Here is a 129,187-nt window from a genome sequence, read left to right on the forward strand (position 1 = left end):
ATTTCTCTGCTCTCCACTCTTGCTTTTCTCCTTCCTACCTTTTGCTTCTTCCCCCTTTTTACTTCTCTCTGCCTCCCTGCATAGATTCCCATCCCCCTGGCATTTTAGTTTAAACCCTCCCCAACAGCACTAGCAAACACTCCGCGCAGGACATCGGTTCCGGTACTGCCCAGGTGCAGACTGTCCGGTTTGTACTGGTCCCACCAACCCCAGAACTGATTCCAATGTCCCAAGAATTTGAATCCCTCCCCCTTGCACCATTCCTCAAGCCACTTATTCATCTAAGCTATCCAGCAATTCCTACTCTGACTAGCATGTGGCACTGGTAACAATACTGAGATTATTACCTTTGAGGTCCTATTTTTTATTTTAACTCCTAGCTCCCTAAATTCAGCTTGTAGGACCTCATCCTGTTTTTTACCTATATCATTGGTACCTATATGTACCACGACAGTTGGCTGTTCACCCTTCCCCTCCAGAATGCGCTGCAGCCGTTCAGAGACATCCTTGCCCCTTGCACCAGGGAGGCAACATACATGTGCAGGAAGTGTATCTAGCTGCAGCTCCTAACAGATCGCATTGCGGCACTGGAGCTGCAGATGAATTCACTGTGGAGCATCCACGATGCTGAGGATGGCGTGAATAGCACGCTTAGTGAGTTGGTCACACTGCAGGTAAAGGTTACACAGCCAGATAGGGAATGGGTGAACATCAGGCAGAGCAGAGGAAGGAAGGTAGTGCAGGGGTCCCCTGCGGTCATCTCCCTCCAAAACAGATACACCACCTTGGGTACTGTTGGGGGAGATGGCTCATCAGGGGAAGGCAGGAAGTGAGGATACAGTATTCTTAACATTGATTGTAGTATTAGTGATAAAAGAGGGAAACAAGAAAGTTTTTGGCTAGGAGAGATAGAATGTTTGAAGTACAGAAGTGAGAAAGGGATCAATCATCTTATCAATGACAATTTTTTGTGCGTCCAGGAGTTTGAAAGAAGCAAGAAAAAAAAAAGTCTCCCAGGTTTAGTTTCCTGGGAGAACAGAGAAGGGATTTACCCGAACAACAAAGTCATTTATGAGCTGTTCATTATAACTTGTGTTTCATTCAAGAAAACTGGTCGCAATGGGCTACTGAGTGCATCACCAAATGCCACAGCCATCGGGTGTGCCGAAAATCCATTGTTGGAGAGTGCTACCTTCAAGAGTATAGATATGTTTTTACATTATTTTAATGAAGAATGAAGACAGAACAACTGATGTAGCCTTTATGATTAAACCACATGAATAAATCAAAATTGGTTTGACGTGTATATATAAAAACATAGAAAATAGGTGCAGGAGTAGGCCATAAGGGGTAAGCCATTTAGGAGTGAGATGAGGAGAAACTTCTTCACTCAGAGAGTTGTTAACCTGTGGAATTCCCTACCGCAGAGAGTTGTTGATGCCAGTTTATTGGAAATATTCAAGAGGGAAGTTAGATATGGCCCTTATGGCTAAAGGGATCAAGGGGTATGGAGAGAAAGCAGGAAAGGAATACTGATCCATACAGGAGGGCGGGTATTACAACCTGTAGACCACGAGCTTCGTGGTAGGTTTGAGGGCCTGGTTCTCGAACACTTTTCCTCAGGCGGCTAAAGGCTGCACCAGAGGCGATGTTGAATCTCCGCATCAATGTCTGCCTTTGTTGACAAGAGGCTCCCAAGGTATGGGAAGTATCATGGTAGTCTCAACAATAATAGAGTTGTTGACTAACCATAGCAAGCAATCTCGATCAATTAGTCTACACCATAAGAACATAAGAAATAGGAACAGGAGTAGGCCATTTGGGCCCTCGAGCCTGCTCTGCCATTTAATAAGATCATGGCTGATCTGATCATAGACTCAGCTCCACTTCCCTGCTCGCTCCCCATAACCCTTTATTCCTTTATTGCTCAAATATCTATCTATCTCCGCCTTAAATATATTCAACGACCCAGCCTCCACAGCTCTCTGGGATAGAGAATTCCACAGATTTACAACCCTCTGAGAAGAAATTCCTCAACTCAGTTTTAAATAGGTGGCAGCTTATTCTGAGACTACACCCCCCTAGTTTTAGTTTCCCTTATCAGTGGAAATATCCTCTCTGCATCCACCTCGTCGAGCCCCCTCATTATCTTATATATTTTGATAAGATCATCTCTCATTCTTCTGAACTCCATTGAGTATAGGCCCAACCTATCTTCATAAGTCAATCCCCTCATCTCCGGAATCAACTTAGTGGACCTTCTCTGAACAGCCTCCAATGCAAGTATATCCTTCCTTAAATACGAAGACCAAAACTGTATGCAGTACTCTAGGTGTGGCCTCAGCAATACCCTGTACAGTTGTAGCAGGACTTTTCTGCTTTTATACTCCATCCCCCTTGCAATAAAGGCCAACATTCCATTTGCCTTCCTGATCACTTGCTGTACCTCCACACTAATCTTTTGTATTTCATGCACAAGAGCCCTCAGGTCCCTCTGTACTGCAGCACTTTGCAATTTTTCTCCATTTAAATTATAATTTGCTCTTCTATTTTTTCTGCCAAAGTGGAAAATCTCACATTTCCCACATTATACACCATCTGTCAAATTTTTGCCCACTCACTTAACCTGTCTATATCCCTTTGCAGATATTTTGTGTCCTCACAATTTGCTTTCCCACCCATCTTTGTATCATCAGCAAACATGGCTACATTACACTCAGTCCCTTCATCCAAGTCATTAATATAGATTGTAAATAGTTGAGGCCCCAGCATTGATCCCTGCGGCACCCCACTAGTTACTGTTTGCCAACTAGAAAATGACCCATTTTGCCTGACTCTCTGTTTTCTGTTAGTTAGCCATTCCTCTATCCATGCTAATATATTACCCCAAACCAGTAAACTTTTATCTTAATCCACCCTGCTCGTTACATCCTCAAAGAACTCCTGCAAGTTTGTCAAACATGATTTCCCTTTCATTAAACCATGCTGACTCTGCTCGATTGAATTATGCTTTTCCAAATGTCCCGCTATTACTTCCTTAATAATGGACTCCAGCATTTTCCCAACGACAGATGCTAGGCTAACTGGTCTATAGTTTCCTGCTTTCTATCTGCCTCCTTTTTTTAAATAGGGGCGTTACATTTGCGGTTTTTCCCAGAATTCAGGGAATTTTGGTAGATTACAACCAATGCATCCACTATCTCTGCAGCCGCTTCTTTTAAGACCCTAGGATGCAAGCCATCAGGTCCAGGAGACTTGTCTGACTTGGTCCCATTATTTTAGTGAGAGTGATTGTATTAAGTTCCTCCCTCCCTATACACCAGACATGAGGCGGTGAAAACCCCCAGTCGTGGAGAGCTTTGGGAACCAGAGGTCCAAAGCCACCTGTTCCTGAAAATTTTATTTTCAGAAAGATATCTATCAAATTCACATTTGAATGAATCAATAACTGCTTTCACTGGAGCCTATTCCATAGATTAACCTCTCACTCGCTGAAATATTGTTTCCACAGATTAATTTTGAATTTGCCCCCAAGTGCAGACTGTGTCCTCAGGTTCTACTGTTCTGAACAAGGTGAAACAACTTATCTTGGCATACATTATCTAGTCCCTATAGAATTCCCCAAACATGCAATCACCTCAACCTTCTCTTTTCTAGTGAGAACATGCCCAATTTACATAATCACACCTCATTATCCAATCTATTCATCCCTCAATCATTCTGGTTGCTCTCCTGTATTCTTTCAATAGCTTCAATTTACTGTCAGTGGGGACCATCAGATCTTTTTCTGTTTCTATACAGATTATTTCCTGGATTTTTTTTTGTCTCCATGTGAAGCATTTTCCATTTCCCTACATTAAATTCCGTCAGCCAGCCATCTGCCAAATTCCCAAGTATACTTAAATCTTCCTGTAGCTTATCCTGTTCAACTTCGGAGTCTACCATATTAGCTTCGTATCGTCTGCAAATTTAGCCACTGTGCTTGTGACTCCTAGTTCCAGATCCTTTATAAAGATATTAAACAAAGGAGGCCTCAGAACAGACCACTGTGGGAGGCAACAGCCAACATTCACCCAGGCTGATAACAATCCCTCCACCACTATCCTCTGGATTCTATCCATCAACTAATTACTTATCCATTGTAAAATATTTCCGTGGATTCCTACTTCTGCATTGTTGAAGGTGTTATCTTTAGGATGAGACGTTAAACCTGTCTGCCCTCTTGGATGAATGTAAAAGGTCTCAGGGCACAATTTCGAAGAGGAGTTCTCCCCAATCTCCTGGTTAATATTTATCCATCAACCAATATCACTGAAACAGATGATTTGGTTATCACCACATTGCTGTTTATGGGATTTTGCTATGTGCAAATTGATGCTGTGTTTCTACATTACAACAGTGACAACACTTTAAAAAAGTACTTAATTGGCTATAAAGTGCTTTGGGACATCCTGAGGTTATGAAACCTGCCTCATAAATAAAAGTATTTTTCTTAATTTTATTTTCAGTACCAGCCTTTCCAGAGGCCTTACTTAAATCCAAGTATACACTGCTGTATCTCAATCAAGCTCCTTTGTCACAACCTCAAAAGAAAACCAAAAGTTAACGCCTCTCTTTCATGACTTTCATAATTTTCTTTCTATCCAGATGTTCCATGATCTCTTTATAAAGGTTTCCATATATTCACCCACAATGAACATCAAACTTACTGTTGTTTCCTGATTCACTTTTGCTACCTTTTTTAAAATCAGGATTGATATCTGCTTTATCATTGAATCTGTATCCCCAGGTATCTGTCCAGTATTCAATGTTTTCTGGAAGATTTGTGCAAGAGTTTCTCCAATTTCCCCCCTTAGATTCTTAATAATCCCTGGATGCATCTTATCTGTTCCAAAAAAATATTTTCAATTTTGATGCCCTTTTAACATTACAGGCATGCCTTTTGGTATTGAATCCGTCTTAATTAGTGCCATTTTACTTAATGGTCTTAAATGCTTTTCTTCGTATTCTATATGTACTTGATAGTTTCGCTTGGTACCTTTGTTTTTGCATGGTTGCACATTGGCCCATTGCATTAACATTTTTTCAAAGTTAACCAATAACTCTTGCTGGAGATTGCATGTGTGAACATCAGGAACAGACTTGTAGTAATATCATCATAGGCAGTCCCTCGAAATTGAGGAAGACTTGTTTCCACTCTAAAAGTGAGTTCTTAGGTGAGTGAACAGTCTCTATCACAGGTTTGCCGCACGCTCCTTCCGCTGCCTGCGCTTGTTTTCTGTATGCTCTTGGTGTTGAGACTCGAGGTGCTCAGCGCCCTTCCAGATGCTCTTCCTCCACTTAGGGCGGTCTTTGGCCAGAGCTGTAGTGCAGTAATAACCATCATCATGATCAAGCCTCACCTCATCTAAGCTTCTAGATGAGTATTAGAGAGGCACAGTATCAGAGGGGCACAAATACACTTGAAACCATACCTCCTTCTTCTTAGGCAGTCCTTCGGAGTCGAGGATGACTTGCTTCCACACTAATATGAGTTCTCAGGTGACTGATGAGTCCAATGCGGGACCTACAGTCGCTGTCACAGGTGGGGTAGATGATGGTTGAAGGGACAAGTGGGTGGGGTGCTTGGGTTGTCGTGCACTCCTTCCGCTGTTCGCGCTTGGCTTCCGCTTGCTCCCGGCGGAGAGACTCGAGCTTCCTGCTCCATTTTCAGGTAGGACGTTCCAAATCTTAACAACTCTTGTGAGTGAAAAGATTTCTCCTCATCTCCCCTCTAGATCTTTTGCTAATGATTTTAAATCTCTAGTTATTGACCAACTCGCCAGAAGGAATCATTTTTCTCTCTCTACCTCTCATTTTGATAACCTCTCTTCGGTCACCTCTTAATCTTTTCTGTTCCCAGGAGAACAGTCCGAACTTTTCCAATCTCTCCTCATAACTGAACACCCTCATCCCTGGTAAAATCCTCTGTAACTTTCTAAGGCCTTTACATCTTTCCTGAAGTGTGGTGCTGAGAATTGTCCAATATTCCAGCTGATGCCTAACCAGTGACTTAAAGTTCTAGCATGATCTTTGCTTTTATATTCTATTCCTCGATTTATAAATCCAAGTAATCCATATTCTTTTTTAATCACCTTATCAAAGTGCTGTGCCATCTTTAAGGATGTGTGTATATGGACACCAAGGTCTCTTGTTCAAAATTGGGCCATTTATGGTATACTGTCTTTCCATACTAGTCCTCCCAAAGTGCATCACTTCACACTTCTCCGTATTAAACTCTATCTGCTATGTTTTTGCCCATTTCACCATCCTGTCTATATCATCCTGAAGCCGATAACTATCCTCATCACTATTTACTACTTTAGCAAGTAGTTTTGTATCATCTGCAAACTTTATAATGCTGCTCTCTACACCCGAGTCTAGCTTGTTTATAAAAATTTAAACGAGTCATGGACAACGTTCCCTCTAAGGTGCATGGCCGTGCAGCCTGGGACTGGCTTTTTCCATGTTAAATTTTGTGCAAGCGCGAAACTATGAATGGACCATGCACCTCCCCAAAAATGGAGAAACATTGGTCATGGACCCAAAACTGACCCTTGAGGAACATCACTGCAAACCACCCCCCAGTCTAAAAAATATCCACCACCACCACCCCTTGCTTCCTGTCACTGAGCCAATTTTGTATCCATACCACCACTTTCCCCTAAATTCCATGGGCTTCCATCTTCTGAATAAGCTCCAGTGTGGCACTTTGTCCAATGCCTTCTGAAAGTCCCAATATACAACATTTACTACACTACCTTGATCAAACTTCTCTGTTACCTCATCAAACAATTCAACTAAGTTAGCCAGACACGATTTTCTTTTAACAAATTCATGCTGGTTCTCCTTGATTAACCGATGCCTTTCCAAATGAAAGTTAAATTTGTTTCTGATAATTGTTTCCAATAACTTCCCCACCGATGTTAGGCTGATTGGCCTGTAGTTTCCTGGTTTATCCCTCCTGTTCCAGTGGTATAACATTAACAACCCGCCAGTCCTCCGGCACTACTCCTGTATCCAATGAGGAGTGAAAGGTTGTGACCATGCCTCCGCTATTTCTACCTTTGCTTCTTTCAGAGACCTAGGATGCATTCCATCTGGACCAGGTGGTTTACCAACTTTCAATAATGCTAATCCTTTTGGTATGTATTCTGTGTGTATTACTATCCTGTCCATAACTTCCTTCGCTTAGTGTTATCTGCTTTCTTTGTGAAGACAGATGTAAAGTACTCACTTCATACTTTAGCCATGTCCTCTGTCTCGACAGGAAGATAGCCCTTTGGGCCCTTAATAGGTCTAACTTTTTCCCAGTTAACCACTTACACTTTATATTTTCTCCCTAAATTCTTTCCTAAACATCTCCACCTCTCCTCCTTTAAGACGTTTTTAAACCATACCTCTTTGACCAAGTTTTTGATCACTTGTCTTAAAGATAACATAAAAGATAACATAATGGCAGTAGAAAAAAAGGATATAACTTAGATAAATACAGAATCCATTATGCATTGAGTTAAAAGATAAGGGATCCATCACCTTAATAGGGATACACTATAGACTACCAAATAGTGGAAGGGAATTGGAGGAAGAAATACCTAGGCAAATCTATGATGTGAGTCGCAGGTATAGAATAATCATGGGAGATTTCAACTAAACTGGCAGGAAGAAGTAGCAAAAGGAGAAAAGGGAATCAAGTTTGTATAGCGTATACAGGACTCCTTTCTCACTCAGTACTTAAGAAGTTCAACAAGCAAAGAATCATTGTTGGATTTTGTAATGGCTAATGAGAGAAAAGATGGGAGAAGTAAGAGTAGGAGAATATCTGAGTTATACTGATCACAACACACTAAGTTTCAAGATGAGTATTAAGAGTGACATAAGTAGGACTAAGGTATTCCACTAAAAGCCAAAACAAGCAAACTAATTATGGGGCACTGTGGGTGAATAAAGAACTAATGAGACAACTGAATCTAAAGAAAAGACATAGAAAAAGTACTTAAATACTAAAGCAGAGGAGGAATACGAAGAACTTGAGAGAAGTTTAAAAAAAATCAAGAAAGCAAAGAGAAATTACAAAATCAAATTATCAAGGAATATAAAAATAAATAATAATGTTCTATAGACACCTAGATAACAAAAGGAAAATTAACGTAGGGATAGGGTCACTAAAGGATGATCAAGATAAACTCACAGGTAATGACAGAGAAATGGCACCAGTATTGAATAACTACTGCGTCTCAGTTTTTACTAAACAAGCTAACAAAATAGACACTTCACTAGAGAATGAGCTTAAAAATATTAACACAGTTGGAGAAAATAATTGACAAACTAGAGGATAAAATCCAGATCAAGATGGTGTACACCCACACAGAGATAGCAGAGGCAGTAGTATATATATATTATATATTAAAAAGTTCCATAGTAGAGGAGATAGTGCCAGGACTGGCAGACAGCAAATGTTCCTATACAGTATGCAAAAAGGGAGATAGAACAAAAACCTGGAAACTACAGACCAGTCAGCTTAATGTCAGTAGTAGGAAAAATAATGGAATCTAAGAAAGACTTGCATTTATATAGCACCTTTCACAAACACCGGACATCTCAAAGCTCTTTACAGCCAATTAAGTACTTTTGGAGTGTAGTCACTGTTGTAATGTGGGAAACGCGGCAGCCAATTTGCACACAGCAGGCTCCCACAAACAGCAATGTGATACTGACCAAATAATCTGTTTCTGTTATATTGATTGATGGATAAATATTGGCCAGGACACCAGGGATAACTCCCCTATTCTTCTTCAAAATAGTGCCATGGGATCTTTTACGTACACCTGAGAGAGCAGAGGGGCTCTCAGTTTAATGTTTCATCTGAAAGATGGCAACTCCGACAGTGCAGCACTCCCTCAGCACTGCACTTCAGTGTCAGCCTAAATTTATGTGCTCAAGTTGCACTTGAACCCACAACCTTCTGACTCAGAGGCAAGTGTGCTACCAACTGAGCCACAGCTGACACTACAATCAAAACTAGAAGCGATGGAAGAGCATCTAGAAATAGAATATATAATTAAAAAATCAGCAAGGTTTCCGAAAAGGCTGTGTCATGCTTAAATAACCTGATAAAATTCTTTGAAGAGATAACAGAGAGTAGACAAGAGTAATGCACTAGATGTAATATACTTGGATTTTCAAAAGGCCTTCAATAACGTACCACACTGGAGACTCCTGACAAAAGTTAGGGCATGTGGAATTAGGGGACAAATAGCTGAATGGATATCAAATTAACAAAAAATTGGAAAGCAGAGTGCAAGAGTAAAGGGTAGTTATTTAGATTGGAGGAAGGGAGAAAGCAGTATTCCACAAGGATCTGTGCAGGGACCATTAATTTACATTAATGATTTGGATTTAGAAACAAGTAACTCAAATAATCAAAATTTGCAGACAATACCAAGCTGTTGTGTGCAATAACCATTAAACTGAGTACTGTTTAACTCCAAGAGGTATGACCTTGGCTCTGCTTTATCAAGGCCCAAAAAGTGATTAATATACAAAATGGCTGGCCTTTTATACTTGGGCTGCACACAATGGCCTCCAATAGTGGCGCCATCTTGTGGCTAGTGATCCCAAAAGTACATCTATGACAATACCTTCTGAGATATTAACACAGTCTTTTACAAATTGAGACGGTCGGGTGTTTTACGCTCCCGGGTTGACCGTCTCAGTTCAACTCCAGCCTTGGGTGAGTGTTCAGAGTCTGTTGTGACTAGTGGCTGGGTGGCTGACCTGGTGGGAGTGGCAATGGCCATGTCAGGGATTGAAATTCCATTTGCATTGAACATGTCAGTGATTGAAAGTCCCAAAACACTGATGACCACCGAGTTCTCTGATGACTGGTTGGTTGGTTGTCAATTGTCTCGTCCTCTGACTGTTCCGGTTCGTCTGTGTGCCGCAGCTTTGTCTGATCCATATGTTCCCTGCATGTTTGCCCATTTTTGAGCTTGGCAATAAATACTCTGTTGCCCTCCTTGGCTGTGACAGTACCAGCGATCCACTTGGGATCGTGACCATAATTCATTACATATACAGGATCATTTATAGAAATATCGCGTGACACAGTTGCGCGATCGTGATACCCTTGCTGACTTTGTCTTCTGTATTCAACATGATTATTCAAGTCAAGGTATACATGAGATTGCTTGGTCTTAAGACCTCTCCATCATTAGTTCAGCAGGCGAGGCCCCAGTAAGCGTGTGTGGTCTTGTCCTGTAACTAAGCAGTATACATGATGGCGGGTCTGCAGTGACCCTTGGGTTACTTGCTTCATACTCTGCTTTATGATTTGGACAGCACTTTCTGCTTGCCCATTGGATGCAGGTTTGAATGGTACTGACCTTACATGTTTGATACCACTGAGTTTCACGAACTCTTGGACCTCCTGACTGGTGAAGCATGACCCGTTGTCGCTAACAATGATGTCAGGCAGACCATATGTCACAAACATGATACTGAGATTCTCAATGGTAGCTGTAGATGTGCTGGATGACATGATTATACACTCTATCCACTTCGAATATGTATCCACCACAACTAAAAACATCTTCCCCAGGAAAGGACCTGCAAAGTCTATGTGGGTCCTGGACCATGGTTTCGATGGCCACGACCACAGACTCAGCGGCAATTCTGCTGGTGCTTTGCTGAGCTGCATGTTGCACTGATGTACATATGATTCCAGCTCAGAGTCAATTCCCGGCCACCATACATGAGAACTGCCGATGGCTTTCATCATTACAATGCCAGGATGTGTGTTATGTAGCTCACGTACAAATTTCTCTTTTACTTTCTTGGGCATAACAACACGATTGCCCCACAGTGTACAATCCGACTGAATAGACAGTTCTTCTTTGCAACGAATGCAAGGTTTGGTCTCCTTGCACATTTGCTTGGGTATGGTAGACCAATCACCTTTGAGGATACAACTCTTCATCACCGATAAAATCGGGTCCTGGCTGGTCCAGGTCTTAGCTTGTTGAGCCGTGACAGGCGTTCCTTCAATCTCAAAAGCATCCATAACTAACAATAGATCTGCCGGTTGTGGAGTTTCCACCTCCGGTGTGGGCAACAGCAGACGGCTGAAAGCATGGGCACAATTCTCGGTGCTAGGTCTATGGCGAATGACAATCATAAGCAGATGTCAGCGCCCACCTCTGGATGCGGGATGAAGCATTGGTATTGATACCTTGGTTTTCAGAGAACAGTGAAATGAGCGGCTTGTGATCTGTCTCCAGTTCAAACCGAAGACCAAACAGGTACCGATGCATCTTTTTAACCCCATACACACAGGCTAGTGCTTCTTTTTCTACCATAGTGTAGGCTCTTTCCGCTTTAGACAAACTTTTTGGGACTGGTTGAAGTTTACCCGACTCATTAGCTTGTTGGGAGTACGCAACCAATTCCACATGTCGAAGCATCACAGGCCAATACTAAACGTTTACATGGTTCATAATGTACAAGCAGCTTGTTAGAGCAAAGCAGATTGGTGGCTCTCTCAAAAGCTCTGTCTTGAGACGCACCCCACACCCAGTTGTCGCCTTTTTTTTCAGCAGCATGTGCAGTGGTTCTAATAAGGTGCTCAATTTAGGTAGGAAGTTACTGAAGTAGTTGAGTAGACCCAGGAACGAACGCAGCTCTGTCACATTCTGCAACTTGGGTGCGTCTCAAGACAGAGCTTTTGAGAAAGCCACTAATCTACTTTGCCCACCGTGAGGAACACCGCCCGGCGCCGATCTGCATGGCCAACCTCCTCCATTTTGTTGGCTACGAAGAACTGGCTCAAACGGCTCACAAAGTCTGCCCAATCTTCTCCTTCCACAAATCGCTCCAACAATCCAATTGTGCTAATTTTTGCATGCAAAGGTTCTTGTTGCCTCGTCGCCAAATGTTGTGTATGCAATAACTGTTAGACTGGGTACTGTTTAACTCCAAGAGGTATAACCTTGGTTCTGCTTTATTAAGGCCCAAAGTGACTAATATACAAAATGGCTGGTCTTTTATACATGGGCTGCACACACATGCGTGCAGCCCAATGGCCTCCAACAGTGACACCATCTAGTGGCTAATGATCCCAAAAGTACATACATAACAATAGCTAACACAGACGAAGAATGCAACACATGACAAGAAGACATTAGAAAACTTGCACACTGGACAGTAAGTGGCAAATGAGCTTTAACAGATAAATGTGAGCTGATGCACTTTGGTAGGAAAAATAGAAACATTACCTGCACCTTAGAAAATAACAGAATGGGGTAGAAGAGATCTAGGGATATAGGTGAACAAATCATTAATAGCAGCAAAGCAATTACAAATGCTAATAAATAACTGGGATTTATTTCTAGGTATAGAATTCAAAAGTAGCTAAATTATATTAAACTTGTATAGGACATTGGTCAGGTCGCACTTACGAGTACTGTGCACAGTTCTGGTCTCCATACTATAAAAAGGACATTGAAGCACGGGAGACGTGCAAAAAAAATTTACAAGGATAGTACCAGAATGGAGAGATTATAGCTATCAGGAAAGATTGAATAGGTGAGGGCTTTTTTTCTTCAGGAAAGAGAAGTTATGGTGGTGACCTGATGATAGTCCATATGCGAGAGAAACAGGTGCCTTTATACATATGGAGGTGAAAATGTGTGTTGGGTCGAGAATCAGCGTGACACTGGCAGCACGTGCCTCACCATGTGTGTAAAGTCCTGTCCCCTCAGTACAGATTCACACGAGGCATGTAGCGAAGTCAAGGTCACTCTGGACCTGCACCTTTATTTCACAGCTCTGGAATGCTGCACTTGCCTGAGACCTGTCCTTATATACCTGTCTCTTGCAAGTGCACCCCTGGTGGTAAGGTATGCTGGTGGTTACAGGTCATATCTTATTACAGTCATATATAGCATGTTAGGATACAGTTATATATAATAATGTAAGATACATGACATCACCCTCCCCCAAGGTCTTATTGTCTTTATAGGTTCAGTCTCAGGTGGTCTACGCTCTCGCGTGGAGCTTCTGAGTTGTAGTTCAGTTGTTTGCCTTGGTGTCTGTTTTTCTTTGGGTGTGGTTGCTGGTATCTCGCCTGGGCTGTCTGTTTCGATTGGTGTGATCTCGCCTGGGCTGTCTGTTGGGATTGCCCTTTCCTCAGGTTGTTCCCTCTGTCTGTCCACCAAGTGTGGTGCGAGTACCACATTGTAGTCTGCCTCTGGTCCACAGTGTTGTTGGTAAATCTGCTTTTGACTTGGTCTACATGCCTCCGGCAGGTTTTGCCATTGTCCATTTGTACTACCAGTAGCCTGTTCCCTTCCTTGTCCGTTACTGTCCCTGCAAGCCATTTGGGACCCCTGCCATAGTTTAGTACAAACACTTTGTCCCCTATCTCATTCCATCGCCCCCTCGAATTTCTATCATGGTACTCAGTCAGCTTACGGCACTTTGCCTCAACGATTTCGTGCATGTCTGGGAGGATTAATGAGAGCCTTGTTTTTAAAGTCCTTTTCATCAACAGTTACATGGGGGGGACCCCAGTCAGTGAGTGCGGACGAGATCTGTATGCCAGCAGCAATCGCGACAGGCGACCCTGCAGCTTGGGACCTTGGATTTTAAGCATGCCTTGTTTAATGATTTGCATTGCTCTCTCTGCCTGGCCGTTGGAGGCCGACTTGAACCGTGCAGTCTTGACGTGATTTATGCCGTGGTCAATTATAAAGTCTTGGAATTCTGCGCTGGTGAAGCACGGACCAGTCACTGACCAATATGTCAGGGATTCTGTGCGTTGCAAACATGGTTGCGAGACTCTCCACAGTAGTGAAGGTTGTGCTCGAGTTTAAAATGGTGCACTCGATCCACTTTGAAAATGCATCTACAACTACGAGGAACATTTTGCCCATGAATGGGCCCGCATAGTCTACGTGCACCCGCGACCACGGGCTCAGTGGAGCCTCCCTGGGGACATGGCTGAGTTGGGCACAAATGGTGCACCTTCGGACGCAGAGCTCCAAGTCCGCGTCAATACCAGGCCACCAGACATGGGATCTGGCTATGGCCTTCATGAGAACGATCCCCGGGTGCTCGCGGTGGAGTTCCCGGACAAATGCCTCTCTGCCTCGCAGAGGCATGACTACTCGGCTGCCCCACATCAGGCAGTCTGCTTGTAGTGATAGCTCATGCATGCGCCTGCGAAAGGGTTTTAATTCCTCGGGGCAGGCATCGCGAGCCTCTGCCCAATCACCGGTTAGAACACATCTTTTTACTAAGGATAACGTGGGGTCGCTAGCCGTCCAGGCTCTGATTTGGCGAGCCGTCATGGGCGAACCTGTGGACTCAAAGGCATTGATTGCCATGATTATCTCAGTCCTGTTCGTCAGACCCTTCCGTGGTCACCAGGGGTAGCCTGCTGAGCGCGTCGGCACAGTTGTCTGTGCCGAATGGTATAGTCGTAGGACGCCAGCATGAGTGCCCACCGCTGAATTCGCGCCGAGGCGTTGGCGTTTATTGCCTTGCTCTCGGATAGGAGGGACGTGAGGGGCTGGTGGTCGGTTTCTAACGTGAACTTGGCCCCGAAAAGGTATTGTTGCATCTTTTCGAAACCGTACACGCACGGGAGCGTCTCCTTCTCTACCATTCCATACCCGTGCTCCGCCCGCGAAAGTGACCTGGAGGCATAAGCTATGGGTTGTAATTTGCCCGCACTATTGACATGTTACAAAACGCAGCCGACCCCATGTGCTGACGCATCGCATGTGAGAACTAGCTTTTTACCTGGGTCAAAGAAAGTCAAAACACTGTCAGAACACAGAAGGTTGCGTGCCTTATTGAAGGCGCGTTCCTGGGCGTCCCCCCAAAACCAATCGCACCCCTTCCTGAGTAGCACCTGGAGAGGCTCCAGCAGCGTGCTGAAGTTCTGCATAAAGTTCCCAAAGTAATTAAGTAGCCCGAGAATGGCACGCAGTTCTGAGACATTCCGGGGCCTGGTTGCCAGGCGAATTGCTTCCGTTTTGGACTCTGTAGGGCGGATTCCATCAGCGGCAATCCTTCTGCCCAAAAATTCAACCTCGGGTGCAAGAAACAGGCACTTGGATTTCTTGACTTGTAGGCCTATCCGATCCAACCGCTTTAGTACTTCCTCCAAATTACGGAGATGGGAGTTATTGTCCCTGCCCGTGATAAGTATGTTGTCTTGAAATACAACCGTCCCCGGGATGGACTTGAGCAGACTCTCCATGTTGCGCTGGAATATGGCAGCTGCCGACCTGATGCCGAATGGGCATCTATTGTACATGAAAATGCCTCGATGTGTGTTAATGGTGGTGAGTAGCTTGGATTCCTCGGTCAATTCTTGCGTCATATACGCAGATGTGAGGTCTAATTTTGAGAAAAGTTTACCTCCAGCCAATGTGGCAAATAAGTCCTCCGCTCTGGGCAGTGGGTACTGGTCCTGTCGGGAGACTTTGTTTATGGTAGATTTGTAGTCCCCACAGATTCGTACGGATCCATCAGGCTTCATGACTGGGACGATGGGACTTGCCCAGTCACTAAATTCCACAGGTGATATAATGCCTTCCCGCAGAAGCCTGTCGAGTTCGTGTTCAATCTTTTCCCTCATCACATAGGGTACAGCTCTGGCCTTGTGATGGACCGGTCTAGCATCCTGTGTGATGTAGATTTTGACTTTGACCCCTTTGAAAGTGCCCACACCTGGCTGAAAGAAATGTTCAAATCGCTTTATAACTGTTGAGCAAGAGGTCCGTTCCTCTCATGACATGGCATGGACATCATCCCATTTCCAGTTTAGTTTTGCCAGCCAGCTTCTCCCCAGCAGTGCTGGAGGGTCTCCGGGGACAATCCACAGGTGAAGTCGGTTCACTGTCCCTCTCTGTCCCATGACAGAGCATGGCGCTGCCGAGGACTGGTACGATTTCTTTGGTATAGGTCCTTAGTTTGGTGTCGACCCTTGTGAGTTTTGGTCTGTCTCTTTTATGCGGCCACAGTTGTTTAAATTGTTGAGCGCCCATGAGAGATTGACTCGCTCCCGTATCCAGCTCTATGTTGACAGATATCCCGTTGAGTAGGACCCTCATCATTATAGGAGGCGTCCTGTTGTAGGAGCAGCGGCCATTGATCGTGTTGACCCGCTGTACACCGGTGTCCCGGGTACTGTCCCCACCATCTTCTGGTCCGCTTTCCGACCCATCTGATTTGTATACCAGCCGAGCTGCCGTTTTTTTGCACATGCGGGCCAAATGCCCTGTATATTCACAATTTCTGCAAACAGCCTGCTGAAATCGACATCCCCTTGACGAGTGCCCACCTCCACACCTCCAGCACAGACCTGTTCCATTGTTCAAAAAGAGTTCCCAAAGAATGAGCTGCGCCTGGCTGATCTCTCGAGCTTCTCTCAGTTTGTAGTTGATTGCTCGCATTGTGGGTTGATGAGGTGTAAACAGCCGTTCCTGTAGCCCTTGATGGCTTCTGCCTGCTGTCGAGAGCCTGTTCTCCCGGTTTTGTCTGTGTGGGGGTAACAGCTTGTTTAGTGCTGTGAACAACAACTTCTGATATTTCGTTAGTTGTCGTACCTGCATTGTAAATCAACCTCGTTTCTTCTTCCCCTACCAAGAATGTCTGTGCAACCAGTGCTGCTGCCTCTAAGGTCAGGTTCTTGGTCTCTATCAGCTTTTGGAATATGCCTGCGTGGCCTATTCCTTCAATGAAAAAGTCTCTCAGCATTTCTCTCCTCAGTTCATCGGAGAACTCACAAACTAGCCAACCTCCGAAGTTCCGCCACAAAGTCGGGTATACTCTGGCCCACACAGCATCTGTAGTTGTAGAACCTGTGTCTGGCCATGTGTAGGCTGCTCGCTGGCTTCAGGTGGTCTCTTACCAGTGTGCTCAATTCTTCAAACGACTTGCTTGCTGGTTTCTCGGGTGCCAACAGATCCTTCATTAAAGCGTATGTTTTCAAGCCACAGCTGATCAAGAGATGGGCTCTTCTCTTGTCTGCCTTATCGTCGCCTAACCAGTCTTTGGTTACAAAGCTTTGCTGGAGCCTTTCTATAAAGTCCTCCCAATTGTCTCCCGCATTGTACTTTTCATCTGATCCGTTGTTCGCCATTCTGTGGCCACTGTACAGTCCTGTCCCCTCAGTACAGATTCACACGAGGCATGTAGTGAAGTCAAGGTCACTCTGGACCTGCACCTTATTTCACAGGTCTGGAATGCTGCACTTGCCTGAGACCTGTCCTTACATACCTGTCTCTTGCAAGTGCACCCCTGGTGGTAAGGTATGCTGGTGGTTACAGGTCATATCTTATTACAGTCATGTATAGCATGTTAGTATACAGTTATATATAATAATGTAAGATACATGACAATGTGGATGGGCCAAGACTGGAAAATTGGGCGGGGACCCTCATAATTAAATAGGTAGCTGCCAGCATTCATCATCATAGGCAATCCCTCGAATCGAGGAGAACTTGATTCCACGTCAAAAAGTTCACAGGTGTTTCAATGATGGATCTAAAATTCCGGTCTGAACTAAATCTTGAAGGGTGGAAGATGCCTGTGCGTGGATTTTTTTTTTTTTTTTTTTTTTTTAAACGTGTGGTGACGGTTGCACACCAGCCACCACACGGGCTTGACAGAGCTAGGTCTTGGTCCAGTAGCAAGGATTACCCAAGACGACTGGAGACCTGCTCTGCTGCACGGACCTAGTACGCACACATTTCGCAGTGTGGGCTGGCCCTGGGCCCTCGCCTCTTCTGGGCCCTGATCACGTCCCTCTATAATCTCTCGCCGCTCCATGTAGTCCCACTGTTGAGTGGCAGCTCGTCTAATTGGGGCCTCCAATTTCCAGCTGTTAATTAAAGACAGCCTGCACCTCTTAAAGGGAGGTGCACTTTAGCTGCAGGCAACCTGAAGGCAGGAGCAAATACATGAACGGCCTCTCGCTTTTCAAAACTGCAGTGGAGATCCTGCTGGGGGGGGGGGGTCGGCAGGAGGATGGATGTTCTCTTCCCTCCAAGCAGTAGGAAGTTATCCCAACAAGCTGGTCACAAGTGGCATAGGATGCCAGCGCCAGGAGCATTGCTCCATGGGTGTGGTTCCAATGCAGGATGAAGTTTAATGATTTGACCAGATCCTAACTCGGATCTTGCATTACTCTGCATAACCCTTCACGACCAAGTCCCAGCACACCATCCTGCCCTTCCCTGATTACAAGCACTCTTGTCCATTCACCAGCACACTTCACTCCACCTCCTACTTTTCTCACTATTACTGCCTTCACCTCCTCACAACTCTGCCACCCTTCACACCTGCACCATTATTTACCTTGACACGCACATCCTCAAGCCATCTCACTAGGCAACCACTAACATACTCTCTTTGTTGCAGGCAAAGCAAGTGAACAATAGTAATGGATGTAAGGACAGGAGGTGGGAAAACAACTATTCAGGTCCTCTTCCCAATTGAGGAGCAATTAATGCAGATTGTGGGGATGGGTCACATCAAGTGCGTCATGAGTGACCAGGCTGGAGGATGCATCTAGAATGTTGTTGGCTATCTTTCACTCAGACTCTTCTCACTGAAATCTCACCCTTATATACTATGCATGATGAAGTACAGCTGCTTCCAGCAGACACTCATCTGACTCTGCTTATCCTTCACACTAAAACCTAATTCTTGACCCGCTCTTCCCTTTGTGGAGAACCTGGAGGATGAGGAGCTGACAGAAAGCATCAAGGAAGACGGCACTATATCACTTGCACTGAGAGATTTGTAGAGTACAAGTGCGCTGGAGCATGGGAAGCAAGCCGGAGCAAGCGTTCGCTCCTCGCCCTGCTGCAGACAGCGGGGGTGAAGATCTCAAGGGTACAACCTAAATTCAAGACTGATCCCTATACACCAGGATCTTTTGGTGCACTGGCCAGCCTGCTAGAGAGCCTGCACGCAATGGTTAAGTGCAAGGAGTCCAGCTCAAGCTTGTTCTTAATGAATGGTTCTTAATAAATACTTTGCGTCTGTTTTCACAAAAGAGAGGGGTGATGCACACATTGCAATCAGGGAGTGTGAAATATTAGATGAAATACACAGAGAGGAAGTATTAAGGGGTTTAGCAGCTTTGAAAGTGGATAAATCCCCAGGCCTGGATGAAATGTATCCTAGGCCATTAGGAACAGCAAAAAAGAGGAAATAGCAGAGGCTGTGACCATCATTTTCCAGTCCTCTTTGACGACAGGTGGTGCCAGAGGACTGGAGGACTGCTAACATTGTACCTTTGTTTAAAAAGGGAGAAAGGGATAAACCTAGTAATTACAGGCTAGTCAGCCTAACCTCAGTGGTGGGAAAATTATTGGGAAAATTTCTGAAAGACAGGATAAATTTTCATTTAGAAAGACACGGATTAATCAAGGACATGGAGACTCGGGAGGTGCGTGTAGGAGCGGTCAATAAAAGGCCCAACGTGTCGCTGAGGCTCGGGAGTTTGTGGAGACATGCTTGTGCAGTTGCAGCAGGGAGAGAAGACAAAATAGAAGAAATCGAAAGGTGACATCACAGCCAAGGGGGTAAGTGATTGGTGAGTAGTTTTTCGTTTTCTTTTCTATATCAGTAAGTAACCTTTAGCATTGTTGTTGCCAATTTAAGTTAATCTAAAGGTTAAGTCATGGCAGCAGAGCTCGGACACGTGTTATGCTCCTCCTGTACTATGTGGGATGCGGGAAGTGTATCTGCCTCCAGCTCCTGACAGACCGCATTCCGGAACTGGAGCTGCGGGTGGATTCACTCTGGAGCATGCACGATGCTGAGAATGACGAGAATAGCACGTGTAGCGAGTTGGTCTTACCGCAGGTAAAAGGTCCACAGCCAGATAGGGAATGGAAGACCAATATGTTGAGGAACCAACGAGGGGGGAGGCCATCTTAGACTGGGTGTTGTGTAATGAGAGAGGATTAATTAGCAATCTCATTGTGCGAGGCCCCTTGGGGAAGAGTGACCATAATATGGTGGAATTCTGCATTAGGATGGAGAATGAAACAGTTAATTCAGAGACCATGGTCCAGAACTTAAAAAGGCGGCTAACTTTGAAGGTATGAGGCGTGAATTGGCTAGGATAGATTGGCGAATGATACTTAGGGGGTTGACTGTGGATGGGCAATGGCAGACATTTAGAGACCGCATGGATGAATTACAACAATTGTACATTCCTGTCTGGCGTAAAAATAAAAAAGGGAACGTGGCTCAACCGTGGCTATCTAGGGAAATCAGGGATAGTATTAAAGCCAAGGAAGTGGCATACAAATTGGCCAGAAATAGCAGCGAACCTGGGGACTGGGAGAAATTTAGAACTCAGCAGAGGAGGACAAAGGGTTTGATTAGGGCAGGGAAAATGGAGTACGAGAAGAAGCTTGCAGGGAACATTAAGGTGGATTGCAAAAGTTTCTATAGGTATGTAAAGAGAAAAAGGTTAGTAAAGACAAACGTAGGTCCCCTGCAGTCAGAATCAGGGGAAGTCATAACGGGGAACAAAGAAATGGCAGACCAATTGAACAAGTACTTTGGTTCGGTATTCACTAAGGAGGATACAAACAACCTTCCGGATATAAAAGGGGTCAGAGGGTCTAGTAAGGAGGGGGAACTGAGGGAAATCTTTATTAGTCGGGAAATTGTGTTGGGGAAATTGATGGGATTGAAGGCCGATAAATCCCCAGGGCCTGATGGACTGCATCCCAGAGTACTTAAGGAGGTGGCCTTGGAAATAGCGGATGCATTGACAGTCATTTTCCAACATTCCATTGACTCTGGATCAGTTCCTATGGAGTGGAGGGTAGCCAATGTAACCCCACTTTTTAAAAAAGGAGGGAGAGAGAAAACAGGGAATTACAGACCGGTCAGCCTGACCTCAGTAGTGGGTAAAATGATGGAATCAATTATTAAGGATGTCATAGCAGTGCATCTGGAAAATGGTGACATGATAGGTCCAAGTCAGCATGGATTTGTGAAAGGGAAATCATGCTTGACAAATCTTCTGGAATTTTTTGAGGATGTTTCCAGTAAAGTGGACAAAGGAGAACCAGTTGATGTGGTATACTTGGACTTTCAGAAGGCTTTCGACAAGGTCCCACACAAGAGATTAATGTGCAAAGTTAAAGCACATGGGATTGGTGGTAGTGTGCTGACGTGGATTAAGAACTGGTTGTCAGACAGGAAGCAAAGAGTAGGAGTAAACGGGTACTTTTCAGAATGGCAGGCAGTGACTAGTGGGGTGCCGCAAGGTTCTGTGCTGGGGCCCCAGCTGTTTACATTGTACATTAATGATTTAGACGAGGGGATTAAATGCAGTATCTCCAAATTTGCGGATGACACTAAGTTGGGTGGCAGTGTGAGCTGCGAGGAGGATGCTATTAGGCTGCAGAGTGACTTGGATAGGTTAGGTGAGTGGGCAAATGCATGGCAGATGAAGTATAATGTGGATAAATGTGAGGTTATCCACTTTGGTGGTAAAAACAGAGAGACAGACTATTATCTGAATGGTGACAGATTAGGAAAAGGGAAGGTGCAACGAGACCTGGGTGTCATGGTACATCAGTCATTGAAGGTTAGCATGCAAGTACAGCAGGCGGTTAAGAAAGCAAATGGCATGTTGGCCTTCATAGCGAGGGGATTTGAATACAGGGGCAGGGAGGTGTTGCTACAGTTGTACAGGGCCTTGGTGAGGCCACACCTGGAGTATTGTGTACAGTTTTGGTCTCCTAACTTGAGGAAGGACATTCTTGCTATTGAGGGAGTGCAGCGAAGATTCACCAGACTGATTCCCGGGATGGCGGGACTGACCTATCAAGAAAGACTGGATCAACTGGGCTTGTATTCACTGGAGTTCAGAAGAATGAGAGGGGACCTCATAGAAACGTTTAAAATTCTGACGGGTTTAGACAGGTTAGATGTAGGAAGAATGTTCCCAATGTTGGGGAAGTCCAGAACCAGGGGTCACAGTCTGAGGATAAGGGGTAAGCCATTTAGGACCGAGATGAGGAGAAACTTCTTCACCCAGAGAGTGGTGAACCTGTGGAATTCTCTACCACAGAAAGTAGTTGAGGCCAATTCACTAAATATATTCAAAAGGGAGTTCGATGAAGTCCTTACTACTCGGGGGATCAAGGGTTATGGCGAGAAAGCAGGAAGGGGGTACTGAAGTTTCATGTTCAGCCATGAACTCATTGAATGGCGGTGCAGGCTAGAAGGGCTGAATGGCCTGCTCCTGCACCTATTTTCTATGTTTCTATGTTTCTAACAGGAAGAGCAGTGCAAGGAAGGTAGTGCAGGGGTCCCCTGCGGTCATCCCCCTGCAAAACAGAAACACCGCTTTGAGTACTGTTGAGGGGGATGACTCATCAGGGGAGGGCACTGTGGCTGGCTCTGCTGCACAGGAGGGCAGGAAAAAGAGTGGTAGAGCGATAGTGATAGTGGATGCAATTGTAAGGGGGATGGATCGGCGTTTCTGCGGCTGCAACCGAGACTCCAGGATGGTATGTTGCCTCCCTGGTGCAAGGGTCAAGGATGTCTCGGAGCAGGTACAGGACATTCTGAAAAGGGACGGTGAACAGCCAGTTGTCGTGGTACATATAGGTAAAAAAACGGGATGAGGTCCTACAAGTTGAATTTAAGGAGCTAGGAGTTAAATTAAAAAGTAGGACCTCAAAAAGGTAGTAATCTCAGGATTGCTATCGGTGCCACATGCTAGTCAGAGTAGGAATCGCAGGATAGCTCAGATGAATAACGTGGCTTGAGCAGTGGTGCAGAAGGGAGGGATTCAAATTCCTGAGACATTGAAACCGGTTCTGGGGAAGGTGGGACCAGCACAACCCGGACGGTCTGCACCTGGGCAGGACCGGAACCAATGTCCTAGGGGGAGTGTTTGCTAGTGCTGTTGGGGTGGAGTTAAACTAATGTGGCAGGGGGATGGGAACCTATGCAGGGAGACAGAGGGAAATAAAATGGAGTCAGAAGCAAAAGATAGAAAGGAGAATAGTAAAAGTGGAGGGCAGAGAAACCGAAGGCAAAAAACAAAAAGGGCCAAATTCTAAAAGGGGCAAAGTGTGTTAGAAAGACAAGCCTGAAGGCTCTGTGCCTCAATGCGAGGAGTATTCGGAATAAGGTGGACGAATTAACTGCGCAGATAGCAGTTAACGGGTATGATGTCATTGGCATCAGGGAGACATGGCTCCAGGGTGACCAAGGCTGGGAACTCAACATCCAAGGGTATTCAGCATTTAGGAAGGATAGACAGAAAGGAAAAGGAGGCGGGGTGGCGTTGCTGGTTAAAGAGGAAATTAATGCAATAGTAAGGAGGGATAATAGCCTGGATGATGTAGAATCGGTATGGGTGCAGCTGCGGAATTCCAAAAGGCAGAAAACGCTAGTGGGTGTTGTGTACAGACCAAACAGTAGTTGTGAGGTTGGGGACAACATAAAAGAAATAAGGGATGTGTGCAATAAAGGTACAGCAGTTATCATGGGCGACTTTAATCTACATATTCATTGGGCGAACCAAGTTGGCAGCAATGTGGTGGAGGAGGATTTCCTGGAGTGTATTAGGGATGGTTTTCTAGACCAATATGTCAAGAAACCAACTAGAGAGCTGGCCATCCTAGACTGGGTGATGTGTAATGAGAAAGGACTAATTAGCAATCTTGTTGTGCAAGGCCTCTTGGGGAAGAGTGACCATGATATGGTAGAATTCTTGATTAAGATGGAGAGTGACACAGTTAATTCAGAGACGAGGGTCCTGAACTTAAGGAAAGGTAACTTCGACGGTATGAAGCATGAATTGGCTAGAATAGACTGGCAAATGATACTTAAAGGGTTGACGGTGGATAAGCAATGGCAAACATTTAAAGATCACATGGATGAACTTCAGCAATTGTACATCCCTGTCTGGAGTAAAAATAAAACAGGGAAGGTGGCTCAACCATGGCTAACAAGGGAAATTAAGGATAGTGTTAAAGCCAAGGAAGAGGCATATAATTTGGCTAGAAAAAGCAACAAACCTGAGGACTGGGAGAAATTTAGAATTCAACAGAGGGCAGCTAAGGGTTTAATTAAGAGGGGGAAAATAGAGTACAAGGGGAAGCTTGCAGGGAACATAAAAACTGACTGCAAAAGTTTCTATAAATGTGTGAAGAGAAAAAGATTAGTGAAGACAAATGTAGGTCCCTTGCAGTCGGATTCAGGTGAATTTATAATGGGAAACAAAGAAATGGCAGACCAATTGAATAAATTCTTGGGTTCTGTCTTCACGAAGGAAGACACAAATAACCTTCCGAATGTACGAGGGGATAGTGGGTCCAGTGAGAAAGAGGAACTGAAGGATATCCTTATTAGGCAGGAAATTGTGTAAGGGAAATTGATGGGATTGAAGGCTGATAAATCCCCGGGGCCTGATAGTCTGCATCCCAGAGTACTTAAGGAAGTGGCCCTAGAAATAGCGGATGCATCGGTGATCATTTTCCAACAGTCTATCGACTCTGGATCAGTTCCTATGGACTGGAGGGTAGCTAATGTAACACCACTTTTTAAGAAAGGAGGGAAGAGAGAAAACGGGTAATTATAGACCGGTTAGCGTAACATCAGTTGTGGGGGAAATTTTTGGAATCAATCATTAAGGATGAAATAGCAGCACATTTGGAAAGCAGTGACAGGATCAGTCCAAGTCAGCATGGATTTATGAAAGGGAAATCATGCTCAACAAATCTTCTGGAATTTTTTGAGGATGTAACTAGCAGAGTGGACAAGGGAGAACCAATGGATGTGATGTATTTGGACTTTCAAAAGGCTTTTGACAAGGTCCAGCACAAGAGACTGGTGTGCAAAATCAAAGCACATGGTATTGGGGGTAATGTACTGACATGGATAGAGAACTGGTTGGCAGACAGGAAGCAGAGAGTCGGGATAAACAGATCCTTTTCAGAATGGCAGGCAGTGACTAGTGGAGTGCCGCAGGGCTCAGTGATGGGACCCCAGCTCTTTACAATAGACATTAACGATCTGGATGAAGGAATTGAGTGTAATATCTCCAAGTTTGCAGATGACACTAAACTGGGTGGCGGTGTGAGCTGTGAGGAGGACGCTAAGAGGCTGCAGGGTGACTTGGACAAGTTAGGTGAGTGGGCAAATGCATGGCAGATGCAGTATAATGTGGATAAATGTGAGGTTATCCATTTTGGGGGCAAAAACTTGAAGGCAGAATATTATCTGAATGGCGGCAGGTTAGGAAAAGGGGAGGTGCAAAGAGACCTGGGTGTCATGGTTCATCAGTCATTGAAGGTTGGCATGCAGGTACAGCAGGTGGTGAAGGTGGCAACCAACATATCGATTGGTCAAATCAAATCGCACGGGGTAGCCTTGAGGAGGAATTCATAGAATGCATACGGGATTGTTTCTTAGAACAGTATGTTACAGAACCTACAAGGGAGCAAGCTATCTTAGATCTGGTCCTGTGTAATGAGACAGGAATAACAAACGATCTCCTGGTAAAAGATCCTCTCGGAGGAAGTAATGTCTCAAACGAGCGTACTCTGCTTAAACAAAGGGGACTACAGTGGGGATGAGGGCAGAGTCGGCTAAAGTAGACTGGGAACACAGACTAAACGGTGGCACAAATGAGGAACAGTGGAGGACTTTTAAGGAGCTCTTTCATAGTGCTCAACAAAAATATATTCCAGTGAAACAAAAGGGCGAAAAGAGAAGGGATAACCAGCCGTGGATAACCAAGGAAATAAAGAAGAGTATCAAATTAAAAACCAATGCGTATAAGGTGGCCAAGGTTAGTGGGAAACTAGAAGATTGGGAACATTTTAAACGACAGCAAAGAATGACTAAGAAAGCAATAAAGAAAGGAAAGTTAAATTACGAAAGTAAACTTGCGCAAAACATAAAAACAGATAGTAAAAGCTTTTACCGACATATAAAACGGAAAAGGGTGACTAAAGTAAATGTTGGTCCCTTAGAAGATGAGAAGGGGGATTTAATAATGGGAAATGTGGAAATGGCTGAGACCCTAAACAATTATTTTGCTTCGGTCTTCACAGTGGAAGACACAAAAACCATGCCAAAAATTGCTGGTCACGGGAATGTGGGAAGGGAGGACCTTGAGACAAATCACTATCACTAGGGGGGTAGTGCAAAGGGATTCAAGGTAGACAAGTCCCCTGGTCCTGATGAAATGCATCCCAGGGTATTAAAAGAGATGGCGGAAGTTATAGCAGACGCATTCGTTATAATCTACCAAAATTCTCTGGACTCTGGAGAGGTACCAGCGGATTGGAAAGCAGCTAATGTAACGCCTCTGTTTAAAAAAGGGGGCAGTAAAAAGGCAGGTAACTATAGGCCGGTTAGTTTAACATCTGTAGTGGGGAAAATGCTTGAAGCTATCATTAAGGAAGAAATAGCGGGACATCTGGATAGGAATAGTGCAATCAAGCAGACGCAACATGGATTCATGAAGGGGAAATCATGTTTAACTAATTTACTGGAATTCTTTGAGGATATAACGAGCATGGTGGATAGAGGTGTACCGATGGATGTGGTGTATTTAGATTTCCAAAAGGCATTCGATAAGGTGCCACACAAAAGGTTACTGCAGAAGATAAAGGTGCGCGGAGTCAGTGGAAATGTATTAGCATGAATAGAGAATTGACTGGCTAACAGAAAGCAGAGAGTCGGGATAAATGGGTCCTTTTCAGGTTGGAAATCGGTAGTTTGTGGTGTGCCACAGGGATCGGTGCTGGGACTACAACTGTTTACAATATACAAAGATGACCTGGAAGAGGGGACAGAGTGTAGTGTAACAAAATTTGCAGATGACACACAGATTAATGGGAAAGCAGTTTGTGTAGAGGACAGAGAGGCTGCAAAGAGATTTAGATAAGTTAAGCGAATGGGCTAAGGTTTGGCAGATGGAATATAATGTCGGAAAATGTGAGGTCATCCACCTTGGGGAAAAAAAAACAGTAAAAGGGAATATTATTTGAATGGGGAGAAATTACAATATGCTGCGGTGCAGAGGGACCTGGGGTCCTTGTGCATGAATCCCAAAAAGTTAGTTTGCAGGTGCAGCAGGTAATCAGGAAGGCGAATGGAATGTTGGCCTTCATTGCGAGAGGGATGGAGTACAAAAGCAGGGAGGTCCTGCTGCAACTGTACAGGGTATTGCTGAGGCCACACCTGGAGTACTGCATGCAGTTTTGGTCACCTTTAAGGAAGGATATACTAAGCTTTGGAGGGGGTACAGAGACGATTCACTCGCTGATTACGGAGATGAGGGGGTTACCTTATGATGATAGATTGAGTAGACTGGGTCTTTACTCGTTGGAGTTCAGATGGATGAGGGGTGATCTTACAGAAACATTTAAAATAATGAAAGGGATAGACAAGATAGAGGCAGAGAGGTTATTTCCACTGGTCGGGGAGACTAGAACTAGGGGGCACAGCCTCAAAATACGGGGGAGCCAATTTAAAACAGAGTTGAGAAGGTATTTCTTCTCCCAGAGGGTTGTGAATCTGTGGAATTCTCTGCCCAACAAAGCAGTTGAGGCTAGTTCATTGAATGTATTCAAATCACAGATAGATAGATTTTTAACCAATGAGGGAATTAAGGGTTATGGGGAGCGGGCGGGCAAGTGGAGCTGAGTCCACGGCCTGATCAGCCATAGAAACAGAGAGTAGGTGCAGGAGTAGGCCATTCGGCCCTTCTAGCCTGCACCGCCATTCAATGAGTTCATGGCTGAACATGCAACTTCAGTACCCCCTTCCTGCTTTCTCGCCATACCCCTTGATCCCCCTAGTAGTAAGGACTACATCTAACTCCTTTTTGAATATATTTAGTGAATTGGCCTCAACAACTTTCTGTGGTAGAGAATTCCACAGGTTCACCACTCTCTGGGTGAAGAAGTTTCTCCTCATCTCGGTCCTAAATGGCTTACCCCTTATCTTTAGACTGTGACCCCTGGTTCTGGACTTCCCCAACATTGGGAACATTCTTCCTGCATCTAACCTGTCGAAACCCATCAGAATTTTAAACGTTTCTATGAGGTCCCCTCTCATTCTTCTGAACTCCAGTGAATACAAGCCCAGTTGATCCAGTCTTTCTTGATAGGTCAGTCCCGCCATCCCGGGAATCAGTCTGGTGAACCTTCGCTGCACTCCCTCAATAACAAGAATGTCCTTCCTCAGGTTAGGAGACCAAAACTGTACACAATACTCCAGGTATGGCCTCACCAAGGACCTGTACAACTGTAGCAACACCACCCTGCCCCTGTACTCAAATCCCCTTGCTATGAAGGCCAACATGCCATTTGCTTGCTTAACCACCTGCTGTACTTGCATGCCAACCTTCAATGACTGATGTACCATGACACCCAGGTCTCGTTGCACCTCCCCTTTTCCTAATGTCACCATTCAGATAATAGTCTGTCTCTCTGTTTTTACCACCAAAGTGGACAACCTCACATTTATCCACATTATACTTCATCTGCCATGCATTTGCCCACTCACCTAACCTATCCAAGTCGCTCTGCAGCCTCATAGCATCCTCCTCGCAGCTCACACTGCCACCCAACTTAGTGTCATCCGCAAATTTGGAGATACTACATTTAATCCCCTCATCTAAATCATTAATATACAGTGTAAACAGATGGGGCCCCAGCACATGATCTTGTTGAATGGCGGAGCAGGCTCGAGGGGCTAGATGGCCTACTCCTGTTCCTAATTCTTATGTTCAAATGGTATGTTGGCCTTCATAGCTAGGGGATTTGAATATCGGAGCAGGGAGGTCTTACGGCAGTTGTACATGGCCTTAGTGAGGCCTCACCTGGAATAGTGTGTTCAGTTTTGGTTTCCTAATCTGAGGAAGGACGTTCTTACTATTGAGGGAGTGCAGCGAAGGTTCACCAGACTGATTCCTGGGATGGCAGGACTGACATACGAGGAGAGACTGGATTAACTGGGCCTTTATACATTAGAGTTTAGAAGAATGAGAGGGGATCTCATAGAAACATATAAGATTCTGAAGGGACAGGACAGGTTAGGTGCAGGTAGAATGTTACCGATGTTGGGGAAGTCTAGAACCAAGGGACACAGTCTTAGGATAAGGGGTAGGCCATTTAGGACTGAGATAGGGAGAAACTTCTTCACTCAGACTTGTTAACCTGTGGAATTCCCTGCCGTAGAGAGTTGTTGATGCCAGTTCATTGGATATATTTAAGAGGGAGTTATATATAGCCCTTACGGCTCAGGGGATCAGGGCAATGGAAAGAAAGCAGGAAAGGGGTACTGAGGGAATGGTCAGCCACGATCTTATTGAATGGTGGTGCTGGCTCGAAGGGTAGAATGGTCTACTCCTGCACCTATTTTCTATGTTTCAATGCCACTTGCCTTCTTCACCGCCTGCTGTACCTGCATGCCAACTTTATGACTGATGTACCATGACACCCAGATCTCGTTGCATCTCCCCTTTTCCTAATCTGTCACCATTCAGGTAATATTCTGCCTTCCTGTTTTTGCCACCAAAGTGGATAACCTCACATTTATCAACATTATACTGCATCTGCCATGCATTTGCCCACTCACCTAACCTGTCCAAGTCACCTCTTCGCATCCTCCTCACAGCTCACACTGCCACCCAGGTTAGTGTCATCTGCAAACTTGGAGATATTATATTCAATTCCTTTGTCTAAATCATTAATGTATATTGTAAATAGCTGGGGTCCCAGAACTGAACCTTGCAGTACACGACTCGTCACTGCCTGCCATTCTGAAAAGGACCCGTTTATTCCTACTCTTTGCTTCCTGTCTGCCAACCAGTTCTCTAACGTCAATACATTACCCCCAGTACCACGTGCTTTAATTTTGCACACTAATCTCGTGCGGGACCTTGTCAAAAGCCTTTTTGAAAGTCCAAATACACCACATCCACTGGTTCTCCCTTGTCCACTCTACTAGTTACATCCTCAAAAAATTGTAGAAGTTTTGTCACGCATGATTTCCCGTTCAGAAATCCATCCTGACTTGGACCGATACGGTCACTGCTTTCCAAATGCGCTGCTCTTACACCTTTAATAATGGATTCCAACATTTTGCCCACTGCTGATGTCAGGCTAACCGGTCTATAATTCCGTTTTCTCTCTCCCGTCTTTTTTTTTTAAAAACTGGGGTTACAGTAGCTACCCTCCAATCCATAGAAACTGATCCAGAGTCGATTGAATGTTGGAAAATGACTACCAATGCATCCACTATTTCTAGGGCCACTTCCTTAAGTACTCTGGGATGCAGACTATCAGGCCCTGAGGATTTATCGGCCTTCACTTCCATCAATTTCCCTAACACAATATCCTGACCAATAAGGATTTCCTTCAGTTCTTCCTTCTTGCTAGACCCTTGGTCCCCTAGTATTTCCGGAAGGTTATTTGTGTCTTCCTTAGGTGAAGACAGAACCAAAGTATTTGTTCCCCATTATAAATTCACCTGATTCTGACTGCAAGGGACCTACATTTGTCTTCACTAATCTTTTTCTCTTAACATATCTATAGAAGCTTTTGCAGTCAGTTTTTATGTTCCATGCAAGCTTACTCATATACTCTATTTTCCCCTCCTAATTAAACCCTTTGTCCTCCTCTGCTGAATTCTACATTTCTCCCAGTACTCAGGATTGCTGCATTTTCTGGCCAATTTATATACCTTTTACTTGGATTTAACACTATCCCTAATTTCTCTTGTTCGAAACATAGAAAATCGGTGCAGGAGTAGGCCATTTAGCCCTTCGAGCCTGCACCACCATTCAATAAGATTATGGTTGATCATTCACCTCAGTACCCCTTTCCTGCTTTCTCTCCATACCCCTTGATCCCTTTATCCGTAAGGGCCATATCCAACTCCCTCTTGGATATATCCAATGAACTGGCATCAACAACACTCTGCGGTAGGGAATTCCAGAGGTTTACAACTCAGTGAAGAAGTTTCTCCTCATCACAGCCCTAAATGGCTTACCCCTTATCCTTAGACTATGTTCCCTGGTTCTGGACTGCCCCAACATCGGGAACATTCTTCCTGCATCTAACCTGTCCAGTCCCGTCAGAATTTTATATGTTTCTGTGTGATTCCCTCTCATCCTTCTAAACTTCAGTGAATGCAGGCCCAGTCGATCCAGTCCCTCCTCATATGTCAGTCCTGCCATCCCAGGAATCAGTCTGGTGAACCTTCACTGCACTCCCTCAATAGCAAGAACATCCTTCCTCAGATTAGGAGACCAAAACTGAACACAATATTCCAGGTGAGGCCTCACCAAGGCCTTGGACAACTGCAGTAAGACCTCCCTGCTCCTATACTCAAATCCCCTAGCTTTGAAGGCCAACATACCATTTGTCTTCTTCACCGCCTGCTGTACCTGCATGCCATTAGCCACGGTTGAGCCACCTTCCCAGTTTTATTTTTACGCCAGACAGGAATGTACAATTGTTGAACTTCATCCATGTGATTTTTAAATGTCTGCCATTGCCTATCCACCGTCAATCCTTTAAGTATCATTAGCCAGTTTATCCTAGCCAATTCACATCTCATCCCATCGAAGTTATCTTTATAAGTTCAGGACCCTCGTCTCGGAATTAACTGTGTCACTCTCCATCTTAATGAAAAATTCTACCAATCATAACCAGCTTAGCAACAAGGGTAGATGGGTAATTTAAGCAAACTTGACTGACTTTAATAAAGAACACACACATCTTATCAGAATAGACAATAGAGCATTCAAACTAAACACCATAGTGAGACCTTGGAAATGGAAGTTTGGAAACAACATGGCGATTGGTCCAGGAGCAAAAAACAGACAGATAAGGGAGACTGCGTAGATAGGGGAGACTGCGTAGAACTTAAATTAATGCTTTATGCTTTGTTTTTAAAAAAATAGTTTGCTACTGAGACCCACACACAATGAACTTGGGTACGGTCAGGTGACAAAGGAGATCTTATGGCAAGAAAGGTTTTAATGTAAGTCAGTAATTGGTTTAGTAAGAAAAGGTATAAAAATGAGATCCCAGGAAGAGTTCATTTAAAATACTGGAGTCTGACACCTAGAGGTGAGAATAGCAGGCTCAGGGGATTTTGCCAGAGGGTGTGGGACACCTTGAGGCGAGAATAGTGGATCCCCCAGAGGACTGTGGCAGAGGGTGCATATAACCTTTACCGTGACCTTTACCCAAGGCATAACTGGGTAGTGTGACTATGCTTTATGTTTTGTTACCGCTGCTTAAGACACCGCAAGGGATGTTGATCCTTGATTGTACTGAATAAAATCAATAAATAAAGTTTTAAACTTCTGCTACCAATTTAGGTCCACGTCGAATCTTTTGGAATCAAAGATCTCACAATGATCAGCAGTCACTCAAGTCCCAGGCTCCTGTGACAGGGGAAACACCTCATAGGAGAACTAGAATAGGTCAAGAAGCACAGAAGCCAGGCTCAAAGGAATGTTCTTCCTGAAGGTTCAAAAAATTGTGAAAAAACACTACCTGTGATGTGAAGTGAACAGTTTTAATTTGCTTGGCTTTGCTGTTGGTCTTCATAAGAACATAAGAAATAGGAGCAGGAGTAGACCATACGGCCCCTCGAGCCTGCTCCGCCATTCAATAAGATCATGGCTGATCCGATCATGGACTCAGCTCCACTATCCTGCCCGTTCCCCACAACCCCTTATCATTTAAGAAACTGTCTATTTTTGTCTTAAATTTATTTAATGTCCCAGCTTGCACAGCTCTCTGAGGCAGCAAATTCCACAGATTTACAACCCTCAGAGGAAATTTCTCCTCATCTCAGTTTTAAATGGGTGGCCCCTAATTCTTAGATCATGCCCTCTAGTTCTAGTCTCCCCCATCAGTGGAAACATCCTCTCTGCATCCACCTTGTCAAGCCCCCTCATAATCTTATACGTTTCGATAAGATCATCTCATTCTTCTGAATTCCAATGAGTAGAGACCCAACCTACTCAACCTTTCCTCATAAGTCAAACACCCCATCCCTGGAACCAACCTAGTGAACCTTCTCTGAACTGACTCCAAAGCAAGTATATCCTTTCGTAAATATGGAAACCAAAATTGCATGCAATATTCCAGGTGTGGCCTCACCAATAGCTGTAGCAAGACTTCCCTGCTTTTATACTCCATCCCCTTTGCAACAAAGGCCAAGACTCCATTGGCCTTCCTGATCACTTGCTGTACCTGCATACTATCCTTTTGTGTTTCATGCACAAGTAGCCCCAGGTCCCACTGTACTGCGGTACTTTGCAATCTTTCTCCATTTAAATAATAACTTGCTCTTGGATTTTTTCTGCCAAACTGCATGACCTCACTTTCCAACATTATACTCCATCTGCCAAATTTTTGCCCACTCATTTAGCCTGTCTATGTCCTTTTGCATATTTTTTGTGTCCTCCTCACACATTGCTTTTCCTCCCATCTTTGTATAGTCAGCAAACTTGGCTACGTTACACTCAGTCCCTCCTTCCAAGTCGTTAATATAGATTGTAAATATAGTTATAGATAGTTAGGATCCCAGCAGCATCCCACGAGTATACTGATTGCCAACCAGAGAATGAACCATTTATCCCGACTGTCTGTTTTCTGTTAGCCAATCCTCTATCCATGTTAATATATTACCCCCAGCCCCGTGAACTTTTATCTTGAGCAGTAACCTTTTATGTGGCACCTTATCAAATGCCTTCTGGAAGTCCAAATACACCACATCCACTGGTTCCCCTTTATCCACCCTGTTACATCCTCAAAGAATTCCAGCAACTTTGTCAAACCTGACTACCCCTTCATATTTTTAATATGAAGGAGGAAGACCAATGGGGTAACAGTGTTGGATGGCATCAGAAGGTAAGTGGAAGTGGAGCAAATGGTGTGATGGTTCGTGTGATGGGAGGAGGGTTTGCTTAGGAGAATCTCAACAATTTGTTGTCTTACAGCTCTAGCAGCTGGCAGGAAGACTCAGCTTTGGTCTGCCTCATGTTGCTCCTGCATTTCTTCCTCATGGTGGCTGCAAGTATTCGCACTTCTGAATGACATCATTGTGTAGCGTGCAGCAAACCACTACAAATCTGGAGACTCGATCAGGTCTATATTGCAGGACTCAACCGGATTGGTGCAGGCACTGGTTACTCAATGAGAGTTTGAGCTCTTGTTCATGTATGTTTTCATTGCATCAGCGCTCTGTGTTTGTGCCAGTGTTGCTGAGACGAGTCCTGTGCCAGGTGTAGAGATACCCCTTTGTCTTCAATGAACCAGCCAGCCTTACACCCACTGACTTGGGGCAAAGACACAGGAGGGATTGAGGACTGGCACAATATGAAGATATGATTGACTACTGCTAGGATACTGGCACAAACTTGAATTTTTTGGTGCCTGTGATCACACACCAGCAGAATATTCAAGGGTGGAAACCTTCCTGTTATAAAACAGGGTGATCAGGGCTGGGAACTCAACATCCAAGGGTATTCAACATTCAGGAAGGATAGAATAAAAGAAAAAGGAGGTGGGGTAGCATTGCTGGTTAAAGAGGAGATTAATGCAATAGTTAGGAAGGACATTAGCTTGGATGATATGGAATCTATATGGGTAGAGCTGCAGAACACCAAAGGGCAAAAAACATTAGTGGGAGTTGTGTACAGACCTCCAAACAGTAGTAGTGATGTTGGGGAGGGCATCAAACAGGAAATTAGGGGTGCATGCAATAAAGGTGCAGCAGTTATCATGGGTGACTAATTTGCATATTGATTGGGCTTAACCAAACTGGAAGCAATACAGTGGAGGAGGATTTCCTGGAGTGCATAAGGGATGGTTTTCTAGACCAATATGTCGAGGAACCAACTAGGGGAGAGGCTATCTTAAGACTGGGTGTTGTGTAATGAGAGGATTAATTAGCAATCTCGTTGTTCAAAGCCCCTTGGGGAAGAGTGACCATAATATGGTGGAATTCTACATTAGGATGGAGAATGAAAGAGTTAATTCAGAGACCATAGTTCAGAACTTAAAGAAGGGTAACTTTGAAGGTATGAGGCGTGAATTGGCTAGGATAGATTGGCAAATGATACTTAAGGGGTTGACAGTGGATGGGCAATGGCAGACATTCAGAGACCGCATGGATGAACTACAACAATTGTACATCCCTGTCTGGCATAAAAATAAAAAAGGGAAGGTGGCTCAACCGTGGCTATCAAGGGAAATCAGGGATGGTATTAAAGCCAAGGAAGTGGCTTACAAATTGGCCAGAAAGAGCAGCGAACCCGGGGACTGGGAGAAATTTAGAACTCAGCAGACAGAGGAGGACAAAGGGTTTGATTAGGGCAGGGAAAATAGAGTACGAGAGGAAGTTTGCAGGGAACATTAAGACGGACTGCAAAAGCTTCTATAGATATGTAAAGAGAAAAAGGTTAGTAAAGACAAAAGTCGGTCCACTGCAGTCAGAATCAGGGGAAGTCATAACAGGAAACAAAGAAATGGCAGACCAATTGAACAAGTACTTTGGTTCGGTATTCACTAAGGAGGACACAAACAACCTTCCGGATATAAAATGGGTCATAGGGTCTAGTAAGAAGGAGGAACTGAGGGAAATCCTTATTAGTCAGGAAATTGTGTTGGGGAAATTGATGGGATTGAAGGCCGATAAATCCCCAGGGCCTGATGGTCTGCATCCCAGAGTACTTAAGGAGGTGGCCTTGGAAATAGCGGATGCATTGACAGTCATTTTCCAACATTCCATAGACTCTGGATCAGTTCCTATGGAGTGGAGCATAGCCAATGTAACCCTACTTTTTAAAAAAGGAGGGAAAGAAAACAGGGAATTATAGATCAGTCAGCCTGACATCGGTCGTGGGTAAAATGATGGAATCACTTATTAAGGATGTCAGATGAAAGAGGTGACATGATAGGTCCAAGTCAGCATGGATTTGTGAAAGGGAAATCATGCTTGACAAATCTTCAGGAATTTTTTGAGGATGTTTCCAGTAGAGTAGACAAGGGAGAACCAGTTGATGTGGTGTATTTGGACTTTCAGAAGGCTTTTGACAAGGTCCCACACAAGAGATTAATGTGCAAAGTTAAAGCACATGGGATTGGGGGTAGTGTGCTGACATGGATTGAGAACTGGTTGGCAGACAGGAAGCAAAGAGTAGGAGTAAATGGGTACTTTTCAGAATGGCAGGCAGTGACTAGTGAGCTACCGCAAGGTTCTGTGCTGGGGCCCCAGCTGTTTACATTGTACATTAATGATTTGGACGAGGGGGATTAAATGCAGTATCTCCAAATTTGCGGATGACACTAAGTTGGGTGGCAGTGTGAGCTGAGAGGAGGATGCTCTGAGGCTGCAGAGTGACTTGGATAGGTTAGGTGAGTGGGCAAATGCATGGCAGATGAAGTATAATGTGGATAAATGTGAGGTTATCCACTTTGGTGGTAAAAAGAGAGAGAGACTATTATTTGAATGGTGACAGATTAGGAAAAGGGGAGGTGCAACAAAACCTGGGTGTCATGGTACATCAGTCATTGAAGGTCGGCATGCAGGTACAGCAGGCAGTTAAGAAAGCAAATGGCATGTTAGCCTTCATAGCGAGGGGATTCGAGTACAGGGGCAGGGAGGTGTTACTACAGTTGTACAGGGCCTTGGTGAGGCCATACCTGGAGTATTGTGTACAGTTTTGGTCTCCTAACTTGAGGAAGGACATTCTTGCTTTTGAGGGAGTGCAGCGAAGGTTCACCAGACTGATTCCTGGGATGGCAGGACTGACCTATCAAGAAAGACTGGATCAACTGGGCTTGTATTCACTGGAGTTCAGAACAATGAGAGGGGATCTCATAGAAACATTTAAAATTCTGACAGGTTTAGACAGGTTAGATGCAGGAAGAATGTTCCCAATGTTGGGGAAGTCCAGAACCAGGGGTCACAGTCTAAGGATAAGGGGTAAGCCATTTAGGACCGAGATGGAGAAACTTCTTCACCCAGAGTGGTGAACCTGTGGAATTCTCGACCACAGAAAGTTGTTGAGGCCAATTCACTAAATATATTCAAAAAGGAGTTAGATGTAGTCCTTACTACTAGGAGGATCAAGGGGTATGGCGAGAAAGCAGGACTGGAGTACTGAAGTTGCATGTTCAGCGATGAACTCATTGAATGGTGGTGCAGGCTCGAAGGGCCAAATGGCCTACTCCTGCACCTATTTTCTATGTTCATGATGAGAAGAATGCAGGGCAACATGCAGTCAATGAGACTTTGCACCTGGGAAATCCAGCAATGCAGGCAAATCTGGGAGCCAGCTCCTCCTAATCAGCATCCCACATTGGGAATGTGATGTATTACTCTCTCCTTGCTAAGAGGGAATGCATCACCTGCTTGATGGCCATATAGACAGCAAACTGACTGATGCTTGTGATGCCACCTGTTGCAGCCTTGAATGAACCTTGGCAGAGAGGGATTGGACATCCATGGTGAAAAGGAGACGGTTAGGGCCAGGAAACTGGAAACTGTTAAAATGACAGAGGGTGTCAGAAGCGTCGCGGGTGTAGGTGGGAAGAGAGTGGACAAGGGGAGGGAAAAAAAAGTCGAGATAGGAAGAAATAAGTTCTGTGAAGCAAGAACAGCTGAAACGATGGATTTACTGGAACATTTCTGTTTGTGAATCTTGGGAAGGGGGTAGAAATGGGCTTTGCAGGGTTGGGGAACTATGAGGTTGGCGGCTGTGGAGGGAAGATCCCCAGAGGAGATGAGGTCAGTGACTGTCTGGGAAATGATGGCTTGATGTTTAGTGGAGTCATGGTCCAGAGGGAGGTAGGAGGAGGTCTCAGAGAGTTGCCGATCAGTCTCTGCAAGGTAGAGGTCGGTTTGCCAAACAACAGCGCCATCCTTGTCTGCAGGTTTAATGACAAGATTGGGGTTGGATCTGAGCGAGCAGAGTGCTGCAAGTTCAGAGGGAGGTAGGTTGAAGTGAGTGATGGGAGCAGAGAAATTGAGATGGCCGATGTCTCATCGGCAATTTGCAATGAAGAGTCTTGAGAGGGTAAGAGGCCAGAGGGGTCCAGGTAGAGTGAGAATTCTGAAAGCGTGAGAAAGGGTCAGCTGTGCAGGGAAGGGTTGGGGGGGGGGGGGGGATAAGGAGAGAAGAGACGGGGAAAGACTCCTGGCCGAAGAAGTGGGCACAGAGGAGACGGTGGCAGAAAAAGAGCTTAGCATCGTGCCGAGCTCGAATTTCATTGAGGTGGGGGCGTAAGGGGATGAAGCTCAGATCTTTACTGAGGACGGATTGTTCGGGGTCAGAGGGGTTAGTGAAAACACAGCAGGGAGAGAGGGAGAGAGGTTGGAAGAAGGGATGGGATCAGAGGGATGTGTGGGGGAAGAAGGTCCCAGAGGGGTGTTGGGTGTCAAGTGTTGTTGAAGTTTACGGTCCTGGGCACCTGAAAGGAAGGAAAAATGTTTTTGGTTAAAGCGCCAGATGAGGCGAAGGATGAAATGGAACTGCAGACCAGGACAGCTTAGAGATAGAGTGAGTCGGTGCTGCTGAAGATAGAGGATCTGTCCAAAACTCTGTACAATTAAAGCACGACTTCTCTTTTGAATTTCAACTCCTTTAATCAAAAAGGCTAATGGAATGTTAGCTTTTTTCACAAGGAAAGAGTATAAAGGGGAAGTTTGGCTACAAATATACAAAACCCTGGTTGGACTGCATGTGGAGTATTGTGCACAGTTATGGGTACCGTACCTTAGAAAGGATATATTGGCCTTGGAAGGAGTACATCGCAGATTCACCAGAATGTTACAAGGGCCCCAAGGATTAGTTTGTGAGGAGAGATTACATAAACTAGGCTTGTATTCCCTGGAATATAGAAAAGTAAGGGGTGATTTGATTGAGATTTTTAGAATTTTGAAAGGAATTGATAAGGTATGGAGAGAGTCTAGGGCAAGGGGACACTGTCATGCAATGAGTGTAGAACTCTATCCCACAAAAAGCATGCTAGCTCAATTAATAATTTAAATTTTTTTTGCTAGACAATGGTAGAAAAGGATATGGAACCACAGCTAGGTGGATGGAATTAAGATACAGATCAGCTATGATCTGATTGAGCTTGTTCTGCCAATCAAGGAGCTGAATGGCCTACTCCTGTTCCTATGTTCACGAGAAAAAGACCAAGACGAACATTCCATTAGCCTTCTTAATAACAAAAAAAATTGTTCATGGGATGTGGGCGTTCCTGACAAGGCCAGCATTTTTTGCCCATCCACAATTGCCCTTAAGATGGAAGTGAGCCGCCTTCTTGAACCTCTTGCAGTCCGTGTGGTGAAGGTACTCCCACAATGCTGTTCAGGAGGGAGTTCCAGGATTTTGATTCAGCAACGATGAAGGAATGATGGTATACTTCCAAGTCAAGATGGTGTGCGACTTGGAGGGGATCCTGGAGGTGGTGATGTTCCCATGAACCTGCTGCCCTCGTTTTTCTCGGTGGTAAAGGTCATAAGTTTGGGAGATGTTGCCGAAGAAGCCTTTGGCTCGTTGCTGCAGTGCATCTCGTCGATGGTACACACTGCAGCCACAGTAGGCCAGTGATGGGAGGGAGTGAATGGTTAAAGTGGTGGATGGGGTGCCAATCAAGCAGGTTGCTCTATGATGGTGAGCTTTTTGTGTGTTGGAGCTGCACTCATCCAGGTAATGGAGTGTTTTCCATCACACTCCTGACTTGTGCCTTCTCGATGGTGGAAAGGCTTTGGGGAGTCAGGAGATGACACACACATTATATTAGTTAAATGGAGAGAGACTAATAGGGATCTGGGGGTCCTTGTACATAAAACACAAAAAGTTAGTATGCAGGTACAGCAAGTAATTAGGAAGGTGAATGGGGGATGGAGTATAAAAGTAGGGAAGTCTTGCTGCAACTGTACAGGGCATTGTCGAGACCACACCTGTTTTGGTTTCCTTATTTAAGATGGGATATACTTGCATTGGAGGCAGTTCAGAGAACGTTCACTAGGTTGATTCCCGAGATGAAGGGGTTGTTCTCTGAAGAAAGGTTGAGCATATACCACAAAAAGCAAAGGTCCCAGCACTGAGCCCTGCAGACCACACTGGATACAGCCTTCCAATCACAAAAACACCCATCAACCATTACCCTTTGCTTCCTGCCCGAGAGCCAATTTTGGATCCAACTTGTCACTTAGCCCTGGATCCCATGAATTTTTACTTGTGACCAGTCTGCCATGTGGGACCTTATCAAAAGCTTTGCTAAAATCCATATACAATGCACCCTCATCGACCCTCCTCCAAAAATTCAACCAAGTTAGTCAGACACGACCTTCCCTTAACAAATCCATGCTGACTGTCCGTGATTAATTCATGTCTTTCTAAATGAAGATTTATCCTGTCCCTCAGAATTTTTCCAATAATTTTCCCACCACCGAGGTTAGGCTGACTGGTCTGTAATTACTCGGTCTATCCCTTTTTAAACAAAGGTACACCATTAGCAGTCCTCCAGTCCTCTGCCACCACATCTGTAGCCAGAAAGGATTGGAAAATGCTGATCAGAGTCTCTATTTCCTCTTTTGCTTTTCTTAACAGCCTGGGATACATTTCATTCGGGCCTGGGGATTTATCCACTTTCAAAGCTGCTAAGTCTCTTAATATTTCCTCTCTGTTTATCTCATCTAATATTTCACACTCCTCCTCTTTCATTGCAAAGTCTGTATCGCCCCCCCTCTTGTGAAAACAGATGCAAAGTATTAATTAAGAATCATACCGATCTTCTGCCTCCACACAGATTTCCTTCATTGGTCTCGAATAGGCCCTATTCTTTCTCTAGTTATCCTCTTGCTCTTAATGTATTTATAAAACATCTTTGGGTTTCCCCTGATTTTACTTGCCAACATTCTTTCATGCTCTCTTTGCTTTCCTGATATCTTTTTTAATTCCATCCCTACACTTCTTATACTCCTAGAGTTTCTGCAGTGTTGGGTTCTCGGTATCGGTCATAAGCCCCCCTATATTCCTTGATCTTACCCTGTATGGCCGTTGACATTCAGGGGGCTCTAGATTTGTTAGCCCCACCCTTTTTTTTAAAAAAAGGGAAACTACATGCTCTGTACCCTCAGGATCTCCTCCTTGAATGCCTCTCACTGCTCTGACACTGACTTACCATCAAGTAGCCGTTTCCAGTGGCGGGTAAGTGGAGCTGAGTCCGCGGCCAGATCAGCCATGATCTTGTTGAATGGCGGAGCAGGCTCGAAGGCCTGCACCTGTTCCTAATTCTTATGTTCTTATGTTCAGTCCACTTTGGCCAAATCCCATCTCAGCAAAATTGGCTTTACCCCAATTGAGAACTTTGATTCCAGGTCTTCCTTTGTCCTTTTCCATAACTACCCTAAACCTTACTGAATTATGATCACTACCACCAAAATGCTCTCCCAGATACCCCTTCCACCTGCCCCTCTTCATTCCCCAAAAACAAGTCCAGAACTGCCTTCTCCCTTTTTGGACTTGTTACATACTGGCTCAGAAGTTCTCCTGAATGCATTTTAGGAATTCCGCACCCTCTACCATTCACACTACCTTTTTCCCAGTTATTAGGGTAGTTGAAATTCCCCACTACTCTGTAGTTTTGCACTTCGGAGCAATTTGCCCACATATGTTGTTCTATCTCCCTCTGACTGCTTGGGGGTCTATAGTATCGTTCCAGTAGTGTGATCGCCCCTTTTTTGTTTTATGGCCTCATTTGATGACCCCTCTAACATATCATCCCTTCTCACAGCTGCAAGTATTTCTTTAATCAGTACTGCAACCCTCACTCCTTTTTTATCCCCCTCTCTATCCCGTCTGAAAACCACGTAACCAGCAATGTTGAGCTGCCATACCTGCCCTTCTTTCAGCCACATTTCAGTATCATACTCCCAAGTATTAATCTGTGCTCTCAGCTCATGTGTCTTATTCCCTATACTCCTTACATTGAAGTATATACCATTTAGCAGTGCCAAACTCCAGTGTTGTCTATTTTCCAGCTCTTGTTTCCTGTGTCTTCCAAATTCACTTTCTACTTCTACGCTGCCCAATTCCAGCTTTGCTTCTCTCCCCACAGAATCTATTCTCCAGTTTTCAGACCCCTGCCAAGCTAAGTTTAAACCCTCCCCAACAGCACGAGCAAAACCTCTCGAGGATACTGGTCCCAGCTCTGTGAAGGTGCATCCCGTCCGGCTTGTACAGGTCCCACTTCCCCCAGAAATGGTCCCAATGACTCAGGAATCTAAAGCCCTCCCACCTGCACCATCTCTCCAGTCCCACATTCAATTTCTCTATCCTCCTATTTCTGTACTCACTAGCACATGGCACCGGCAGTAATCCAGAGATCACTACCTTGAGGTCCTGCTTTTTAATCTCTCAGTTCTCTAAACTCTGCCTGAAGGATCTCATCCCGCTTTTGACCCATGTCGTTGGTATCGATATGTACCACAACCTTTGGCTGTTCACCTCTCCCTCTAGAATGTCTTGCAGCCGCTCAGTGACATCCTTGACCCTGGCACCAGGGAGGCAACATACCATCCTGGAGTTAAGTCAGCAGCAGCAGAAATGCCTGTCTGCTCCCCTGATGATTGAATCCACTGCCACTATTGCTCGTCCATTCTTCTTCCCCTTATGAAGCCCAGGATCCCGTACGCTTTTTTAATTACTTGCTCAAACTACCCTGCCACCTTCAACGATTTGCGGACATATACCCCCAGGTCTCTCTCCACACATCCCCTTTAGTTTATATTGCTTCTCCTCATTCTTCCTACCAAAATGCATCATTTCACACTTTTCTGCATTAAATTTAATCTGTTACTTGTCCACCCAATCCACCACCCTATGTCTTGTTGAAATCTATCACGAGCCTCCTCACTGTCCATTATACTTTTATGTCATCAGAAAATTTGAAATTGTGCCCAAGTCAAAATCATTAATATACAACAAGAAATGCAGTGGTCGTTGCACCCACCCCCTGGGGTACAACACTGTATACCTTCCTCCAGTTCAATAAACAACCATTCACCACTACTCTGTTTCCTGTCACTTAACCAATTTTGTATCCATGCTGCCACTGTCCCTTGTATTCCATGGGCTTCAGCTTTGCTAGCAAGGTTTTATGTGGCACTTTATCAAATGTGTTTTGCAAGTCCACGTACACACATCAACCGCATTGTTCTCAGCAACCCTCTCTGTTACATCAAAAATCTTGATCAAGTTAGTTAAACACGATTTGCCTTGAACAAATCCATGCTAGCTTTCCTTAATTAATCCACACTTTTGTTACCTTTCCCTTTCTTCCGTTATCAAAAAAACTGGACGCCATTTGGATTGAAAAATTGCAACGGTACAATTCCTGAATCTAGAGTGCTTTGGACAATGATAATTAATGCATCAGCAACTTACTCACCTATTTCTGATGGTTTCCATCCCAGCGTACTATCAGGTCCTGGAGACTTTTCTCTTGTACTTCTGATATTTTGTTTCTTGCACTGTGAAAACAGATAGGAAAGACTCATTTAACAAGTCTTCCATTTCCTTCTTCCCCATTTTAGTCATTTTTTGACGTTAATGGGCCCAGTCCCATTTAAAACATACTGTCACTTAATGTTAATTAAAATGTTGCTGTTAAGTTTTGATATTCTGTACAAGTTTTTTTTTCATATTGCCTTCCTGTACAAACCAATTTTTTGTTTGCACTTGTTGCTTTATATAGCCTTTCTAGTCTGTAGGTTATTCACTTTACCTCACATTTGTGCTAACCTTTTTAAGGTTCATAGAATACTAGTTTAATGCATGAGAGGTGGCCATTTCAGCCCATCACATCTGCACCGGCGGACAAAAAGCTATCCAGCCTTATCCCACTTTCGAGCTCTTGGTCAATAGCCTGCAGGCCACGGCACTTCAAGTGCATATCCAAGTACTTTTTAAATGTGGTGATGGTTTCTGCCTCTACTATCCTTTCAGACAGCGAGTTCCAAACCCCCCCTCCCCATCACCCTCGGTGAAAATTTTTCCCCTCAAAACCTCCTACCAATTATGGTTGACCCCACTCGATCGAGGCCCCTCAATTTTATAAGGTCTCTCCTCAGCCTCCTGTTCCAAACAAACCCAGCCTATCCAATCTTTCCTCATAGCTCAAATTCTCCAGTCCAAGCAACATCCTCGTAAATCTTCTCTGTACCCTCAGTAGCGTAAACACATCTTTTTTGTAATGTGGTGACAAGAACTGCACGCAGTACTTTAGCTGTGGCCTAACTATTTTATACAGTTCAAGCATAATCTCCCTGCTCTGGTATTCTATGCCTCGGCTAATAAAGGGAAGTATTCCGTATGCCGCCTTAACCACCTTATCTACTTGCCCTGCTACCTTCAGAGATCGACGGACATGTACTCCACAGTCCCTTTGTTCCTCTACACTTGTGTCTTATTGGCCCTTGCCTTGTTGGCCCTCCCCAAATCCATTACCTCACTTATCCAGATTGAATTCCATTTGCCACTGTTCTGCCCACCTTACCAGTTCATTGATGTCTTCCTGCAGTCTACAGCTTTCTTCATCATCATCAACCACATGGCTTTAGTATACTTCTTAATCATTCCCCCTGCATTCAAGTCTAAATCATTTATACCACAAAAAGCAAGGGACCACAGAGCCTCGTGGAACCCCACTGGAAAGTCTTCCAGTTACAAAAACACCCAACCACCATTACCCTCTGCTTCCTGCCTTTGAGCCAATTTTTATCCAACTTTCCACTTTGCCCTGGATCCCTGGGCTTTTTACTTCCATGACCAATCTGCCATATGGGACCAGTTGGTTAACTACATAACTGGAGCTTTTGGCCTGCTAGTCTTATTCTATCAAATATTTTGAATACTCACTAATTTCTACCCATTAACAGTTCAAAATATTGTGATCAATACATCTCATCCCTTTGAAGATTGCTTTACCTAAATTTAAAACCTTGGAGACTTCCTGAAACCTAGTATCAAATTCAATCATATCATGGTTACAAATGTTACCTTTAAGCTGCAAGGCCTTGCAGCCCAGGACCGACTTTCCAAATCGAAGACTCTGCAAAGTTTTGAATGGGCTGCATAGCCCATTAAGATAAATTAGAGGAAACATCAATGAAAGACAGACTTGAAATTTATCTAACGCCTTTCACGACTACCAGATGTCTCAAAACATTTAACAGCCAATAAAGTACTTGGACTGAAGTCACTGCTGTAATGTAGGAAACAAGCAAGGTCCCACAAGCAGCAATGTGATAATGACCAGCTAATGTTTTTGATATGTTGGTTGAGGGATAAATATTGGCCAGGACATATGGTATAACTCCCCTGCTCTTTGAAATAGTGCCACGGAATCAATCTTTTACGTCCACTTGAGCAGGCGTGACCTCGGTTTAACGTCTCATTCAAAAAGAGTGCAGCACTGGAGTGAAACCACAACCTTCTGACACAGATGCAAGTATGCTACCCACTGAGCCAGAGCTGCTGATCAGTCACTACTTGGAAGATACTCCCTTACTGTCAAGATTGTTAACTAATCGTGGTTTGTTACTCATCCCTAAAATTTAGTGAAACCTGTACCCTAGTGAGTTTTAAAACATTGTTCTAGAATACTATCTGGAAATTAATTGCTTTTGATTGACTAGGAGTAGAGCAACAGAACCTGAACATTTCCCCATTATAACCAGATTGTTTTTAATACATGCATCCTTGATCTCTGTACTAATACATTAGTCAAGTGTGAGGTGGCCCATTTTGGTGAGAACAAGGTTACAATCCTTTAAAATTAAGTGTCTAAATGAGGTAGAAGTATCTGAGGGTAGATACAGAAATCAAAGTAACAATGCAGGTATTAAGGCCATAAAAAAAACAAAGTACAGAGGCTCACTTTTAGTGTGATAGAATTGAAAGGCAGAAGGTATGAAATTTGTATAGACCAGAGTACTGTGAACAGTTCTGGTCTCCAGATTATAAAAACCAAGGCAGTAGAGATGGTACAAATAAGATTGACTAGAATACCAGAACTGAGAAGCTATACCCATCAGGAAAGATTGAACTCTTCTGTAGAAAGAAAAATCTGAGGTATGACAGGACCTGCTAGAAGGCACAAATGCAGGATAATCACTAATAAATCCAACAGGGAATTCAGGAGATTTGGGGGGGGGGGGGGGGGCATGGATCTATTGAGCTGAATGACCTGGTTGTGTATTGTAAATACTTTCTAATACATTCTTCTCTTCCCTGCATCACTATGCTCAGGTCAGTCGACAGTTCACACCAATGTGTTGCATCCTCTGCTGTTTAGAAACATAGAAAATAGGTGCAAGTAGGCCATTCGGCCCTTTGAGCCTGCACGACCATTCAGTATCATGGCTGATCATTCACCACCTGCTTTCTCTCCATACCACTTGATCCCATTAGCCATAAGGGTCATATCTAACTCCCTCTTGAATCTACCCATATTCCCTTACCACCTTTACTGAAATTCATTTTCTGCTGCTGTAATTGTATCCTTATCAATATGGTCACTCCTTCCTTTCAAAATTATTTCTAATGATCCTAAAGCCTGCAAAATTTAGCTCCCAATCATCATGCCCAGCTTATAGCGAAGTCTCTAATGGACCCATTAAAATCTTAAGCTGAATTTGTGCTTCAAATTTGTTTTATGCCTCATTAAATGTATATGTGTACAGAACTCATTTATGCACCCGTCTCCACACTGCACATATGTAATGCTGTTTTACTCCCCCTTTCACTTTGATACTGCGGATTTTCCCTATATGAGTCAACAGCCATAGTTTGCATACTAAATCCCCATGGTATAGTTCGGATTTATATATAAAAAAGGACAATTCACCATGCATTTCCCCCAGAAATTAGGATACATCTTACCTCCTAATGTTTAATCTCAGAATCTTTCTTCATAATAGGTGGAACTTACATAAATTAGATTTTTGCCATTGGTGCAGACTTATCAAGTTGTACCTCAACCACATATTTGATTTTCCATCTGCTGAATTTACAAATCCCAGCTAGGTGCACTATAAATCGGTGAGGGTTCTCACCTAATTTAATCCAGCTACAGTTATTTTTAGTATGTTAGTGGACATCGGGTTGAACTTGGCGACAATAAACCACAGTAAAATAGTTTACCAACACTCACCATTCACAAAGGAGTAACGGCCACTTATGCGGTACTGTAGGCGGACAAATGACTACCACAGCAATGAGTTTTGGCGTAACATGGGACAAAAATGGCCAAGAGCACGTGGCTGGATTTTTTTAATACTTGTAAGCGGAAAAGCCATCACACACTTCACATGTTAGGCAAGAATATACCCAGTTTGAATTTTTTTAAAACTTGCATTTATATAGTGACTTTCACAACCACTGGACATCCCAAAGCAATTTACAGCCAATTAAGTTGTTTTTGAACAGTCACTGTTTTACTGTAGGATTAAATAAGCCTACCTACCCACTTACCTTGCTCCTTGCAGTCTGAGCATCACCTCCAAATCTACAGTATTTACAAAACAGAAATCAAAATGATGAGGCAAATTTGACATAAAAGGATCATCTTCAGGTTCATCTTCCTGGAGGGAATTTGAATGATTTAGAACAAAGACAAGTCACTAGAGTTCCTGAAGCTGCATTTTATTCAGATACATCCACTGGCAAAGATTTGTCTCCCAAGTGGCAACGCAATGTCCAAAGGACCATGCCAGCTGATGAAAGTACAACAAAATGACAATTGACTTTTTAATCAGTATACAGTTTTCAATAAATGAGTTTTAAAACAAAAGACCACGATCAGTTTCCTTTCAGAGTCTTGTAACAAGCTACATGAAAAAAGTTGCTGTGTAGGTGGTTCTGTCGCATTATTTTTCAGTGATAATATACTCATAGCACTCGGACACTGTTGGTAACATTCAGACTTAAGGTTTCCCTCCCAAAATAACGTTTCTACAGGTTCCATGTCACGTGTCCAAATGGACATTTAAATTCATTAAAAGCCACAAAGCATGAGGTTGATATATTTTTTTTAAACGTTCAATCCCCATAACGAGTTAATTGAGCCAAGTGGAAACAGCAAATTCAACAAAAAAAAAATCGGTCGGATGAAAGAAAATAATTCGAGCGATCCGTTTTCTCGGAGACCAGTCATATTAAAAATGGCAGTCCGGGTTTCCAAAGCTAAGATGATGTATAATGCCCGGCCAGAGAGTGGGAGCTAAGTGTTTTTCCGCGCTCTTTCATTCTTTGTGTCGCATGGAATTATGGAAAAATCTCACCAGAAAGTAAAATGATTTCGACAAATTCCAAATGAGCTCACGGAAGGAGACGCAGTCGCCACTATACAATGTCCAAATGACAAAAAGGCTCCGTGGGTCTTATTTTAAAAAAATATATAGAAAACGACATGGTATTTGAGGCTCAAAGTCGAAAGCCCGACTTAAGGTAGCACTCCCAGATTAAACAACAGGAAACAAGATCAAGACAATGGTGAAACTGGTTTTCTAGCATTTTAACATAACAGGCAAATCAAATTCAGATACAGACGCTTTCTGCGGTTCCAAGAGCCATTTTACTAACAAGGCGGGAGTTTGATCCTGAATCTGGCAGAAATGGTGCTTTGAATTCGATCAGTCATAGTCCCTGTAATTGCGGCCTCCGTAACCGCCGCCGCTGCCGTATCCGCCGCTCTGGCTCTTGTACCCACCCGAGTAGCTGTCGCGTTCTCCCGAGTCATACCGACCGCCGCCGTAGCCTCCGCCACCGCCGTAGCCTCCGCTCCTGTCGGTCTCCCAGTAATTGCTGCCTCTCCTGCGGCCGCCGTAGCCGCCGCCACTGCCGCCCCGGCTTCCACCGTAGCCGCGACCGCCGCCCGACTTTTTCTCCGCGTGGCCCACCCGGATTTGTCGGCCGTCGATGGATTTTCCGTTCATCGCCTGCAGCGCGTCCCTGGCATCGTCCGGGTTGTCGAAGGTGATGAAGCCGAAACCGCGGGACGTGTGAGTGTCCCTGTCCTTAATCACTCGCACCTCAGAGATCTGCCCGTATTTGGAGAACTGCTCTTCCAGGGTCTGCTCGTCTGTGTCGAAATTGAGGCCGCCGACAAACAACTTTCCTTCATCGGACATCTTGGCGAGGTTGCTGCGTACTTCACTCGGCAAAGGAAGAGCTCAAAATGGCGTTGGCTGCTCCAGCGCACGAGACAAAGAGGAAGGACAAGTCGGAAATGGCGTCATTTGAATCACTACGCGTAAAGATCGCCGGGTAAACGCCTACCCGCAACCTCGTGTTATTTCTCTGCTTCTCTTTCGCCCCCTGTCGTCCTGTTTAGAGGCAAGTTCTCTGGGAGAATAGCAGAATTGGAGAAATTCACAGCGAAAGAGGCTATTTCGGCCCATCGTGTCCCCGCCAAGACTAAGAGCTATCAAGTGTAATCCCATTTTCCAGCCCTTGGTCCGTAGCCATGTAGGTTACGGCACTTGAAGTGAACAAGTATCTTTTAAATGTGGTAAGGGAATCTGCCTCTACCACCCTTTCAGGCAATGAGTTCCAGACCCCCCACCACCCTCTGGGTGAAGAAATTTCCCCTCGTATCTTCTCTAAACCTCCCCCCCAATTACTTTAAATCTATGCCCCCTGGTTGTTGACTGCTCTGCCAAGGGAAACAGGTCCTTCCTATCCACTCTAGCCAGGCCCCTCATAATTTTATACACCTCAATCAGATCTCCTCTGTTCCAAAGAAAACAGATCCAGTATCCCCAATCTTCCCTCATTGCCAAAATTCTCCCGTCCAGGTAACATTCTTGTAAATCTGCTCTGCACCCTTTCCAATGCAATCACATCTTTCCTGTAATGTGACCAGAACTCCAGCTGTGGTCTAACCAGTGTTTTATACAGTTTAAGCATATAAAATGTTACTGCACAAGATAAAAATTCACGGGGTTGGGGGTAATATATTAGCATTGATAGAGGATTGGCTAACGAACAGAAGACAGAGAGTCGGGATAAATGGTTCATTCTCGGGTTGGAGTAACTAGTGGAGTGCCGCAGGGATCAGTGCTGGGACCCCAATTTTTACAATCTATATTAACAACTTGGAAGAAAGGACCGAGTGTAACATAGCCAAGTTTGCTGACAATGCAAAGATGGGAGGAAAAGCAATATGAGAGGAGGACACAAAAAATCTGCAAAAGGACAAAGACAGGCTGAGTGAGCAAAAATTTGACCAGTGGTCATCATAGGCAGCCCTCGGAATCGAGGTGGACTTGCTTCCATTCCCAAAGTGAGTTCTTTGATGGCTGAACAATCCGATACGAGAGCCACAGACCCTGTTAGAGATGGGACAGACATTCGTCGAGGGAAGGGGTCGGTGGGGCTGGTTTGCCGCGCACTCCTTCTGCTGCCTGCGCTTGGCCTCTTCATGCTCTTTGCATTGAGACTCGAAGAGCTCAACGCCCTCCCAGATGAACTTTCTCCACCATGGGCGGTCTGCGGCCAGGGTCTCCCAGGTGTCAGTGGTGATGTCGCACTTTACCAGCGAGGCTTTGAGGGTGTCCTTATAACGTTTCCGCTGTCCTCCTTTGGCTCGTTTACCATGAAGGAGCTCCGCATAAAGCATTTACTTAGGGAGTCTTGTATCTGGCATGCATACTATGTGGCCTGCCCAGCGAAGCTGATCGAGTGGTCAGTGCTTCAAGGCTGTACTTGAACCAGGCCCGGATGCATCGAAGGATGCTGAAAGGTGGAAATTGCGGAGATACTGGCCATAATCTTCCAATCCTTCTTGGATACGGGGCTGGTGCTAGAGTACTGGAGAATTGCAGTTGTTCAAAAAAGGGAGCAAGGATAAACCCAGCAATTACAGACCAGTCAGTTTAACCTCCATAGTGGGGAAGCTTTTAGAAACGATAATCAGGGACAAAATTAAGTCCTTTGGACACGTATGGATTAATTAAGGAAAGCCAGCACGGATTTGTTAAAGGCAAATCGTGTTTAAATAACTTGGTTTGAGTTTTTTGATGCGATAACAAGGTTGATGAGGGCAATGAGGTTGATGTGGTGTACATGGACTTCCAAAAGGCGTTTGATAAAGTGCCACATAATAGGTTTTCCAGCAAAGTTGAAGCCCATGAAATAAAAGGGACGGTGGCAGCATGGATGAAAAATTGGCTAAGTGAAGGGAAACAGGAGTGGTGAATGGTTGTTTTTTGGACTGAAGGAAGGTATACAGTGGTGTTCCCCTGGGATCGGTACTAGGGCCACTGTTTTTCTCATTATATATTAATGACTTAGACTTGGGTGTACAGGGCACAAATTCAAAATTTGTAGATGACACAAAACTTGGAAGTATAGTGAACAGTGAGGAGGCTAGTGATAGACTTCAAGAGGACATAGACAGGTTGGTGGAATGGGCAGACACGTGGCAGATGAAATTTAATGCAGAAAAGTGCAAAGTAATAGATTTTGGTAGGGAGAACGAGGAGAGGCAGTATAAACTAAAGGTATAATTCTAAAATGGGTGCATGAACAGAGAACCTGGGGGTATATGTGCACAAATTGTTCAAGGTGCTAGGGAAGGTTGAGAAAGCGATTAAAAAAGTATACGGGATCCTACGCTTCATAAATGGAGGCACAGAGTACAAAAGCAAGGTAGTTATGATGAAGCTTTATAATGTTTCGGCCTCAACTGGAGTATTGGAGCACCGCACTTTAGGAAGGATGTGAAGGCCTTAGAGAGGGTTCAGAAAAGATTTACAAGAATGGTTCCATGGATGGGGACTTCAGCTATGTGGATAGATTGGAGAAACATAGAAAATATGTGCAGGAGTAGGCCATTTGGCCCTTCGAGCCTGCACCGCCATTCAATGAGTTCATGGCTGAACATGCAACTTCAGTACCCCATTCCAGCTTTCTCGCCATACCCCTTGATCTCCCTAGTAGTAAGGACTTCATCTAACTCCTTTTTGAATATATTTAGTGAATTGGCCTCAACAACTTTCTGTGGTAGAGAATTCCACAGGTTCACCACTCTCTGGATGAAGAAGATTCTCCTCATCTCGGTCCTAAATGGCTTACCCCTTATCCTTAGACTGTGACCCCTGGTTCTGGACTTCCCCAACATTGGGAACATTCTTCCTGCATCTAACCTGTCTAAACCCGTCAGAATTTTTTTAACATTTCTATGAGATCCCCTCTCATTCTTCTGAACTCCAGTGAATACAAGCCCAGTTGATCCAGTCTTTCTTGATATGTCAGTCCCGCCATCCCGGGAATCAGTCTGATGAACCTTCACTGCACTCCCTCAATAGCAAGAATGTCATTCCTCAAGTTAGGAGACCAAAACTGTACACAATACTCCAGGTGTGGCCTCACCAAGGCCCTGTACAACTGTAGCAACACCTCCCTGCCCCTGCACTCAAATCCCCTCTCTATGAAGGCCAACATGCCATTTGCTTTCTTAACCGCCTGCTGTACCTGTATGCCAACCTTCAATGACTGATGTACCATGACACCCAGGTTTCGTTGCACCTCCCCTTTTCCTAATCTGTCACCATTCAGATAATAGTCTGTCTCTCTGTTTTTACTACCAAAGTGGATAACCTCACATTTATCCACATTATACTTCATCTGCCATGCATTTGCCCACTCACCGAACCTATCCAAGTCACTCTGCAGCCTCATCGCATCTTCCTCACAGCTCACACTGCCACCCAACTTATTGTCATCCGCAAATTTGGAGTTACTACATTTAATCCCCTCGTCTAAATCATTAATGTACAATGTAAACAACTGGGGCCCCAGCACAGAACCTTGCGGTACCCCACTAGTCACTGCCTGCCATTCTGAAAAGTACCCATTTACTCCTACTCTTTGCTTCCTGTCTGCCAACCGGTTCTCAATCCACGTCAGCACACTACCCCCAATCTCATGTGCTTTAACTTGGCACATTAATCTCTTGTGTGGGACCTTGTCGAAAGCCTTCTGAAAGTCCAAATACACCACATCAACTGGTTCCCCCTTGTCCACTCTACTGGAAAGATCCTCAAAAAATTCCAGAAGATTTGTCAAGCATGATTTCCCTTTCACAAATCCATGCTGATTTGAACCTATTATGTCACCTCTTTCCAAATGCGCTGCTATGACATCCTTAATAATTGATTCCATCATTTTACCCACTACCGATGTCAGGCTGACCGGTCTATAATTCCCTGTTTTCTCTCTCCCTCCTTTTTTAAAAAGTGGTGTTACATTGGCTACCCTCCATTCCATAGGAACTGATCCAGAGTCAATGGAATGTTGGAAAATGACTGTCAATGCATCCGCTATTTCAAAGGCCACCTCCTTAAGTACTCTGGGATGCAGACCATCAGGCCCTGGTGGTTTATCGGCCTTCAATCCCATCAATTTCCCCAACACAATTTCCCGACTAATAAGGATTTCCCTCAGTTCCTCCTTCTTACTAGACCGTCTGACCCCTTTTATATCCGGAAGGTTGTTTGTGTCCTCCTTAGTGAATACCGAACCAAAGTACTTGTTCAATTGGTCTGCCATTTCTTTGTTCCCCATTATGACTTCCCCTGAAGCTGGGGTTGTTCTCCTTGGAGCAGAGAAGGTTGAGAGGAGATTTGATAGAGGTGTTCAAAATCATGAAGGGTCTAGATAGAGTAGATAGAGAGAAACAATTCCCATTGGTAGAATGGTCGAGAACCAGAGGAAACAGATTTAAGGTATTATCAGAAGAACCAAAGGCGACATGAGGAAACACTTTTTTTACGCAGCGAGTGGTTAGAATCTGTAATTCACTGCTGAAAGGGTGGTGGAGGCAGATTCAATTGTGGCTTTCAAAATGAAATTGAATAACTACCTGAAGGGAAAAAAATTGCAGGGCTGCGGGGGAGTGGAACTAGCTGAGGTGCTCTTGCAGAGAGCTGGCACAGGCTCGACGGGCCGAATGGCCTCCTACTGTGCTGTAACCATTCTATGATTCTATGAATACTGGCGATGTTAGCCTGGTCGAGGACACTGATGTTGGTGCGCCTGTTCTCCCAGGGGATTTGCAGGATCTTGCGGAGACATCGTTGGTGATATATCTCCAGCGACTTGAGGTGCCTTCTATACATCATCCATGCCTCAGATCCATACAGGAGGGCGGGTATTACTACAGCCCTGTAGACCATGAGTTTGGTGGTAGATTTGAGGGCCTGGTCTTCAAACACTCTTTTCCTCAGACGGCCAAAGGCTGCGCTGGCGCACTGGAGGCGATGCTGAATCTCTGCATCAATGTCTGCCTTTGTCGATAAGAGGCTCCCGAGATATGGGAAATGGTCCACGTTGTCCAGGGCCGCGCTGTGGTTCTTGATGATTGGAGGGCAGTACTGTGCGGTGGTGACAGGCTGGTGGAGAACCTTTGTCTTACGGATGTTAAGCGTAAGGCCCATGCTTTCATATGCCTCAGTGAATACATTGACTATATCCTGGAGTTCAGCCTCTGATTGTGCACAGACGCAGGCGTTGTCCGCATACTGCAGCTCAACGACAGAGGTTGGGGTGATCTTGGATCTGGCCTGGAGGCGGTGTAGGTTAAACAGGTTCCCACTGGTTCTGTAATTTAGTTCCACTCCAGCGGGGAGCTTGTTGATTATGAGGTAGAGCATGGCGGCGAGGAAGATTGAGAAGCGGGTTGGAGCGATAAAGCAGCCCTGTTTGACCCCGGTCCGGATGTGAATTGGGTCTATAATGGATCCATTGGTAAGGATCATGGCCTGCATGTCATCGTGAAGCAAGTGAAGGATGTTGACAAACTTTTGGGGGCATCCGAAACGGAGGAGGACGCTCCATAGACCCTCACGGTTGACAGTGTCAAAGCCCTTTGTAAGATCGAAAAAGGCCATGTATAAGGGCTGGCGCTGCTCCCTGCATTTTTTCTGCAATTGTCACGTTGCAAAGATCATGTCTGTTGTGCCCCGTTGGGGACGAAATCCGCATTGTGATTCCGGGAGGAGCTCCTCGGCCACAGGGAGAAGACGATTGAGGAGAACTCGAGCGGCAACTTTCCCAGTGGCTGAAAGCAGGGAGATTCCCCTGTAGTTGCCGCAGCCGAACTTGTCCCCCTTTTTAAAAATGGTCGCAATCACTGCATCTCTCAGATCTCCCGGCATGCTCTCCTCCCTCCAGATGAGAGAGATGAGGTCATGTAGATGGAGTATAATGTTGGAAAGTGTGAGGTCATGCACTTTGGCAGAAAAAATCAAAGAGCAAGTTATTATTTAAATGGAGAAAAATTGCAAAGTGCTGTGACCTTCCCTTGACAAATCCTTGCTGACTGTCCTTGATTAATCCGTGTCTTTCCAAATGAAGATTTATCTTGTCCCTCAGGATTTTACAAATAATTTTCCCACCACCGATGTTAGGCTGACTGGCCTGTAATTACTCGGTCTATCCCTTTCTCCCGATTTAAACAAAGAAACAACTTTAGCAGTCCTCCAGTTCTCTGGCACTGCACCTGTAGCCAGAGAGGATTGGAAAATGATGGTCAGAACCTCTGCTATTTCCTCTTTTGCTTCTCTTAACTTGCTCCTCTCTACAGAAGAGTGGAATCAGCGATCAACTCAGCTTAAAAAAAAAACAAAAGGCTTAAGGGGGAAGTAATTCATTTGAGACCCCAGTACAGGGACTCAATCGCTGAGAAAAGTGAGAGGATTTGAACAGGTGTTTGATAAACATACGTGACCATTTTGTACAGTACCTGAACAGAATTGGTTGTGTGTATTTGCACTCCTTGGATAACAAGCCCTGGTGGGTCCCCTTGGAGGACAACAGTTTCTCTATATTGTGCAATTAGATCCTCCCTACCTATGTAATCAATTACTTTGCAAAGTATAATTTGAGCCATTCCAACTGCCTGCTCCAGACAAAACAAAGCTCACTTGGAACAGACAGGGCTCACTCTCATGGGTTAAGACCTTCTTTCACCCCCGAAACAAGTTCCTGACCCGCTCCAAGTTCTTGTCCTCCTTTCCCCTCCCCCAGGTTTCTGATGAACGCCCCACCCCCTAAAGTTTCCAACCTGCCCCCCACCCTCCCCCCTGCCCCACTGAATTCTTGACCGCCCCACTGAATTCCTGACCTCCCCTTGCCCAAGTTCCCCCCCGGCCACTCCCAGCTGGGTTTATGATCTTCTCTCCCCCCCTCCCAGAAGTTCCTGACCTCCCCCCGGAAAGGGGAGAGGGATAAAACAGGAAAGAACAGGGCAGTCAGCCTAACATCGGTGGTGGGGAAGTTATGTGAAACCATTCAAGGAGAGCCGGCATGGATTTTGTTATATATGTAAACCTGTATATATACCTTGTGAAGCCACCAGAGAGCTCATCCCCTGGAGTCCTGTACATAAGGAGGTCTCACAGGCTGGAAAGGCACTCTGGAGACCTGCAATGAAAGACTAAGGTCACACTTTACTTTAGCTCACAGTACCTAGTCAGACTCTTTATTCATACATAACAACTGGCGACGAGATACAGATGACGAACCCAATGATGCAGATAACAGTGGGCATCCTGGAGAAATTTTCGGAGGGAGATGATTGGGAAACCTTCGTGGAGCGACTCGACCAATACTTCGTGGCCAACGAGCTGGAAGGAGAAGCGAATGCTGCCAAACGAAGGGCGATCCTCCTCACCGTCTGTGAGGCACCAACATATGGCCTCATGAAGAATCTGCTTGCTCCAGCGAAACCATAGAGAAATCGTCCGACGATTTGTGCACACTGGTCCGGGAGCATCTGAACTCGAAGGAAAGTGTTCTGATGGCGAGGTACCGGTTCTACACCTACAAAAGGTCTGAAGGCCAGGAAGTGGCGAGTTATGTCGCCGAGCTGAGACGCCTTGCAGGACATTGCGAATTTGAAGGACATTTGGAGCACATGCTCAGGGACTTCTTCATATTTGGCATTGGCCATGAAGTGATACTTCGCAAACGTTTGACTGTAGAGACCCCAACTTTGAGTAAAGCCATAGCGATAGCCCAGGCGTTCATTGCCACCAGTGACAATACTAAAAATCGCTCAGCACTCGAGTGGTGCTACAAGTACTGTGAACAAAGTGATGTTGTTTTCAAATCGCCCCACATACCTGCAGTTGCACGTCCGCAGATGTCTCAGAGTCCACCATCAAGGGTGATGAATGCAAGGCCATTAATACCTTGTTGGCGCTGCGGGGGTGATCATCGTTTCCATTCATGCCACTTCAAAGGGTACGTTTGCAAGGGCTGTGGAACAATGGGACACCTCCAATGTATGTGCAGGCGAGCTGCAAACCCTGCTAATCCTGTAAACCACCATGTTGCAGAGGAGGACAGATCCACGGTGGATCACGACGAACCAGAGCCTCAGACCGAGGAGGCAGAGGTATATGAGGTGCACACATTTACCACAAAGTATCCCCTGATAATGCTGAAGATTGAATTAAATGGACTCATGGTGTCAATGGAGCTGGACACGGGCGCGAGCCAGTCCATTATGAGCAAAAAGATTTTCGATAAATTGTGATGCAGTAAGGCCTCAAGGCCAGTCCTGACTCCCATTCTCACTAGACTGAGAACTTGCACAAAGGAACTGATTCCCATAATCAGAAGCACTACTGTAAAGGTCTCCTACGATGGAGCGGTGCACAAGCTACCACTCTGGGTGGTACCGGGCGATGGCCCCACACTGCTCGGCAGGAGCTGGCTGGGAACGATACGTTGGAACTGGGATGACGTCCGAGCGCTCTCGTCTGTTGATGACACTTTATATGAACAGGTCTTAACCAAGCTCCCCTCGCTGTTCAAACCAGGCATCGGGAAGTTCCAAGGAGCAAAAGTGCAGATCCGCCTAATTCCGGGGGCGCGACCCATCCATCACAAGGTGAGAGCAGTACCGTACATGATGAGAGAGAGGGTGGAGATCGAGCTGGACCGGCTGCAACGAGAGGGCATCATTTCGCCGATCGAATTCAATGAATGGACCAGTTCGATTGTTCCAGTCCTCAAGGGAGACGGCACCGCCAGAATCTGTGGTGATTACAAAATAACTATCAATCGTTTCTCCCTGCAGGATCAATATCCACTACCAAAGGCAGGAGTAAAGACGTTCACGAAGCTGGACTTGACCTCAGCCGACATGACGCAGAATCTGGAGGATTCATCGAAGGGCCTCACCTGCATCAACACGCACAAAGGTCTCTTCGTTTACAACAGATGCTGTTGCCTGTTTGGGATTCGATCAGCCGCGGCGATATTCCAGAGAAACATGGAACGCTTACTGCAGTCGGTCTTCCAAGACGACATCTTGGTTACAGGTCGGGACACAGTTGAGCATCTGCAGAACCTGGAGGAGGTTCTTAGTTGACTCAACCGCGTGGGGATCAGGTTAAAACGCTCGAAGTGCATTTTCCTAGTGGAGTTCCTGAGGAGAAAAATCGCCGCGGACGGCATCAGGCCCACCGATTCGAAGACGGAAGCAATCGAGAACGCACCAAGGCCACAGAACGTGACAGAGCTGCGGTCGTTTCTAGGACTCCTGAACTACTTTGGTTACAGCACACTGTTAGAACCACTGCAGACCTTACTGCGTAAAGGAGACAAATGGGTATGGGGCAAAAGCCAAGAAAATGCCTTTGTAAAAGCTAGAAAATTGTTAGACTCAAACAAATTGCTTGTGTTGCATGATCCATGTAATAAGCATTTGGTACTAGCATGTGATGCGTCATCGTACAGGGTCGGGTGTGTATTGCAACAAGCAACAAGAAATTGCAACCGGTTGCTTATGCATCCAGAAGTCTGTCTAAGGCTGAGAGAGTCGACAGCATGATTGAAAAAGAAGCGTTAGCGTGTGTTTATGGGGTAAAGAAAATGCATCAATATCTGTTTGGGCTCAAATTAGAATTGGAAACTGACCATAAGCCACTGATATCCCTTTTTTCCGAAAGTAAGGGGATAAATACGAATGCATCGGACCGCATCCAGAGATGGGAGCGCTCACATTGTCCGCATACAACTACGCCATCCGCCACAGGCCAGGCACAGAAAACTGTGCCGATGCTGTCAGTAGGCTGCCATTGCCCACTATGGGGGTGGAAATGGCACAGCCCGCAGATTTAGTCATGGTAATGGAAGCATTTGAGAGTGAGCAATCACCCGTCACAGCCCGACAGATTAGAACCTGGACGAGCCAGGACCCCTTACTGTCCCTATTAAAAAATAGTGTGCTTCATGGGAGCTGGTCCAGTGTCCCAGTGGAACTGCAGGAAGAGATAAAGCCATACCAGCAGCGCAAAGATGAAATGTCTATACAGGCAGACTGCCTTCTGTGGGGCAATCGGGTAGTGGTCACCAAGAAGGGCAGGGACACTTTCATCAGTGATCTCCACAGTACTCACCCACGCATTGTAATGATGAAAGCGATAGCCAGATCCCATGTGTGGTGGCCCGGTATCGATGCGGACTGAGAGTCCTGCGTGCACAAAGGTAACACCTGCTCGCAGTTAAGCAATGCACGCAGGGAGGTGCCACTAAGTTTATGCTCCTGGCCCTCCAAACCGTGGTCCAGGGTCCATGTCGACTATACAGGCCCGTTTTTAGGTAAAATGTTCCTAGTGGTTGTAGATGCGTACTCCAAAATGGATTGAATGTGAGATAATGTCGGCAAGCACATCCGCTGCCACCACTGAAAGCCTGTGGGCCATGTTTGCCACGCATGGCCTGCCTGATGTTCTTGTTGTCATGTATTCAACGATCATTGTAACCCATGTATAAGCTGACCTAAGTTGGACACCTTGAGAACATTGACCACAAGGGGGGGGTGAACTTGTGGGAGACATTCCTAACCTGGATTTTCAGGTATAAAAGGGGAAGCTCCACCCACCTTCATCACTTGAGGTCTTGGTAATAAAGGTAACTGCTCACTTAGTGACCTTCTCTCAAGTATGGGCCTCGTATGCATCGATACTGTATAGTAAGGACATATCACTTGTGAGCGACAACGGGCCATGTTTCTCCTGTGCCGAGTTCAAAGAGTTCATGACCTGTAATGGGATCAAACATGTTACATCTGCCCCGTTCAAACCAGCATCCAATGATCAGGCAGAGAGAGCAGTGCAAACCATCAAGCAGAGCTTGAAGAGGGTAACTGAAGGCTCACTGCAGACTCGCCTATCCCGAGTCCTGCTTAGCTACCGCACGAGATCCCACTCGCTCACTGGGATTCCACCCGCTGAACTGCTCATGAAAAGGGCACTTAAGACAAGGCTCTCGTTAGTCCACCCTGATCTACACGAACAGGTAGAGAGCAGGCGGTTTCAACAAAGTACATATCATGATAACGCAAATGTGTCACACGAAATTGAAATCAATAATCCTGTATTTGTGTTGAACTATGGACAAGGTCCTAAGTGGCTTCCCAGCACTGTTGTGGCCAAAGAGGGGAGTAGGGTGTTTCAGGTCAAACTTTCAAATGGACTCATCCACCGGAAACACTTGGACCAAATCAAACCAAGATTCACAGACTATCCAGAGCAACCCACATTGGACCCTACCTTCTTTGACTCCCCCAACATACACAACAGCGGCAACCGACACCACAGTTGACCCCGAAGCAGAACCCATCACTCGCAGCAGAACTTACCACACCAGACAGCCCAGCAAGGCCAGCTGCACAGGCCTGTTAGAAGGCATTCGACAAAGTTACACCCTCAAAAAACTCTTAATAAATTTATCAAGCACAATTTCCCTTCATAAAACCGTGTTGACTCCCCAAACCTCTTCACTTTTCCTCCTTTAAGACATTGCTTAAAACCTACCTCTTTGACCAAGTATTTGGTCATCTGTGCTAAAGTCTCCTTCTTTGACTCTTGTCAATTTTTGACTGATTACAATCCTGTGAAATGCCTTGGGGCATTTTACTGTGTTAAACTACACAAATGAAACTTCTTGTTGTTGGGTGAGGGATAGAATAGTGCAAAAGTGTTAAGTAAGTATTTTACCGAAGAGGAGATAAGTGACACATTTGATCTGTACAGTGAATTAAAGGATGTTGCAGAGCTGAGGATGTTGCAGAGCTAAGTTCACATAAGAAATAGGAGCAGAAGTAGGCCATTCGGCCCCTCGAGCCTGCTCCGCCATTCAATAAGATCATGGCTGATCTTCTACCTCTTAACTTCACTTTCTGACACTATCCCCATATCCCTTGATTCCCTTAATATCGAAAAATCTGTTGATCTCTGTCATGAATATACTCACAACTGAGCTTCCACAGCCCTCTGGAAAAGAGAATTCCAAAGATTCGCCACCCTCTGAGTGAAGAAATTCTTCCATGAAGACATGCACAAAGTATTTGTTTAATTTCTCTGCCATTTCCTTATTTCTCATTATAATTTCTCCTGTCTCAGCCTCTAAGGGATCCACGTTTACTTTTGCTAATCTTTTCCTTTTTACATACCTACAGAAGCTTTTACAATCTGTTTTTATGTCTCTCGCTAGTTTACTCTCATTCTATTTCTTAATCAATTTCTTGGTCCTTTGCTGAATTCTAAAATCCTCTGCTCCTAAAAAGTTCTTATTGTTTCAAAGCATTGATCTTAAGACTGCATACACGCAGTCATACATCTAGAAACTTGCATGTAAACGTCCCGGGAATCGTGAGGGATGCTTATACAGGCCATTTGCGGAGGCTCTTCTTGCAGCTAGCCAAAGTTCCTACTGAGTGAAGCTTTGGATCTCTTTATACCATTTAAACAGAAGTTTTCATTGTCTAATTCTTGTTGAGTTTAACTTTGTTGGTTGTTTTATGATACTTAGGTCATGGATCATATTTCTGGATCTACAACCCCATCCTGGTCAATATACTGTTGTCATTTCAGCAAACTTTGCTTCCTAGGTTTGCTCTTTCCTAATTATAGCTTTTTGTCCTAGAGCATCAATGTGTTGAAAAGCTGACATCTGCCATAAATAGTAAAAGGGTAGTCAAAGGGTGGGGCTGATTAGGGATCAGAAAGGAGATCTTCTTGTGCAGACAGAGGGCATGGCTGAGTTAATAAATGAGTACTTTGCATCTGTCTTCATTAAAGAGGATGCTACCAATGTCACAGTAAAGGAGGAGGTAATAGAGAAATTGGATAGGATAAAAATAGATAAAGAGGATGACACTAAGATTAGTGGGAAAGCGGGTTGTGTAGAGGACACAGAGAGGCTGCAAAGAGATTTTGATAGGTTAAGCGAATGGGCTAAGGTTTGGCAGATGGAATACAATGTCGGAAAGTGTGAGATCATCCACCTTGGGAATAAAAACAGTAAAAGGGAATATTATTTGAATGGGGAGAAATTACAACATGCTGAGGTGCAGAGGGACCTGGTGGTCCTTGTGCATGAAACTCTTTTGAGTTTACCTGCGAAAACATAAAACATGTATCCGTGCCACCCGTCTGGATGACACACACAAGACATTTACAAGGCCCTTTTTTTTTTTTTTTGGTGTTTTTTTTTTTTTTGTGGTTTTTTTTTGGGCACTAAAATCAAATTTTTCCTTTTTTTTCCAGTGCCCCCTATAAAAGGAGAGGGGGACACTAAAAGCACCGGCAATTAAAACAAATTAAACTTAAAAAACGTAAAATCAAATTAAAATTTGGTTGCCGGGCGTGATGATGCACTCCAGTCCCTCCGGTGCCCACCTCTCGCGGAAGGCCGCGAGCGTACCGGTGGACACCGCGTGCTCCATCTCCAAGGACACCCTGGACCGGATGTAAGAGCGGAAGAGAGGCAGGCAGTCAGGTTGAACGACCCCCTCGACCGCCCGCTGCCTGGACCGGCTGATGGTCCTCGTGCATGAATCCCAAAAAGTTAGTTTGCAGGTGCAGCAGGTAATCAGGAAGGCGAATGGAATGTTGGCCTTCATTGCGAGAGGGATGGAGTACAAAAGCAGGGAGGTCCTGCTGCAACTGTATAGGGTATTGGTAAGGCCGCACCTGGAGTACTGCGTGCAGTTTTGGAGTACTGCGTGCAGTTTTGGTCACCTTACTTAAGGAAGGATATACTGGCTTTGGAGGGGGTACAGAGACGATTCACGAGGCTGATTCCGGAGATGAGGGGGTTACCTTATGATGATAGATTGAGTAGACTGGGTCTTTACTCGTTGGAGTTCAGAAGGATGAGGGGTGATCTTATAGAAACATTTAAAATCATGAAAGGGATAGACAAGATAGAGACAGAGAGGTTGTTTCCACTGGTAGGGGAGACTAGAACTAGGGGGCACAGCCTCAAAATACGGGGGAGCCAATTTAAAACCGAGTTGAGAAGGAATTTCTTCTCCCAGAGGATTGTGAATCTGGAATTCTCTGCCCAAGGAAGCAGTTGAGGCTAGCTCATTGAATGTACAGATAGATAGATTTTTAACCAATAAGGGAATTAAAGGTTACGGGGAGAGGGCGGGTAAGTGGAACTGAGTCCACGGCCAGATCAGTCATGATCTTATTGAATGGCGGAGCAGGCTCGAGGGGCTAGATGGCCTACTCCTATTCCTAATTCTTATGTTCTTAAAAGTTTGGGAGCGCTAAAAGTAGAAAAGTCACTTGACCTGGCTGAGCTACATCCTAGGTTGTCGAGGGAAGTAAAGGTGGAAATTGAGGTGCTCTGGCCACAATATTCCAATCCCCCTTAGATATAGGAGTGGTACCAGAGGACTGGAGGATTGCAAATGTTACACCCCTGCCCAAAAAAGGGGAGAGGGATAAACCCGACAACTGCAGGTCAGTCAGTCTAACATTGTGAGGAGAAAACGTTTAGAGACATTAATCAGGGACAAATTAATTGCTACTTGGAATCAATATGATTTCATAAATGAAAGTCAGCACGGATTTATTAAAGACAAATCAGGTTTGACTAACTTGATCAAGTTCTTTGAAGAAGTAACTAAGAGGGTTGAAGAGGTTCTGTGGTTGATGTGTATATGGATTTTCGAAAGGCGTTTGATAAAGTACCACATAATAAACTTGTTCGCAAAATTGAAGCCCAAGGGATTAAAGGGCCTGCTTGGGTATGAAGTTGGATAATAGACAAAAAGCAGAGACTAGTAGTGAACGATTGGTTTTCAGACTGGAGGGAAGCAGTGTCCCCCAAAGATTGATATTAGGACCACTGCTGTTGCTGATCTCAATTAATGACTTGGACTTGGAAATACAGGCTACAATTTTGCAATTTGCAGATGACATGAAACTTGGAAGTGTAATAAAAAGTGAGGAGAATAGTAACATTCAGGAGGACATCAACAGACTTTTGAAATGGGCAGACATATGGCCGATGAAATTTAATGCCGAGAAGTGTGACGTGATTCATTTTGGCAGGAAGAATGAGGAGAGGAAACATAAACTAAATGGTTCAATCTTAAAGGATGTGCAAAGAGACCAGGGGCTGTACATGCACAAATTTTGAAGTTCAAAAGGCCATTGCAAAGGCATTTGGAATCCTTGGCTTTATTAGTAGAAGTATGGAGTACAAAACCAAGGAAGTTATGCTAAACCTTTATAAAACACCTGTTAGGCCCTAGCTGGAGTGTTGTGGCCAATTTTGGGCACCACACTTTAGGAAAGATGTCTCGGCTTTGGAGAGGGTGCAGAGGAGATTTACTAGAATGGTACCAGGGATGCGGGACTTCAGTTATATCTGGAGAGACTAGCTAAGCCGGGATCGTTCCTCATAGAACAGAGAAGATTAAGGGGAGATTTGATAAAGGTGTTCAGTATTATGACAGGTTTTCATACAGTAAATGAGAAGAAACTCTTTCCAGTGGTAGAAGGGTTGGTAACCAGAGAACACAGATTTACAGTAATTGGCAAAAATAACAGGTAAAATTAGAGAAAAAAAATTAACGCAGTGGGTTATGATCTGGAATGCACTGCCTGAAAGGGTGGCAGCAGATTCAGTAGTACCTTTCAAAATAGAATTGGATGAATAATTGAAGGGGAACAATTTGTACAACTATGGGGAAAGAGCAGGAGAGTGCGACTAATTGGTAGCTCTTTCAAAGAGCAGGCACAGGCACAATGAGCTGAATGGCTTCCTGTTCTTATGATATGGTTCAGTGTGAAATTTTGTCGAATAATCACTTCTGTGAAGCGCCTTGGGATGTTTTACTTCCTTAAAGGCGCTCTATAAATGCAAGTTGCTGTTGATGATGCTTAAGTAGGGTGGGAGGAGGCTTGTGTAGAGCATAAACACGGGCATAGACTAGTTGGGGCGAAAGGTCTGTTTCTGTGCTGTAAATTAGATGTAATTCTGTTCGGAGTGGTTGGAGAGACTGTAATTCCCGTATTGGACTGTACAGTCACCTGAGAACTCACTTTTATAATAGGAGTAGACCATACGGCCCCTCGAGCCTGCTCCGCCACTTAATACGATCATGGCTGATTCAATCATGGACTCAGCTCCACTTCCTTGCCCGCTCCCCTTAACCCCTTATCGGTTAAGAAACTGTCTATTTCTGTCTTAAATTTATTCAATGTCCCAGCTTCCACTGCTGTCTGAGGCAGCGAATTCCACAGATTTACAACCCACTTAGAGAAGAAATTTCTCCTCATCTCAGATCTAAATGGGCGGCCCCTTATTTTAAGATCATGCCCTCTAGTTCTAGTCTCCCCCATCAGTGGAAACATCCTCTCTGCATCCACCTTGTCAAGCCCCCTCATAATCTTATATGTTTCGATAAGATCACCTCTCATCTTCTGAATTCCAATGAGTAGAGGGCCAACCTACTCAACCTTTCCTCATAAGTCAACCCCTTCATCCCCGGAATCAACCTAGTGAACCTTCTCTGAACTGCCTCCAAAGCAAGCATATCCTTTCATAAATATGGAAACCAAAACTGCACACAGTATTCCAGGTGTGGCCTCACCAATACCCTGTATAACTGTAGCAAGACTTCCCTGCTTTTATACTCCATCCCCTTTGCAATAAAGGCCAAGATACCATTGGCCTTCTTGATCACTTGCTGTACCTGCATACTATCCTTTTGTGTTTCATGCACAAGTACCCTCAGGTCCCGCTGTACTGTGGCACTTTGCAATTTTTCTCCATTTAAATAATAACTTGCTCTTTGATCTTTTCTGCCAAAGTGCATGACCTCACACTTTCCAACATTATACTCCATCTGCCAAATTTTTGCCCACTCACTTAGCCTGTCTATGTCCTTTTACAGATTTTTTGTGTCCTCCTCACACATTGCTTTTTCTCCCATCTTTGAATCGTCAGCAAACTTGGCTACGTTACACTCAATCCCTTCTTCCAAGTCATTAATATAGATTGTAAATAGTTGGGGTCCCAGCACTGATCCCTGCAGCACCCCACTAGTTACTGGTTGCCAACCAGAGAATGAACCATTTATCCCGACTCTCTGTTCTCTGTTAGTTAGCCAGAGTGGAAGCATAGAAACATAGAAAATAGGTGCAGGAGTAGGCCATTCGGCCCTTCGAGCCTGCACCGCCATTCAATGAGTTCATGGCTGAACATGCAACTTCAGTACCCCATTCCTGCTTTCTCGCCATACCCCTTGATCCCCCTAGTAGTAAGGACTACATCTAACTCCTTTTTGAATATATTTAGTGAATTGGCCTCAACAACTTCCTGTGGTAGAGAATTCCACAGGTTCACCACTCTCTGGGTGAAGAAGTTTCTCCTCATCTCGGTCCTAAATGGCTTACCCCTTATCCTTAGAGCGTGACCCCCGGTTCCGGCCCTCCCCAACATTGGGAACATTTTTCCTGCATCCAACCTGTCTAAACCCATCAGAATTTTAAACGTTTCTATGAGATCCTCTCCTATTCTTCCGAATTCCAGTGAATACAAGCCCAGTTGATCCAGTCTTTCTTGATATGTCAGTCCCGCCACCCCGGGAACCAGTCTGGCGAACCCTCGCTGCACTCCCTCAACAGCAAGAATGTCCTTCCTCAAGTTAGGAGACCAAAACTGCACACAATACTCCAGGTGTGGCCTCACCAAGGCCCTGTACAACTGTAGCAACACCTCCCTGCCCCTGTACTCAAATCCCCTCGCTATGAAGGCCAACATGCCATTCGCCCCCGCTAACCGCCTGCTGTACCTGCATGCCAACCTTCAATGACTGATGTACCATGACACCCAGGTCTCGCTGCACCTCCCCTTTTCCTAATCGGTCACCATTCAGATAATAGTCTGTCTCTCTTTTTTTACCACCAAAGTGGATAACCTCACATCTGCCATGCACTCGCCCACCCACCCAACCTATCGAAGTCACTCCGCAGCCTCATAGCATCCTCCTCGCAGCTCACACTGCCACCCAACTTACAACGCAAACAGCTGGGGCCCCAGCACAGAACCCTGCGGCACCCCACCAGTCACCGCCCGCCACTCCGAAAAGTACCCATTTACTCCCACTCCCTGCTTCCCGTCTGCCAGCCAGCTCTCAATCCACACCAGCACACCACCCCCAATCCCATGTGCCTTAACCCTGCACATCAATCTCCCGTGTGGGACCTTGTCAAAAGCCCTCTGAAAGTCCAAACACACCACATCAACCGGTTCTCCCCTGTCCACTTTACTGGAAACATCCTCAAAAAATTCCAGAAGCAAGTTCGAGGGACTGCCTATGATGATGATTGCATAAACATTCTGCATGCCTTCTGCACATGTGCACACCCGAACCCCTTCTGAGCATGCGTACTGTTACCGAGGCCACGAATGCGCAGTACACCACAATTGAGGCCCATAGCGGCCCATGCTTTCCTCGGAACCGTGGAAGAAGGCCTGTCACTGGATCAGTGCTGGCCAGGGTGGGGGGCGGGGGGAAGAAGAAATGATTTAAAGGGGAGAAAGAGAGAGGGGATTGGGGTGGGGGGAGAGAGAGATGGAATCGGAGGGGAAGAGAAAGAGAAATGGAATAGGAGGGGGGAGAGAGAGAGAGAGAGATGGAATCGAAGGGGAAGCGAGGGAGAGATGGAATCGGAGGGGGAGAGAGAGAGAGAGATGGAATCGGAGGGAGAAAGAGATGGAATCGGAACAAGAGAGAGATGGAATCAGAGGGGGGAGAAAGAGAGAGATGGAATAGGAGGGGGTGAGAAAGAAATGGAATAGGAGGGGGAGAGAGAGAGAGATGGAATCGATGGGCGAGAGACAGAGATGGAATCGGAGGGGAAGAGAGCGCGATGGAATCGAAGGGTGAGAGAGGGGGATGGGAGGGGAGGGGAGAGAGAGAGATATCATTAGAGGGTCAGAGAGGGGATCAGAGGGGTGGGGAGAGAGAGAGGGGAATTGGAGGAAGAGAGAGAGAGGGAGAGAGCATAAGAAATAGGAGCAGGAGTAGGCCACCTGGCCCCTCAAGCCGGCTCCGCCATTTAATAAGATCATGGCTGATCTGATCATGACAGCTCCACTTCCCTGCCCGCTCCCCATAAGCCTTTATTTCCTTATCACTCAAAAATCTGTTCTCTCCACCTTAAATATATTCAATGACCCAGCCTCCACAGTTCTTTGGGGTAGAGAATTCCATAGATTTACAAACCTCCGAGAGAAGAAATTTCTCCTCATCTCAGTTTTAAATGGGCGGCTCCTTATTCTGAGACTATGTCCCCTAGTTTTAGTTTCCCCTATGAGTGGAAATATTTTCTCTGCATCCACCTTGTCGAGCCCCCTTATATGTTATACAGGTTGAACCTCCCTTATCCGGAACTCTCTGGACCTGGCCTATTCTGGATAAGAGATTTTTCTGGACAAGGGGTGGTCACATTAAATTAGATGGTACAGGTACTGAACAAGGGGATATCGAGGTTGGCTGGCTTGGGGCTGGGAGTGCAGCAGAGAGATCATGGGCTGGGGGGGGGCAGTGGATCGCGGGGTCAGGCCGACGGAGTCGGCATTGAGGAAGGACTTCAATTTGTTCATGTCGGAGTTCTGTGCATGCACCACCTGGTGGCCGAGAATGGTTCTGGACGAGGGGTGGTTCTGGATAATGGAGTTCTGGGTAAATGGAATTTAATTTGGAGAAGTGTGAGGTAATGAACTTTGGGAGGGCTAATAAGGAAAGGTTATACACATTAAGCGGTAGGCCACTTAATAGTGTATTGAACACCGGGACGTTGGAGTGCTTGTCCACAGATCCTTGAAAGTAGCAGGCCAGGTGGATAAGGTGGTTAAGAAGGCATACAGAATGGCCAAGGCATAGAATACAAGAGCAGGGAGGTTATGCTTAAATTATATAATACTCTGGTTCGGCCACAGCTGGAGTACTGCAAGCAGTTCTAGTTGCCGTATTATAGGAAGGACGTGATTGCACTAGAGAGGGTGCAGAGGAGATTTATTAAGATGCTGCCTGGAATGGAGAATCTTAGTTATGAGGACAGATTGGATAGGCTGGGTTTGTTCTCATTGGAACAGAGGAGGTTGAGTGAGACCTCGTTGAGGTGTACAAAATTTTGAGGGGCCTGGATATAGTGGATAGCAAGTGCCTATTTCCATTGGTGGAGGGGTCTATTACGAGGGGGCATAGTATTAAGGTGGTTGGTGGAAGGTTCAGAGGGGATTTGAGGGGGGGGCTTCTTCACGCAGAGGGTTGTGGGGGTATGGAACTCACTGCCTAGAAGAGTGGTGGATGCAGAAACCCTCATCACATTTAAAAGGTGCTTGGATGGGCACTTAAAGTGCCGTAACCTGCAGGGTTACAGACCTAGAGCTGGTAATTGGGATTAGACTGGATAACTTCTTGTTGGCAGGCGCAGATGTGATGATAAGTACTGCAGGGAATCGAATATGGCTAGGGTGATCTCCTGGACTAGTTTTGATCGCCTGGATGGGTCGGAGAGGAATTTTCCCAGATTTTTTCCCTAATTGGCCTGGGTTTTTATCTGGTTTTTGCCTCTCCCAGGAGATCACACAGCTCCAGTTGGAGTGGAGTGTAGAATGTTTCAGTGTAAGGGGTGTCGCAGTTGTGTGGAGCGGACTGGTTGGGCCGGGTGCTCTTTACGTTTCTGCCATTGTTCATTGTTCACAGGTTTATATGTAACTTTCAGGGCTGCTGACCGAGGGCCGTGTGGCTCATTGTCGGCCGGCGCGGACACGATGGGCCGAAATGGTCTCCTTCAGCACTGTAAATTTCTATGTTTCTATCGGGAGGTTCAACACTATTACCTTATATTATATTATATGTTTTGATAAGATCACCTCTCATTCTTCTGAACACCTTGGTGGGGGAGACAGAGGGGATTGGAGGAGGAGAGGATCGGAAGGAGGATCGGAGGGGGTAGAGAGAGAGAGAGGGGATCCGAGGGTAGAGAGAGAGGGCATCGGAGGAGGGCGAGAGAGAGGATCAGAGAGAGGAGAGAGCGCGCGGATCTGAGGGGGATGAAGAGAGAGAAGGGGAGTGGACATCTGGAAACCCCGAGGAGGAACTCGGGAGCAGTGGGGATAGGGGAAGACGTGATCCTAATGCTAAGACCGATCACGTTCTACCAATCACACCCCCTTTGCACCCGTTCTCCCTCTCGTCCCCTTGGACCTGGTTGATTTCTTGGAACGCTCAGTGCATGTGACAAGTGACATCATTGGACTGGACGAAATTATAGAAAAATTATGACACAGGAGGCCATTCGGCCCATTGTATCCATGCCGGTCGAAAAAGAGATACCTAGCCTAATCCCACCTTCCTGCACTAGGTCCGTAGCCCTGTCATGGCTCTTTAAGTGCACATCCAAGTACCTTTTAAATGTGATGAGGGTTTCTGCCTTTACCACCCTTCAGGCAGTGAATTCCAGACCCCACCACCTTCTGGGTGAAGAAATGTTTCTTCATCTCCCCTCTAATTCTTGGACCAATTACTTTAAATCTATGCCCCTGGTTATTGACCCCTCTGCTAAGGGAAACAGGTCCTTCTTATCCACTCTATCCAGGCCCCTCATAATTTTATACACCTCAGCCTACTCTGTTCCAAAGAAAACAACCCCAGTCTGTCCAATCTTTCCTCATAGCTAAAGTTTTCCTGTCCTGGTACCATCCTTGTAAATCTCCTCTGCACCCTCTCTAGTGCAATCACATCCTTCCTGTAATGTGGTGACCAGAACTGCACGCAGTTCTCAAGCTGTGCTTAATTAGTATTATATACAGTTCTAGCATAACTTCCCTGCTCTTGTATTCTATGTCACGGCTAATAAAGGAAAGCATTCCGTATGCCTTCTTAACCATCTTATCTATCTGGCCTGCGACCTTTAAGGATCTGTGGGCATATACTCCAAGATCCCTCTGATCATCCACACCTCTCAGTATACTCCCATTTATTGTGTATTCCTTTGCCTTGTTGCCCCTCCCTAAATGCATGACCTCACACTTTTCCGGATTGAATTCCATTTGGCACTTTTTTGCCCAACTATCTTCCTGCATTCTAGAACTTTCTTTCTCACTGTCAACCACATGGCCAACCTTTGTATCATCTGCAAATTTCTTTATCATGCCCCCTAGATTTAAGTCTAAATCATTAATATATTACAAAAAGGGACTGAATACTGAACTCTGTGGAATCCCACTGGAAACAGCCTTCCAGTCACAAAAACTCCCCTCAACCATTACCCTTTGCAGCCTGCCACTGAGCCAATTTTGGATCCAATTTACCATTCTCCCTTGGATCCCATGGGTTTTTACTTTTTTGATCAGCCTACCATGTGGGACCTTGTCGAAAGCCTCGCTAAAATTCATGTAAACTACATCAAACGCTTTGCCCTCATTGACACTCCTTGTTAACTCCTCAAAGAACTCAATCAAGTTAGTCACGCATGACCTCTTAAAAAATCCATGCTGACTGTGATTGATTAATTTGTATCTTTCTAAATTAAGGTTGAAACTGTCCCTCAGAATTGATTCCAGTAATTTAACCACCACTGAGCTAGCTTGTAATTTCTCGGTTTATCCATTTCTCCCTTTTTAAACAGTGGTACACCGTTAGCAGTTCTCCAATCCTCTGGCACAACTCCTGTATCCAGGGAGGATTGAAAAATGATGGTCAGAACCTCCGCAATTTCCTCCCTTGCTTCATTTTGTCACCTTGGGTATATTTCATCCGGTCCTGGTGATTTATCTACTTTCAAGGATATTAAACCCCTTAAAACTTCCTCTCTTACAATGTTTATCCCCTCCAATATTTCACTATCTTCCTCCTGAACGTCAACGTAGGCATCGTCCCCCTCTTTTGTTCATTTAGTACCTTACCCACATCCTCCACCCATAGATCACCATTTTGGTCCCGAATAGGTCCTACTCTTTCCTTCGTTATCCTCTTGCTTTTTATGTAATTGTAAAACATCTTTGGGTTTTCTTTGATTCGACTTGCCAGTACTTTTTCATGCCCTCTTTTTGCTTTCCTAATTTCCTTCTTAATTTCACCCCTGCACTTTCTATACTCTTCTAGGCTTTCTGCAGTATTGAGCTCACGATATCTGATACAGGCTATGCTTTATCTTACTCTGTATGCACGTTGTCATCCAGGGGCTCTAAATTTGACAGGTTTACCCTTTTTCTTTGTGGTAACATGTTTACCCTGAACTCCATGTACCTCCTTCTTGAATGCCTCCCATTGCTCTGACACTGATTTATCTTCAAGTAACTGTTTCCAGTCCACTTTTGCTAAATCACTTCCCAGCCTAGTAAAATTGGCCTTTCCCTAATTTAGAACACAGTCCTGTTTTTTCTTTGTCCTTATCCATAATTAGGCTAAAACTAACTGAATTATGATCACTACCACAAAAATGTTCTCCCACTAATGTTCCTTCCACCTGCCCAGCTTCATTCCCTAAAACTAAATCCAGAACTGCCTCCCCTCTTGTTGGCTAAAAAAGTTTTCCAGAATGCAATTTAGGAATTCTGTGCCCTCTATACCTTTTACACTGATAGTATCCCAGTTAATATTAGGGTAATTTGAAATCCCCCACTATTACTGCTCTATTGTTTTTGCACTTTTCAGAAGTTTGCCTACAAATTTGCTCTTCTATCTCCCTCGGACTGTTTGAGAGTCTATAGTACACTCCCAGCAGTGTGATTGCCCCTTTTTTGTTCTTTAATTCAACCCTCCAGCTATAATATCATCATCCGGAAGTCATGACACTATCACTAATCACTTCATACCCAATAAACCTGTCAACAATCCGTGACCCACAAACAATGCTTCTGTTTGGAAATGCGCATGTGCACCTGTTTGGTACTGCGCATGTGCATCTCTTTGTAACTGCGCATGTGCACCTGTTTGGAACTGCGCATGTGCTCCTAGAAACATAGAAACATAGAAAATAGGTGCAGGAGTAGGCCATTCGGCTCTTCTAGCCTGCACCGCCATTCAATGAGTTCATGGCTGAACATGCAACTTCAGTACCCCATTCCTGCTTTCTCGTCATACTCCTTGATCCCCCTAGTAGTAAGGACTTCATCTAACTCCTTTTTGAATATATTTAGTGAATTGGCCTCAACAACTTTCTGTGGTAGAGAATTCCACAGGTTCACCACTCTCTGGGTGAAGAAGTTCCTCATCATCTCGGTCCTAAATGGCTTACCCCTTATCCTTAGACTGTGTCCCCTGGTTCTGGACTTCCCCAACATTGGGAACATTCTTCCTGCATCTAACCTGTCTAACCCCGTCAGAATTTTAAACGTTTCTATGAGGTCCCCTCTCATTCTTCTGAACTCCAGTGAATACAAGCCCAGTTGATCCAGTCTTTCTTGATAGGTCAGTCCCGCCATCCCGGGAATCAGTCTGGTGAACCTTCGCTGTACTCGCTCAATAGCAAGAATGTCCTTCCTCAGGTTAGGAGACCAAAACTGTACACAATACTCCAGGTGTGGCCTCACCAAGGCCCTGTACAACTGTAGCAACACCTCCCTGCCCCTGTACTCAAATCCCCTTGCTATGAAGGCCAACATGCCATTTGCTTTCTTAACCGCCTGCTGCACCTGCATGCCAACCTTCAATGACTGATGTACCATGACACCCAGGTCTCTTTGCACCTCCCCTTTTCCTAATCTGTCACCATTCAGATAATAGTCTGCCTCTCTGTTTTTACCACCAAAGTGGATAACCTCACATTTATCCACATTATACTTCATCTGCCATGCATTTGCCCACTCACCGAACCTACCCAAGTCACTCTGCAGCCTCATCGCATCTTCCTCGCAGCTCATACTGCCACCCAACTTAGTGTCATCCGCAAATTTGGAGATACCACATTTAATCCCCTCGTCTAAATCATTAATGTACAGTGTAAACAGCTGGGGCCCCAGCACAGAACCTTGCGGTACCCCACTAGTCACTGCCTGCCATTCTGAAAAGTCCTCATTTACTCCTACTCTTTGCTTCCTGTCTGACAACCAGTTCTCAATCCATGTCAGCACACTACCCACAATATCATGTGCTTTAACTTTGCACATTAATCTCTTGTGTGGGACCTTGTCGAAAGCCTTCTGAAAGTCCAAATATACCACATCAACTGGTTCTCCCTTGTCCACTCTACTGGAAACATCCTCAAAAAATTCCAGAAGATTTGTCAAGCATGATTTCCCTTTCACAAATCCATGTTGACTTGGACCTATCATGTCACCTCTTTCCAAATGCACTGCTATGACATCCTTAATAATTGATTCCATCATTTTACCCACTACCGATGTCAGGCTGACCGGTCTATAATTCCCTGTTATCTCTCTCCCTCCTTTTTTAAAAGGTGGGGTTACATTACTCCATAGGAACTGATCCAGAGTCAATGGAATGTTGGAAAATGACTGTTAATGCATCCACTATTTCCAAGGCCACCTCCTTAAGTACTCTGGGATGCAGTCCATCAGGCCCTGGGGATTTATCGGCCTTCAATCCCATCAATTTCCCCAACACAATTTCCCGACTAAAAAGGATTTCCCTCAGTTCCTCCTCCTTACTAGACCCTCCGACCCCTTTTATATCCGGAAGGTTGTTTGTGTCCTCCTTAGTGAATACCGAACCAAACTACTTGTTCAATTGGTCCGCCATTTCTTTGTTCCCCGTTATGACTTCCCCTGATTCTGACTGCAGGGGACCTACGTTTGTCTTTACTAACCTTTTTCTCTTTACATATCTATAGAAACTTTTGCAATCCGTCTTAATGTTCCCTGCAACTTCTTCTCGTGCTCCATTTTCCCTGCCCTAATCAAACCCTTTGTCCTCCTCTGCTGAGTTCTAAATTTTTGCCAGTTCCTGGGTTCGCTGCTATTTCTGGCCAATTTGTATGCCACTTCCTTGGCTTTAATACTATCCCTGATTTCCCTTGATAGCCACGGTTGAGCCACCTTTCCTTTTTTATTTTTACGCCAGACAGGAATGTACAATTGTTGTAGTTCATCATGCGGTCTCTAAATGTCTGCCATTGCCCATCCACAGTCAACCCCTTAAGTATCATTCGCCAATCTATCCTAGCCAATTCACGCCTCATACCTTCAAAGTTAGCCTTCTTTAAGTTCTGGACCATGGTCTCTGAATTAACTGTTTCATTCTCCATCCTAATGCAGAATTCCACCATATTATGGTCACTCTTCCCCAAGGGGCCTTGCACAATGAGATTGCTAATTAATCCTCTCTCATTACACAACACCCAGTCTAAGATGGCCTCCCCCCTAGTTGGTTCCTCGACATATTGGTCTAAAAAACCATCCCTTATGCACTCCAGGAAATCCTCCTCCACCGTATTGCTTCCAGTTTGGTTAGCCCAATCTATGTGCATATTAAAGTCACCCATTATAACTGCTGCACCTTTATTGCATGCACCCCTAATTTCCTGTTTGATGCCCTCCCCAACATCACTACTACTGTTTGGAGGTCTGTACACAACTCCCACTAACGTTTTTTGCCCTTTGGTGTTCCGCAGCTCTACCCATATAGATTCCACATCATCCAAGCTAATGTCCTTCCTAACTTTTGCCTTAATCTCCTCCTTAACCAGCAATGCTACCCCACCTCCTTTTCCTTTTATTTTATCCTTCCTGAATGTTGAATACCCCTGGATGTTGAGTTCCCAGCCCTGATCATCCTGGAGCCACGTCTCCGTAATCCCAATCACATCATATTTGTTAACATCTATTTGCACAGTTAATTCATCCACCTTATTGCGGATACTCCTTGCATTAAGACACAAAGCCTTCAGGCTTGTTTTTTTAACACCGATTGTCCTTTTAGAATTTTGCTGTACAATGGCCCTTTTTGTTCTTTGCCTTAGGTTTCTCTGCCCTCCACTTTTTCTCATCTCCTTTCTGTCTTTTGCTTTTGCCTCCTTTTTGTTTCCCTCTGTCTCCCTGCATTGGTTCCCATCCCCTTGCCATATTAGTTCAACTCCTCCCTAACAGCACGAGCAAACACTCCCCCTAGGACATTGGTTCCGGTCCTGCCCAGGTGCAGACCGTTCGGTTTGTACTGGTCCCACCTCCCCCAGAACCGGTTCCAATGCCCCAGGAATTTGAATCCCTCCCTGCTGCACCACTACTGAAGCCACGTATTCAACTGCGCTATCCTGCGATTCCTACTCTGACTAGCACGTGGCACTGGTAGCAATCCCGAGATTACTACTTTTGAGGTCCTACTTTTTAATTTAGCTCCTAGCTCCTTAAATTCGTTTCGTAGGACCTCATCCCTTTTTTTACCTATGTCGTTGGTACCAATGTGCACCACGACAACTGGCTGATTTCCCTCCCTTTTTAGAATGTCCTGCACCCGCTCTGAGACATCCTTGACCCTTGCACCAGGGAGGCAACATACCATCCTGGAGTCTCGGTTGCGGCCGCAGAAACGACTATCTATTCCCCTTACAATTGAATCCCCTATCACTATCGCTCTCCCACTCTTTTTCCTGCCCTCCTGTGCAACAGAGCCAGCCACGGTGCCATGAACTTGGCTGCTGCTGCCCTCCCCTGATGAGTCATCCCCCTCAACAGTACCCAAAGCAGTGTATCTGTTTTGCAGGGGGATGACCACAGAGGACCCCTGCACTACCTTCCTTGCACTGCTCTTCCTGTTGGTCTTCCATTCCCTATCTGGCTGTGGACCCTTTCCCTGCGGTACGACCAACTCGCAACACGTGCTACTCACGTCATTCTCAGCATCCAGAGTGAATCCACCCTCAGCTCCAACTCCGCAACGTGGTCCGTCAGGAGCTGGAGGAGGATACACTTCCCGCACATGAAGTCGTCAGGGACACTACTGTTTGGAACTGTGCATGTGCATCTGTTTGGAACTGCGCATTTGCACCTGTTTGGTACTGCGCATGTGAGCTCCATCCGGTCACGCATGCGCAGTACGATAAATGAGGCGGCTGAAGGATGAGGCCTGCCGAACCTGAAGCTGCAGCCATTGCTACCTACCTTGTCTGCTGCTCGATCCTGAGCATGCTACTAGGGCTTTTGAGGTATCTTTCAAAAATCAATAACTGTACAAAAGGAGCCTCCAGGACTTTTGCCTAGAATATCGCTGTTATTACCTACATCAATATTTTTGTGGCCTTCAGAGAGAGTGAGGAAATTGGAGGGGGGAATAACAGAGGATTGGAGTGAGAAAGGGGAGGGGAGAGAGTGAGAAGGGAGGGGAAGAGAGAGAGAGGAGGGGGAGAGAGAGAGAGAGAGAGGGGTGGTGAGAGAAGGGAGGGTGAGAGTGAAATGGGATAGAGAGAATGTGAGAGGAGAGGGGAGAGACAGAGGGAGGAAGGGGAGAAAAGGAGGGGGCGAGTGGGGAGGGGAGGAGTGGGTGAGGGGGAGCAAATGGGGGGGGAGAAAGGGGATGGGGAGAGAGTGAGTGAGAGAGGAAAGGGGAGAGAAGGGAGGGAAGGGGAGAGAGAGAGAGAGAGAGGAGGGATGGGGAGAGAGAGAGAGAGGAGGGGGGGAGAAAGGAGGATGGGAAGGGAGAGGGGAGAAAGGGTGAGGGATGGGGGAGAGAGAGAAGGGTGGGGAGAGAGAGTGAGTGTTCGAGAGAGGTAAGAGAAAGGAGTGGGAAGGGGAGAGAGGTGAGGGGGTGTGTGAGAGGAAAGGGGAAGGAGGCGAGAGAGAGAGGGGAGGGGAGAGAGAGTGTGTGAGAGAGCAAGGAGGGAGATAGAAAGGGCAGTGGAGAGGGGGCAGGGAAAAGAAGGGAGGGGAGAGAGAGAAGGGAGGGATGAGTGAGGGCAGAGAGAGGGGAGAGAGAGGAAAGTGTGTGAGAGAGAGGGGAGCAATCTAGAGAGAGGGGTGGGAGGGAAGGGAGGGGGAGGGGAGAGAGAGTAGGGGCAGGAAGAGAGGAGGGGCAGAAAGAGAGAGCGCGGACAGATGAGGGGAGTGAGAGAGAGAGAGAGAGGGGGGCGGGAGATAAGAGAAGGGAGGGAGAGAAGTTGGAGAGAGGGGAAGAAAGAGATGGGGTAGAGAGCGTGTGAGAGAGGAGGGGAAAGATACAGTGAAGGTAGACAGAGAGAGTGAGGTGAGAGAGGGGAGGGATAGAGAGAGGGGAGGGGGAGAGAGAGGAGTGGGAGTGGAGGGGGAGGGAGTGAGCAGGGAGAGGAGACAGAGCGGGGAGGGGAGAGAGAGCGGAGAGTGGGGGGGATGAGAGGGGAGGGTGAGAAAGAGGTGAGGGGGGAGAGAGAGATAGGGGAAGAGTGTGAGTGTGAGGAGGGGGTGAGAGAGGGGAGTGGGAGAGATTGACGGGGAGAGAGAGGAGGGAAGGGGAGCATGTGAGAGACTGAGGGGAGGGCGAGAGGGGAGAGAGAGGAGGGGGAGAGTAGAGCGAGAAAGGGGGAGGGGGAAGGGAGACAGAGTGCGGGCAGAAGAGTGAAGGGAGGGGAACGAGGGTGGAGGGAGAGGGGAGGGGGAGAGAAGAGAGGTGAAGGGGAGGGAGGGGAGAGAAAGGAGACAGAGAGAGTGTGAGTGAGAGGAGGAAAAAGATGGAGGGAGGTGGCGAGGAGGGGAGAGAGACGGATGGAGTGAGAGGGAGAGAGGAGGGAAAGGGAGAGTATGAGAGTGAGGGGAGGGCGAGAGAGGGATTTGGTGAGAGAGAGAGGGAGGAGGGGGAGATTAGAGGAAGAAAGGGGAGGGGGAGGTGAGAGAGAGTGAGGGGAGGGGGCGAGTGAGGGGAGTGGGAGTAGGGGGAAGGGAGGGGAGGCGAGAGAGTTGAGAGAGGGGAGGGGAAAAGAGAGAGGGGATGGGGAGAGAGAGAAAGAAGTGAGTGGCGAGAGAGTGTGTGAGGGTGAGAGGGGAGGGGGAGAGAAGAGGGATAAAGAGAAGAGATGGGGGAGACAGGACAGCGAGGACGCAGGAGAAAGGGAGGGGGAGGGAGAGATGAGGAGAGAGTGAGAGAGGGTGGGGGGAGGGGTGGATAGAGAGAGAGAGAGAGAGAGAGGGGGGCATGAGAGGGGGGAGCGAGATAGAGAGGAGGGAAAGAGAGAGGGGAGGGGGAGAGAGGAAGAGAATTTGTTAGGAAAAGGGAGAGGGGGAGGAGGGGAGAGAGCAAGTGGGAGGGGAAAGAACGACCTTGCCTTGTTAGCCCTCCCTAAATGCACTGCTTTGGATGCATTCCATCTGAACCAGGTGACCTACCAACTTTCAGTAATGCTGGTCTTTTTGGTATGTCTTCTCTATCTCTTACCAACCTGTCCATAACTTCCCTCTCCTCTTAATGTAAATTATACATCATCCGCATCCTTTTTGAAAACCGATGCAAAGTACACATTTAATGCTTTAGCTATGTCCTCTGCCTCCACATGAAAATTTCCCTTTGGGTCCTTAGAATCAGAATAGTACAGCTAAGGAGGCCATTCGGCCCATCGAGTCTGCACCAGCTCTTTCAAAGTGCAGTCAAGCTGGTCCCACTCCACTACTCTTTCCCCATATCCCTGCAACGTTTTCTCCTTCACGTTGTCCAATTCCCTTTTGAAGGCTACTATTGAATCTGCTTCCACCACCCTATCAGTGCATTCCAAATCCCAACCACTTGTTGCATAAAAAGGTTTTCCTCATGTCATCTCTGGTTCGTTTGCCAATCACCTTAATTCTGCGCCCTCTCGACCCCTCAGCTATTAGAAATATCTTTACTGTATCGAAACCCTTCATGATTTTGTACACCTCTATCAGATCTCCTCTTAAGCCTCTGCTCTGAGGAGAACAACCCCAGCTTCTCCAGTCTATCCATGTAATTGTAATCCCTCATCCTTGGAACCATTCTAGTACATGTCTGCTCTACCCTCTCCAAAGCCTTCATGTCCTTCCTAAAATGTGGTGCCCAGAATTGGACATAATACTTCAGCTTGGGCCGAACTAGTGTTTTATATAAGTGTAGCACAAGTTCCTCGCTTTTGTACTCTATTTATAAAGCCCAGGATCCAGTATGCTTTATTAACTGCTTTGTTAACCTATCCAGCCACCTTAAAAAAATTGTGCGCAAACACTCCCAGGTCTCTCTCTTCCTGCAGAAGAAATTGTATAATTTCTTCTTCGAATAGGCAGTCCCTCGGAGCTGAGGATGACTTGCTTCCACACTAAAAACAAGTTCTCAGGTGGCTGATAAATCCAGTGCAGAACATAAGAACATAAGAAACGTAAAAATATAAAAAATAGGAGCAGGAGTAGGCCATTTCGTCCCTGAGCCTGCTCCGCTATTTAATAAGATCCTAGCTGATCTGATCATGGTCTACACTTCCCTGCCCGCTCCCCATAACCCTTTATTCCCTTATCGCTCAAAAATTTGTCTGTCTCTGCCTTAAATATATTCAATGACCCAGCCTCCACAGCTCTCTGGTGCTGAGAATTCCACAGATTTACAACCCTCTAAGAGAAGAAATTCCTCCTCATCTCAGTTTTAAATGGGCAACCCCTTATTCTGAGACGATGTCCCCTAGTTTTAGTTTCTCCTTTTGAGTGGAAATATCCTCTCTGCATCCACCTTGTCGAGACCCCTCATTATCTTAAATGTTTCGATCTCACTCTTCTGAACTCCAATGACTATAGGCCGACTCAACCTATCTTCATAAGTCAACCCCCTCATCTCCGAAATCAACCCAGTAAACCTTCTCTGAACAGCCTCCAAATCAAGTATATCCTTCCTTAAATATGGAGACCAAACTGTATGCAGTACTTCAGGGTGTGGCCTCACCAATACCCTGTAGAGTTGTAGCAGGACTTCTCTGCTTTTATACTCTATCCCCCTTGCAATAAAGGCCAACATTCCATTTGCCTTTCTGATTACTTGCTGTGCCTGCATACTAACTTTTGTGATTCATGCACAAGGACCCCCAGGTCCCTCTGCACTGCAGCACTTTGCAATGTTCCTCCATTTAAATTATAATTTGCTTTTCTATTATTTTGGCCAAAGTGGATAAGCTCACATTTTCCCACATTATACTCCATCTGTCAAATTTTTGCCCACTCACTTAGCCTGTCTATATCCCTTTGCAGATTTCTTGTGTCCTCACAATTTTCTCTCCCACCCATCTTTGTATCATCAGCAAACTTGGCTACATTACACTCGGTCCCTTCATCCAAGTCATTAATATAGATTGTAAATAGTTGAGGCCCCATCACCGATCCCTGCGGCGTCCCACAAGTTACTGTTTGCCAACCGGAAAATAGATTAAAGTGTGGGATGGTTGATGATCAGTGGCAGACTTTTAACGAAATATTTCATAACTCTCAACAAAAATATATTCCAATGAGATGGAAAGACTGTAATAGAAGGGATAACCATCTGTGGCTAACTAAGAAAATAAGGAATGGTATCAAATTGAAAACAAGGGCATACAAAGTGGCCAAGACTATTGGGAGGCCAGAGGATTGGAAAAACTTTTAAAAGCCAGCAAAGAATGACTAAAAAAAAATAAAGAGAGGGAAGATAGATTATGAAAGCAAACCAGCACAAAATATGAAAACAGATAGTAAGAGTTTCTACAGGTATATAAAAAGGAAAAGAGTGGCTAAAGTAAATGTTGATCCCTTAGAGGATGAGACTGGGAAAATGACTCTGTTTTCTGTTAGTTAGCCAATCCTCTATTCATGCTAATGTATTACCTTCAACTCCGTGAACTTTTATCTTGTGCAGTAACCTTTTATCGAATGCCTTCTGGAAATCCAAATACACCACATCCACTGGTTCCCCCTTATCCACCCTGCTCGTTACATCCTCAAAGAGCTCCGGGAAATTTGTCAAACAAGATTTCCCCTTCATAAAACCACACTGACTCTGCTTGATTGAATCATGCTTTTCCAAATGTCCTGCTACTGCTTCCTTAATAATGGACTCCACCCTTTTTGCCAACGACAGATGTTAAATAGGGGCGTTACATTTGTGGTTTTCCAATCCGCTAGGACCTTCCCAGAATCCAGGGAATTTTGGTAGATTACAACCAATGCATCCACTATCTCTGCAGCCACTTCTTTTAAGACCCGAGGATGAATGGCATCCGGTCCAGGGGATTTGTCTGCCTTTAGTCCTATTATTTTACCGAGTACTACTTCTTTAGTGATAGTGATTATATTAAGTTCCTCCCTCCCTATAGCCCCTTGATTATCCACTATTGGGATGTTTTTAGTGTCTTCTACCGTAAAGGCCGATTCAAAATATTTGTTCAAAGTCTCTGCCATTTCCCTGTTCTCCATTATTAATTCCCCAGTCTTATCCTCCAGGGGACCAACATTTACCTTGGCCACTCTTTTCCTTTTTATATACCTGTAGAAACTCTTACTATCTGTTTTTATATTTTGTGCTGGTTTGCTTTCATAATCTATCTTCCCTCTCTTTATTATTTTTTTAGTTATTCTTTGCTGGCTTTTAAAAGTTTCCCAATCCTCTGGCCTCCCAATAGTCTTGGCCACTTTGTATGCCCTTGTTTTCAATTTGATACCATTCCTTATTTTCTTAGTTAGCCACAGATGGTTATCCCTTCTATTACAGTCTTTCCATCTCATTGGAATATATTTTTGTTGAGAGTTATGAAATATTTCGTTAAAAGTCTGCCACTGCTCATCAACCATCCCACACTTTAATCTATTTTCGCAGTCCACTTTAGCCAACTCTGCCTTCATACCTTTATAGTCTTCTTTGTTTAAGGTTGGGACATTGGTTTGAGATCCTACTTTCTTACCCTTGAATTGAATTTGAAATTCAACCAAGCTATGGTCACTCATTCCTAGAAGATCATTTACTAGGAGATCGTTTATTAATCCTGTCTTATTACACAGTACCAGATCTAAGATAGCCTTCTCCCTGGTTGGTTCCGCAATGTACTGTTCAAGGAAACTATCCCGGATACACTCTATGAACTCTTCCTCAAGGCTACCCTGGCCAATTTGCTTTGTCCAATCAATATGAAGATTAAAATTGGCCATGATTATTGCCGTTCCTTTTTTACAAGATTCCATTATTTCTTGATTTATACTCCATCCAACAGTGTAGCTACTGTTAGGGGGCCTATAGACTACGTCTACCAGTGACTTTTTCCCTTATTATTCCTTATCTTCATCCAAACTGATTCAACATCTTGATCTTCTGAGCCAATATTGTTTCTCACCAACGCACTGATCTCATTCTTTATCCCACCTCCTTTTCCTTTCTGTCTGTCCTTCTGAATTGTCAAATACCTCTGAATATTTAGTTCCCAGCTGTGGTCACCTTGCAACCACGTCTCAGTAATGGCTATCAGATCATACCTATTTGTATCTATTTGTGCCGTCAACTCATCTATTTTGTTATGAATGCAGTGTTCCTTCAGATAAATAACTTTTAAAGTTGTTTTTTTTAAAACCGTTTTTTTTTAAACCATTTTTTCCTGCTTTGACCTCACTTTCTGATACACTTTTATGTTCCTTGCACGTTCTGGTTTTAATTTCCCCCAGTGCTACCCTGCTCTATTGCCTTCTCCTTATTCTTTGAATTTTTAAATTTATGCTCACCTGAACTCTCTCCCCCACTAATTAGTTTAAAGCCCTCTCTACAGCCCTAGTCGATTCGCCAGGACCCTAGTCCCAGCATGTTCTAAGTGGAGCCCGCCCAACGGAACAGCTCCCTTTTACCCCAATACTGGTGCCAGTGTCCCATGAACCAAAACCCATTTCTCCCACACCAGTCTTTGAGCCACGTGTTTAACTCTCTGATCTTATTTACCTTATGCAAATTTGCTCGTGGTTCAGGTAGTAATCCAGAGATGATTACCTTTGTGGTTCTGCTTTTTAATTTGGCCACTAGCTGCTCATAATCCCTCAGCAGAACCTCTTTGTTTGTCCTATGTCATTGGTACCCACGTGGAGCACGACAACTGGATCTTCCCCCTCCCACTCCAAGTGCCTCCCTAGCCAAGAGGAGATGTCCTTAACCCTGGCACTGGGTAGGCAACGCAGCCTTCGGGACACGCTCTTGGCTGCAGAGAACAGTATCTATCCCCCTAATGATACTGTCCCCGACCAGTACAACGTTTCTTTTTACTCCCCCCACTTGAATGGCCCCCTGTACCACGGTGCTGTGGTCAGTTTGCTCATCCTCCCTGCAGTCCCTGCTCTTGTCCACACAGGGAGTAAGTGCCTCGAACCTGTTGGACAAGAGCAAGGGCTGAGGCTCCTCCATCACTACATCCTGAGTCCCCATACCTTCCTCACTTGTAGTCACACCCTCGTTTCCCTGACCACGGGTCGAATTTGAATTAATTAATCTAATTGGTGTGACTAGCTCCTGGATTGCGACGTCCAGGTAACTCTCCCCCTCCCTGATGTGTCGTAGTGTCTGCAGATGTGGTCGCCAACTGATCAAATGGACATACAATCTCTGTCACAGGTGGGGCAGACGGTGGTTGAAGGAACGGATGGGTGGGGTGCTTAGGTTGTCGTACACTTCTTCTGCTGTTTATGCTTGGCTTCAGCTTGCTCCCGGCAAAGATGTTCAAGGTATCCGGGCCTTCCTAGATGCTTCTCCTTCACTTTGAGCGGTCTTGGGCCAGGGATTCCCAGGTGTCGACGGGGATGTTGCACTTTTTCAAGCAGGCTTTGAGGGTGTCTTTGAAGCGTTTTCTTTGCCCACTTGGGGCCTGCTTGCCACGTCAGAGCTCTGAATAGAGTGCTTGTTGTGGGAGTCTCGTATCGGGCATGTGGACGATGTGGCCCGCCCAACGGAGCAGATCGAGCTAATGCTTCAATGCTGGGAATGTTGGCCTGAGCGAGAACACTGAAGTTGGTGAGCCTATCCTGCCAATGGATTTGCAGGATCTTGCGGAGGCAGCGTTGGTGGTACTTCTCCAGTGCTTTGAGGTGCCTGCTGTTCATAGTCCATGTCTCTGAAGCATATAGGAGGGCGGGTATCACTACTGCTCTATAGACCATGAGCCCGGTGCCGGGTTTGAGGTTCTGGTCTTCAAACACTCTATTCCTCAGGCGAAGGCTGCATTGGTACACTGAAGGCAGTGTTGGACTTCGTCATCGACGTTTGCCCTTGTTGACAGTGGGCTCCCAAGGTATGGAAAATAGTCCATGTTATCCAAGGTCTCGTCATGGATTTTGATGATCGGGGGTCAGTACTGTGTGGCGGGAGCAGGTTGGTAGAGGACCTTTGTTTTACGGATGTTTAGTGTAAGGCCCATACTCACGTATGCTTCAGTGAAGGTGTTGATGATGGCTTGGAGTTTGGCCTCCGAGTGTGCGCAGACGCAAGCGTCGTCTGCTTACTGTCATTCAATGACAGAGGATGGGATGACCTTGGATCCGGACTGGAGGCAGTTTCCCATTTGTTCTGTAGATTAGATCCACTTCATGGGGAGCTTGCTGAGGGTGAGATGGAGCACTGCATCAAGGAAGATTGAGAAGAGCGTTGGTACGATGACACAGCCTTGCTTGACCCCGATCCGAACGTGAATTGGGTCTGTGGTGGATCCGTTGGTCAGGATCGTGGCTTGGATGTCATCATGAAGCAGGCGGAGGATGGTGACAAACTTTTGAGGGCAGTTGAATTTGAGGAGAACGCTCCATAATCCCTCATGGTTGACAATGTCGAAGGCCTTTGTGAGGTCAAAGAAGGCCATGTACACGGGTTGGTGCTGTTCCCTGCATTTCTCTTGGATTTACTGTGCATTGAAGATCATGTCCGTTATGCCCCTTAGTGTGCGGAATCCGCATTGCGATTCTGGGAGGAGTTCTTCAGCCACAGGAAGAAGGCAATTGAGGAGGATTCTTGTGATTACTTTCCCTGTGGCCGACAACAGGAAAACTCCTCTGTAATTACCGCAATCGGACTTGTCACCTTTCTTGAAGCTGGTCACGATTACGGCGTCTCTGAGATCCCCTGGCATGCTCTCCTCCTTCCAGATAAGAGAAATTAGATCATGTATTCGCGCCAATAGTGTTTCTCCGCCATGGTTTAATGCTTTGGCGGGGATTCCATCTGCTCCTGAGGCCTTGTTGTTCATCAGTTGTCGGTTGGCCTTTTCTACCTCATGCTGAGCTGGGGTTGTGCTGAGGTGGTGGTGGGTAGTATGCTGCGGGATGGAGTCAAGGACACTCACGTCGAAGACAGAGTCTCGGTTAAGGAGATCTTCGAAGTGCTCCTTCCAGCAGGCAATGACTGCTTCTCTGTCCTTGATGAGCACCTCTCCGTTATTGGCCAGCAATGGGGTAAGACCTTGGGTGCTTGGACCGTAGGTGGTCTTGACTGCGCTAAAGAATCCATGCACGTTGTGGTTGTCGGCTAGCAGCTGGAACTCCTGTGCATTTAGCATTTATTGTCTCTCCTTATTCTTCACAGCAACATGCATCACCTTACACTTTTCTCCATTGACTTTCATCTGCCATGTGTCTGCCCATTCCAAAAGCCTGTCTATCTCCCCTTGAAGTCTATTACTATCTACCTCACTGTTTATTACACTTCCAAGTTTCATGTCATTTGCAAATTTCAAAATTGTGCCCTATACCCCCAAGTCAGAGTCATTAATGTACATCAAAAACAGCAGTGGTCCTAGTACTAAAACTTGGGGAACTCCACTGTATACCTCCCTCCAGTCCAAAAACAGCCATTTTGCCACAGATCTCTGTTTTCTATCCCATAGCCAATTTTCTATCCATGCTACTATTGCCTATTTTATCACATGGGTTTCAATTTTGCTAACAAGCCTATTATGTGATACTTTATCAAACGCCTTTTGAAAGTCCATATACACAACAGCAACTGCACTGCGCTCATCGACCCGCTCTGTGACCTCATCAAGAAAGCTCACCAAAGTTAGTCAAACACGATTTGCCCTTAACAAAGCTATGCTGGCTCTCCTTTAATCATCCATGCTTGTCCAAGTGACTGTTACTTTTCTCGTGGGTTATTGTTTCTGATGTTAAACTGATTGGCCTGTAAATGCCAGGTTTATCCTTCTACCCCTTTTGAACAAGGGTGTAACATTTGCAATCTTTCAGTCCACTGGCACCATCCTTGTATTTAAAGCGGATTGTAAGATTGTGGCCAGAACCTTCGCAATATCTACCCTTACTTCCCTCAGCAACCTGGACTGCATCACATCCAGATCAGGTGATTTATCTCCTATCCAGCCTTCTTAATACCTCCTATTTATCTATTTATTTGATCCAGTATCCTGACAACCTCCTTGTTTACCATAGCTTTGGCAAGGTCCTCTTCCTTGATAAACATCGATGCAAAGTAATAGGCCCAACTTTTTCCCTAGCAAACCACTTTTTATGTTTATAAAATGTTTTAGGGTTCATTTTATATTATTTGACATCAGTCGTGGGGAAAATGTTGGAATCAATTATTAAGGATGAAATAGCAGCGCATTTGGAAAGCAGTGACAGGATTGGTCCAAGTCAGCATGGATTTGTGAAAGGGAAGTCATGCTTGACAAATCTTCTGGAATTCTTTGAGGATGTAACTAGTAGAGTGGACAAGGGAGAACCAGTGGATGTGGTGTATTTGGACTTTCAAAAGGCATTTGACAAGGTCCCACAAAAGAGATTGGTGTGCAAAATCAAAGCACATGGTATTGGGGTAATGTACTGGCGTGGATAGAGAATTGGTTGGCAGACAGGAAGCAGAGAGTCGGGATAAATGGGTCCTTTTCGGAATGGGAGGCAGTGACTAGTGGAGTGCCGCAGGGCTCAGTGCTGGAACCCCAGCTCTTTACAATATACATTAATGATTTGGATGAAGGAATTGAGTGTAATATCTCCAAGTTTGCAGATGACACGAAACTGGGTGGTGGTGTGAGCTGTGAGGAGGATGCTAAGAGGCTGCAGGGTGATTTGGACAGGTTAGGTGAGTGGGCAAATGCATGGCAGATGCTGTATAATGTGGATAAATGTGAGTTTATCCACTTTGGTGGCAAAAACATGAAGGCAGAATATTATCTGAATGGTGGCAGATTAGGAAAAGAGGAGGTGCAACGAGACCTGGGTGTCATGGTTCATCAGTCATTGAAAGTTGGCATGCAGACGATGAAGGTGGCAAATGGCATGTTGGCTTTCATAGCTAGGAGATTTGAGTATAGGAGCAGTGAGGTCTTACTGCAGTTGTACAGGGCCTTGGTGAGGCTGCACCTGGAATATTGTGTTCAGTTTTGGTCTCCTAATCTGAGGAAGGACATTCTTGCTATTGAGGGAGTGCAGCGAAGGTTCACCAGAATGATTCCCGGGATGGCTGGACTGACATATGAGGAGAGACTGGATCAACTGGGCCTTTATACATTGGGGTTTAGGAGGATGAGAGGGGATCTCATAGAAACATACAAGATTCTGACAGGACGGGACAGGTTAGATGCGGTTAGAATGTTCCCGATGTTGGGGAAGTCCAGAACTAGGGGACAGTCTTAGGATAAGGGGTAGGCCATTTAAGACTGAGATGAGGAGAAACAACTTCACTTGAGAGTTGTTAACCTGTGGAATTCCCTGCCGCAGAGAGTTGTTGATGCCAGTTCATTGGATATATTCATGAGTGAGTTAGATATGGCCCTTACAGCTAAAGAGATAAAGAGGTATGGAGAAAAAGCAGGAAAGGGGTACTGAGGTGAATGATCAGCCATGATCTTATTGAATGGTGGTGTAGGTTCGTAGGACCGAATAGCCTACTCCTGCACCTATTTTCTATGGAATCACTGTGATAGTGAGAAACAATATTGGCTCAAATGATCAGAATGTTGAAAAAGTTTGGGTGGAGATAAGGAATAATAAGGGGAAAAAATTCACGGGTGAGCAGAGTCTATAGGCCCCCTAACAGTAGCAACTCTGTTGGTCGGAGTATAAACCAGGAAAGTGGGGGCTTGTAAAAAGGGAACAGCAATAATCATGGGTGATTTTAACCTCCATATTGATTGGACAAATCAAATTGGTCAGGGTAGCCTTGAGGAAGAGTTCATAGAGTGCATAAGGAACGGGTTCCTTGAGCAGTATGTAATGGAACCAACCAGGGGGCAGGCTATCTTAGATCTGGTCCTGTGTAATGAGACAGGATTAATAAACAATCTCCTCGTAAAAGATCCCCTTGGAATGAGTAATCATAGCATGGTTGAATGTCAAATTCAGATGGAGGGTGAGAAAGTTGGATCTCAAACCAGCATAGTAAGCTTAAATAAAGGAGACTATGAAGGTATGAGAGAGTTGGCAAAAGTGGACTGGGAAAATTGATTAGTAGGACGGTTGATGAACAGTGGTGTACATTTAAGATATTTCACAACTCTCAAGAAAAATATATTCCACTGAGGAGAAAAGTATGTAAAAAGATAGCCATCCGTGGCTAACTAAAGAAATAAAGGACAGTATCCAATTAAAAACAAGGGCATACAAAGTGGCCAATACTAGTGGGAGGACAGAAGATTGGGAAGCTTTTAAAAGCCAGCAAAGAATGACTAAAAAAATGAAGAAAGGGAAGATAGACTATGAAAGTAAACTAGCACGAAATATAAAACCAGATAGCAAAAGTTTCTATAGGTATATAAAAAAGGAAGAGTGGCTAAAGAGCGGCAGTTGGTGAGAGGTGGGAGCAGCGTCGGAGCGGCCTATAAAAGGCCCAGTGGGAGCTCGAGAGTCAGCGGCAGTTGGCGAGAGGTGGGAGCAGCGTCGGAGCGGCCTATAAAAGGCCCAACGGGTGTTCCACAGGCAGCGGCAGTTGGCGAGAGGCGGGAGCAGCGTCGGAGTGGCCTATAAAAGGCCCAGTGGGAGCTCGAGAGTCAGCGGCAGTTGGCGAGAGGTGGGAGCAGTGTCGGAGCGACCTATAAAAGGCCCAGCGGGAGCTCGAGAGTCAGCGGCAGTTGGCGAGAGGCGGGAGCAGTGTTGGAGCGACCTATAAAAGGCCCAGCGGGAGCTCGAGAGTCAGCGGCAGTTGGCGAGAGGTGGGAGCAGTGTCGGAGCGACCTATAAAAGGCCCAGCGGGAGCTCGAGAGTCAGCGGCAGTTGGTGAGAGGTGGGAGCAGCGTCAGAGTGGCCTATAAAAGGCCCAGCGGGAGCTTGAGAGTCAGCGGCAGTTGGCGAGAGGTGGGAGCAGCGTCGGAGTGGCCTATAAAAGGCCCAGCGGGAGCTTGAGAGTCAGCGGCAGTTGGCGAGAGGTGGGAGCAGCGTCAGAGTGGCCTATAAAAGGCCCAGCGGGAGCTTGAGAGTCAGCGGCAGTTGGCGAGAGGTGGGAGCAGCGTCAGAGCGACCTATAAAAGGCGTACCGGTGCAGCTACAGCGGGAGAGAAAGCAAAAAAGTAGAAAGGAATCAAAAGGTGACGTCACAGCCAATGGGGTAAGTGATTGGCTGGTGATTGGTGAGTAGCTTTTCTTTTTCTTTTTATATCAGTAAGTAAACTGTAACATTATTATTACCAATTTAAGGGTATCTAAGGGTTAAGTCATGGCAGGAGAGCTCGGTCACGTGATATGCTCCTCCTGTGCCATGTGGGAACTCAGGGACGCTTCCGGTGTCCCTGACGACTACGTGTCCCTGTCATTCTCGCCTCCATCTCCTGATGGACCGCGTTGCGGAATTGGAGCCGAGGATGGATTCACTCTGGAGCATTCACGATGCTGAGAATGACGTAAGTGGCACGTGTAGTGAGTTGGTCTTACCGCATGAGAAGGATCCACAGCCAGCTAGGGAATGGAAGACCAGCAGGAATAGTACAAAGAAGGTAGTGCAGGGGTCCCATCTGGTCATCCCCCTGCAAAACAGATACACTGTTTTGAGTGCTGTTGAGGGAGATGACTTATTAGGGGAGAGCAACAGCAGCCAAGTTCATGACACCGTGGCTGGTTCTGTTGTACAGAACGGCATAAAAAAGAGTGGGAGAGCGATAGTGATAGGGGATTCAATCATAAGAGGAATAGATAGGCGTTTCTGCGGCCGCAATCGAGACTCCAGGATGGTATGTTGCCTCCCTGGTGCAAGGGTGAAGGATGTTTCCGAGCGAGTGCAGGACATTCTGAAAAGGGAGGGAGAACAGCCAGTTGTCGTGATGCACATTGGTACCAACGACATAGGTAAAAAAGGGATAAGGTCCTACGAGATGAATTTAAGGAGCTAGGAGTTAAATTAAAAAGTAGGACCTCAAAAGTAGTAATCTCGGGATTGCTACCAGTGCCACGTGCTAGTCAGAGTAGGAATCGCAGGATAGCACAGATGAATACGTGGCTTGAGCAGTGGTGCAGCAGGGAGGGATTCAAATTCGTGGGGCATTGGAACAGGTTCTGGGGGAGGTGGGACCAGTACAAACCGGACGGTCTGCACTTGGGCAGGAACGGAACCAATGTCCTAGGGGGAGTGTTTGCTAGTGCTGTTGGTGAGGAGTTAAACTAATATGGCAGGGGGATGGGAACCAATACAGGGAGACAGAGGGAAACAAAAAGGAGACAAAAACAAAAGACAGAAAAGAGATGAGCAAAAGTGGAGGCCAGAGAAACCAAAGGCAAGAAACAAAAAGGGCCACTGAATATAAAAAGGGCTACAGGAGGGGTAAAAACTAAAAATCATGGTTTAAAAACTAGGATGAAAACACTACCTAAATGCACGCAGCATTCGAAATAAAGTAAATGAGTTGACGGCAAAAATCATTACAAATGGGTATGATTTGGTGGTCATTACAGAAACATGGTTGCAAGGTGGCCAAGACTGGTAATTAAACATATAGGGGTATCTGACGATTCAGAAAGATAGGCAAGAAGGGAAAGGAGGTGGGGTAGCACTGTTAATAAAGGATGATATCAGGGCAGTTGTGAGGGATGATATTGGCTCCAATGAACAAAATGTCGAATCATTGTGGGTGGAGATTAGAGATAGTAAGGGGGAAAAGTCACTGGTCGGCGTAGTTTATAGGCCCCCAAATAATAACTTCATGGTGGGGCGGGCAATAATCAAGGGAATAATGGAGGCATGTGAAAAAGGAACAGCAGTAGTTATGGGGATTTTAACCTACATATCGATTGGTCAAATCAAATCGCAGGGGGTAGCCTGGAGGAGGAATTCATAGAATGCATACGGGATTGTTTCTTAGAACAGTATGTAACAGAGCCTACAAGGGAGCAAGCCATTTTGGATCTGGTCCTGTGTAACGAGACAGGAAAAATAAACGATCTCCTCGTAAAAGATCACAATATGGTTGAATTTGTAATACAGATTGAATGTTTTCAAGTCAAAGATAGATAGATTTTTAAGCAATATGGTTGAATTTGTAATACAGATTGAATGTTTTCAAGTCAAAGATAGATAGATTTTTAAGCAATAAGGGAATTAAGGGTTACGGGGAGAGGGCGGGTAAGTGGAGCTGAGTGCACGACCAGATCAGCCATGATCTTATTGAATGGCGGAGCAGGCTCGAGGGGCTAGATGGCCTACTCCTGTTCCTAATTCTTATGTTCTTAAAAGGAAATGTTGGTCACTTAGAGGAATTAGTGATGGGGAACATAGAGATGGCAGAAACGCTGAACAAATATTTTGCACCAGTCTTTATGGTAAGATTGTCTAGCTGTCTTAAATTTATTCAATGACCCAGCTTCCACAGCTGTCTGATGCAGCAAATTCCAGATTTACAACCGAGAAGAAACTTCGCATCAGTTTTAAATGGGCAGCCCCTTATTCTAAGATTATGTCCCCTAATTCAAGTCTCCCCCCATCAGTGGAAACATCCTGTCAAGCCCCCTCAACATTTCGATAAGATCACCTCTCATCTTCTGAATTCCATTGAGTAGAGGCCCAACCTTTCCTCATTTAGTTCACCTTTGCAATCCTAATTGTTCTTTTGACTTCTAATCTCTTCATATTCTCTATCATGCTCTCCCCTGCTGTTTAATCACTTAATGTATGGCTTTATTCATCAATGGAGTCTCATTAGTATTTTGTTTCTTTTCTTTTAGCAGAATATATTTTTCCTGCATTCTGTTGGAACACCGTTTTCAATGTTTCCCATTGCTGTTCTACACCGTCGTTAGGCAAAATAAAATGGGCAACAATATTGGCAAAGTTCTATTCTCAGCCCTCAATCTTGCATAACAACCTTTTATGTGGCACCTTATCAAATGCCTTTTGGAAATCCAAAGATACATCCACTGGTTCCCCTTTATCTACCCTGCTAGTTATGCAATTTCCTTTTCATAAAACCATGTTGACTCTGCCTAATCATGATTTTTTTTTTTATGTGCCCTGTTGCCACTTCCTTAATAATGGATTCCAGCATTTTAATGTCTGTCAGAATAGTGGAGTTATATTTGGTACCTTCCAATCCACTGAGATATTTTCTTAATCTAGGAAATCTTGGAAGATCACAATGCATCCACCATCTCCGCAGCCACCTGTTTTAGAAGCCTAGGATGTTAGCTTTTAGTCCCATTAGTTGCTCACTTTTTCCTGTACTGATATTACTTAGAAGTTAGTCGCTGTCCTTAACCCCTTGGTTCGCGATCCTCTAATTCTGCCTTCGAGCATCCCTGATTATAATCGCTCAATATCTAAGGGAACAATGCTTACTTTTGCTACACTTTTTTTTTACATGCTTGTAGAAACTCTTACCTGTTTTTATTTTTTTCCTTTTAAATTCATTTTTTGATCATCGTCATAGTTTGCTGATTTTGAAAGCTCTCCTACTGCTCAGGCTTACAATTGTTCGCAATATTTTAACCTTAAAAATTGAATACTATTTTTGAGTTAACCACATATAGATCACTTTTCCCCAGAGTTTCATTCTCAATGGAATAGTTGAGAATTTTGTAATATTTCTTTAAATAATTGCCACTGCAATCATAGAATTCTAGGTTGAGAGAACATTGCTTTTGGGTCACATTTTATCAATTTTAAGGGCAAAACATTGGCCTTGAATATAAATGTCCAGAATTTCCAATGGGGCAATTCTCAGGGGAGTTGAGAGAAAAATCACTAAGGCGGAGATTCTACACGTGATCTGTGTAATGACTAATGTCCCCGTTAAGCTGGGACCTTCCACGCAGCTGTTGTTCCAATGTGAAAAACCATGAATGTGCTGCATTGTGAATGGGCCACGCACCCCCAAAAAACAAAGGGGGAACATTGTTCATGACCATTTCTTATTTTAATTAATTTAATACAACTTTAAATACACATGGCACTATAACTATCTGACCTACGAGATTTCACTTATTCAGTACAACCAGTAATTTGTAATTATATATAGTGGTAAGCCAAAACAAGGATTGGAAAAGGTGACAAAGGCTTGGTCAAAAGCATCATCTTTTCAGGCATGACTAAAAGGAGGGGTTCAGGGATACAGAGCTAGCCTACGCAGCCGCTAATTGTGGGCAAAGGAGGTGGAGATGCCAGAATTATAGGGAGGGGAAAGGCAATGGAGTGATTTGAACACAAGATTGACAACTTTAAAATCAAGGCACTGGTGGACCAGAAGACAATTTCGGCCATCAAGCACAGGGGTAATAGGTGACCATGACTTGCTGCAAGTTAGGATACAGGCAGCAGGGTTTTGGATGAGCAGGTTTATGAAAGATGGAGATGGAAGGCTGATCAGAGTTCTCAATTAACATCCTTCTACACTGCTCTAAATGTGTAAGTGGACATCAGGTTGGCTGAAATAAACTGTAGTAAAATACCTCCAACACAATTGAAACATGAACAGCCACTCAAATGAAGTATTGGAAGCCACCCAATAAACACCGCAATCACAGAATATTTTGGGAGGAACACGGGACAAAAAGTTAGAGCTGGGTCTTTATACTAAAAAAACCCCACCCAATTTTATTACAAAAGGGCATCACAAATTCAGTGTTGGTAAGAAATTATTCATTTTGTCAAATCATTTCACAATAGGAACTAAATGCAGCACGAGATTCGTCTGCACCGCATACGATACCGTTTTAAACAAATCTATCCCAAACTAAATACGCCATGGTTTACCTTAGTCCTTGCAGTTTCCTTGAGCAGCAGAATCAAATCTTCAGCATTTACATATTTTAGAATAGAAATCAAATAATGATTGGAGACAAGTTTGGCATAAAGGGATTATCTTCAGATTCATCTCCCTGGTGGGAATTTGAATGATTTAGAACAAAGACAAGTCACTAGAGTTCCTGAAGCTGCATTTTATTCGGATACATCCACTGGCAAAGATTTGTCTCCCAAGTGGCAACGCAATGTCCAAAGGACCATGCCAGCTGATGAAAGTACAACAAAATGACAATTGACTTTTTAATCAGTATACAGTTTTCAATAAATGTGTTTTAAAACAAAAGACCACGATCAGTTTGCTTTCAGTCTTGTAACAAGCTACATGAAAAAAGTTGCTGTGTAGGTGGTTCTCACTCATTACTTTTCAGTGATAAAAAAGAAAAATGACTCAGCAGGGACACATTGCTGGCAACATTCAGACTTAAGGTTCGCCCCCCACAAAAAAATGTTTTTTTTTTTTTTAAAACAGGTTCCATGGATCTTGTCCAAGTGAAGACCTTTAAATTCATTAAAAGCCACAAAGCATGAGGTTGATTTTTTTTTTTTTAAAAACGTTCAAGCCCCATAACGAGTTAATTGAGCCAAGTGGAAACAGCAAATTCAACAAAAAAATCGGTCGATTAAAATAAAATAATTCGAGCGATCCGTTTTCTCGGAGACCAGTCATATTAAAAATGGCAGTCCGGGTTTCCAAAGCTAAGATGATGTATAATGCCCGGCCAGAGAGTGGGAGCTAAGTGCTTTTCCGCGCTCTTTCATTCTTTGCGTCGTATGGAATTGTGGAAAAATCTCACCAGAAAGTAAAACGATTTCGACAAATTCCAAAGGAGCTCAGGGAAGGAGACGCAGTCGCCACTATACAATGTCCAAATGACAAAAAGGCTCCGTGGGTCTTATTTTAAAAAATATATATAGAAAACGACATGGTATTTGAGGCTCAAAGTCGAAAGCCCGATTTAAGGTAGCACTCCCAGATTAAACAACAGGAAACAAGATTAATCAAGACAATGGTGAAACTGGTTTTCTAGCATTTTAACATAACAGGCAAATCAAATTCAGATACAGACGCTTTCTGCGGTTCCAAGAGCCATTTTACTAACAAGGCGGGAGTTTGATCCTGAATCTGGCAGAAATGGTGCTTTGGATTCGATCAGTCATAGTCCCTGTAATTGCGGCCTCCGTAACCGCCGCCGCTGCCGTATCCGCCGCTCTGGCTCTTGTACCCACCCGAGTAGCTGTCTCCCGAGTCATACCGACCGCCGCCGTAGCCTCCGCTCCTGTCGTTCTCCCAGTGACTGCTGCCTCTCCTGCGGCCGCCGTAGCCGCCGCCACTGCCGCCCCGGCTTCCACCGTAGCCGCGACCGCCGCCCGTCTTTTTCTCCGCGTGGCCCACGCGGATTTGTCGGCCGTCGATGGATTTTCCGTTCATCGCCTGCAGCGCGTCGCCGGCATCGTCCGGGTTGTCGAAGGTGATGAAGCCGAAACCGCGGGATGTTTGGGTGTCCCTGTCCTTGATCACTCGCACCTCGGAGATCTGCCCGTATTTGGAGAACTGCTCTTCCAGGGTCTGCTCGTCTGTGTCGAAATTGAGGCCGCCGACAAACAACTTTCCTTCATCGGACATCTTGGCGAGGTTGCTGCGTACTTCACTCGGCAAAAGAAGAGCTCAAAATGGCGTTGGCTGCTCCAGCGCACGAGACAAAGAGGAAGGACAAGTCGGAAATGGCGTCATTTGAATCACTACGCGTAAAGATCGCCGGGTAAACGCCTACCCGCAACCTCGTGTTATTTCCCTGCTTCTCTTTCGCCCCCTGTCGTCCTGTTTAGAGGCAAGTTCTCTGGGAGGACAGCAGAAGAGTGAAACCAGTGATCAACGCAGGTAAAAAACAAAAGGCTTAAGGGGGAAGTAATTTATGAGACTCCAGTACAGGGACTCGAGAGCTGAGAAAAGTTAGATAATATGATAAACATACGGCACTATATTGTACAGTAGTTGAAGAGAATTATATCTTATTTTAAGCACAGAAACAGGCCTTTCGCCCCAACTGGTCTTCTGCCTGTGTTTATTCTTCACATGAGCCTCTTCGCACCCTACTTCTTCATTATCATCAACAACAATTATAAAGTGTCTTTTATAGAATCAACACAGCACAGTAGCCCATTCGGCCCGTCGAGCCTATGCTGGCTCTTCTCTCTGGAAGAGCACTTCAGTTAGTCCCAATCCCCCGCCCTTAACCGTAGTCCTGCAAGTTTTTTACTTTAGATAATTACCTAATCCCCTTTTCAATTCCATGATTGAATCTGTCTCCATCACCCTTTCAGGCAGCGCATTCCAGATCATAACCACTTGCTGTGTAAAAAGGTTTTCCCTTGTGTCGCCGTTGGATCTTATGCCAATCACCATATATTTCTGACCTCTGGTTCTTGACCCTTCCGCCAATGTCTATCCCTATCTACTGTCTAGACCTCTCGTGCTCGAAGGCGAACAACTCCAGCTTCTCCAGTCTCTCCACATAACTGAAGTCCCTCATCCCTGGAACCATTCTTGTAAACATCCCAATAACGGATAATCAAGGGACTGTAAGGGAGGGAGGAACTTAAAACAATCACTGTCACTGAAGAAGAAGTACTCAGTTAAATAATGGGACTAAAGGTGAACAAGTCCCCTGGACCTGATGGCTTGCATCTTAGGGTCTTAAAAGAAGTGGCTGCAGGGATAGTAAATGCATTGGTTGTAATCTATCAAAATTCCCTGGATTCTGGGCAGGTCCCAGCGGATTGGATAACAGCAAATGTAACGCCCCTATTTAAAAAAGGAGACAGATAGAAAGCAGGAAACTGTAGACCAGTTAGGCTAACATCTATCGTTGGGAAAATGCTGGAGTCCATTATTGAGGAAACAGGACATTTGGAAAAGCATAATTTAGTCAAGCAGAGTCAGCATGGTTTTATGAAAGGGAAATCATGTTTGACAAATTTGCTGTAGTTCTTTAAGGATGTAATGTGCAGAGTGGATAAGGGGGAACCAGTGGATGTGTATTTGGATTTCGAGAAGGCATTCGATAAGGTGCCACATAAAAGGTTACTGCACAAAATGGGGTTGGGGGTAATACATTAACATGGATAGAGGATTGGCTAACAAATAGAAAACAGATAAATGGATCATTTTCCAGTTGGCAAACAGTAACTACAGGTAGTGGGGTGCCACAGGGATTGGTGTTAGGGCCTCAACTAGTTACAATCGAAATGAATGATTTGGATGTTTCACAAGGTTGATTCCAGCGATGAGAAAAGGTTGAGTAGGTTGGGCCTCTATTCATTGGAATTCAGAAGAATGAGAGGTGATCTTATCGAAACGTATAAGATTATGAGGGAGCTTGCCAAGGTGGATAAGAACATAAGAATTAGGAACAGGAGTCGGCCATCTAGCCCCTCGAGCCTGCTCCGCCATTCAATAAGATCATGGCTGATCTGGTCGTGGATCAGCTCCACTTACCCGCCCTCTCCCCGTAACCCTTAATTCCCTTATTGCTTAAAAATCTATCTATCTTTGACTTGAAAACATTCAATGAGCCAGCCTCAACTGCTTCCTTGGGCAGAGAATTCCACAGATTCACAACCCTCTGGGAGAAGAAATTTTTTCTCAACTCGGTTTTAAATTGGCTCCTCCGTATTTTGAGGCTGTGCCCCCTAGTTCTAGTCTCCCCTACCAGTGGAAACAACCTCTATCTTGTCTATCCCTTTCATGATTTTAAATGTTTCTATAAGATCACCCCTCATCCTTCTGAACTCCAAGGAGTAAAGACCCAGTCTACTCAATCTATCATCATAAGTTAACCCCCTCATTTCTCGAATCAGCCTAGTGAATCGTCTCTGTATCCCTTCCAAAGCTAGTATATCCTTCCTTAAGTAAGGTGACCAAAACTGCACGCAGTACTCCAGGTGCGGCCTCACCAATACCTTATACAGTTGCAGCAACACCTTCCTGCTTTTGTACTCCATCCCTTTCGCAATGAAGGCCAACATTCCATTTGCCTTCCTGATTACCTGCTGCACCTGCAAATTAACCTTTTGGGCTTTTAGTGTCCCCCTCCCCTTTTATAGGGGGCACTTGGAGAAAAATATGTTTTTGTGCCCAAAAAACCCCCCACAAAAATACCACAAAAAAATAAAAGGGCCTGTAAATGTTTGGTGTTTCCCCCAGATCCGGGGGGGGGGGGGGCACGGTTTAATGTTTTTTGTTTACTCCCAAAAAGAGTTTCATGCACAAGGACCCCCAGGTCCCTCTGCACCACAGTATGTTGTAATTTCTCCCCATTCAAATAATATTCCCTTTTACTGTTTTTTTTCCCAAGGTGGATGACCTCACACTTTTCGACATTGTATTCCATCTGCCAAACCTTAGCCCATTCGCTTAACCTATCCAAATTTCCTTGTAGCCTCTCTGAGTCCTCTACACAACCCGCTTTCCCACTAATCTTCGTGTCATCTGCAAATTTTGTTGCACTACACTCTGTCCCCTCCTCTATGTCATCTATGTATATTGTAAACAGTTGTGGTCCCAGCACTGATCCCTGTGGCACACCACTGACTTCCAACCGGAAAAGAACCCATTTATCCCGACTCTCTGCTTTCTGTTCGCCAGCCAATTCTCTATCCATGCTAATACATTTCCTCTGACTCCGCGTACCTTTATCTTCTGCAGTAACCTTTTGTGTGGCACCTTATCGAATGCCTTTTGGAAATCTAAATACACCACATCCATCGGTACACCTCTATCCACCATGCTCGTTATATCCTCAAAGAATTCCAGTAGGATGCAGAGAGGATGTTTCCGCTGATAGGGATGTCATGTATTCAACCAGCATTGTAACCCATGTATAAACTGACCTAAGTTGTACACCGTGAGAACACTGACCACGAGGTGGGAGACACTCCTAACTTGAGTGCCCACCTCTGTATGCGGGCCGATGCGTTTGCATTTATGGCCTTGTTGTCGGCCAAAAGGGACGTTAGGGGTTTGTGATCTGTCTCCAGCTCAAATTTCCTGCCAAACAGGTCCTGGTGCATTTTCTTCACCGCATATACACATGCGAGCGCCTCCTTTTCTACCATCCCGTAGCCCCTTTCTGCCTGGGACAGACTCCTGGAGGCATAAGCTACCAGCTGTAACTGACCCTTGGCATTGACATGCTGCAACACACACCCGACACCATAGGACGACGCATCGCACGTTAACACAAGTTTCTTACATGGGTCATATAGCGTTAACAGATTTTTGGAACATAACAAATTGCGTGCTCTATTAAAAGCCCTTTCCTGGCTGTCCCCCCAGATCCATTCGTGACCTTTACGTAGGAGCACGTGTAGCGGCTCTAGCAGCGTGCTTAATTTGGGAAGAAAGTTACCAAAATAGTTCAGGAGCCCCAGGAACGAACGCAGCTCCGTCGTGTTACGGGGTCTGGGTGCTCTCTGGATCGCTTCCGTCTTGGATGCAGTAGGGCTGATCCCGTCTGCTGCTACCCTCATCCCCAGGAATTCTACCTCGAGCTAGGAAGACGCACTTCGCCTTTTTCAGTCGCAGACCTACCCGGTCCAGTCTGCGTAGCACCTCCTCCAGGTTGTGGAGGTGTTCTTCATTATCGTAACCCGTAATGAGGATGTCGTCCTGAAAAACCACCGACCCTGGAATCGACTTGAGGAGGCTTTCCATATTTCGTTGGAAGATCGCGGCGGCCGAGCGAATCCTGAACGGACATCTGTTGTACTCAAACAACCTCTTGTGTGTCGTGATGGTGGTCAGCTTCTTCGACTCACTCGCCAGCTCCTGGGTCATGTAAGCTGAGGTCAGGTCCAATTTTGAAAAAAGTTTGCCACCAGATAGCGTCGCAAAGAGGTCCTCCGCTCTCGGTAGCTGGTACTGGTCTTGGAGTGACACCCGATTGATGGTGGCCTTGTAATCGCCACATATCCTGACCGACCCATCCGCCTTGAGCACCGGCACAATCGGGCTCGCCCAGTCACTGAATTCGACTGGCGAGATGATGCCTTCCCTCAACAGGCGGTCCAATTTGCCTTCTATCTTTTCCCGCATCACGTACGGCACCGCTCTGGCCTTGTGGTGTACTGGCCTGGCGTCCGGGTTTATGTGAATCACTACCTTGGCCCCCATGAAAGTGCCAATGCCGGGTTGAAATAATGATTCAAATTTGTCCAGGAACTGTGAGCATGATACTCGCTCCACAGAGGAAATTGCATTGACATCGCCCCATTTCCAGTTCATGACAGCAAGCCAACTCCTCCCCAGTAGTGCGGGACCATCCCCTGGGACAATCCAGAGTGGCAACCTGTTCTCCGAATCTTTGTGGGTCACGACTACCGTGGCGCTGCCAAGCACCGGAATGATCTGCTTTGTGTAAGTCCGTAGCTGTGCGTCAATCGGCGATAATTTTGGCCTCCTGGCCTTGGATGCCCACAACTTTTCGAACTGTTTGATACCCATCAGGGACTGGCTGGCACCCGTGTCTAACTCCATTGATACTGGGATGCCATTGAGGAGCACTTTCATCATTATCGGTGGCGTCCTGGTGTATGAACTGTATACGTGCTCCACATGAACTCGCTGAACTTCAGCTTCCAGCGATTTCCCCCAGTGTCCATTTCTGCAATTTCTGCAGGTATTTTGCTCATCTCTGCAAACTCCGGCTGAATGTATGCCTCCACGCCTCCAGCATGAGTTGCGGTTTGAAACAAAAGGTCCCTTGCCAGTCGATCGTCCCTGACTGCCCCTGTTATTGTCCTTGAGTGCACCATTAACAGGTGTTGATGGCCCCATTACTGGCCGCATTGTCCCTTGCAATGGCGTGAATCGCTGTTCAGCTTGCCATTGTCTCTGTCGAACTCCCCCTCTGGGATCGACTACATGTTGGGGCATGCCTGACTGCCCTTGTCTGCCTGGAGAACTGTGTGCTGCTTTAACAATGTTGAATCTCTGTCCCAACCATTCCTTAACACAGTACCTCTCGTCTGTTCTGCTAGTGGCCATGCTCGCGTGGTTTAAATCCCAGTTTCTTGTCGCCATTGATATGTTCTTACTACACAGTATAAATGCACATGAGGCCCATGCTTGAGAGAAGGTCAGTCTGTGACCTGTCCTTTATTCCTTAGCACTCAAGTGATGAAGGTGGGTGGAGCTTCCCCTTTTATACCTGAAGGTCCAGTTTAGGAGTGTCTCCCACCTAGTGGTCAGTGTTCTCACGGTGTACAACTTAGGTCAATTTATACATGGGTTACAATGCTGGTTGAATACATGACAGGGGAGATGAGAACTAGAGAACGTAATCTTAGAATAAGGGGCTGCCCACTTAAAACTGAGACGAGGAGAAATTTCTTCTCAGAAGGTTGCGGATATGTGGAATTTGCTGCCTCAGAGAGCTGTGGAAGCTGGGACATTGAATAAATTTAAGACAGAAATAGACAGTTTCTTGAATGATAAGGGAATAAGGGGTTATGGAGAGCGGGCACGGAAGTGGGCCTGAGTCCATGATCAGATCAGCCATGATCGTATTAAATGGCGGAGCAGGCTCGCGGGACCATATGGCCTTCTCTTGCTCCTATTTTTTATGTTCTTATGAAGGGACCGACTGCAATGTCGCCAAGTTTGATGCAAAGATGGGCGGGAAAACAAATTGTGAGGAGGACACAAAAAAATCTGCGAAGGGATATAGACAGGCTAAGTGAGTGGGCAAAAATTTGGCAGATGGAGTATAATGTGGAAAAGTGTGAGGTTATTCACTTTGGCAGAAAAAAAAAACAAATTATTATTTAAATGGAGAAAAATTACAAAATGCTGCAGTACCTGGGGGTCCTTGTGCATGAAACACAAAAAGTTAGTATGTAGGTACAGCAACTAATCAGGAAGGCAAATGGAATGTTGGCCTTTATTGCAAGGGGGATAGAGTATAAAAGCAGAGAAATCCAGCTACAACTGTACAGGGTATTGGTGAGGCCACACCTAGAGTACTGCGTACAGTTTTGTTGGAGGCAGTTCAGAGAAGGTTCACTCGATTGACTCCTGAGATGAAGAGGTTGACTTATGAAGAAAGGATGAGCAGGTTGGGCTTGTACTCATTTGGAGTTCAGAAGAATGAGAGGCGATCTTATTGAGACATATAAGATAATGAAGGGGCTCGATAAGGTGGATGTAGAGAGGATGTTTTCACTCATTGGGGGAAACTAGAACGAGGCGGCATAGTTTTAGAATAAGGGGTCGCCCATTTAAAACTGAGATGAGGAGGCATTTCTTCTCTGAGGGTTGGAAATCTGTGGAATTCTCTGCCCCAGAGAGCTGTGGAGGTTGAGTCATTGAATATATTTAAGGCGGAGATAGACAGATCTTTGAGTGATAAGGGAGTAAAGGACTATGGGGAGCGGGCAGGGAAGTGGAGCTGAGCCCATGATCAGATCAGCCATGATCGTTTTGAATGGCGGAGCAGGCTCGAGGTGCCTAAATAGTCTACTCTTGCTCCTATTTCTTATGTTCTTAAATCTTTTCTGCACCCTCTCTAAAGTGCTCCTAAAGCATGGTGCGCAGAATCCAGTTGTCGCCAAACCAGTGTTTTATAAAGGTTCATCGTAACTATTGTACTCTATACCTCTATATTTATAAAGCCCAGGATCCTGTAAGCTTTTTTAACCGCTTTCTCAACCTGCCCTGCCACCTTTAGCGATTTGTGCACATATACACCCCAGATCTCTAGTTCCTGCACCCCCTTTAGACTTGTACCCTTTAGTTTATATTGTTTCTCCTCATTCTTCGGAACAAAATATATCACTTTGCAGCTTTCTGCGTTAAACATCATCTGTCTTGTGTCTGTCTATTCCACCAGCCTATCTATGTTCTCTTGTAGTCTATCCCTATCCTGTTCACTGTTCACTATACTTCCAAGCTTTGTGTCATCTGTAGATTTTGAAATAGTGTCCTGTACACCCACGTCCAAGCTGCTCATATATATCAAGAAAAGCAGTGGTCCCACTGCTGACCCCTGGGGAACACCACTGTATACCTTCCTCCAGTCCGAAAAACAACCGTTCACCGCTACTCTCTGTTTCCTGTCACTTAACTAATTTCATATCCATGCTGCCACTGTCCCTTTTATTTCATGGGCTTCAACTTTGCTGGCAAGCCTATTATGTGGCACTTTTTCAAACTGGAAAGTCCATGTACAGCACATCAATCGCATTGCGCTCATCAACCCTCTGTTACCTCGATCAAAAAATTCAATCAAGTTTGACATGAGTTGTCTTTAACAAATCCGTGTTGGCTTTCCTTTAATTAATTCACACTTGTCCAAGTGACTGTTAATTTTGTCTCAGATTATAGTTTCGAAATGCTTCCCACCACCGAGGTTAAGCTGACTGGCTTGTAGTTGCTGGGTTTATCCTTGCACATTTTTTGAACAAGGGTGCAATATTTGCAATTCTCCAGTCCTCTGGCACCACCCCCGTATCTAAGGAAGATTGAAAGATTATGGCCAGTACTTTCACAATTTACACTTTTACTTCCCTCAGCATCCTCGGATGCATCCCATCCGGTCCTGGTGACTTATCTACTTTAAGTACAGCCAGCCTTTCGAGTACCTCCTCTTTATCAATTTTTATCCCATCCAATATCTCAATTACCTCCTCTTTCACTATGACTTTGGCAGCATCTTCTATGGTGAAGACAGATGTAAAGTACTCATTTACTACCTCAGCCATGCCCTCTGCCTCCTTGCATCTTTGGTCCCTAATCGGCCCTACCCCTCCTCTTACTACCTGTTTACTATTTATATGCCTGAAGAAGATTTTTGGATTACCTTTTATGTTAGCTGCCATTCTATTCTCATACCCTCTCTATGCCCCTCTTATTTTCTTTTTCACTTCTCCTCTGAGCTTTCTATATATAGCCAGATTCTCAGATGTATTCTCGACCTGACATCTGTCTTACGCACTTTATTTTCTGCTTGATCTTGCTCTCTATCTCAATCATCATCCAGGGAGCTCTGACTTTAGTTGCTCTACTTTTCCCCCTCATGGGAATGTACCTCGACTGTACCTGAACCATCTCCTCTTTAAAGGAAGCCCATTGTTTAATTACAGTTTTGCCTGCCAATCTTTGATTCCAATTTACCCCGGTCCAGATCCGTTCTCAATCCACTGAAATTTGCCTTCCTCCAATTAAGAACATAAGAAATAGGAGCAGGAGTAGACCATTTGGCCCCTCGAGCCTGCTCCGTCATTTAATAAGATCATGGCTGATCTGATCATGGACTCAGCTCCACTTCCCTGCTCGCTCCCCTATTTTTACTCTAGATTACTCCCTATCCTTTTCCATAGCTGATCTAAATCTTATGATAATGTGTTCAGTGTTCCCTAAATGATCCCCTACTGAGACTTGCTCCACTTGACCCACCTCATTCCCAGAACCAGACTCAGCAATGCCTCCTTCCTCATTGGGCCGGAAACGTACTGATCAAGGAAGCTCTCCTGAACACTCTTCAGAAATTCTTCCCTCTCTCTGCCCTTTACACTATTACTATCCCAGTCTTTATTGGGATAGTTGAAGTCTCCCATTATCACTACTATTTAGTTCTAGCACCTCTCTGTAATTTCCCTGCAAATTTTCTCCTCCAGACCTTCCCACTAGTCGGTGGTCGATAGAATACATCTAGTAGTGTAATGGCACCTCTATTGTTTCTTAACTCTAACCAAATAGATTCTGTCCTTGTCCCTTCCAGGACGCCCTCTCTCTCCAGCACTGTAATCTCATTAATTAATACTGCCACCACACCTTTTTTTCGTTCCCTATCTTTCATGAACACCTTAGGGCTCAAATTGCCCCTCTCCTTAAGGCCTGTTATCACTGCAAATCGACAGCCACGCTGCGGAGTGGAGTGGCTGCCGACTTTTTGTGGAATGGCCACTGATAGCGCAATTGCCCTCTCGAAGTTTCCCAGCGGTGCCCCGATTTCCCCCCAACCTCCCCACCACTCTGCTGCTGCCGATCTATTCCCCCGATGGCGACATTCCCCTCTGAAAATCTTTGGCTCACCAGGCGGTGCCAAAACCTGTTTTTTCCCGTGGTCCAGTGAGACTGTGGCCTTCTGCAACGGCGGTCCGGCTTCCCTTAAAGGGGAGTATGCACTGCCGCTGTCGCCATGTTTTATTTTGTTGGCCGACTGCGAGGTCGGCCCGACAATTATGCCTGTGGGTTTGGCCGGGCCGCCAACAAGGTGCCAGGCCCCTGGCCCAGCCGAAACCCTCCCTGGTGGCCCAGTCGGCGGAAGTTTTAAAATCGTGGAGGTTCTCCCCTTTTAGTGAAGGGGAGAACCGTGGTGACGTGCGCCGTGATAACGTCATCGCGCCGGTCAATCGCCACCGCCCCCAACTTCAATCCCTCAGGTGTTGCCACTGGCGTGTTTCCGCCCCTCAAGTGTTGTCACCACTCCCATTAAGAGCGACTTCCGAATCCAAGAAAAAAAACCCCAACAAAGAGCAGAATGTCGCTCAAGAGGCGACCTGAACTGCAGCTGCGGTAAAATACATTCAAACGAGGTGCGTACGCTCCATTTTGGCCAGGGGGCAATTTCTACCCCCTTATATCCAGGAATATTTAAAACATAATCCTGCCCTTTTTTGAGCCAGGTCTCTGTTATCGCCACAACATCATATTCCCATGTGTCTATTTGCGCCTGCAGCTCACCAAGCTTATTTATCAAGCTTCGTGCGTTTACATACATGCACTGTAAAGCTATCTTAGACCTTCTTGTATTTTCTCTTAATCTGACCCACCAAATACCGTGCTATCTCTTAGTCTAGTGCTATCTTAATCTCCTATTCTTTTGTGCACCATTAAGGTAGTAAAATCATCCAATGCCAGACTGGGAGCCAATGTAGGTCAGTAAGCACAGGTATGATGTTTGAATAGGACTTCGTGCAAGTTAGGATACGAGCTGCAGAGTTTTGGATAAGCTCCAAGATGGGAGGCCAGCCAGGTGAAATCTAACAGAAACACATCCACATAAAAATGGGTCATTAGACTATAAGCATTATAAGAGCACTCTTGCAGAAACTTCTAACTGATGTTCATTTCCTTTGATCCTTTTTTATCCCATAGTTTTCCTATTGTTGTACAGATGGTATTGTTGTAGGCATTAGGCACCTGCTGAATATATCAAAACACTAGGCATTAGGCACCTGCTGAATATATCTAAACTCATATAGGTTTAAAGTGGCCACATATAAAATGGCTGCCCAAGCATGATGGGAGCTCAGTTAGTCAAGTAATGAACTACTGACTGAGGCTGACCGAGCAATGACCTAGTGAGGCCCACTACCAGGAATGCCTTGGATACAAGATAATTATAACGAACCATTATAGTACACTGGTATAATCAGTGACTTCACACAGCCGAGCCCCGAGGAACAGAGATAAGGGGGGAACCTGCCTCACATAACGAGGTCATTAATCAGCCCGAGCTGACAAAAACCGAACATACAGCCCCTGAGCTATCAGGAGAATTCTATTGGGTTAAAGAAACCTATATGTAATCTATAATCGGTATGATTGGATTGTGTCCAGCCGAAGTGGGCTGAGTAACTGTAAAGAACTATTGTAAAACATATAAATATCGGTGAGTTTCTTTGTTCGTCGGAGAGCAGTGCCTGGATCCAGTCCTGAGGCTTCCTCTCCGCATGCGAAAATAAAGGCCGCATTGGCGTTGGAACCGACTCTGAGTGTTAAGTGATTCTTCTGAGAAAACATTCACGCTAACAGTGGCGTCACGAACAGGATTTCGGGGTCGCTTGGAGAAACCGGGTGAGTATACCTTAAACAAAATTTTATAACGGGTGCGGAAGGTGGATGCTGGTTGATCGACACGAGGAGACGGTCCAATATCTCAAACACCTAGCCTGAGCCTGAATTAAGAGGACTTTAGTCCCACGTGACGGCCAGGAACTAAGTAGGTGCCGGGAACACACTTGGACCGTGGGATCGTGATACCGAAAGACATCTTCCGGACCCAGTAGTGTGATTTGAAATATACCCCGGGGTAGAACCAAGCGGTGTACAGCGGCTAACGGAATCCAAACCTGTGAACAGTGTCGGACCAATGGGCAGAGCGGTGGTAGGTCGTCGTTAAGGATACGTAGAACACTGCGGAAATTGCTTAAACGCGTTTTAAGAATTGTATAAGTTTGTGTAATAGCAGAACTTGTGACCTGACAGTAGCCAGGAGACGGTCTACTACAAGTTACGCTAGGTAGAAAGCGGACCTCTGAGAGTAGATTCCTAACGGTTCTAGTCCTACCCAGGAATGACCACGAAAGCAAGTAACCTCGAGTGGGGACCAGAAGGGTCCCTTACCCGCCACCTGGCGGAAAAACAAAATAAACTAATCGAGAAAATGATTAGAGAAGGGTGGGATCCTCAGGACCTGGCAGCAAATGGTGGGAGAAGGAAAAGAAAGATGAAAAGGCTGTGGTCTTGATACTGCGAGCCCACGTAAAACTAACAGAGGAAGTAAATCAATATGTAAGAAATTAAAAAAAAACCTGATCGTGATTCTCTTAAGTGAAGTATGAATCCAAGAATAGAGCCGGCCAAAAAAAAAATTAATAAGCTTTGTTGAATGAAGAGAGACTTTTGTGAATGTCTGTCGTTGAGAGTCCTTGTGTGATTTTTTTGACTGCGGAATGAATTTTTTAATGTTTTCATGTTTCTGAAAGCCTGGTTGGAAGAGGAATGCAACTGTCTGTTTATTTTAGCTCCACCCACTTTTCTAAACAGAGTGAAAGTTTTTTTTAATCCTTTGTAGTGTTGTCCTGTATGTGGGAAGTTTTAAGACATTTTAAGTTAGAAACGCAGGTGTGGATTTATTCGGATGATAAGTTACGGAGCTAGGAAATGCACAAAGGATAGGTTTGTTGAGTAAAATATAAAAAATACATGGTCCCGGTGGTTGAAAAAAAAAATTTATTTGACACGCTCACTTACTTGTCGAAAGAAAACATGCAATGATTGATTACATTGGGTTGAAAGACATAAATTTAGTCTCGGAATGAGGTAAAGAATGCCTTTTTAAAAAAAGCTTCGAGCTCAAAAAAAAAGTTTTAAATAAAGATTGAAATTACAAAGTTTGAATTGGGATTTTGAGATATTCAGAGAAGGCACAGCAAAATACTGAGGTGGATTCAAAAAAAAATATTATTAAATTAAATCTGATCTCTTAAAGCAAAAAGGAGATATAAAACTAAAGGGGTTGGAAACAATCTAGAAATACCTTCAGGGATCAGGTCAAACTCCTGGGCGAGTGGTGAGCTATCTGCGAAGGTGTAAAAGGGACTTTTGAAAAATGTTACAAACAGCAAGCTTTAGCAGTTTAGAAGAGACATTTTAATGACTTTGAAACTGGAGCATTTTGAAGATAACGAGGAGAAAAGATCTAAGCTATGCAAACTCAGCACAGAAAGAAAAAACTGGGAATTAGAGAATCTTACTGAATTTTTAAATTCTTATAGAAAATGGAACTGGCATGGATGTTTAGATTTTGTGCTGGGAGAGAAATAAAACACAAGATTTGCCCAGTGAACGGGACCGTAAAAAAACCCCGAAATGTTGGAATGTATGAAAATAACGAGAAGAAAAGATCTAAGCTATGCTAACTCAGCACAGAAAGAAAAAATGGAACTGGCACAGAAGTTTAGATTTGGTGCTGAGAGAGAAATTTAAAAAAAAATTGAATTTCAGTAAACAAAATAGCTATTAAAAATGTGTGGTCTCGTTTTAAATCAATTAAAAAAAAAATTATTTGGCAAGTACTTGAATTAGAAGTTAAGAAAAAATTGGAATTTAATCTAAAATGCTGTCTTTCCCGATGAGAAGATTTTTATTATGATCACTTTACTAATGATTTATGCTGTTTTAACGGATTCCTAATTTCTAAGCAAGTTTTGAAGGCACAAAGATTTAAAAAAAAAAGAATTTTTCAGATGATTACGTGAAGTCACGTAATGACATCAGGCTTTCTTACAAACCTGTAAAGGAGTTAACCCTTTCCATTGACAGCTGTTTTATACTGGACATTATTAATTTGGATTTCTTAATAAAATAAAGAAGACTCACCTGACAGACAGAGGAAATGGTGGGATATTCAGAATAAAAATAAAACGGAACTAGCTGGTCAAGAGTTAAAAGCTAAGATAAACAGGCTGGAAGAGATGTTTTAAAAAACAGGGCCAGACGGATAGTGCAGTGCGCAGCCATAGCACCATCACCTATGGCAATAGAGCCAATGTACCCCACGGTGGGTAGGTGTAGTCCACAAACCCAACCTAACGGTAAAGCAGACAGCGATGTTTGGAGGAATAATGGTGGCATTGGTGTTGGATTGGAGTTTGGATAATATTTAGATGGGTCATCGTGCAGGCTCGAGCACAGCAGGCTCAAACGCAAAACCGACGGCAGCCCAGACAGGGACATGAAGTGATAGAGATGGTACGACTATAAAGAATATGGTTAACCTAATCCTTACCTTCGATTCCACAGAGTGACAGCGACACAAGTAGACCAGAACCTAACACCTGGTGACGACCAGGCTATCTGTTTAAAATTTTCAGATAAAACACTCACCAAGATGGGACCGCAGTGGTGACTTCGACTCTGGGGACTCATGATACTGGGAACCTCAAGACCCACGCAAACACTGGATGATACCAACGGATTGCAGTGCACTCAGGAAATAAACAACAACATGAACTATGGAGTCTTGTTTAATTTAACGGATGGAATGTGCATCCCAGCAGCCAAGGACAGGACTTATTTTAATGCATGGTTACAAGTGAATCCTAATAAGAACCAGGTATGTGTACAGTGCTCCACGGGTATAAGGAGCAGCTGCATTAAACGGAGGGATGTCAAAGGGCCCGATGAATGTACTTTCGGCATAATTTGCGCGCCTCCGGGACAGTCCCAGCAATCAGTCATCCGCAAAAAGGGAGTGGGGCTGTGTGGGTACTACGAGGAGGAGGGGCGGCTGCAATATCATTGTATGTATGCTTCTTACCCCCTCCGACACCGCACCCCATAAGAACCACTACATTGCCCGAGGAACTGTCTTGTCCCATAACTACTAAGGGACCATAAAATGGGATTGTAATGTACAACGAAGGAATTATTGTATGATAATGTTAAACATGAAATTGTGCCTGTCCTGATCAATATTTCAGGCAAGCAGATGCCGGAATACTGTACAGAACAGTCAAGGAAAATGTACAATGTATTAAGTAGAGTTGTAATGCAGCAGGCTGCCGATGCAATGGGTGACAGTAGATTCCGAAGACAGGGGTCAGCCCCCAGGATAAAGAGGGGAATAGTTAATGATGTTGCTACCGGTTTCAATACAGGGACCTCCGTAGTAAACTCGATAGATATACAGGGGTTATTGGAAAGGGTGGAGCAAAACCAGGAAGACCAAGCTAACCTAGGAAAGGAGGGTGCCGAAATCCAATTGGATGGCATCTCAGACCTGGAAGCTCACGCCAAAACCATCAATCATCTCATTGATAGAGAAAAAGAAGATACAGGAAAGCAAAGACGGGCAACTCTGTCACGCTTATTGTCTGTGGATGGTGGGACAGATCCGCCACAATCTCGACCAGATCCAACGCGGGGAAGTACCCGATTGGATCGACAGTTCACATTTGGCTCAGTTGGCTAATCAGAGGGGGACACTGGATAATTGTACTCTGAAGGGACTGACCCGAGTACACCCAGCAATTCCAGATTGCGAGATGGGTAGGAATACTGGGATAGGGATAGTCCTGATGATCCCTATAGCCACGCCGGACTCAGGGCTGTTCCCCCTGTACCAACTAGAGAATATCGGAGTAATATGGGAAAATGTCTCCATACGTTACTATCTGACCACCATCTCCGCCGTTCGTCGAAACGACATACTTACCGGGATCTCCCTAACAGAATGCAAGCAAAGGGGAGAGATCACAGTATGCCCTCACCCGGTAGGCCGAGGGGAGCTAGACGAGTGCGGGTTCAACCGAACCGACGGGTGTGTACTAGAAATAGTGCCCGCACACAGGCACTTCGCGAGGGCAGGCTACGGAGGGAAGGGAAGATACTGCGTCTCTACCACAGAGTGTTCATATCGGTATAATGACCTGCAGTGCCCGATACCACAGCCGAACATTTGCTTTGCGCCGCTACGACCTGTCGCGATCGGGCAAGCGCATATCACCCAGGTTAGGCGCCGGAAGCCCGAAGTTATTGATGTAACCGATCAGCTTCACGATCATTTGCAGGATTATGATGAGCCAGAGCAGGTCCCTATCCCACATCTAACCGAAGTATTACGAGAATTGAGGCTCAGGGTGGGTCAATCCGTAAAGCTCTACCACCAACTGCAAACTAAAATCAAAGTACTGGAAGAAGATATCGATGTAGACTTACAAAGTCAGAGTTGGTGGAGAAAGGTCTGGGACTGGGGAATAAATGTGAACATCCATCCTTGGATTCGAATAAATTCACACATACTGGTCGGGATACAATTGATCTTAGCAGTAACATGGGGCATAATGGCCTGCCAGGCATGCAGGCACCAAGCACGACGAAGAGGGACCCATGACCGGTCCCCAAATATGAAACAAGCCTGTTTAATAATCGGGGAAGGAGGATTTGGCCTTTGTCAATTTGATTTAAGCAACCGGGACTCCTGAAACTGCGTGACTGGCCAGCACGTTGAGGCAGGGAGTACCGGGCCCTGCACAAAATCTAATAAAAGTAGGGCGGGCGGTTAAAGGGGGACTAGGACTAGTCCCTTTACCGAAAGGAGGGAATTGTTGTAGGCATTAGGCACCTGCTGAATATATCAAAACACTAGGCATTAGGCACTTGCTGAATATATCTAAACTCATATAGGTTTAAAGTGGCCACATATAAAATGGCTGCCAAAGCATGATGGGAGCTCAGTTAGTCAAGTAATGAACTACTGACTGAGGCCTACTACCAGGAATGCCTTGGATACAAGATAATTATAACGAACCATTATAGTACACTGGTATAATCAGTGACTTCACACAGCCGAGCCCCGAGGAACAGAGATAAGGGGGGAACCTGCCTCACATAACGAGGTCATTAATCAGCCCGAGCTGACAAAAACCGAACATACAGCCCCTGAGCTATCAGAAGAATTCTATTGGGTTAAAGAAACCTATATGTAATCTATAATCGGTATGATTGGATTGTGTCCAGCCGAAGTGGGCTGAGTAACTGTAAAGAACTATTGTAAAACATATAAATATCGCTAAGTTTCTTTGTTCGTCGGAGAGAAGTGCCTGGATCCAGCCCCGAGGCTTCCTCCCCGCATGCAAAAATAAAGGCCGCATTGGCGTTGGAACCGACTCTGAGTGTTGAGTGATTCTTCTGAGAAAACATTCACGCTAACAGTATTAAATATCTCTTGGGCTATCAACATCAGAGAACTGCAAGGAGTGGCTTATTATAAGTGCAAGAGTGACTCAGGTAGTAAACTGCTTTAAATATTTGGAGTTTTGTTCATGTTTAAGAATAACATATACAAGTTTTAAGTAAGATTGGTGAGGAGACCAGGCCCCTTGTGCAGGACATCACCACAGTTAAATAGAGAAGGGGAAAGAGGGAAAAACAGAAGTAGTGACACCAGGCTTAGGTCTTAAAAGCCAGTAAATTGTAGGGAGGTAAGGAATTCCTCAGTATTGAGGTCCTGGAGTAGAATGTGGAGACTGCAGTGTCGATGCAGTATTCTCAACATTGACCACAGATACAGTGATAAAATATGGTGAAACAAGAAAGTTTGTGACTACAGTTTCAAGTGTAGAAGTGAAAAAGGGATTGTCTGTCAATTTTCAGGATCCAAAAGGCAAGATAGAGGCAATAAAAGAGTTTCCTAGGTTGAAGGCCTTTTGAAAATCGAGATAAATTACATGAGTAGTACATTACATGGTCAAAACACAAGCCGAAAGGATGACGATGCACACTGAATGGCGGCCAACTGAGCAGCGAACCAGGGGGTTCGAAATACCATTTGAGTGACTGCTAAGAAAGCTGGAGGAGCGACAACAATGGACCGGTCCTTCTTCATCAAGAACATACTGCTTGAATTGTGCGCATGAAGATTGCGGAGATATTTGCCTTGCAAGACTTTCCGAAGAGAGGCTACTTTGATGTAAGCTTCAGAAACCTCACCCAAGACCTGAAATTCCTGAAGGCATTGAAGGAGATGGCTGAACCACTGCGGTCAATGGTGACTGCAGAACCACTGTTCACCCTTCCATTGCAGAGAAAGCGCACCATCACAGTGCATATGTACAACCCCCACATCCCAGTCTTGATGTGCTAACATTCCTCGCCAGGTATGTCGATAGGGTAGGCAACAGCGTGGACTTGAAGGACTTCCATGGGATTTGGACCAACAAGCGCCACATCCAGGTCACTTTAAAAGCGGACGTCAACGGAACCATCCTCTACCCCTCCGCTAGCTTCGCCATTGGAGGAAGTCGGGGCTACATGGTGTACGCCGGACAACCCAATGTGTGTTGGACCTGCGGGAAAGCAGGCCACATGACGGCAAGCTGCAAATCAATCATTTGCCGCAACTGCAAGAAGGAACGACACCAGACAAAGGACTGCAATCTTTGTGGTGTGGCTGGACATCTGTACAAAGCCTGCCCCAAGCGTAATTTCAGCTATGCGCAGGCGGCAAAGAACATGGTGACATGTGAGGAGAAAGCTGAGGAGCACAATGCCCCAGAGGAGACCTACAACTCCCTCCCCGCCAAGACACCGTGCGAACAAACCATCACCCTCGTCAACACTAACCGAGAGGAGGAAGAGAAGTCTGCCACGGCAAGCCGCCAGACACTAACACCCAGCATTGAAACTCCCCCCACCACCTCCACCCCCCCCCCCCCGGCCCCCGAGACCCTGAGTCCATGGAAGAGGAGGGAGCAGAAGAGGAACAGGAATGGCAGCGTGTCATCAAGAAGAAGCCGGCAAGTCAAAGAAAAAGAGGCCTCCTGCCGAAACGAGAGGCAAAAGACGGCTACCGTCCACGACAGACAGCAGTGGCTGCAGCTCTTCCGATGACGAAGGGCGAGGTAAAAGCCCCCACTACCACCAGCAGAAGGAGAGGCAAAACGCCAATGTGACCAGCGCAGCCCAGCTCTGGGACGCCAGGAACAGTGAAGTGACTGATGCACCCCTGCTCTGGATTTTCGGGAGCGACGAAGCAACCGATGAACCCCCGCTCCGGATTTCCGGAACAACGAAGCTACCGATGCAGCCCCTCTCCGGGAGCGACGAAGCAACAGATGCACCCCAGCTCCAGAACGTTGTGAGTGATGACACCACAGGGGATGCACACAAGGAACAACCAACACCAGGCGAGGGTAGCCCAGTTGACATGGAGGACCAACCCCGCGTCCACACTGCTGGTGTCCATGGTCAAAGCATCCCCAAAGCAGAGGACAACCCATATCTCAGCCAAGGTGCAGTAGAAGAGTTTAAAGCTAACCTATGTATAGAGGAACAGGCCACAGGGCCAAAGGACTGCGTGTTCGAAATGTAATGTTTGGATTGTAATCATCAATTTAAAAATGGGTTTAAAGATTGCATCCATTAACGTGCATAGCATTAAGTCGACTACGCGATGTGTTTCCACCTTTGGGTACCTCGCCAAGGTGAAGGCAGACCTGTTGTTCTTGTAGGAGTGCGGCCGCACTTCAGCAGTTACCGGCACTGGTCGCACTGGTGGTCCCACGGACCATCTCTGGTCAGGAGGCAACGATTGCTGTTTCTCTGGCCTGGGCATTCTGCTGCGGGGAGGCCACTTCACCATCACCGAAGTTAAGGAGGTAGTGGGCGGCCGCCTCCTCGTAGCAGATGTACTGTATAAAAATGTTCCTCTAAGACTAATTAACGTGTATGCCTTGCCTCTCAGAAGCGAACGGCTGGCCCTCCTCCAGCAGCTCCCACTGCTGCTGGCAACATCCAGACCGGTCATTCTGGGCGGTGATTTCAACTGCATCGTTGATGCGGCTGGACGATCCAGCAGATCCGACAGCAAACTGGACACCACATCCAAACGCCTGATGGACGCAGTAAAAGATGCCAAGCTGTGCGACGTCTTCAGCAACCCTGCAGATGGAGCACCGCGCAGATACACCTGGCCGAGACCAGACGGGTCCGTCCGTTCCAGAATAGACTTCCTGTTTGTGTCCCACACGCTCAAGGTCAGATCCACCGACATCATGCCGGTGTTCTTCTCTGACCACTGCCTCTACTGGCTGACTGCCTCCCACAGGAAGACCAGAAAGTTGGCAGGGGGGATATGGAAGCTCAACGTGAAACTGTTGACCCTGGAAAGCATTGAGGAACTCGAGGGATTACAAAGGTTGGAGAACCGTAAAACCCCTCTGTGATTCCCCGATGCACTGGTTGGAAACAATCAAGACAAACATCAAGAGGTTCTTCATCCTCAAAGGTGTTCAAGAGGCGAGAGGGAGACAGAGGGAATTGTCCCAACTCCAGAAGAGAATGCAAAACCTGCTCCTGCTGCAGTCGATAGGGGTCGATGTCGCAGAGGAACTCCAAGAAGTGAAAGGCCAGCAAGCCTTGCTCTTTGCCTCAGAGTCCTCCAAAATCTTCTTCCACTCCAGAGTCCGCTCCGTCGAGCAGGATGAGACGTGTTCGCATTTCTTCTTCCAAAAGGTTCACAGGGGGAGCTCTGTGATCAACAGCCTAAAGGAAGAAGATGGTTCTGTGACGTCTTCGCAGACCGACATGCTGAAGATTAGCAAATCCTTCTATGCTGGGCTGTACGACGTCAAGCCCACAGACCGCGCGGCCTCCCAGTCTTTCCTGTCGTCTATCTCAGAGGTCTTAGACGACAGCAATCGGGAGAGTCTGGACCACCCGCTAACTCTGGACGAGCTGACAAAGGCCGCCTGGTCCCTCGTGATGAGTAAAACTCCCGGAAGCAACGGCTTACCGGTCAAGTTGTATTCGGCTCTGTGGGACTGGATAGGCCCAGACCTGCTGGAAGTGTATGGGGGTATGCTTCTGGCCGACAGCATGTCCGAATCAATGAGGAAGCAAAAGACAGAAAGGAGATAAGTAAAAGTGGAGGGCAGAGAAACCCAAGGCAAAAAACAAAAAGGGCCACTATACAGCAAAATTCTAAAGGGTCAAAGTGCGTTAAAAAGGCAAGCCTGAAGTCTCTGCCTCAATGCAAGGAGTATTCGGAATAAGGTGGACGAATTAACTGTGCAGATAGCAGTTAACGGATACGATGTGGTTGGCATCACGGAGACATGGCTCCAAGGTGACCAAGGCTGGGAACTCGACGTCCAAGGGTATTCAACATTTAGGAAGAATAGACAGAAAGGAAAAGGAGGCGGGGTGGCGTTGCTGGTTAAAGAGGAAATTAATGCAATTGTAAGGAAAGACATCAGCTTGGATGATGTGAAACCAGTATGGGTGGAGCTACGGAATACCAAGGGGCAGAAAACGCTAGTGGGAGTTGTGTACAGACCTCCAAACAGTAGTAGTGATGTTGGGGAAGGCATCAAACAGGAAGTTAGGGGTGCATGCAATAAAGGTGCAGCAGCTATCATGGGTGACTTTAATATGCATATAGATTGGGCGAACCAAACTGGAAACAATACGGTGGAGGAGGATTTCCTGGAGTGCATAAGGGATGGTTTTCTAGACCAATATGTGGAGGAACCAACTAGCGGGGAGGCCATCTTAGACTGGGTGTTGTGTAATGAGAGAGGATTATTTAGCAATCTCGTTGTGCGAGGCCTCTTGGGGAAGAGTGACCATAATATGGTAGAATTCTTTATTAAGATGGAGTGTGACACAGTTAATTCAGAAACTAGGGTCCTGAACTTAGGGAAAGGTAACTTCGATGGTTTGAGGCGTGAATTGGCTAGAATACACTGGCATATGATACTTAAAGGGTTGACTGTGGATAGGCAATGGCAAACGTTTAAAGATCACATGGATGAACTTCAACAATTGTACATCCCTGTCTGGAGTAAAAATAAAACAGGGAAGGTGGCTCAACCATGGCTAACAAGGGAAATTAAGGATAGTGTTAAATCCAAGGAAGAGGCATATATATTGGCCAGAAAAAGCAGCAAACCTGAGGATTGGGAGAAATTTAGAATTCAGCAGAGGAGGACAAAGGGTTTAATTAAGAGGGGGAAAATAGAGTATGAGAGGAAGCTTGCCGGGTACATGAAAACTGACTGCAAAAGCTTCTATAGATATGTGAAGCGAAAAAGATTAGTGAAGACAAACGTAGATCCCTTGCAGTTGGATTCAGGTGAATTTATAATGGGGAACAAAGAAATGGCAGACCAATTGAACAAATACTTTGGTTCTGTCTTCATGAAGGAAGACACAAATAACCTTCCGGAAGTACTAGGGGACCGAGGGTCGAGTGAGAAGGAGGAACTAAAGGATATCCTTATTAGGTGGGAAATTGTGTTAGGGAAATTGAAAGGATTGAAGACCGATAAATCCCCGGGGCCTGATAGTCTGCATCCCAGAGTACTTAAGGAAGTGGCCCTAGAAATAGTGGATGCATTGGTGATCATTTTCCAACAGTCTATCGAAGGGCGGAACGGCCTACTCCTGCACCCATTTTCTATGTTTCTATCAGGAGTGAGCTGCTCTCGGTGTTGTTGTACGTGGCGCAGGTCTGGCCCATACCCTGCTCCTGTGCCGTGGCAGTCACTCAAGCCGTCTTCCATTTCGTCTGGAGATCTAAAATAGACTGTGTCCGCAGAGACACGCTGTACAAATCTCTGGGTAAGGGGGGGAAAGGACATTCCGAACGTGGCCCTCATCCTGATGGCCACCTTTGTGTGCGGCTGCATCAAGCTGTGCATAGACCCTTCGTACGCAAACGCCAAGTGTCAGAACGTGCTGAGATTCTATCTGTTCCCGGTGTTGCGAAGGATGGGTCTGGTCAGGCTGCCGCGGAACGCTCCAACCAGTTGGACCATGCCTCAACACTTGTCCTTCGTGGAAAAGTTTTTCAAGAAAAACACCTTTGACCAGTGCAAGGTCCTGGACGCCCTACAAAAGAAGGAGATGATGGAACCTGTCGAACTCATTTGGCAGAATGTCTCATCGCCAGAGCTTTCGCACAAGCACCAAGACGTAGCTTGGTTGGCGGTGAGAAGGGCCCTACCCGTCAGATCCTTCATGCACAGCCGGGGTTTTAGAGACACGACACTCTGCCCCCGAGTAGGCTGTGGAGCGGACGAGACTGTCATCCATCTCCTTCAGGATTGCTCCTTTGCAAGGCAGGTCTGGAAGAAGATGCAGTGGTTGCTGTCGAGGTTCATCCCAAGCAGCTCCGTAACACAGGACTCTGTGCTCTGCAGACTTTTCCCAGGGACCCGCACCGAGAAAGACATCATCTGCTGCTGGAGAGCTATCAACTCGGTGAAAGACGCACCTTGATCTTCCCGAAACTTGTTGGTCTTCCAGAGCAAGGAGATGTCCATGGCCGAGTGTTGCAAACTGGCGCCATCCAAGGTCCAGGAGTACGTGCTGAGGGACGCACTAAAGATTGGTGCAGTCGCCGCAAAGGCACGATGGGGAAGAGCCACAGTTTAAGGCCCTTCCGCCACGGTAAACCCAGGGGCTGGAATCAGACCCCCCTCGGGCTGTACTTGTTAATCTGCTTGTATACATAAAGCACCATGTACTGAAAAACACCTGTGTAGTGCTATGTATAATGAAAGTCTCTGCACTGTTTAGTAACTTGCAAAGAAATATAAATGTATCCCCATCCGTTCCGTGTACTGATTTCATCTGCATAGTGCTACTTATAATGTGATTCGTGATCGGTATTGAAATATATCCTGGAATGTAATGTAAACCTGTTCTCACCTGCTCCATGTAATGCTCTTATTTGCACAGTATTACATGTAACGTGATTTATGGATTGTACTAAACTGTACCTTGAAATGAAATGTACGCTAGTGCATTGTGTGGAACTGCTGTCAGCATCCAAACAATTTGTATAGAATTGCTGACCGCAAGGTACTGAGCTATTTTCCATTGTATTGTGAACATTTTATATGAATAAAGTATATTTTTGAAAAGAAAAATGAACAGCCTGGGTCTCTCCTCTTGAAAAAAGAAGGCTGAGGGGTGACCTAATAGAAGTTTTTAAAATAATGAAAGGTTTTGATAGAGTGGATACAAAGAGAAAGTTTCCACTTGTGGGGAAAAGCATAACTAGAGACCATCAATATAAGATAGTCACCAAGGAATCCAATAGGGAATTCAGAAGAAACTTCTTTACCCAAAGAGTGGTGAAAATGTGGAACTCGCTACGAATAGTATAGATGCATTTAAGGGGAGGCTAGACAAGCATATGAGGGGGAAGTGAATAAAGGGTTATGCTGATGGATTTAGATGAGGAAAGACTGGAGGAGGCTCGAGTGGAGTATAAAAGCCAGCATGGACTGATTGGGCCAAATGGCCTGTTTGTGTGCAGTATATCCTATGTAATTCTATGAATAAAAAAAAGCATAACTTCTTGGCTTTTGTACCTCTATTGGTGCCTCTATTGATAAACCCAGGATTCCAGCAGCTACAGGCCAGTCAGTTTAATCCTGGTCGTGGGGAAACTTAGAAATGATAATCCGGGACAAAATTAACAGTCACTTGAACGATTATCAATTCATTAAGGAAAGGCAGCATGGATTTATCAAAGGCAAATTGTGTTTAACTAACTTGACTGAGTTTTTTGATGAGGTAACAGAGAGAGTTGGAGGGCAATCGGGTTGACTTGGTGTACCTGGACTTCCAAAAGGCATTTGATAAAGTGTCACATAGTTTAAGGTGATTGACAAAAGAACCAAAGGCGACATCAGGAAAACAAATTCTTACACAGCAAGTGGTTAGGATCTGGAATGCATTGCCTGAAAGGTTGGTGGAGGCTGATTCAATCGCGGCAGTCAAAAGGGAATTGGTAAGTACCTGAAAGAAAATAAATTGCAGGGCTACATGAAAAGGGTGGGGGTGAGACTAGCTGAAGTGCTTTTGCAGAGAGCTGGCACAGGCTCGACGGGCCGAATGGCCTCCGGTGCTGTAACCATTCGACGATTCTACGATATGCTTTATTAACTGCTTTGTTAACCTGTCCTGTCATCGTCAAAGATTTATGCAGAAACAGTCCCAGGTGTTTCTGTTCTTGAACCTCCTTTAAAATTGTACTATTTAGCTTGCATTGTCTCTCCTCATTCTTCCCACCAAAATGTATCACCTCACACCTTTCTGTGTTGAATTTCAACTGCCATGTGTCTGCCCATTCCACCAGCCTGTCTATATCTTTTTGAAGTCTATTACTATCTTCCTCACTGTTTACTGCACTTCCAAGTTTCGTGTCATCTGCAAATTTCAAAATTGTGCCCTGTACCCCGGAGTCCAAATCAATACTGTATATCAAAAACATCAGTGGTCCTGCAACAACAACTATATTTATATTGCGCCTTAAATGCAGCAGAACGTCCCAAGGTGCTTCACAGGAGCTTTATCAAACAAAATTTGTCACTGAGCCACTGAAGGAGATATTAGGCCAGATGACCAAAAGCTTGGTCAAAGAAGTAGGTTTTAAGGAGCATTTTAAAGGAGGAAAGAGAGGTAGAGAGGCGGAGAGGTTTACAGCCTAGGGCCTAGGCAACTCAAGGCATGGCCGCCAATGGTGGAGCGATTAAAATTGGGGATGTGCAAGAGGCCAGAAGTGAAGGCGTGCAGAGATCTCGGATGATTGTCGGGCTGGAAGAGGTTACAAAGAAAGGGAGGGACGAGGCCTTTGAGGGATTTAAAAACAAGGTTGAGAATTTTAAAATCGAGGCATTGCTCAACTGGAAGTCAATGTAGGTCAACAAACACAGGGGTGGTAGATGAACAGGACTTGGTGTGAATTTGGATGCGGGCAGTTGAGTTTTGGATGAGCTTATGGAGAGTGGAAGATGGGAGGCTGGCACGAAATGCATTTAAATAGTTAAGTCTAGAGGTAACAAAGGCATAGATGAGCTGAGGCGGGGCAGAGTCGAGCGATGTTATGGTGGTAGAAGTAGGCAGTCTTAGTTATATATGATCGGAAGCTCATTTCAGGGTCAAAGACAACAAGGTTGCGAACAATCTGGTTCAGCCTGAGACATTTGCTTTGGATTGGGATGGAGTTTGTGGCGGGAAACAAAGACAATGGCTTCGGTCTCCCCCATATTTAGTTACAGGAAATTTCTGCTCATACAGTACTGGATGTCGGACAATTTAGAGACAGTGAGGGATTGAGGCAGGTGGTGGTGAGCAATATTCCTGTTAAGCTACGGGGTTGTGCGGCAGTCTGGAGGTCCCACACAGGCCACTTAACGGCTATTAAATGGAAATTTGAACAGGCTGCGCATCTAAAAAAAATTAGCGGGAACATTGGTAGTGAGGTAGAGCTGAGTGTTGAAATGTATGCACCTATGAGTGTACGCACAGGTTGAAAGGGCTATTGTTGTGAGCGGCTTAGCCAGTTACCTGATGTTCACGAGACTCAATAAAAGTCGGGAGCGGCGGGAGTTCGGCGAAGAGGCCAGCTGGTGCAGCTGCAGCAGGGTGAGAAGGCAAAAAAGAAGTAGAAAGAAATCGAAGGGTGATGTGTCAGCCAAGGGGGTAAGTGATTGGCTGGTGATTGGTGAGTAGTTTTTCTTTGTTGCCAAATTAAGTTAATCTAAGGGTTAAGTCATGGAGAGCTCGGACACATGTCATGCTCCTCCTGTGCTATGTGGGAAGTCAGGGACGCTCCCAGTGTCTCTGACGACTATATGTGCAGGAAGTGGATCTGGCTGCAGCACCTGACAGACCGCATTGTAGCACTGGAGCTGCGGATGTATTTACTCTGGAGCATCCGTGATGCTGAGGATGTCGTGAATAGCACATTGAGTGAGTTGGCCACACCACAGGTAAAGGTTACATAGCCAGATAGGGGATGGGTGACCAACAGGAAGAGCAGTGGAAGGAAGGCAGTGCAGGGGTCCCCTGCGGTCATCCCCCTGCAAAACAGATACACCGCTTTGGGTACTGTTGAGGGGGATGATTCATCAGGGGAGCAACAGCAGCCAAGTTCATGGCACTGTGGGTGGCTCTGCTGCACAGGAGGGCAGGAAAAAGAGTGGGAGAGCTATAGTGATGGGGGATTCAATTGTAAGGGGAATAGATAGACGTTTCTACAGCCGCAATCGAGACTCCAGGATGATATGTTGCCTCCCTGGTGCAAGGGTCAAGGATGTCTCGGAGCAGCTGCAGGACATTTTGAAGGGGGAGGGTGAACAGCCAGTTGTGGTGCATATAGGTACCAACGATATAGGTAAAAACGGGATGAGGTCCTACAAGACGAATTTAGGGAGCTAGGAGCTAAATTAAAAAGTAGGACCTCAAAGGTAGTAATCTCAGGATTGCTACCAGTGCCACGTGCTAGTCAGAGTAGGAATTGCAGGATAGCTCAGATGAATACGTGGCTTGAGTGGTGCAGAAGGGAGGGGTTCAAATTCCTGGGACATTGGAACCAGTTCTGAGGGAGGTGGGACCAGTACAAACCGGATGGAACCAATGTCCTGGGGGGGAGTGTTTGCGAGTGCTGTTGGGGAGTCGTTAAACTAATATGGCATGGGGATGGGAACCTATGCAGCGAAACAAAGGGAAGTAGAAACGGGGCAGAAGCAAAAGATAGAAAAAAGAAAAGTAAAAGTGGAGGGCAGAGAAACCCAAGGCAAAAAAGCAAAAAGGGCCACATTACAGCAAAATTCTAAAGGGGTAATGTGTGTTAAAAAGACAAGCCTGCAGGCTCTGTGCTTCAATGCGAGGAGTATTCGGAATAAGGTGGACGAATTAACTGAGCAGATAGCTGTTAACGGATATGATGTAATTTGCATCACGGAGACATGGCTCCAAGGTGACCAAGGCTGGGAACTCAACATCCATGGGTATTCAACATTCAGGAAGGATAGACACAAAGGAAAAGGAGGTGGGGTGGCGTTGCTGGTTAAAGAGGAAATTAATACAATAGTAAGGAAGGACATTTGCTTGGATGATGTGGAATCGGTATGGGTGGAGCTACGGAACACCAAAGGGCAGAAAACGTTAGTGGAAGTTGTGTACAGACCACCGAACAGTAGGAGTGAGGTTAGGGATAGCATCAAACAAGAAATATCGAAACATAGAAAATAGGTGCAGGAGTAGGCTATTCGGCCATTCGAGCCTGCACCACCAGTCAATAAGATCATGGCTGATCATTCCCTCAGTATCCCTTTCCTGCTTTCTCTCCATACCCTTGATCCCCTTAGCCATAAGGACCATATCTAACTCCTTCTTGAATATATCCAATGAACTGGCATCAACAACTCTGTGCGGTAGGGAATTCCATACGTTAACAACTCTCTGAGTGAAGAAGTTTCTCCTCATCTCACTCCTAAATGGCCTACCCCTTATCCTAAGACTATGTCCCCTGGTTCTGGACTTCCCCAACATCGGGAACATTCTTCCCGCATCTAGTCCCATCAGAATCTTATACATTTCTATGAGATCCCCTCTCATCCTTCTAAACTCCAGTGAATAAAGGCCCAGTTGATCCAGTCGCTCCTCATATGACAGTCCAGCCATCCCTGGAATCAGTCTGGTGAACCTTCGCTGCACTCTCTCAATAGCAAGAATGTCCTTCCTCAGATTAGGAGACCAAAACTGAACACAATATTGCAGGTGAGGCCTCACTAAGGCTCTGTACAACTGCAGTAAGACCTCCCTGCTCCTATACTCAAATCTCCTAGCTATGAAGGCCAATATACCATTTGCCGCCTTCACCTCCTGCTGTACCTGCATGCCCATTTTCAGTGACTGATGAACCATGACACCCAAGTCTTGTTGCACCTCCCCTTTTCCTCATCTGCCGCCATCCAAATAATATTCTGCCTTCGTGTTTTTGCCCCCAAAATGGATAACCTCACATTTATCCACATTATACTGCATCTGCCATGCATTTGCCCACTCACCTAACCTGTCCAAGTCACCCTGCAGCCTCTTGGCGTCCTCCTCACAGCTCACACCGCCACCCAGTTTAGTGTCATCCGCAAACTTGGAGATATTACACTCAATTCCTTCATCTAAATGTATATTGTAAAGAGCTGGGGTCCCAGCACTGAGCCCTGCGGCACCCCACTAGTCACTGCCTGCCATTCTGAAAAGGACCCGTTTATCCCGACTCTCTGCTTCCTGTCTGCCAACCAGTTCTCTATCCACGTCAGTACATTACCCCCAATACCATGCGCTTTGATTTTGCACATCAATCTCTTGTGCGGGACCTTGTCAAAAGCCTTTTGAAAGTCCAAATACACCACATCCACTGGTTCTCCCTTGTCCACTCTGCTAGTTACATCCTCAAAAAATTCCAGAAGATTCGTCAAGCATGATTTCCCTTTCATAAATCCATGCTGACTTGGTCCGATCCTGTCACTGCTCTCCAAATGCGCTGCTATTTCATCCTTAATGATTGATTCCAACATTTTCCCCACTACTGATGTCACACTAACCGGTCTATAATTACCCGTTTTCTCTCTCCCTCCTTTTTTAACAAGTGGTGTTATATTAGCTACCCTCCAGTCCATGGGAACTGATCCAGAGTCGATAGACTGTTGGAAAATGATCACCAATGCATCCACTATTTCTGGGGCCACTTCCTTAAGTACTTTGGGATGCAGACTATCATGCCCCGGGGAATTATCAGCTTTCAATCCCATCAATTTCCCGAACACAATTTCCCTCCTAATAAGGATATCCTTCAGTTCCTCCTTCTCATTCGACCTACTGTCCCCTAGTCCCTTCGGAAGGTTATTTGTGTCTTCCTTTGTGAAGATAGAACTGAAGTATTTGTTCAATTGGTCTGCCATTTCTTTATTCCCCATTATAAATTCACCTGAATCCGACTGCAAGGGATCTACGTTTGCCTTCACTAATCTTTTTCTCTTCACATATTCATAGAAGCTTTTGCAGTCAGTTTTTATGTTCCCTGCAAGCTTCCTCTCGTACTCTATTTTCCCCCTCTCAATTAAAATTAGGTATGTGTGCAGTAAAGGTACAGCAGTTATCATGGGCGACTTTAATCTACATATTGATTGGGCTAACCAAACTGGTAGCAATGCGGTGGAGGAGGATTTCCTGGAGTGTATTAGGGATGGTTTTCCAGACCAATATGTCGAGGAACCAACCAGAGGGCTGGCCATCCTAGACTGGGTGATATGTAATGAGAAAGGACTAATTAGCAATCTTGTTGTGCGAGGCCCCTTGGGGAAGTGTGATCATAATATGGTAGAATTCTTTATTAAGATGGAGTGTGACACAGTTAATTCAGAGACTAGGGTCCTGAACTTAAGGAAAGGTAACTTCGATGGTATGAGACTTGAATTGGCTAAGATAGACTGGCGAAAGATATTTAAAGGGTTGACTGTGGATAGGCAATGGCAAACATTTAAAGATCACATGGATGAACTTCAACAATTGTACATCCCTGTCTGGAGTAAAAATAAAGCGGGGAAGGTGGCTCAACCGTGGCGAACAAGGGAAATTAAGGATAGTGTTAAATCCAAGGAAGAGGCATATAAATTGGTCAGAAAAAGCAGCAAACCTGAGGACTGGGAGAAATTTATAATTCAGCAGAGGAGGACTAAGGGTTTAATTAGGAGGGGGAAAATAGAGTGTGAGAGGAAGCTTGCTGGGAACATAAAAACATAAAGCAAAAGCTTCTATAGATATGTGAAGAGAAAAATATTACTGAAGACAAACGTAGGTCCCTTGCAGTCGGATTCCGGTGAATTTATAATGGGGAATAAAGAAATGGCAGACCAATTGAACAAATACTTCGGATCTGTCTTCACAAAGGAAGACACGAATAACCTTCCGATTGTACTAGGGGACAGTTAGTCGAGTGAGAAGGAGGAACTGAAGGAAATCCTTATTAGGTGGTAAATTGTGTTAGGGAAATTGATGGGATTGAAGGCCGATAAATCCCCGGGGCCTGATAGTCTGCATCCCAGAGTACTTAAGGAAGTGGCCCTAGAAATAGTGGATGCATTGGGGATCATTTTCCAACAGTCTATCGACTCTGGATCAGTTCCTATGGACTGGAGGGTAGCTCATGTAACACCACTTTTTAAGAAAGGAGGGAGAGAGAAAATGGGTAATTATAAACTGGTTAGCTTGACATCAGTATTGGGGAAAATGTTGGAATCAATTATTAAAGATGAAATAGCAGCGCATTTGGAAAGTAGTGACAGGATAGGTCCAAGTCAGCATGGATTTATGAAAGGGAAATCATGCTTGACAAATCATCTAGAATTTTTTGAGGATGTAACTGGTAGAGTGGACAAGGGAGAACCAGTGGATGTGGTGTATTTGGACTTTCAAACGGCTTTTGACAAGGTCCCACACAAGAGATTGGTGTGCAAAATTAAAGCACATGGTATTGGGGATAATGTACTGACGTGGATAGAGAACAGGTTGGCAGACAGGAAGCAGAGAGTCGGGATAAACGGGTCCTTTTCAGAATGGCAGGCAGTGACTAGTGGAGTGCCGCAGGGCTCAGTTCTGGGACCCCAGCTATTTACAATATACATTTATGATTTAGATGAAGGAATTGAGTGCAATATCTCCAAGTTTGCAGATGACACTAAGCTGGGTGGCGGTGTGAGCTGTGAGGAGGACGCTAAGAAGCTGCAGGTTGACTTGGACAGGTTAGGTGAGTTGGCAAACGCATGGCAGACGCATGTGGATAAATGTGAGGTTATCCACTTCCGTGGCAAAAACACGAAGGCAGAATATTATCTGAATGGCGGCCGATTAGGAAAAGGGGAGGTGCAATGAGACCAGGGTGTCATGGTACATCAGTCATTGAAAGTTGACATGCAGGAACAGCAGGCGATGAAGATGGCAAATGGTATGTTGGCCTTCATAGCTAGAGGATTTGAGTATAGGAGAAGGGAGGTCTTACTACAGTTGTACAGGGCCTTAGTGAGGTCTCACCTGCAATATTGTGTTCAGTTTTGGTCTCCTAATCTGAGGAAGGATGTTATTGCTATTGAGGGAGTACAGCGAAGGTTCACCAGACTGATTCCCGGGATGGCTGGACTGACCTATGAGGAGAGACTGAATCGACTGGGCCTGTATTCACTGGAGTTTAGAATGGTGAGAGGGGATCTCATAGAAACATATATAAAATTCTGACAGGACTGGACAGGTTAGATGCAGGAAGAATGTTCCTGATGTTGGAGAAGTCCAGAACCAGGGGACATAGTCTTAAGATAAGAGGTAGGCCATTTAGGACTGAGATGAGGAGAAACTTCTTCACTCAGAGAGTTGTTAACCTGTGGAATTCCCTACCGCAGAGAGTTGTTGATGCCAGTTCATTGGATAGATTGAAGAGGGAGTTAGATATGGCCCTTACGGC

General features: G+C 45.4%; 2 protein-coding genes across 3 annotated transcripts; one reads left to right on the plus strand and one right to left on the minus strand.

Annotated features, from left to right (window-relative positions):
* Positions 1-47,794: 47,794 nt before the first annotated feature.
* LOC139266670 (uncharacterized) lies at positions 47,795-97,300 on the minus strand. Its single transcript, XM_070884258.1, has 2 exons — positions 96,735-97,300; positions 47,795-49,343 (listed from the first exon to the last, which is right to left on the minus strand). Exons 1-2 carry the CDS (start codon positions 97,204-97,206, stop codon positions 48,805-48,807), a joined length of 1,011 nt encoding a protein of 336 aa, XP_070740359.1. The 5' UTR covers positions 97,207-97,300; the 3' UTR covers positions 47,795-48,804.
* A 99-nt stretch (positions 97,301-97,399) lies between these two features.
* Positions 97,400-114,027, plus strand: LOC139267465 (uncharacterized). 2 transcript variants are annotated; one of them, XM_070885826.1, is made up of 3 exons: positions 97,400-97,461; positions 108,285-108,441; positions 111,221-114,027. In XM_070885826.1, exon 3 carries the CDS (start codon positions 112,137-112,139, stop codon positions 113,352-113,354), a length of 1,218 nt encoding a protein of 405 aa, XP_070741927.1. In that variant the 5' UTR covers positions 97,400-97,461; positions 108,285-108,441; positions 111,221-112,136; the 3' UTR covers positions 113,355-114,027. The 2 variants fall into 2 exon arrangements, with proteins under 2 accessions (XP_070741927.1, XP_070741926.1); XM_070885825.1 differs by having other exon boundaries at positions 108,285-114,027.
* The last annotated feature ends 15,160 nt before the right edge of the window (positions 114,028-129,187 follow it).

The sequence above is a fragment of the Pristiophorus japonicus genome, chromosome 7, assembly GCF_044704955.1.
Source record: "Pristiophorus japonicus isolate sPriJap1 chromosome 7, sPriJap1.hap1, whole genome shotgun sequence".
Lineage (NCBI taxonomy): Eukaryota > Metazoa > Chordata > Chondrichthyes > Pristiophoridae > Pristiophorus > Pristiophorus japonicus.

Bases quoted from the DNA above. Each gene is read 5' to 3' on its own strand.
- LOC139266670 (XM_070884258.1), bottom strand. From the start codon at position 97,206: ATGTCCGATGAAGGAAAGTTGTTTGTCGGCGGCCTCAATTTCGACACA. The intron at 49,344-96,734 runs GATCGAATCCAA...CGCCATTTTGAG, and splicing joins CAATTACAGGGACTATGACT to CTCTTCCTTTGCCGAGTGAA.
- LOC139267465 (XM_070885825.1), top strand. From the start codon at position 112,137: ATGGCATCTCAGACCTGGAAGCTCACGCCAAAACCATCAATCATCTCA.